The sequence below is a fragment of the Salvelinus alpinus genome, chromosome 33 (genome assembly GCF_045679555.1).
Source record: "Salvelinus alpinus chromosome 33, SLU_Salpinus.1, whole genome shotgun sequence".
NCBI lineage: Eukaryota > Metazoa > Chordata > Actinopteri > Salmoniformes > Salmonidae > Salvelinus > Salvelinus alpinus.
Genome location: NC_092118.1, coordinates 17718752 through 17822776, shown reverse-complemented (window position 1 = coordinate 17822776; position 104025 = coordinate 17718752). Strand labels below are relative to the sequence as shown.

Sequence of the window (104025 nt, the reverse complement as noted above, 5' to 3'; positions counted from 1 at the left end):
ATGCCAAACGTCCTGCACGGTGTTGGGCTGTAAGCACAACCCCCACCTGTGGACGTCGGGCCCTCATACCACCCTCATGGAGTCTGTTTCTGACCGTTTGAGCAGACACATGCACATTTGTGGCCTGCTGGAGGTCATTTTGCAGGGCTCTGGCAGTGCTCCTCCTGCTCAAAGGCGGAGGTAGCGGTCCTGCTGCTGGGTTGCTGCCCTCCTACGGCCTCCTCCACGTCTCCTGATGTACTGGCCTGTCTCCTGGTAGCGCCTCCATGCTCTGGACACTACGCTGACAGACACAGCAAACCTTCTTGCCACAGCTCGCATTGATGTGCCATCCTGGATGAGCTGCACTACCTGAGCCACTTGTGTGGGTTGTAGACTCCGTCTCATGCTACCACTAGAGTGAGAGCACCGCCAGCATTCAAAAGTGACCAAAAACATCAGCCAGGAAGCATAGGAACTGAGAAGTGGTCTGTGGTGACCACCTGCAGAATCACTCCTTTATTGGGGGTGTCTTGCTAATTGCCTATAATTTCCACCTTTTGTCTATTCCATTTGCACAACAGCATGTGAAATGTATTGTCAATCAGTGTTGCTTCCTAAGTGGACAGTTTGATTTCACAGAAGTGTGATTGACTTGGAGTTACATTGTGTTGTTTAAGTGTTCCCTTTATTTTTTTGAGCAGTGTATAATATCTGTGTGGAGAAAAATTATGCTTATAAATTAAAGACCATGACAAGAAAACCTGCGGATGAAAAGCACAGCGTTTCACTGGAACTTTGTCAATATTATAATTGTAAACATGCTCTACAGACTTGATCTACGTACTTAGATTATCAGTGACATCAGAGATGTTTAAGGATGTGACGATGATACCTTCTCTGAAATCTCGCGAAACTGAAGGCTGTCCATTTCCTCCCCATTGATAGCTGTTTGTTTGTGCTTAGGTGGTGTAACAGAAACTATTCAATATCATTTTCATACAAGTTTTTATTAGTTTCAGTTTAGTTGTACAGACCCTCGGGTTGAAAAAACACAAATTATGTTTTTTTCACCGTCGTAAAGTTTTCCCGTTGACATCGAGCTCGGGTAGATGCCTGTATAAATTGTCGCACAAATGGAAATGGTGCCCAGCGAAGAGAATCAGCTCGTACTCAAAGAGGTGAGATTACCATAGCCAGTTCCAGAACGGGTTCTGGCAACAACGGGCCCTTGGCAATCATCCCTGTGACAGTAAATGATACAAACAACTTTTTAGTTAGTACAGAAAAGCAGTTGGTGGCATTGTCTATTGACGCGTAAAACCGCAATGACAGAGTTGGCTAACTAACGTTAGCTTTCATCTAGCTAGTTAGAAAAGACTGCTAGCATGCTAACCTTAGCTAGCTACTGTAGCTTTAAGCCCGACTGTTTCGCTCAAAACGGCGTATTAACGTTTAACTAGGAAGCTATGGTGGACAAGAGGTAGCCAGCTAGCTACATGGAAAATAAAACAATTGTAGAGTAATAATTGCTAGTTTTTTTGGTTTGTTTGCTAGCTTGCTAATAATGTCGTTAGACATGGCTTTGAACTGATGCTAAAGATAAATTGTAGTTGGCTAGCTTGTCAAAGCAAAGGCAAACTAGCCAGCTGGACGGTGTCGTTGTCGATGACAAGCTAGTTTCAGATCGGGTAAACAAGAAAGTCCTTGTTGCAGGTTACGTTAGCTAGCCAGCTGGCTATCTATTTTTCTAAGCATCAGTCTCGCATGACATTTTAGTTTCATAGCTAACGTTAACTATTTGATATATCGTGTACACAAAATGTGCTATTAGTTAGCTGTGATAATGTTAGATGCTCAGTGGAATTTAACTAGCTAGCAAGTAATGGTCCAATACCCTCATTCGCTTAATATAATTAGGGCTAACTGTTAACAATCTAAACGTTTTTATGACACTGTCAGTACCTCTTATTAACATTTCATAGGGTTGTTTTTGTGTACACAATTTCCACACGAAGATTTATTGTAGCTAATCCGGCCACAGTCTTGCCTGAGTTTGCTGAAGTATAGTGCCAAGGGCTGTAGACAGTGAACTGCCTGCTTTCATTGCAATCAGAAATAATTACATTGTCTTTTGACATATTGTGTTAATCGCTTTCCAAGCTTTGGTAAATGGTACTAGAATGACAATTTAAATCATATATTAATTTAGAAATGTGTATCTAGCTAAGAAAGAATATAATGGCAGATCAAGGATAAAGACAAGGAGTGCTGAGCCTCTGTTTAGGCTGGTATTAGGGCTGAGACTGGAATGTTGGCCTCAGTAGGATAATACTTCTCCTTAAAATGGAATTGACTAGTTTTAATCTGCTCTGGACAGCCTCTCTCAATAATCAAGTGTTCCCAGTGCTGAAGGCCCAAGCCGTTGTGCTGCTATGCTCAGCGAAGCCTTGATCAGTCCTCTCTCCATCCCCCTAATCACGCAGCTGAAACCATTATTTCAGCTCTATGCAGGGCTCACTGCTCTCCACGGCCAAACTCTGATGACAATCTCCAACCCTACACACATCGCTGCCTGGGCCCCTGTCACTCTGCATTTGAGCATGGCTAGGCCTCATATTTCAGTGGATGTCTTGTGTAAAATAATGGAGAATCGTCTTTGTTATCCATTAACCAAGCAAGAGAATGATTATTTCATTTTCATCTCAATTTGAAATGGAACAGGTTAGGCGACTTGAAACAGAGCTTTTTTGACAGCAACAACACTCAGTTTAAAGATCTTGTTATTGTCCAACCAATGAAGGCAATAGTCATTATTTGAAGCAGTAGCTTCACAACATATCCACTCCTGCCTACTGTTGAGTCGTCCAGAGGGAACTGGTTGGTTTAAACTTTGTAGAGCCACCTGCTAGCTGCTGTTAAAGCGCTTGACAGAAGTCGTGTGCAGTGGGATGAGTCAGCGGGGTGGAGAGTGTTTTCGGCCTCTGAGGTTAGACTTAGTCCTCAATCTGGCATTGAGCATAGGCACACCTGCTGTTGTATTGTTATAAAATTGTTCCTGTTGTCTCAAGTAAAACAAGGTCTGCAAGTCAAATATGTAGTTCTCTAAGTTGTGTAGGCTAGCTTCAAACACTCGTATAATGTCCTCTGTGCTGGTGGTGGCATTTGCCCTTGCCTGTTGCGTGAGCAGACTTTCCTAGGAGGTAACAGGACTAATACTGTGTAAGGGCTATTGTATTTACGTGTTTGAGATTTTATAAAAATGTTAGTTTCAGACCTTTCATAACTATGCTAGGGACATTTTTATCTTCTTTCCAGGAAATTGTCTACAGTTTGTCAGATGTGCAAATGCATGTTAATGCAATGTAATTCCCATGGCAACTCATGTTAGTCCTAAATGTTCTTTTGAAAACCAAATCCCCAAGCAGGTTAACAAGCCCACTCTTGCTTTCCCTTTATGCAATGTTCACAGTTCCCGAGAAACAACATGCATAGAAAAGTTTCAGTATCTGTTTCAGGAAGAGTCATTAGACCTCAGGTGCTACTGTGAAACCAGGAAGTAAAGAGACACTTTTTCCCCCTCCCAGACTGTCTTCTTGATTGAAGAAAAAATGTGATCTTACAGACTGGAGTGACATGAAAATGAGACTGAAAATTACCAGCTGAAGTTCTGCTGAAATTCAGGGTTTTCTGCCAGCCAGCGACTATAGACCAGGTTGTTCTCACCCTCTGAAGGCTCATCAATAGAGTTAGTGTTGCTGTAGGCCTACTGATGCTGGGTGTTCGCTTGCTGTTATTTGCCCTATTGGAAGGAAAATGTTTTTCGGTGTCACCTGACTGGATCAATAATGACTTAACAGAAATCCAGACTAATAACTCTGGTTTTAGTTAAGTAATAATTCCTCTGTTTGTCATTTAGCCTAGATTCTCGTATCTGTTCTGTGTAGTGCGATTGTCTGTGCTCTATAGCACCTACGGCTGCATGTCAGCACCTTGCGACATTATCTGTGATAAAAATACCCCTAATCTGATGATTCACTCATGTGTTGACATCTGCGGCTTGTTTGTAGCATCGGCCGGGACATAGTTTGCCAAGATCACCAGCTTTACATAGAACAAGTAACTGTCTGTTTGATTTTAATAATACCTACAGTATTACTTGTGGTGTTTAGAAGTGAATTGAAAGCGTGCCATTCCCAGTTAGTTCGTCTGAGCCGGTGTGCTTGTGGATACATAGAGAAACTCTAGCATGTTGCGTAACTGTTTCCCTTCTCGGTAACAGCTGTTTGCACTGTTTTAATCTTTGTGTTTTTCACCCCTCCTTCCCATGTGTCATTAGGGTATGTTTTGGAGTTGCAGGCAGAGTATTTTCGTTGAGATGAAGAAGAGGTTTTCTCAGGTAGTTCCTCCTAGCGGAGTGGATAGTCTGTGGCTGTGTGCAGTTTACTGTGTGGGGTTTGCTGATGACTGCATGGAGCATCAGGTTATTGCTGTCCTGAATGTTTGGCCAACCTACCACCAGCTGGTTACTGTGCCTCAACCTTAACAAAATAGAAACTTTTAGAATAGAGGGCTGATTGATTGTGGGACAGTTTTGTTAACCCAAATGGCGGTAACACCAGCCCAACATGACACACATGTAGGTTAAATACACAGAACATAGGAATTTTTGTTTGGGGGATGACTCATTTGAATTCTTTAGGAAAATACAAAAGGTTCTTCGATTAGGGAAACATTTGACAAATGCTAACACACCACACTCATGGACTATAATTGTGGACAATTAAATAAAGGTCACAATAAGCACTGGCCATGTAATGGTGCTGATAGACCTTTTAAGCTTGTGTTATTGCGTGAGCCTCATTGGAACAGTTGTTTTGGGCACACTTAGTCACGGAAACACCACTATGTCCTGGACAGGTTTCTCTTGTGTCATTCCTGGAAGGCCTGCTTTGGGGAAAATAGTCTTATACACTGTAGTGGACATTGTAATCATAACGAATGTTGGCTTCACTAGATTTGCTGAATAACTAGCCCATCATTTCATAAATAACATGGACAAAGCCAGACTGAATAGAAACAATGAGGTTGTGATGGTGTGAGGCTCTCACTGGTAAACCAGACTAGCCCTATAGATTCAATGTATGCATGAGGCTCAAATCTTGATCTATCATTGCATGTTATGGTTTTTGGTCAATTTAATAATGTACTGTCATCCCGTCCCTTGAGTTACTTAACCAGATTAACCAGATATTTTCAGTTTCCTTACTGATGAGACATTCCTTATGGAGGAATTTTTGGCACTGTATGATAGTTTGGAAGCATGGCTCTGTTCCAGTCTCTGTAATGTGCCTCCCTCTCTAGGTTTGGGCAACTATTTTAATCTGCATCTTCCAAGAACGTAATGCAATGTAAGGTCCACACTGTAGGTCATATAATAGAAATCCTGCATTGCACCATCCGCCTGCTCTAGTTTCTTGTCTGGTGTTCGTTCGCCTGTTATGATGACATTCACGTGCGAGTATGAGAATGCCCTACCCACTGACTGCAGTCAAATCTCTCGGCTCCCTGAATGCATGCAAATAACCTGCTGATAACGTTTTAATATTTTGTCATGAAGTAGAACACTGAATGAAGGTGTGTGCGCTCTGCACTCAAGGTGTTTGTATGTATCCTACAGATAGAGAATGCGGCGGAGGAGCCCAGAGTGCTGTGCATAGTCCAGGACACTACCAATGCTAAGACGGTCAACGAGAGGCTCACCCTCAACTTGCCAGCCTCCACCACCCTCCCCAAACTCTTCGAGGATGTGGCCCACAAGGCGGGCTATGTGAACGGCACCTTTGACCTGGCATGGCGCAAGACAGGGGACATGGTGAGTCTGTGTCCTAAGACAACCTTATGATCCCAGGTCCCTTTATTGGATCCTGGTGGGGGGGTTATATACTTGTGTACACGTTCAAACTCCTCCAAAACGTCCGTTGTTTGCTCCTCCTCCACACATGGCTATACTGTCTACTGTACGTCAGCTGCTCAACTGAGCCGCACTTTGAAATAGTGCCGTTTGGATCCTCCCCATAGTGTGTAAATAGCTTTATGTACGCCAGTCTCTTTCTTTCCTGTCCCTGAAGTAATCTGAGGCTGGAGTTCTCACAAGAGTAGGTCAGTGGATTAAGCTCTTTCCACTCTTTCCCCCCCCCCCCCTTCTACAGCCAACATCACATGTCAAAACACTGCGGTTCATAGCATGCTCCACAAACTGGTCCTAAAAGCTCATCTTTTGAATGATCATGGGGAGGATTCTCCTTATGAATTCAATGGGAACCTCTGATTGACAGGTTGATTAGGTTGTATTGTGGGGAACTACTGAACTTTTTCAATCTCAAATCCTAGTTTTATTTTGTTTGCGTCTGCTATTTTCTCATGTTCAGACCTGCCTGTCCAAACTGAAGGGTGTTTTTTCTCTTTTTCTGTTCTCCCCCAGGGGTCGCTGGACCCCAGCAGTGAGATGTCCCTCACTGAGTCCGGGTTCGAGCCCGGGAAGAGGAACTTCCTCCAACTCACAGACAAGGACGGAGAACAGCCTCTGATTGCATCGGTGAGTGAGTGGGAAGATGAGAGTTAATGATTAATATGAATACCAGCATGCCTAGAGCATTCCCCTGGAGGAGGGATTGACATGCAGTTCATTCTTGGTAGACTAGTGGTAGCTATGAGCTGAAGCTTAATTCTCCTTTGTGTAGGATGAGTCGGGGACAGCGAGCAGCAGTGGTCTGGATGACAGCTCCCAGGAGCGCTTCATCGGCCCGCTGCCCAGAGACGGCACGGTGGGCTGCAGCAGCGACTACAGCAGCCCCAGCTACTCCTACTCCTCCATCCTCAACAAGTCTGACACAGGTACACCCTTTCTGTCAACAGCATAGACTTGACCTCACTTCCTGTTACGTAACCCCCCTGACAGCTCACTTCGTGAAGCAGATGCAAAGCTACAGGACTGTTTTGCTAGCACAGACTGGAATATGTTCTGGTATTCTTCCGCTGGCATTGAGGAGTACACCACGTCTGGCTGGCTTCATCAACTGGCTTCATCAATAAGTGCATTGATGTCATCCACACAGTGACTACGTACATACCCCAACCAGAAGCCCTGGATTACAGGCTGCATCTGCACTGAGCTTAAGGGTAGAGCTGCTGCTTTCAAGGAGTGAGACTATAACCCGGAAGCTCCCGCTATGCCCTTCGATGAACCATCAAACAGGCAAAGCGTCAAAACAGGACTAGGATTGAATCGTACTACACCGGCTCTGACACTCGTCGGCTGTGGCAGGGCTTGCAAACTATTACAGACTACAAAGGAAAGCACAGCCGCAAGCTGCCCAGTGACACAAGCCTACCAGACGAGCTAAATTACTTCTATGCTCGCTTCGAGGCAAGTAACACTGAAACATGCATGAGAGCATCAGCTGTTCCGGACGACTGTAATCATGCTGTCCGTAGCTGATGTAAGACCTTCAAACAGGTCAACATTCACAAGGCCGCAGGGCCAGACGGATTAACAGCACATGTACTCTGAGCATGCGCTGACCAACTGGCAAGTGTCTTCACTGACATTTTCAACCTGTCCCTGACTGAGTCTGTAATACCAACATGTTTCAAGAAAACCACCATAGTCCCTGTGCCCAAGAACACTAAGGTAACCTGCCTAAATGACTACCGACCCATAGCGCTCACATCTGTAGCCATGAAGTTCTTTGGAGGCTGGTCATGGCTCACATCAACACCATTATCCCAGAAACCCTAGGCCCACTTCAATTTGCATACCGCCCCAACAGATCCACAGATGATGCAATCTCTATTGCACTCCACACTGCTCTTTCCCACCTGGACAAAAGGAACACCTATGTGAGAATGCTGTTCATTGACTACAGCTCAGCGTTCAACACCATAGTGCCCTCAAAGCTCATCACTAAGCTAAGGACCCTGGAACTAAACACCTCGCCCTGCAACTGGATCCTGGACTTCCTGACAGGCCGCCCCCAGGTGGTAAGGGTAGGTAACAACATATCCACCACGCTGATCCTCAACACGGGGGCCCCTCCTGTACTCTTGTTCACTCATGACTGCACGGTCAAGCACGACTCCAACACCATCAAGTTTGCCGACGACACAACAGTGATAGGCCTGATCACCGACAACGATGAGACAGCCTATAGGGAGGAGGCCAGACCTGGCCGTGTGGTGCCAGGACAACCTCTCCCTCAACGTGATCAAGACAAAGGACATGATTGAGGACTAAAGGACAAGGAGGACCGAGTACGCCCCCATTCTCATCGATGGGGCTGTAGTGGAGCAGGTTGAGAGCTTCAAGTTCCTTGGCGTCCACATCACCAACAAACTATCATGGTCCAAACACACCAAGATACTTGTGAAGAGGGCACGACAAAGCCTATTCCCCCTCAGGAGACTGAAAAGATTTGGCATGGGTCCTCAGATCCTCAAAAGGTTCTACAGCTGCACCATCGAGAGCATCCTGACTGGTTGCATCACTGCCTGGTATGGCAACTGCTCGGCCTCCAACCGCAAGGCACTAGAGTAGTGCGTACATCCCAGTAAATCAGTGGGGCCAAGCTTCCTCCCATCCACGACCTCTATACCAGGCTGTGTCAGAGGAAGGCCCTAAAAATTCAAAGACTCCAGCCACCCTAGTCATAGACTGTTCTCTCTGCTACCACACGGCAAGCGGTACCGGCGTGCCAAGTCTATTTTCAAAAGACTACTTAACAGCTTCTACCCCCAAGCCATAAGACTCCTGAACAGCTAATCAAATGGCTACCCGGACTATTTGCATTGCCCCCCCCCCCCCCTTACGCTGTTGCTACTCTCGGTTTATTATCTATGCGTAGTTACTTTAACTTTACCTACATGTTCATATTACCTCGACTAACCGTTGCCCCCGCACATTGACTCTGTACCGGTACCCCCTGTATATAGCTTCGCTGTTGTTATTTTACTGCTGCTCTTTAATTATTTGTTACTTAGATTTTTTACTTAACACTCCTTTTTTCTTAACTGCATTGTTTGTTAAAGGTTTGTAAGTAAGCATTTCACTAAGGTCTACACCTGTTGTATTTGGCGCATGTGACAAATTACTTTTGATTTCATGTCTTTCTCCCCCTCTGCAGGATATGTGGGTTTGGTTAACCAGGCCATGACCTGCTATTTGAACAGCCTTCTACAAACACTGTTTATGACCCCAGAGTTCAGAAATGCACTGTACAAGTAAGTACCTGTTCTTGTGAAGCTCTTTGTATTGTTCTAAACAACGGTATTTAATGAAGAGCTTTGTCCTAAAACTATTTTCTACTTGTCCACTGTTCCCTCCAGCTGGGAGTTTGAGGAGTCGGAAGAAGACCCGGTTACCAGCATCCCTTACCAGCTACAGAGGCTGTTTTTGCTGCTGCAGACCAGTAAGAAGAGGGCCATCGAGACCACCGACGTGACCCGCAGCTTTGGCTGGGACAGCAGCGAAGGTGGGCTGTCACACTGCTACATCTAGGCAGCCTCCCCGTAACCAGGAGGAGCCTAGGCTTAACCGCTTCTGATGTTTTGATAAATGAACTGGAAGAGTGTGGGGGAAGGGGTACTTTGTTTGTTTTGTCACACAGTTCACTGTCTTAACTGGTCTGTGTGTTTATCTATGTCTCTTCTGTTGTGTCTGCGTATCTGTGTTTTCAGCCTGGCAGCAGCATGACGTCCAGGAGCTGTGTAGGGTCATGTTTGATGCCTTGGAGCAGAAATGGAAGCAGACAGAGCAGGTATGAAAGAAAAGTGAACCCTGTTACTTGTCTGAAAACACTAATCCAGGGAGCCAATGAGGGGCCTTCCCCAGGCCCAGAACAAAGGGCCTTCTGTGGGAAGGTGAGAAAGAGCCAGTAAGGCTGAGGGTTAGCGTTTTCTGATCTCAGGAGTTTGGTATGAACCGTAAACACTTAATTAACTGTGGATAGAAGCACTAGGCTCCTGCATTTAGCTGTATTTGTAAAGAATGCTCTGCATTATCAGTGGTTAATCAAAGTCCCATTTTGATTTTTGCTATATTTGTGTCCCCAGCAGCAGTTTTCTCCACTTACGGTACTTATTTGAACTTCTATTATTGTTTTCTTCAACTGTTTGTTTTTATTTGTCATTTAAAAAATTACATGTACACATTACATGCATACAAAAAATGTGAACGGGATTGCACAATAAAGTCAGATTTATTTCTGCTGTGGTCCCTATTTCTTTGGGTTGTTGACAAACACGGAGTGTACAAAACATTAAGAATGCCTTCCTAATATTGAGTTGCACCCCCTTTTACCCTCAGAACAGCCTCAACTTGTCGGGGCTTGGTTTCTAAAGTGTCAAAATCGTTCCACAGGGATGCTGGCCCATGTTGACTCCAATGCTTCCCACAGTTGTGAAGTTGGCTGGATGTCCTTTGGGAGGTGGACCATTCTTATTACACATGAGAAACTGTTGAGTGTGAGAAACTGATTTGCAGTTCTTGCCACAAATCGGTGCGCCTGGCACCTACTATCATACCCCATTCAAAGGCACTTACGTTTGTCTTGCCTATTTGCCCTCTGAATGTCACACACAATCCATGTCTCAAGGCATAAAAATCCCTCTTACCTTTCTCCTCCCCTTCATCTACACTGATTCGAATGGATTTAACAAGTGACGTCAATAAGGGATCATCTTTCACCTGGTCAGGGAAAGATGTTCTTAATGTTTTGCACACTCAGGGTAGATTAGTTACATATTCCAGATATATACAGACATGAAAATGTTTGCTACTTTTCAATTGTTAGCTAGCTTTTTACATTCTATTTAAATGAGGTTATTGTTGGTATGGCTTTAAGTTGCTATGGTAGTTTGTTTTACTCAACAGCACTGGAATATAAAAAAGGGTTCTTACCAGATATACTCTAAAATTTTAAATGGTGAAAGTCTCTGGCGCAGGTATTATGCTGGTGGACATCTCTAAATAAACATAGTTGGATAGGTATGTGAGGGCTGAGTCAGTGATAATCCTGTGGACCTTACCAGATCACTTCAATTAATAACATTTACTTTTACACAGCCACCCTAGCTGCTTAAAACGCTGGACCTCCAGATAAGTTCGAGGGCCGGGGGAGTTAAAATACAATTCTTTCAAGCTTGTTTTAGCTGGTCTGTGGCTTATTCTTTAGAATCAAAAGTTTTTAAATCCTAAATTGTTTAGATGTTTGTGGCTGCTGGTGAACCATGATGAGCACACATAATCAGTGACACTGAACTAGCTTACCTGCCAAACTCTTCAGGGTGTCAATATCAAGCCATTTAGAGGTCTGAGCTAGGAATTATATTTTGGGGTTTATTTTTGTTAAACATAATCTCACAGGTCAGGTACCTATCAAATTAACACCCAAGGTGATGTTTTTGGTCTAACCTCTGAGTTGCCCACTTTGACACTGAAACCAGGGGACCTTGCAAGCGTTACTCTGGAACCAAATAAGCCATTTGGAAATATTGGATAACTCCGCTCTAAGGATCTCTTCTACTGAGGCTTTGTTCTTTTGGGACACCAATTGAGCAGAGTCATCCGCATACAAAAACTATTTACAAGAGCAGGCTGATTTTCATATTATTAATGTACAGTAGGAAGAGCAGTGGACCAAGGACACTCCCCTGCGGGACTCCACAGCTAATCTCCTTTTGCATTAGACAGTTTTCCATTAACATCCAACACTTGGACCAATTGGTCTCTACCTGTTAAATAGGGTCTTACCCAGTTAATGAGCCTGCTGTTGCAATCACATATTAAGTGAAATGTGTTGACTCTTTGAGAGGAGCCGAGTCATTGTCTTTGGGGAGTGTTAGAGTTTAGGGAGTTTACATTATTATTAAGCTGGCATAGAGTTGTGTGAGTAGTAGGTTCAGTGTGAGCAGTGAAGAGCGTATTTCAGAATTCTGAGAGATACATGTGTGTGAGTGTTGTGACTGCTTGGGCCTGACTCCCTCGTGTTGTGTTCCCCCTCAGGCTGACCTGATTAACCAGCTGTACCAGGGGAAGCTGAAGGACTATGTGCGCTGTCTGGAGTGTGGCTATGAGAGCTGGAGGATTGACACCTACCTGGACATCCCACTGGTCATCAGACCATTTGGGGCCAGCCAGGCTTATGGCAGCGTGGTGTGTGTCTCTCTGCCTCCATCTCTTGTCTCTGCCCTTCTTCATGACTATAGCAGTATTAATCCAAGTGTGTGAAGAGATCAAAGCTATGATGGTCATTTATGTATTCACCGCGCAGACACTGAAGTCCAGACCCTGCTGTATGCTCCTGCATTTTCCTAAGACTGTTAATAGTAAGACAGTGTAATGTGACGTAGATGTGGTCAGAGTTGTTACTGATACAGTGCCTTTGTGACTCACTGAAACAGGAGGAGGCTCTGCAGGCCTTCGTCCAGCCAGAGACTCTGGACGGGGCCAACCAGTACTTCTGTGAGCGCTGCAAGAAAAAATGTGATGCCCGTAAGGTGAGTATACAGACTAGTGATCTTGTTGATGTTAAGACCACACTTCCCTTTGGGTCATGGGAGAACTGATGGGGGGGGGGGGTATTGAGTGAAGGTGGTCACTGGTCTGCCCAGGCAATTTGTGTTCTGACCCATGCCCTTTGCCCTCCCTCCACAGGGGCTGAGATTTCTTCACTTTCCCTACCTGCTGACTCTGCAGCTGAAGCGTTTTGACTTTGACTACACCACTATGCACCGCATCAAACTCAACGACCGCATGTCCTTCCCTGAGGAGCTGGACATGGGTCCCTTCATTGACGTGGAGGACGAGGTGAGACACACCAGCCCAGTGTGGCCTCCTATGTGTTTTATACTCTAGATAGAATAATGAGGCACGGGGTGGGGTGGAATAGTGCCAGCCTTTCAGGTCCACTCAAATTAGATTTTCGATTATGTTTCATGTATTAGTAATTTCCATGAAGTCATCATTAATTCATGAGTGTTACTGATACCTGAACTCTGTCTGCTTTCTCTCTCTTTCCATCCTGCTCTTTGTTTTTGATCAATGCCTGCTCTCATAGAAATCTCCTCAAACGGAGAGCTGCACTGACAGCGGGGCAGAGAATGAAGGCAGTTGCCACAGCGACCAGATGAGCAACGACTTCTCGGCGGACGACGGTGTGGATGAGGGCATCTGCCTGGACAGTGCCAGCAGTACTGAGAGGGTACTGAAGCCAAAGGTACCCAGCCTCAACACTGTATGTAATACCACACAAACCGTCCTTACACTCTAGCACCCGTACTCCCTGTGTCTTATAGCCCATCCTGGTCTGTTTGCATGTAGTGCAATCTGCTGTCATTAGATTTAATTGTTAGCCAATTGTCTCTCCTGCCCCTGTCTCGTCTACAGAGTTCATTGACCTTTGAGCTGTTCTCGGTCATGGTGCATTCGGGCAGCGCTGCAGGTGGCCACTATTATGCCTGCATTAAGTCCTTCAGCGATGGCCAGTGGTACAGTTTCAACGACCAGCACGTCAGCAAGGTTATCAGTCTTACAATAACTTATGTTTACTATGCATGTAATACTAGACAAAACAACTCAACACAGGTTGCATCAACATAACTCCTGTCATTGTAACTGACAGTTGTCAGAAACACAACGGTGGTGGTCCAGTGTGTTGATGTGTGTGTGTGTGTGTCCTTATATAGATCACCCAGGAAGACATCAGGAAAACATATGGAGGGTCCTCGGGGAGCAGAGGCTATTACTCCAGTGCCTTTGCCAGGTCAGTGGAGCTCCTGTCTCTGTCAATCTCTGGATTGATCTGAAATCAATATGTCCCTGAACACATCTCACTCCCATGCCTGGCTCTCCCATCTCACAATCTCATTGTATGTACCTACTAATGCATGCCTACATGGCCAGAACATTACCAGCATCTGTTCACTTCCCACTCCACACACCGCAACGTTCAATACCAGAGGAAGCTTTAATGGGGATGAACCGGGGCTTTTTTACTTAGTCCTACATTTTATTGAAGTCTCCCTGGGAGAAAAACTAGAGGGTGGTTATTCAGGCTAGGACAAAGCCCTGTTGATAACTGAGCTTTTACGTAATGCACTGTTCTTTCATGTGTTTGGAAAGGAAGATGGAACTCTATTTGGCTACTCATTTTCCTTTTCTCCATTTGCATTTAATAAGATGTTTTTCTGTTCCAACAGCTCTACGAATGCGTATATGCTGATTTATAGGTTGAAAGACCCCTCAAGGAATGCAAGTAAGGGAAACATATTGAACCAAGTCTAGTTCCATAATCAAGTTTGCTTTTAAATGTCTAAAATGACTGTTCATCTGTATAAAGTTGAATATGTGGGTATAACAATCCTAGTAGGTTTTACTCTCCTAGTCTCTCTCAATGACTTGGACCCCCAGTTAGTTATGGTGATCTCTTGACTGATGGGCCGTGTTGTTACCACTGCAGAGTATCTGGATTGTGATGACTTCCCTGAGCACATAAAGCATCTGGTCCAGAGGGAGAAGGAGTCTGAGGAGCAGGAGAAAAGACAGAGGGAGATCGAGCGTAATACCTGCAAGGTACATCCTCCTCCTGTGGACTTTCCCATGGTCAACGGTGTCGGTCATTTGACTGAATGTTGTTCTGTTGTTTTTCACAGGGGTTGTATTGTTGTTAATTGCTCTGTATTTCTCTGTCAGATCAAGCTGTTCTGCATGCATCCGGTGAAGATGATGGCTATGATGGAGAACAAGCTGGAAGTGCACAAGGACAAGACGCTCAGAGAGGCAACAGAGATGGCCTACAAGGTACGTCAGAGTGGAAGCTAAACGGGGAGGAAAGCATTGAAAGCTAATCTCACTCAGCAGCTGCAGTTCATACCAGCCAGCGGTCGGTGTCAGAATAGAGAGTGGTCCTAGGATAGACATAGTTGTAAGAATAAAAGGGGGGGTTACAATGGCCAAGAGAAGCTTCAAAACATTACCTTATGCGTCTATTAGCAATTGGACGTGTTTGTGTGTGTCTTTGGCCAATCATTCTGCCCCATAGCTCATGGAACTGGATGGGGTGGTCCCGCTGGACTGCTGTCGCCTGGTCAAGTACGATGAGTTCCATGAGTACCTGGAGCGCTCGTACGAGGGCGAGGAGGACACCCCCATGGGGCTGCTGCTGGGCGGGGTCAAGTCCTCCTACATGTTTGACCTGCTGCTGGAGACCCGCAGACCAGAGCAAGTCTTCCAGCCATACAAACCCGGAGGTCAGTAAAACACATTCAATAATTTAAATATAATACTAAAACTAGCAACTCTTTTAGCCTTTTTGGAAATGAGTTGTGTGTGACTGGTTGGTGTGTGTCTCTGTAGAGGTGATGGTGAAGGTTCACGTGGTGGATCTGAAGACTGACACTGTTGCCCCTCCCGTCAGCATCAGGGCCTACCTAAACCAGTCAATCACTGAGTTCAAGCAGCTCATTGCACAGGTAAGTTCAGACACTCTTCTTTAATTCTTCCTTTCTATCTAATACAGTCTAATCCAACCTGATACAGTCCACACTTGTAAGACCATGAAATCTGCCAGTATTTGTTTTGGGATCTGTAGTGAAGTATCTCTCCACTGTGTGTGTATTGTTTGTTGAAAGGCCACAGAGCTCTCAGCTGAAACCATGCGTGTCGTCCTGGAGCGCTGCTATAATGACCTTCGGCTTCTCTACGTGCCCAACAAGACACTGAAAGCAGAGGGTTTCTTCAGGAGCAACAAGGTCACACACTACTTTATTATTGTCCTTTCCAGCTTGTGTCTGCTGTGTTAAATTATGTTTACAGATACACAACATTTTCAGCAGTGCTTTGATCGCAGATGTAACACAAACCTAATTTGTCCATTATCTGGTTTCTCTTAGGTTTTTGTGGAAAGCTCTGAATCCCCAGATCACCAGGTCACTTTCACTGATTCCCTCTTGTGGAAACTGCTGGATCGCCATGGGAACACAATCCGCCTGTTTGTCTCGCTCCCTGTGCAATCCCCCGGCACCAACAGAACTATTTGCCAAAAAGTGGGCGGCGACCCTGAGGAGTGCTCTGAGGGGTCAAAGGTCAACAGGAATTCTGTAGAGACCATCCTGGAGGAGAGCACAGAGAAGCTGAAGAACCTGTCCCTCCAGCAGCAGCAGGGCTCCAGCACCAGTGACAGCCAGAAGAGCTCAGACACCAGCGACTTCGAGCACATCGAGTCCCCCTCACCCTCTCAGGAACCAGACTCCTCCTCCGTATCCGCTGTCGTTGCAGTCGACAACCGAGAGCTGGAGAACCGGATCCGGGTGGCCAGCGGCGGGGGGGCCTACTCTGACCCGGAAACCCAGTTCCCTGGGGAGGAGCGCTCGGACTCTGAGGTGAACAACGATCGCAGCACGAGCTCAGTGGACAGTGACATCCTGAGCTCCAGCCACAGCAGTGACACGCTGTGCAACGCTGACAGCGGCCCCATCCAGCTGGCCAATGGCCTGGACTCACACAGCATTACCAGCAGCCGCCGCTCCAAGGCCAACGAGGGCAAGAAGGAGACGTGGGACACAGCCGAGGAGGACAGTGGCACGGACAGCGAGTATGATGAGAATGGGAAGAGCAAGGCGGAATCCTATTACCTCTACTTCAGAGCAGAACCATATGCACAGGAGGACGGCTCTGGGGAAGGAGGCCAGAAATGTACGTCTTCTAAATCTGTTTACAAATGCAGGTCTTTGATTCTAATCTTGTTTAGTCTGTCCTAACTTTTTTTGATTGAATGTTTAGTTTGTGGGAACTGTAGAATTGTTTTTTTTGTACCTTTTTCTGTGGAATAAGTGTGGGTCGTTCATACTATGAATTTAATCACTTTTTCACAGCACCGTTTTGATTTGAACGAAACCTTCCATACATGTTTTCCCATGTTAGAAGTGGTCAGAAAGTGCTCAAAGATTACCAATTTTTCATACCCCACCATGAGACATCCATGCACACCCGCATGTGTCTATGTGTGTACACGTGTGCTTGTGAGAAATGGGTAGAATGCTGTAGCAGGCCTCACTCTCCATTGGATTTGCTTATACTGTATAATAAGATTTGAAGGTGTTTAAGATCTGAGAGAGGGAGAACGCTGTAAATATAGTACGATACAGAAACGGCTGTAGTTCACAAACAACAATAAGTTTAATCATATATTTGGGCTTAGAACAGGTCAGATAACAATACTATATGCTTTTAAACTATTTCATTCTTAAATGTATTTCAAAATGCTGAAGTCATTTTAAAGTATGATAGAGAATAACAATACTAAAATGTCAATATGGCCTGTCTAGACACTTGTGCTAACTGTGTTGATACCAAATGTCATGCATTTACACAAAACAGAATTTGTGGCACATTTTTGATATCGTACTAAATATAGTACATGAATGTGAATGGGTTAATTTAAGATAAGCACTCATGTCAGTTATCTGATAGAGCAACACCTCAAGGGTTAAGAAACACTGGTTTAGATGCTGTTAGAACAAAATCCACATGTAGTATTTAATATACTGTTATATGATTAGTTTGTTCCAACTAATTGAAACATATGTTTTGGTGCTGTTTGCCTGTCAGGTGTACTGGTCCACGTGGATAAGAGGATAACTCTGTCAGCGTTCAAACAGAACCTGGAGCCTTTCGTGGGGGTCACCTCTACCCAGTTCAAGGTGTTCCGCGTCTACGCCAACAACCAGGAGTTTGAGAGTGTACGGCTCAACGAGACCCTCTCCTCCTTCTCTGACGACAACAAGGTCTGTAGCGTCTCACTATCTGCCCCTTTCAAAACATGACTTTCTTCAAAAGATAATGGTGTTTTTTTTTTTTTTACAAACAATCTTATCCATGACGCTCCTCTTGGTCTTCTTACAGATAACCATTCGATTAGGCAGAGCACTGAAGAAGGGCGAATATCGGGTGAAAGTGTACCAGCTACTAGTGAATGATGCAGAGGTAAGGACCGGGATGAGCTGATGTTTCTTCACACACACAAGTGATTGTTATTCGGTGTTGTGCAATTTCCTCACTTAAAAGCAGTCTGTAGGTGTGTCACTGATGGATTTGTCACCAGGGTATATTATGTGACAGTTGTATATGTCATTGTGTTTCATGCTTAAGTGTGTGTGTGTGTGTGTGTGTGTCTCTCTCTCCTCCCCAGCCCTGTAAGTTCCTCGTAGACACAGTGTTTGCTAAGGGCATGACTGTGAAACAGTCCAAAGAGGAGCTAATGCCTCAGCTGAAAGACCAATGCAAGCTGGACCTCAACATCGACAAGTGGGTTCCACCTTACACACTTAAAAACATGTACAGTCAAGTAACTCTAATCTGCATATCTAAAATGATCTATGTACACAATCCAATGCACACGAATGTATGGGCACACATGCAACCATACATCAAATATTATACACTTGAATCCTTTACCTACATATTTTCTTCTGAAAACATTTGTTGACTGTAAAAGGTACCACAGGTGTCTTCGTGGTGATACAATCATAATGTCAGTCTTTAGTCATTTAGAAGACGCTCTTAACCCTAGTTGCTCTAGATAAGTGCTCAAAGGCACATCGACAGATTTTTCACCTCGTCCGCTCGGGGATTCAAACCAGCGGCCTTTCGGATACTGGCCAAACGCTCTTAACCGCTAGGCTACCTGCTGCAGATCCTCTCACTTCAAAGTATTATGGGTGCCTTTGTTCTACTATGGATGGGTACTGTGAGTGACCTTTTAAAGCACTGACTCACAGCTGATGCTTATTGCTAGAAGTGTTGTTGAATCCCAATTGTGTGTGGGGTCAGGTTCCGTCTCAGGAAGAAGACGTGGAAGAACCCAGGGACAGTGTTTCTGGACTACCACGTCTACGAGGAGGACATCAACATCTCCAGTAACTGGGAGGTCTTTCTGGAGGTTCTAGATGGTAATACTGGTTTGCTATTGTTTCGATTACTCTCTTCAGAACAATTGTAAATCGCCTCATGGTCATCATAGCCTGAAAAGAGACAAACTTACTCTAAAATATATTACTGCTTTATATCAAACGCCTATATTAGGTCACGTAAAAATGGCTTTAGAGGAAGCTTTGACAATTACTTCTGTAAAAGGAAAAGCCCTGTAGAACTGAATTGTCTCATCTGAATGAGTATCACTTGTGAAAGAGAGGCAGACCGAGGCAGTGGGTGTGTGTGCTCGCTCAGCCATCCCCAACCCTCTTCTCCTGCCCCTTTCCAGGACCGGAGAAGATGAAGTCCATGTCCCAGCTGGCTGTGCTGACCCGCCGCTGGACCCCCGCCCAGATGAAGCTGGAGCCCTTCCGGGAAGTGGTTCTGGAGAGCAGTAGTGTGGAGGAACTCAAGGAAAAGGTGTGTGTGTATTCACGTCCTGAATGTGGTGCCAGGCCTTGTACACTGGTGCACATGTCTGAGGCCACAGACACGCTAGATTGCAAGGCAGCACTGTGGGATGGTCTTACCCACTAAGTGCACGCTCCCAGCAACATCACTGGGTCTGATGCACCACTTGGGAGTAGTGAGATGCACTGTAACTTTTCACATCACAGTATATATAACATCAGCCTCCTAGACTTTGAGATGCATAATTAGATGTTGCAAGATAAATTATAGGGCATGCTAAATGGATATTAAAAGGTAATTTGTGACATCAATTCTCTCTCTCCAGCTCAGTGAAATAAGTGGTGTTCCTCTTGAAAACCTGGAGTTTGCCAAAGTAGGTGAACTGTTTTTGATGCTGTTAGGATTTATTTTTAATCTTGCGTTGATTCACTCCACTTAATTTCCTGAAATGTTTCCCAATTTACTGACTGGCGTCCTGATTGTCTCCTGCAGGGGCGCGGAACATTTCCTTGTGATATCTCGGTATTGGAGATCCATCAGGATCTGGACTGGAACCCTAAAGTGTCCACTCTGAATGTGTGGCCTCTGTACATCTGTGATGATGGTGCTGTGGTCTTCTACAGGTAAACCCATCATACTCTGCCATACTGGAACAGGGCCCTTTGCCATTTCAAATGAGTAGCTGTTGTGAAATGACAATGGGATGTTCAGGAAAATTGCAGATATTTGGTTTAATATAGGTATATTCTCCAGAAAGGCTCACAGCTTGTGCTCTGGGGTTTCAGGGACAGCACAGAGGAGCCTATGGAACAGTCTGAAGATGAACGCAATGAGCTGATGAAGAGGGAGAGCAGCCGCCTGCTGAAGACTGGCCACCGGGTCAGTTACTCACCTCGTAAGGAGAAGGCCCTTAAGATCTACCTGGATGGGGGCCCGGTCAAGGACCCGGGGCAGGACTGAGGCCCTTCTGAGGCCCGTCCCAGTTAGCTGGTTGGCCTGCCTGCCGCAGTGTAGCTTGGCCCGGCCAGGGGACCCTGTCTGGCGTGGGGCCCCACGTTGACTCGACGACGTCACCAGATCAGTGCGTCTCACACCATCTCTCGTCCTCCCATCTGAGCTCTAGGGGAAAGAGAGTGGCTCAGAAATCATATTGTGCACTATAGTTTATTGTACTGTGAAGTTTAAAGGGAAGTGCAAAAGCTATTCAATAAAAAAAATACTATACAGACAAATCAATTTAACGAAAATGTTCCAGACATGGGTGCACGATCAGAGTAGAGCTGTGTAGCCAGAGGGAAAGACAAGTCTGTCAGTTTCCTCTCCTTCTCCGCAACACTTTATTTCTCCTCATCTCCCTCTTGCACTTGGGTTTCTCGCTCTCCCTCTGTTAGGTAGACTAGCGATAGAGCCTACCTGACCCATCTGTGAACATGTACCTGGTTCAAATTCTCCACATCTGATATTTCACCAGGCTAGAGCGATGCTCGTCCCACACACTTTAGAGACTGAGTATAAAGCCAAGAATATCTACGACAACAACCTCACTTTGTCTTCTTCCAGTTTCTTTGTCTTCTTTAATCCAAACTGCAGTTTTTTTTATCCTTGGCAAATCAATACGTAGTTCACACTCAACATTTAATGACCTCTGTCTTCTCTGATTCTATAAAATTGTCATTTTTGATTTGCTGACGTGGAGGGTTTCTGCTGTTTTCCCAGAATGCCACAGTGTACATCACTGTGGAAACTCCTCTTACTGCTGCTCCACCCCCTACGCTTTATAGGAGCTCAGCCTCACTTCCTCCTGATTCACTGATACGTGTTAGTGCTCCAATTACCAAGGAAATGGCAACTAGACCACCATGTAGATTATGTTAAGGAGCTCATCATTTTGTTCAATGTAAATTATTTTGATGTTATTTTGAGTGACCTCTGGCACACATTAAAAACATTTTGTCTGTATTTAACCTTATGTTAATTTAGAAACCTGTTTATTTCTGCACGATGTGAACGGTGTGCGTGTCTGTCGAGGCCACGTGCATGCTGATTGCTTGACGGGCGGGAGCCCTTAGTGGTTTTGGAGATGGTTGGGGGCAATATATACCTGCTGCTGCTTCTCAGACTGAGCAGAGGGCATAGACCTTACTGGACCAGCTGACTGGGTATCCACACTGCAGGGCCCAGCAGAGCTCCTCTGTGCTTCTAATGCTGCCTGCCACAAGCTGTTCACAGTAGAAATGCCAATAAAATAATTTGTTTCTTTGTTTTGAGGTTTAAATCTTGTGTGAACATAGTTAAGGTGATTTTAGAATTGAAATTATGTTTTTTTCCATAACTGCAGTATTCTGTTATTGTAAATTAAAAACTTTGAATCCCCACTTTACCAAAATCTGCATTTATATGGATTGAACATGGTATACATATAAGAATATTTACATCTCAATAATAGACATCTACATTTTCAAAGCCTTTTATTTTCTTATGAGCAAAAGTTGTGCAAGCTGCATGTGTCTGGGTTATAGTTTCCATTACCAAGTTGTGGGCATGATGAGCTGACCTGTCATATTCTGTCAAAGTGCTCCATATATTCAGAAATGTAATCTGTCCTTGTTTAAACCACTATTTAAAACAAAAACCAGGACTAAGCAAGCTACAGTGCATTGTGTTTGAACAAAGGCCCTCAACGGTGCATCCTTAAGGTAGGCACATAAGTGAGACATCAGAGAGAGCAGGATGGGGTATGTTTTAAGTACATATTTGTTAACACAAACTCTTATTGCAGAATTTGAGTGTAGTCATCATACACAGTACCTTTGAACAGCGTGAACGTCTAGGAATCGGGAAATACCCAAAATGTAAATTCCATCTAATACATACATGGTGTTATGCACTACGTAACATCTAGAGCTTTGGTTAACTTCGAGCAGATAGAGAAAAACTGCAATGGCTTGAATAAACAATGCCTTGTGAGAGTGTGAGCAACTTCAATTTCTAGGCTGAAATCACTGGAGACCCTTCTGATTGTCTACAGGCCTGAAAAGGTTGAGCTGCATGGTTACTCCTAGACAATATAGTCAATTTCTGAATAAAGTGTGTCTGTCAGGTCCTCTTCACTCGAGTTCTGTCTTTTCAGACACAGGGAGCCTCGGCTGTCAAAGAGATGAGGAAATCAATTTGTAGCATCATACTGGGTCAACAGCATTTTGAGTGATCGCTATGGCTTTTGTCTACCAAGTGTTTTTTATTTTATTTTTATGTAATGACTTATGCCTTCATTTCAATTGAATGTAAATGTTGCAGGTTTTCAGCATATAGACTCTTACCCGAGATGTTGGCACTGGAGGTCCCCAGCACAGGGGCAGTGTTCCCTTGGTCCCTGGCCCTCTATGTCCCAGGACAGCAGCTCCATAAGGTGATTGTAGGAGCCATGACAGCGCTCACGCTCTATTGGCTTGGCCGTGCACACAGGGAACAGCAGAGCTGACCACAAGGTAAGGGGAGAGAGATGGGTAGTGACAAAGGTAAGTGACATTACTACAGAAACTTTAATACAGGAGTACAGTACATGGACAGTGCTTGAAAGGGAAAGCAGGTTATGGGCCTTCACATGATCACTTAACTATCTGAAACTTCAATGCGCCCTGCTTCACTTGACTTCATGACTATCATAATTGGCTAGGGACAATTACATTGAGAACAGAGGCTTTGTGGTATCGCAATTTGAAGCCTCCCTTTTTTGGATGTCAAAGCAATCCCTGTAGGTTTTTATCTGGCTGAGTCATAGCCAAATGAAAGGAGCCCATTTCGCTCCCCACAGATGATGTTAATTTCATGTAGAATGACTCATGGTGTATAATTTAGCAGAGTAATTATGTTCTGTGTGTGGCCTTGTGGCCTGCACCTTTATGGAAAGCACAGCAGAGGTCTGGGCTGCAGTCGTTCTGGTATTGGCAGATGCTGCCAGCTTCCCCCTTAGTGGTGTTCTGGCTGCATTGGCCCCACACACACAGCTGTCCTGTACAACACTCCTCATCCTTTTTTGCAGGGCTGGAACACACACACACAGTGACAAACTGTTAGATGACATGCATGGCATCATGTAAGCCCCATGGTCATGGAATGGCATGACCAGTCTCTTGTAACTCTCCTAAGCTCTCTAGGTGCAGCAAATTCCTGCTACTTGTGCAAGCTGAACCAATAGTGGTATCTAATTAATAGTTAATAGTGTGCTGCTTGACATGACTGTTTTTCTGTGCAGGACATTAACACAGGCCTTATCAACTTGGAAGACCCTTAACTATTCTCAGCGTACCTTTGACTTTGAATGCAAGCCAGTATCTACAGTATTATGTGGATGGATTTCTACTCTGCCCTGCCAAAAACACTGGTCTTAAATTCAATTACATTGTGTCTGTAGAGTAGGCTCTCTCATTACCTCTCATCCTGCTCATCTCTTTGTCCTCTGAGAGAGGGGGAGAGAGGTGGAGCTCTTATTCAATCAGACACATGCTTTGATGCGCAGCCAAGAGGAGAGAAGCTCTCCGTCATGAAACACTCCAGTTACACTTGTGGCAACACTGCAATGCAGTAACAATGCAGAAGCAGCTGCATCATATTGTTTAAGCAATCTGCTGCTCTGTGATTGCTGTGTGTGTGCACGTGCGCACTAAAGCACTGTTACAAAAACTGGAGAAGGTCTGAAGTAGTACGTAATAGGAACTAGGAAGGAGTCAAAGTCCCCTGGGAAATATAGGTCTGCATGAATACATTCTAGATGGGTTCAGTGTCAGGGTGTGTAAAATGTGTGTGACACTGTTAGTAACCATGAAATGGACCTACCACATCGAGGGCTTTGCAGGTTAGACACTTGGATCGGTGCGTCTCATACCGGCAATATTTCCCCTTTTCACAGTCCTCATCAATCATACACTCCTGTGAGGAGGGGAAGAGGAGACATTCAAGACACACCCTCCTTCACAGATAAATATGGTACCAAAGCCGCCCACAATCCAGAGTTTTGCACTAGAAAACAGATTGTACTGGAAAAATTGGCTAAATCAAACATGGTAGACTTGAAGAGAAATTCAGAGGTTGTAGCCATGTACTATTGCAAACTTCTTTACAAAAGTTACTTTAAAATAACTTCAAAGTACATTTTTGAGGATGTGATACGTTGTTGACGATCTCTTCCAATATTTACACTACCGTTCAAAAGTTTGGGGTCACTTAGAAATGTACTTGTTTTTGAAAGAAAAGCACATTTTTCATCCAATAAAATAACATAAAATTGATCAGAAATACAGTATAGACATTGTTAATGCTGTAAATGACTATTGTAGCTAGAAACGGCTGATTTTTAATGTAATAATTAGATAGGCATACGGAGGCCCATTATCAGCAACCATCACTCCTGTGTTCCAATGGCACGTTGTATTAGCTAATCCAAGTTTATAATTTTAAAAGGCTAATTGATCATTAGAAAACCCTTTTGCAACTATGTTAGCACAGCTGAAAACTGTTGTTCTGATTAAAGAAGCAATAAAACTGGCCTTCTTTAGACTAGTTGAGTATCTGGAGCATAAGCATTTGTGGGTTCGATTACAGGCTCAGAATGGCCAGAAACAAAGAACTTTCTTCTGAAACTCATCAGTCTATTCTTGTTCTGAGAAATGAAGGCTATTCCATGTGAGAAATTGCCAAGAAACTGAAGATCTCATACAGCGCTGTGTACTACTCCCTTCACAGAACAGCGCAAACTGTCTCTAACCAGAATAGAAAGAGGAGTGGGAGGCCCCGGTGCACAACTGAGCAAGAGGACAAGTATATTAGAGTGTCTAGTTTGAGAAACAGATGCCTCACAAGTCCTCAACTGGTAGCTTCATGAAATAGTACCCGCAAAACACCAGTCTCAACGTCAACAGTGAAGAGGCAACTCCGGGATGCTGGCCTTCTAGGCAGAGTTCCTCTGTCCAGTGTCTGTTCTTCTGCCCATCTTAATCTTTTCATTTTATTGGCCAGTCTGAGATATGGCTTTTTCTTTGCAACTCTGCGAGACTGGAGAGGCGTACAGGGCATGGGGAAAGAGAAATGAGATTCCCAAACATGACAGCAGTTGTGGCCGCATGCAGAACAGCACAGAAAGAGGAAACACAGCCGATGACTTGTTAAATCTTTCATGAATTGTGACTTGCATTAAGGATGGAATTGTATTCATCTTATGCCCACTGTCTTTATTAAACACAAAACACCAGTTAGAGTTATAGTGTTCAAGATATTGTGGATAATATATGTTTAAAAAAAAATCTGTTGTAAATCATGATGGAGGGAAATTCCAAAGATTGTTTTTGACTCACATGATTAATATTATTTTCCTTGCCACTGGACTGGATAACTGTTCTGGTGATGTGGGTCTCTCCTGTTCTGTTGTCTGTCTCCTAAAGAGAGACACATTTCCAGTTAGGATCACTTCTGTAGGATTTCTGCAATTTTGCTTTCAGTCTTCATAACAAATGTGGGATGTCAAAATACTACTACTATACAGTATTACAATTCATAATAGCATTTCAGCATCCTAGTTTTGAATGAAATACAGTACAAAAATACATTTGCATGTGACTACTACAGTACCTTGTGTACTATCTCTATGGTGTGGATGGATTGAGTTTCAACCACACTCTCAGAAGTGCTTTTGTTGTGGTAATTTGAGGGAAGGTTATTGGGATGCAAGCTGGACTTTGCACTCTCATTGTCCATCTAAAGAGGTTTGACGCAAAAGATCAATGTTGCCTTGAGGTCACCACTGGTTTTTTTACACAATGTGCATGTTAAGATTGACTTCGACTCATCTCAACCCACATGGGCAACTGTTTTTATTAGTCTAATAAAGATTTATGTCTCAAGTTAAACTTGTGGTTACTTTAACAGAAAAGTTTCAGATCAACTAAAATGATATAATAAGAGTGTACTGCGCTATTAACTGTTGCATTTTACATAGCAGTAAAAGTCATACAAATGAAAGGGGTGCTATGGGACATAATAGGTTCATTTATTTTTTATCAACGCTCTGCAAATATACATCTGAGTAGACCTAACCATTAACCGACCTGGTGCACCGCATCCTCCAGTTTATTATGCGTGTCCTCCTTCAGTTGCTCTACCTCCTCAAACGTGTCGTTTAATGTCGTGTGTCCTTGTGCCAAATTATCCTCAAGGATCTGGTTGATGTCCAAATCCACGGGCCTGGCAGATTCAGGAAGGAGGATGCCATGGATAGACGTTAGAAGAGAAGAGTTAGAAGAGAGAAATACAATATCCTTGCTGCTGCGCAAAAAGGCATCAGAATGAATTAGGTTCTTTGGACGTCCCATCTGCGCACTGGGTGTGTGCGGTGATGCTGCTGCTGCTGGGTCACTCTGTCCGAAGAGAGGGGGGAGGATAGACTATAATATTGCCTTATGCATGTATTTATATTTTGAGAAAGTTGTAGTTTATTTTGTCCCAAGTTATGCGACCACTGTAGGCTATAGCCTAATTGACAGGTGCAAGCCATGGTGATACGTTTTCGATACTCTTACCTTTCATAGTGACGCCAGTGACGAACCTATTCTGGGCCAACCTCAGCACGCAGCAGGCTGTGGGAGGATGCCGCCAATGAAGGAGGGATGGTGGCACACCGCAATGGGCTGACTGCTCGTCTTTGAGCAATGAGCAGACTTGGCTAGAGCCCGGGTTAACGTTGGAACATCTATGTAATGAGATCTGTGTAATGTTGGCGACGACTCTTTATTGTTACTCTTCAATTAGAAGTTTATAATTCACGTGTTATTATATTTCACAATTAGTAGACCTAGTTATAATGTATTAAAGTTGTGATAGCTAGGCTACACAGTAATATAGTCTGCTGTGACTGTGCGTAAACGTGGACGCATAATATGGCTCTGTCGCATGTTTTCGCCCATTTACCACTAGATGGCCTCATTTGCATGGAATATATTTTCAGTAGCCTAGGCTAAACCACTGTGGAGTAGCCTAGTTTATAGGTTTATGGCTATGAAACCAAAATTGCTAGACATATGGATTAAACACCCACCCACCACCCCGAGCAACCACCCGACTAAGTAACCATCTTATGTAACCATAGCAAACATAACATATTATACTAATGTGAGTAACCATAGCAAACATAACATATTATACTAATGTGAGTGTCCAGGATTTATCTTTACTATGTTACGTCTAGTCTGAGACCAGGTTTTTAAGAGATGTCACTCCTTGGTGTCACGGTGATTAACTGACCATGTCATCGCCATCATCTGAACGTGTCGTAACGTGTCGTTTTATGTAATGGAAGAAACAGTCAATAATTTAAAGAAGTCCATGTTTACTCACTGCGTAAATGCCAAATGTAGCCTATTATGGATCAATTAATTTTGCGTAATTTGACGCAAGTTGTTTGTTTTGTTTGTTTGTTCTTGAAACATTATACTGGACACTGAACAGCTGGATATATGTTTGTGCTAGAGCCTGTGCACGTGCCTCAATCACTTGCTGTATTAGAATTATTACAATGATATACATCATTATTTAGACTATATGCCGATATTCCATTTGGTACATTTTTTTGTTGCTTAATTAGCAAAATACCCATTAAACTTAAATCCAGCTTTATTCTCCATAAAATAGAGTATACAACTATCTATGCTGTAATTTTTTGCACTGTGGCTACATGAAAACTATTTGTGTCTACAGTTGTAATGAAGCCTTTATAATTTAAATTTCGAGCACGGTGTATCAGAAGTTACCATTGGGTCTTGTAATCTCCTGCACCGCCCTCATGCAATAGACGGGAGGTACTGTGGTGGTGAGACAGAGTGAGACAGTAATTTAGCCCAGTAGTAGTTTAGAATGAGTGACTGGAAGAGACACACCGACACATATAGCCAGCGCAAATTCTATTAGATACATTTTCTCTGACCGGTCATTGCGGTTTTGAATATACCTCTTCAATCAACTGCGAAGACTGGGCCAGTTGATTTATTTTTTCTCCTCTGTAAACTAAGGTAAGTCACACTTCCAATTACGCATGTTTCACAAATCAGTGACCGCTAGACAGATGTCTAGGCAATTGAGCAACATGACAGTTGAGTCTGAACACTGTGACATAGTTCATTCAAGGTTGTAAAATCGAATCTTATTTGAGGAATTTATTTCGTTTCTCCACTGTGGGATTTGTACATGTTCTTTGCTTTAGTATTTAAATACATTCATTCTGATAGGATTAGATACAGATTCCCGTACATACAGTAAGAGCCTGTGTGTCTGAACTGGATAATAAAACATCTGATTTGTCTCCATACTCTGATAAAATAGCTCTGTGTGTTCAACCATTATAATAATGATGTGTCTCCACCATAATCCAGGTTTAAAAGCCTTTTATACTTGATGTTTCTGGCTGAGTTTTACAATGTTATGGGCTACTACCATGGCATGGTATTTTCTTTAAAGTTACATTGAGTTACATTATTTTGGATTCATTTATCAATTGAAATCAAGATTTATTTATATGACACATTTCAGACATGAATGCCACACAATGTGCTTCACAGGAAAAAACATAAATAAAAAACAATGAAAATAAGTACAGACATATTTAGTACACAACAAACATAAAAGGATAAAAAAACTAAAGAATAACAATACAAACTGAAAGACTAAAAAAGCACCCCAAGGAAAAGCAAAGCTAAAAAGGTGTGTATTAAGATCTCTTTTAAATATGTTCAGTTTCGACCCCCCTCAGGTTCTCTGGCAGGCTATGCCTTTATTCTTGATGTATCTGGCTGAGTTTTACAATTTTTACATTTAACATTACATTTAAGTCATTTAGCAGACGCTCTTATCCAGAGCGACTTACAAATTGGTGCATTCACCTTATGACATCCAGTGGAACAACCACTTTACAATAGTGCATCTAAATCTTTTAAGGGGGGGGGGGGGGGTCAGAAGGATTACTTTATCCTATCCTAGGTATTCCTTGGTATAGGCTTGGTATGGTATAGGCTTCCACCTAGCATGGTATTTTCTTTACATTGAGTTACATTAAGAGAAAGACAATGATTAAACAGTCATTTTTTGAGGGTTCATCACCCTTTTATCTAAGGAAAACTATATTATTATTTGATTGTTTTCTTAATCATAGTATATTGTAAAGGCTCCATTATGTTGTATTTATATCAACAGATATTACTGTCTGCACAAGCCAGTGCGAATGTGGGCACAAATACACAGGGAGAGGAATTGTGACACTGTCTGTCTGCTTTAGCGCTGCTGTTTCTGTCAGATGAATTAATGTTCCCCTTTCATAAGAATTATGGGAAGTTCTAAGCTTACTCACTACCCTGTGTTTGATTTTGAGTTTGAACTTGTGGCTTTAAATAATACTGTACAGTAGGCTATATTTTTCTTTGTCCCAGGTGAGGCACATTAGTTACAGCACACATGGTCAGATGATCACAGATCCGTTTCAGAGACATCTGTAAGGTATTTAGATACAGTATATAATCTGTTATAAGCACACATTTTAGATGACTGAAATCTGGATGGAATTGTCCATTTTCATTTTGGTACTCTTGAAAGTGTACCTACAGTATGTGGGGGAATCTGTCTGATTATGTTTATCTCAAAGTCACTCTAGAAAACAGGCCACTGTGTCACACCCTGGCCTTAGTTATCTTTGTGTTCATTATTATTTTAGTCAGGTCAGGGTGTGACATCATGAAGTATGTGTTTTTGTATTGTCTAGGGGGTTGTATGGTTTAGAGGGTTAAGGAGTATAGATGGTTTAGTGTTGTGTGTAGTTGTCTAGGAAAGTCTATGGTTGCCTGAATGGGTTCCCAATTAGAGACAGCTGGTTACTGTTGTCTCTGATTGGGAGCCATATTTAAGACAGCCATAGGCTTTAGCTGTTGTGGGTCATTGTATATGTCTAGTCTATGTCGAACGTAAGTAGTTTGTGTGTGCACTTGCGTTTGTAGTTTCACGGTCGTTTGTTGTTTTTTTTAGTTTGAATAAGTGTTTCGTGTTCCGTCTTCTATATAATAAAAAGAAGATGTATTCATATCATGCTGCGCCTTGGTCCTCTCACTCATATCAAGATGATCGTGACAGAATGACCCACCAAACCCGGATCAAGCAGCATGACAAGCGGCAACAGGATCAAGGCATCAAGGATTCATGGACATGGGAGGAGATATTAGATGGAAAGGGACCTTGGGCACAACCGGGAGAATATCGCCTCCCTCGTGAAGAGCTGGAGGCAGCGAAAGCCGAGAGGAGGCGATATGAGGAGGCAGCACGGAGGCAAGGCTGGAAGCCCGCGAGTACTACCCAAAAATTTCTTGGGGGGTGGCTAAGAGGTAGTGGGCCAAGAGGTAGTGGGCCGAGGGCAGGTAGGAGACTGTTGATATCACAAGTTTACTGGAGAACTGAGACGAAGTAGAGACTCTGGACAGGGTGGATAAGGTTTAATTAAAAGCAATTTATTCAGAGGTAAAGATATCTGAAATAGCGTGCACGGACCCTTTTCATCAAGCTCAAATGGAACTCTCCGAAAGAAGCCCAGATAACAGAGTGCATATACATTTTATACAAAGATAGAAAGTAGGTTGAGTCTGGAAGTTCTTGTCCTCTGGTTGGTCCTGATGAGTTGTGCGAGGTCCCCTTCAGGCTAGTATCACTGTCTCATTGGCTCTGAGTAGATTTCTTTGTCTTCAGAAATGTTCAGCTAAAACAGGAGATTAGGTGTGTGCATAGATGTTCCTATTTTGACATTTCTGTGTGTCTCTGTAAAATGTTCAGACTGAAGAGGAGATTTTGTGTGTGCGTAGATGTTCCTGTCTTATCAGTGTTTATGAAAGGTTTGCGTCAGCCCTCTGTCCTTGGGTATGTGTGTGTCTCAGTTTCTGTGATATGCAGTACCAGGCACCCTTTTCTTATCATTCTTTATGAAAAGGCCTGTGTCAGCCATCTGTCTCTGGGTGTGTGTGGGTCTCAGTATCTGCTTATTAGTTTGTGAGAAACCCTGTTTGGAAAGAAGTTAGTTATAACAATGTAATAGCAAATATGCTTGTGTTATAATAAATGATATTTATTACAAGACCTGCGCCCACTTCCCAGGCTAACAGTGGAGAGCGGGAGTACGGGCGGACACCGTGTTACGCAATAGAGCGCACGGTGTCTCCTGTACGTGTTCATAGCCCGGTGCGGGTTATTCCACCTCCCCGCACTGGTAGGGCTAGATTGGGCATTGAGCCGGATGTCATGAAGCCGGCCCTACATATCTGGCCACCAGTACGTCTCCTCGGGCCGGCTTTCATGGCACCAGCCTTACGCATGGTGTCCCCGGTTCGCCTACATAGCCCGGTGCGGGTTATTCCACCTCCCCGCACTGGTCGGGCGACGGGGAGCATTCAACCAGGTAAGGTTGGGCAGGCTCGGTGTTCAAGGGAACCAGTACGCCTGCACGGTCCGGTATTTCCGGCGCCACCTCCCCGCCCCAGTCCAGTACCACCAGTGCCTCCTCCACGCACTAGTCCTATGGTGCGTGTCTCCAGCCCTTTACCACCAGTGCCTAAACTACGCACCAAGCCTCCTGTGTGTCCCCAGAGTCCTGTGCGTCCTGTTGCTGCTCCCCGCACTAGCCCTGAGATGCGTGTCCCCAGTCCGGTACCACCAGTTCCGGCACCACGCACTAGGCCTAATGTGCGCTCCCAGGGTCCAGTATGCCCTGTTCCTTCTCCCCGCACTAGCCTGAAGGTGCGTGTCCTTAGCCCTGTGACTCCAGTTCCGGCACCACGCACCAGGCCTACAGTGCGCCTCATCCGGCCAGAGCCATCCGTCTGCCCAGTGCCATCTGAGCCATCCGTCTCCCCAGCGCCATCTGAGCCATCCGTCTCCCCAGCGCCATCTGAGCCATCCGTCTCCCCAGCGCCATCTGAGCCATCCGTCTCCCCAGCGCCGTCTGAGCCATCCGTCTGTCCCAAGCCATTAGAGCCGCCCGTCTGTCCCGAGCCGTCAGAGCCGTTAGTCAGTCAGGAGCCGCTAGAGCCATTCGTCAGTCAGGATCTGCCAGAGCCGCCAACCAGACAGGATCTGCCAGAGCCGCCAACCAGACAGGATCTGCCAGAGCCGCCAACCAGACAGGATCTGCCAGAGCCGTCAGCCAGCCATGAGCAGCCAGATCCGTCAGCCAGCCATGAGCAGCCAGATCCGTCAGCCAGCCATGAGCAGCCAGATCCGTCAGCCAGCCATGAGCAGCCAGATCCGTCAGCCAGCCATGAGCAGCCAGATCCGTCAGCCAGCCATGAGCAGCCAGATCCGTCAGCCAGTCATGAGCCGTCCAGCCAGGATCCGCCAGAGCCGTCCAGCCAGGATCCGCCAGAGCCGTCCAGCCAGGATCCGCCAGAGCCGTCCAGCCAGGATCCGCCAGAGCCGTCCAGCCAGGATCCGCCAGAGCCAGCCAGCCAGGATCCGCCATTCAGTACGGTGCTGCCCCTTATCCTGGTGCTGCCCCTTATCCTGGTGCTGCCCCTTATCCTGGTGCTGCCCCTTATCCTGGTGCTGCCCCTTATCCTGGTGCTGCCCCTTATCCTGGTGCTGCCCCTTAGTACGGTGCTGCCCCTTAGTCCGGTGCTGCCACTTAGTCCGGTGCTGCCCCTTATTCCAGTGGGGTTAAGTAAGCGGGTAGTGACTATGGTGGGGTGGGGACCACGACCAGTGCCAGAGCCGCCACCGTGGACAGACGCCCACCCAGACCCTCCCCTAGACTTGATGCTGGTGCGCCCGGAGTTCGCACCTTAAGGGGGGGGTTATGTCACACCCTGGCCTTAGTTATCTTTGTGTTCATTATTATTTTAGTCAGGTCAGGGTGTGACATCATGAAGTATGTGTTTTTGTATTGTCTAGGGGGTTGTATGGTTTAGAGGGTTAAGGAGTATAGATGGTTTAGTGTTGTGTGTAGTTGTCTAGGAAAGTCTATGGTTGCCTGAATGGGTTCCCAATTAGAGACAGCTGGTTACTGTTGTCTCTGATTGGGAGCCATATTTAAGACAGCCATAGGCTTTAGCTGTTGTGGGTCATTGTATATGTCTAGTCTATGTCGAACGTAAGTAGTTTGTGTGTGCACTTGCGTTTGTAGTTTCACGGTCGTTTGTTGTTTTTTTTAGTTTGAATAAGTGTTTCGTGTTCCGTCTTCTATATAATAAAAAGAAGATGTATTCATATCATGCTGCGCCTTGGTCCTCTCACTCATATCAAGACGATCGTGACACACTGTGAGTATCTGGCCATGAGAGAGCAGCTGTGACTCAGTAAGGACATTTTGAGAAAGCAGCACCAATCATACAGTCATGTCATTTTCCGCCCCCTCTTGAATGAGCAATAATTTCCTGTGCATCCTGTGCCGGTTGAAAACATGGCACGCTCTTCCTCACACTGCTGTAAGACTTAAAGTCCTGCTTTATTACTCTGTGATTCACTACCTTACTGATAAAGTATGTGTCAACATCTCAATACACTACATGTCTGTCTCTGAATCTGTCTCAGGTATTGGTTGTCCATGTGTGATTCAAGTACTCTGTTCTCCCTGGATTCGATAAATATTGCACACTGAAACAAAAAACGCAATACTTTTCTCCTTTCTTGCTGGAATTTCCTCAGGAATTTTCAATCTTGTTAGTATTTCTTGTGCTATAAAGCAACTGAAGTTAAGGAACAGTAAAACTAATATTGTTCAGTAAGATTTATACACTTGCTGTTAGCCATGGGAGTATACTCTTAGAACAAAAATGTTCTTTGGTCTACTGTATATAACTTTTAGGTGTTCCATATAAGAAGCAAGCGATAGAACCCTTTTTGGTTCTATATGGAACCTTTTCCCAAGACTATACAACATAAACAAATGTGATTACTTCAGTGCCAATGTTTTTGCGCAGTGTATACAACAGACATTAATAAATCAAAGGTTTATCTGTAGCGGTCCACTTCTGTCATTTTTCTTCTCTTGTTTTTATCACCATACCTATGGTATCTGGAATAACAATAAATCATCAGGTTTGACTTGCTCTCCCCAAAAGCAGATTTCTAGAAAGATCACAAGGTTTTATATCAGTAGTGAATGTAGAGATGTAAAGATGCTGAAGGTTTATGGTCTCTCTCTAGACGTCACAGTTAGTCTAATTGAGGGGGTGGGTGTGTAAAGATCAAATCCACGCTGATTTAATACGTTTTAATGTGTTTGCATGAAAATTCCCAAATGTTGTTAAAACTCAAGAGTTAGTGTGTTGCCAAAATATCTGAAATTGCCCCCCTAAGGGAGTTTCCCAATCTCAGCATGAACCTGTTGTTCTTGTAATTTTGTCAAAATTGACTTAGATGGTAATGCTGCCAGCAGCCAGTTTCATCTTCTAAGTTTGTAATTAGTGGTTGTGTCGAGGCTTCAGGGGGGGACTGGGACAAAAATTCAGCCCTGGCATTTTAGCCACACCATTAGCCACACCAGCCCACATCCACATAATGATTCACATTTCCTGTTGCTGCAGGATACTTTCCCTGCTGTAGCAAACTGGCTCAAATTAAGATCGTACAACTGTGTGTCTCTGTTTTCTTCCTACCTCCACTGTACTCACCTCTGAGCTGTCTCTGCTAAGCCTCCTTTCCCACATCACTGGCACCAGAAGACCAGGGGACCCCACTGCCTGCGCTGGGCCCAGCAAGATCCTAGTTGTGAATGAATAAACACATGTATTAGATAAAACAATTGGTGAATCTAATTGTATAACTGGTTTAACTAATATAACTGGTTTTAAATGAACCAAGCCTTTGGATTCAGAGCTATGTCACTCTCTCAGGGCACACTACAGTAAAGAAGACAAATAAGCTGAAGTCAGCAATACTTTTGTCTCTGTCAGTCAGCAGACAGCATTCCAAATGAGCACCGTATTCCAGCCTGACTGGTCTGTCTGTAGGCTTATTCACAATATCCCAGAGCAGAACTGTGTGAACTTTCTTCTTCCTCTTTGCATTATTTCCTTCCTAGAGCCACACTGTGGAAGTGAGCACATGTTTTCAGGCAACAGCTCCAGCACAGAAAAAGGACGTGGGAGGTTGAGGCTCAGAAAGCAAATCACTTGCAGGATTTATGCATGGTTTAAATTGGTTGGTCCTTTCAGTAGGATCCCGGTCTGCCAACTTAAACGACCACGGTCATCAGCAGGATATAAATCGCCACCTAGACTACATTAACAAGTTCCCCCTGGCTTGTACAAGCTCAGAAATCGGTCATTAAGGGAACTTAAAAGGAGTTTGTATGAAAGGCACAAGGCGAGACCCAAATGCAGACACAGGAGGCAGATGGTTGGAGTCTTACAATGTTTATTAATCCAAAAGGGGAGGCAAGAGAATGGTCATGGACAGGCAAAAAGGTCAAAACCAGATCAGAGTCCAGGAGGTAGTGGCAGACAGGCTTGTGGTCAAGGCAGGCAGAATGGTACCAAGTCCAGAAACAGGCAAAGGTCAAAACTGGGAGAACTTGAAAAAGGAGAATGCAAAAAGCAGGAGAACGGGAAAACCGCTGGTTGACTTGGAAACATACAAGACGAACTGGCACAGAGAGACAGGAAACACAGGGATAAATACACTGGGGAAAATAAGCGACACCTGGAGGGGGTGGAGACAATAACAGGAACAGGTGAAACAGATCAGGGTGTGACAGTTTGAGTCAGGCCTTGTGCTTTAACCTCCAGCAAAGGCAGTTTCACAGTGGCAGCTCTCCATCCCTTTGATCTGGACAGGAAAGCAGACCCACTCACATATCAGATGACCCAATAACACATCAGAGCTTTGTCACAAAAGTAAACATACCTTAATAGAAAATGTCAGTAAAAGTCACCCAGTAAAATAGTACACCCAGTCACCCAGTAAAATAGTACTTGACTAAAAGTCAACAAGTATTTAATTTTAAATATACTTAAGTATCAAAAGTAAATGTAATTGCTCAAATATACTTAAGTAGCAAAAGTAAAAGCATAAATTATTTTAAATTCCTTACATAAAGCAAACCAGACTGCACTCTTTTCTTGTTTTTTAGACAGTGGCATACTCCAACACTCAGACACAATTTACAAACAAAACATGTGTGTTTAGTGAGTCTGTCAGATCAGAGGCAGTAGACATGACCAGGGATGTTCTCTTGATAAATGCATGAATTGGACCAATTTCCTGTCTTGGTTAGCATTGAAAATACAATGAGTACCTTTGGGTGTCAGATAAAATGTATGGACTAAAAAGTACATTATTTTCTTTACGAATGTAGTGAAGTAAAAGTAAAAGTTGTCAAATATAAATAGTAAAGTACAGATACCCCAAAAAACTACTTAAGTAGTACTTGAAAATATTTTTACTTAAGTACTTTACACCACTGGCTGGAGGCATGTCATGACTTTCTTTACCCTGAAATTACTGTAAGGATTAAAGTAGAATTGTGTTTACAGAGCAACAACCCATAAGCACTCCATCATTGTGTCTATGATCACAATAAATGGTCACCAAATGTCTTGGACAGAGTCCAGCAGTCCTTTTTCTGAAGAGTGGCACAGATCCTTCAGGTCTGATGGAGCTGTTCTCTTTGTGGTCAGCAACACAGTGTATTTATGTTTGTAGAGTGGTCTTATACAGATGTCAGGCTATCCTCCAGGACATGTGCTGTTTTCCTCTGGAACATGACACCTGTCTATTCTGAGCATGACATCCCTGAAAGCTGCCTTACCGGCTCCTCTATTCCTTCCCTGTGGTCACACACTGTCCTATAAACCCCTCGGTGCCATTCTGAGACATGGAACAGGATCTCTGGATCCATTTGCCTCTGCTGACTGTCTGTCTGACTGTCTGACTGTCTGGGGGAATGTCAGTTACCAAAAAATCTGCCTTCAGTGTGCAGTCACTTCTCACCTTACGGGTCTTGATCTCAATCACATTGTGAGGATCTCATGTTACTGTATGGTATATTGGTGTAATGATTGCATTGAATATGTCATCAGTGTTTCCAAGATTTTTCAATGTTGATTTAAGAACATCAGAGCATTCTTTGTGTGGGATCTTTTTACATGGCGAGAGTTCACTGCGTTTGTCAGCTATTTGCTCATTTATTTGTGTGAAATGAAGAAAGGAATGTGGCGCTGGATAAGGTCAAACTATTGTGTGCCAAGTGGATTACATACTGTCTGTCAAACTTCAAATAGCTGGACAGACATTATTTGTGTGCTTTGTGTGTCTGAAGTTTGCCCCGATAAATCTTTCTCCAAGTCCAAGAGGACATGTGGTTAACACACACTGCGTTGGTCAGACAGGCCTCCAGACGGCAGACGGCTGCTTCACCTCTCTAGTGCCTGCTTCTGTGTACATTTATTATTTTCTCCTCTCTAGATGAATGACATTCACTGGGGCCGGCCAGATAACGCAGTGTTTTTAACCGTGTCCAAGACGCTCTCCTTTGTTTTGGCACCGCTGTCTGAAGAAACAGCCAGATTTCTTAGAGTTGAGATAGTACAAGCGAGTTATGAGGGCTGGAGAGGGGCAAAGTTGTTGGCGGGATGCTGGAACATATGTTTTCTTAGATTGTTGTCCAGCTCTGAGGCGTAATGTCTGCTTATCAGGGGTTGAGGGCTTACTTCCTGGTTTCCTTCAGTTCTCTCGGTAATTAACTGCATTACGTGTTATTCCCAGCCCTCCCATTGTTTTCCTTTGAGTCGTCAGCTTCCCATTGTATTTTGATAGCTAGAGGCTGTGTGGAGCAATAACGATGGACATCAAGTCATTGTTTTGTGTTTTACTGGTCTAGCAGTATGTACTATATTGCTCAGTTTCTATGGCCTTGGCTGATGTAGTAATGGGCACACTTATTAAGTTATTGGTCAGTGTTTACTGCCTTAGACCATGTATTGCCTGGTTGGTTGTTATTAGACCAAGTCTTAATACAACCTGACACTGGTGTTGTTATAAAAGTATGTGAGGTGTTAAGGTGACTTGGGTTTCTTCTCATTAAATGTGCTCCACTACCAGTCTCATTGCATGGAGCTGCATGTGTAACTGAGGGGGAATTTAAGTCACAGCTGATGGCTCATGTGGTATGGAAATTAAACCTATTTTGATTCTTATCAAGAATGTAAGCGCATGAGCAACCATGCTAATGAGAGTGTCGGTTATAACTCAAATTGAATAAATGAAACATTCCAGAACATTGGTTAAACAGCTAGTGGTTAAATAATTGTTTTGGTCTCAGAGAAAATGTGCCGATTATTTACAGTATAATGCGTATACAGGTATGTGTGTGTTTGAGGGAGTGTGTGTCTCTGGCTAGCTCCCTGTAGCTGTTCTGCCTTGGCAGGCCAGCTGTAACAGGTACATACTTCACATCTCTGGAATTTCTCCTCTGGAAACTGATAGCATGTGCACTCATCCCTCTGAAAAATGCACTGGATTACCTGAGCTCAGAATAACCTTCAGGAGATATACTATATACTATAGCTCTGCCTCAGTTTTTGTATACTCTGTCAGAGTCATGAGTAAAGTGTCTTTAAATAACAAAGTTATGAGAACTATTATCTAATACAATAACAGGTAACTGAGACAGCTGTGGTGTACTGTGAAAGCACCAGTGATGGGATGGTTTGTTTGATATAATAGGCATAAAATGAGTAGCTAGTGTTTGCAAATGGATTAGTCATTAGCCAAGTCATAGATGGGCAGATACGATTTAAAAAACAGGTACGATTGTTAAAACCTGTACAGTATGGTGAAATTGAACGTCCAGGCTCTCGTAAAAACAGCTTGGAATGGCCATTGATCCCAGCCGCGGTCTGCTCTTTGTCTCTCTCTCTCTCTCTCTCTCGCTCTTTCTCTCTCGCTCTCTTTTTTATACGTGTGTTTTTTACGGGTGCTCTGTGGGTTGGTGCTGTCTGCCTGCGGATTGCCTTTCCATGCTGTCAGATGGAGATCATGGGTGAGGTCATGGGATTCCATCTGGGACAATGTAGCATCAGCTCTTCTAGCTGACCATACAGTGCCTTCGAAAAGTATTCGGACCACTTGACTTTTTCCACATTTTGTTACGTTACAGCCTTATTCTAAAATGTATTAAATATTTTTTTTCCCTCATCAATCTACACACAATACCCCATAATGACAAAGCAAAAACAGGTTGAAAGGTTTGCTAATTTATTACAAATAAAAAACGTAAATATCACGTTTACATAAGTATTCAGACACTTTACTCAGTACTTTGTTGAAGCACCTTTGGCAGTGATTACAGCATTGAGTCTTCTTGGGTATGACGCTGCAAGCTTGGCACACCTTTATTTGGGGAGTTTCTCCCATTCATCTCTGCAGATCCTCTCAAGCTCTGTCAGGTTGGATGGGGAAGGTTGCTGCACAGCTATTTTCAGGTCTCTGCAGAGATGTTCGATCCGGTTCAAGTCCGGGCTCTGGCTGGGCCACTCAAGGACATTCAGAGACTTGACTTGTCCCGAAGCCACTCCTGCATTGTCTTGGCTGTGTGCTTAGGGTCGTTGTCCTGTTGGAAGGTGAACCTTCAACTCAGTCTGAGGTCCTGAGCGCTCTGGTGCCGGTTTTCATCAAGGATCTCTCTGTACTTTGGATCGTTCATCTTTGCCTCGATCCTGACTAGTCTACCAGTCCCTGCCGCTGAAAAACATCCCCACAGCATGATTCTGCCACCACCATGCTTCACCGTAGGGATGGTGCCAGGTTTCCTCCAGATGTGATGCTTGGCATTCAGGCCAAAGAGTTCAATCTTGGTTTCATCAGAGCAGAGAATCTTGTTTCTCATGGTCTGAGAGTGTTTAGGTGCCTTTTGGCAAACTCCAAGCGGGCTGTCATGTGCCTTTTACTGAGGAGCGGCTTCCGTCTGGCCCCTCTACCATAAAGGCCTGATTGGTGGGGTGCTGCTGAGATGGTTGTCCTGCTGGAAGGTTCTCCCATCTCCACAGAGGAACTCTAGAGCTGTGTCATTGACCATCAGGTTCTTGGTCACCTCACCTGACCAAGGCCCTTCTCCCCCGATTACTCAGTTTGGCCAGGTGGCCAGCTCTAGGAAGAGTCTTGGTAGTTCCAAACATTTTTCATTTAAGAAGGATGGAAGACACTGTGTTCTTGGGGACCTTCAATGCTGCATACATTATTTGGTACTCATCCCCAGATCTGTGCCCTGACACAATCCTGTCTTGGTGCTATACGGACATATCCTTTGACCTCATGGCTTGGTTTTTGCTCTGACATGCACTGTCAACTGTGGGACCTTATATAGACAGGTGTGTGGCTTTCCAAATCATGTCCAATCAATTGAATTTACCACAGGTGGACTCCAATCAAGTTGTAGAAACATCTCAAGAATGATCAATGGAAACAGAATGCACCTTAGCTCAATTTCGAGTCTCATAGCAAAGGGTCTGAATACTGTAAATAACGTATTTCTGTTATCTATTTTTTATACATTTGTAAACATTTGTAAAAAACTGTTTTCAGTTTGTCATTATGGGGTATTGTGTGTAGATTGATGAGGGGAAAGCATTTATTTAGTCAATTTCAGAATAAGACTGTAACGTAACAAAATGTGGAAAAAGTCAAGGGGTCTGAATACTTTCCAAAGGCGCTGTGAGGGCAGTGTGTGCTAGCTTTCATTAACCAACACAGAAAGACCTCTCCAGCAGGTCTTTATACTGTAGCTTTTTTAAAAACAATTTGTGAAGCTTGGAGCACAAACCTCTGGTTGTATTTAAACTTTCCAAGCAGAAGTTGTAGTTACTGTATGTCTTAGTTGGAAATGGTCTGATATTGTGATAGCCGCATATTAAAATTGCTTCCTGAAATGTTGCTTTGGGAGTACAACTACTTGTTAGTGGTAGACCAAGCGGTTGTTTACTGTAGTTCAACAGAAGTCCTTATGTTTTTTTTTATGAAATCTATACAGAAAAAACTGTTGCAAATACCATCATGTTGTCACATCTAACTTGTCCAAGAGAATAAAGCAGGCCTTTCAGGATTTTCTCACCATTTGCTGTTATTTCAACAATGGTGTGAATGGAGATGTTGTGTTGTACCATAACTTGCATGGTAAGGGGAACACGCTTACCCCACAGATGCATAATAATACATCCTTTGCATAAACAAATTACCCTGCCCCAAGCTAATTAAAGCACCTGTATGCTATGCTGAGCCCCTCCCAGCCCTCTCTCAGCACTCATGAACATTACATCACCAAAACACACTGATAACAGCCTACAGAATGGGCACAGAGTCATGAGCACGCCATTGGATATCTGTGGTTGAACCATTGACAGAGCTCGGTAGGCGTTGCCTCTGGTTCCTTGTTGATAGAGCAGTTCAGCGCTATGTGAGGCATGCAGCGTTGGAATGCAGTCTGGGGCTTGGCTGTCTCCAGAGCGAGGCCTGTAGGGTTTTGTGTCTGACACTGGGGCAGGAGCCGGGGGTCACTATGGTGTGTGTGTATCAGCCTGGGGACAGAAGTTGACACCCCTCCCACATTGTCCTCAATACGAGCTGGCATCCCATTATCCAGGATGAATGACTGTAAGGCAAAGAAACAACAACAGCGAACAGGATGCAACATATACAGCTAGTTTGGGCCAAACAGGATTCTGTAAGATAGGAGGATTTTGTTTGTATGAGAACTGGCATGTTTTCAGTGACCACAAATAGTGCTCATGTTCCAGGGAAAATCCTTTCAGACTGTATTTAGTTATTTTTTGAATTAGCCCACTGTAATACAGTCCCAAAATGCATCATCATGAGTGACACTTTGCTTCTTGAAAATCCTATATCTTGAAAACTCGACTGCTCGACATGCAAAACATTTTGAGACTGTATCAACTGTGGACTAATACCTAAAGATTTTTCCTTTAAGTATGCCTATTTAGAGTTTCCAAAATGCATCACTGAAAGCTGTCTGAGAACCAAGACTTGGTTCAAGGACTTGACAACAGAAGACAAGTCTCATGTATCTTTGCTCCAAGCTAACACCTCCCATATGGAGTTGCTTATCATGTGGTATATCGATCTCTCAACAGATGGCATATCGATCTCTCAACACCTGCTGCACAGTGGAAGAGGAGAGGTGGTGTCACTCGGCCCAACTCCAGTAGGCAGCAGAGCAGATACACTACATGACCCTTTGCTGCTATAACAGCCTCCACTCTTCTGGGAAGGCTTTCCACTAGATGTTGGAACATTGCTGTGGGGACTTGCTTCCATTCAGCCACAAGAGCTTAAGTGAGGTTGGGCACTGATGTTGGGCGATTAGGCCTGGCTCGCAGTCGGCGTTCCAAGTCATCCCAAAGGTGTTCGATAGTGTTTAGGTCAGAACTTTGTGCAGGCCAGTCAAGCTCTTCCACACCGATCTCGACATTTCTGTATGGACCTCGCTTTGTGCACGGGGGCATTGTCATGCTGAAACAGGAAAGGCCCTTCCCCAAACTGTTGCCACAAAGTTGGAAGCACAGAATTGTCTAGAATGTTATTGTATGATGTAGCGTTAAGATTTCCCTTCACTGGAACTAAGGTCTAGCCGGAACCATAAAAAACAGCCCCAGACCATTATTCCTCCTCCACCAAACTTTACAGTTGGCACTATGCATTCGGGCAGGGAGAGTTCTCCTGGCATCCCCCAAACCTAGATTCGTCCGTCGGACTGCCAGATGGTGAAGCGTGATTCATCACTCCAGAGAATGCGATTACACTGCTCCAGAGTAGTGAGCTTTTCACCACTCCAGCCAACGCTTGGCATTGTGCATGGTGATCTTAGGCTTGTGTGTGGCTGCTCAACCATGGAAAGCCATTTCATGAAGCTCCTGACGAACAATTCTTGTGCTGACTTTGCTTCCAGAGGCAGTTTGGAACTAGTGAAGCTACGCGCTTTAACACTTGGCAGTCCCATTCTGTGAGCTTGTGTGACCTACCACTTCGCGGCTGAGTTGTTGTTGCTACTAGACGTTTCCACTTCACAATAACAGCACTTACAGTTTACCGGGGCAGCTCCAGCAGGGCAGAAATTTGACGAACTGACTTGTTGGAAAGGTGGCATCCTATGACGGTGCCAGGTTGAATGTCACTCAGCTCTTCGGTACAGGCCATTCTACTGCCAATGTTTGTCTATGGAGATTGCATGGCTGTGTGCTCAATTTTATACACCTGTCAGCAACGGGTGTGGCTGAAATAGCCGAATCCACTCATTTGAAGCGCTGTCCACACACGTTTGTATATATAGTGTACCTCCCCCAGACCCTGTGGTGTTAGTTGGGGTGGAGGTGGAGAGTGGGGGACGACACCGCAGCAGGTCCTGCTGGGCTGGGCTCACCTCTCCCCTGGCCAAGTCCAGCACAGCCCAGCCCTCTCCATGGATGATTTGAATAGCAAAGGACTGCTATTCCCAAACCTCACAGAAGCCATGGTCCCCACCCAAAAACTTCCCATATTTTTAGGAGAGGTTTCCATGTTATGCTTTAATGTTGTGCTCTGGTGTGGATTCCCTGGCATGATTTTCAAATGTTTGATTAGTGGTTTTTGAAAGAGGGGATTGAATTATTTTTCTTGTGTCAGTTAAATCTTTTCAATATATGGTGTGTGAGGGTATTGCTACAAGTAAAAGTAAGCATATGTAAGCCTCATTCATAATTAATGAAGAGTTTTCGGTCTCTCAGTTAAGGTGTGGCCTGAGTACCACCCTGGCCACTCAATGATACAGAGAGGTTATCCTCAAACTAATATTCTGTTTCACTTTTATCCTTCGGACCTGTCGAGACATCAATATTATCATAGGGTATTCAATGGCTTTGAAATCCTATAGGGGAGCGGAAAAAAACCCCACAACTCTCAACATGGTCTCACAGCATTTCGTATTATTCTGTAAGTAAAATTCGAGACATTACATTTAGTATGTGTTACGTTTCATATGGTATGTATTCATTTGTGGATGTTGTATGATATGTTATGAATGACAATTTGTATGATAAGTTACGTATTGCAATTTGTACAATACGTTATGAATTTGCAAAACGTACAATATGTTACGCATTTGCAAAACCTCTAATATGTTACAAATTCACATTTGTTTTGGCTAACATTAGCTAGGTGGCTAATGCTAACATTCGTTTTTTAGGGGTTAGAGTTAAGGTAAGGAATTAGGTTAGGGTTAGCTAAAAGAGTTAAGGTTAGGAAAAGAGTTAGCTAAAATGCTAAGTAATTGCAAAGTACCTAAAAAGTAGTAAGTAGTTGCAAAGTTGCTAATTAGTGCATATCACTCATACTAATTTGAGTGTCCCGGATGTACATTTACTATGTAATGTAGACCTATGAGACTAGTCTACAACTCTAGGTAGTATATCCAGGGGAATGTGTCCCCCTTCTGCGGATGAAAAATGAACCTCTGTCCAGTTTTCAGCCGCAAGACAAGCACTTTTTTCTCCCTGCTTAGCAGTATGTCCGTGTCCACTAGTGCCAAGTCAGTGATGTGCAAACAGGCATGGGCCGAACTGTCTGACCTCACTGAGCTGTCTGGTATTTTTATCCATAGATTTGGTCATTAGAATGAAATGCACTGTACTTTGTAAATGGAAGCCATGATTCATTAATGTGTTGATATTCTCTGTGTTATTGTATTTCATTTAGTTCATAGAAATGTTTTGAAACACGTTTCTATTTTGAGCTTTTGAACTTTGCCATTGACTTTTGGAAATGTGCACTCTTCCACAGTCCATTGTTGACCAGAAATGAAGACAATCATTATCCCAGGATCTATCTAGAAACAATCAGTTAGTATGGCATGCTGTATTAGTTTGTCAGAAAATAAAAATGCTTTCTTTGAGAGCTCAAACACATCTATTCTTACACTGGAAATATAAGTCAGTGATTTGAAGTAAAATAAATGCAATGAAACCTGTTCTGTAGAAAATCAGTGATTGTTGCAGGCTGATTAATTGACTGTCTCCCTAATTGTCTTCCCCATGCCCTAAAGGAACTTGTCTATTCCCTCTGTGATTATTCTGAAGAAGGCCATTGAAGGCCGAAACGTCAACCATTTAAACTTACATAATAAAACTAAGAATGGTTAGCGAGGGTTGTGCCTTTTCCTGTCCAAAATTTGACTGTTTAATTTTTTCCCCAATGTTCCATAAAGTTCCATCTGTTAAGGATTCTACACTTCTAAAGGCCGTGCAATGACATCAGACTCAATATGTTTTCTCTGTACCTCCTCAGATTGGGCATGACCATGGGGGCCAGGCTGTGGGTGTAGCCACTGAGACAGCTGGGGGAGAGCGAGAGAGGAGGAAAGGCAAGCTAGCACCAGCCAAGCACCCTGCACTCCTCCTGGGAAAGATGGGGGAGACAGAGGAGGAGAAGGACCAGGCAGGGAAGCTGTTTGAGAACTTCATCCAGGCCTCCACCTGTAAGGGCACCCTGCAGTCCTTCAACCTCCTGTGCAGGCTGCTGGATCTAGACCCTCAGGACCATGAGACATTCTACTGTAGTCTGAAGACCAGGCTCACCTCCTGGAGGGCCAAAGCCCTCTGGACCAAGCTGGACAAGAGAACCTGCCACAAGGAGTACAAGAAGGGCCAGGCCTGTGTGGGCACCAAGGTAAGCTAATAGCCACTCACCATGACATTCGAAGGACACTTGCTTTGCATCATACAGAGGTGTTGTATATACCTCTGGTGTTATTTTATTTTAAAAGTAGAACATTTGCAGCCATCCACTTCCTTATGTCTGAAACACAGGCTTCTAGCGAGGGCAATTTTGGGGCTTCACCATGTTTCATTGAAATGTACAGCTGTGTGTCATCCGCATAGCAGTGAAAGTTAACATTATGTTTTCGAATGACATCCCCAAGAGGTAAAATATATAGTGAAAACAATTGTGGTCCTAAAACGGAACCTTGAGGAACACCGAAATTTACAGTTGATTTGTCAGAGGACAAACCATTCACAGAGACAAACTGATATCTTTCCGACAGATAAGATCTAAACCAGGCCAGAACTTGTCCATGTAGACCAATTTGGGTTTCCAATCTCTCCAAAAGAATGTGGTGATCGATGGTATCAAAAGCAGCACTAAGGTCTAGGAGCACGAGGACAGATGCAGAGCCTCGGTATGACGCCATTAAAAGGTAATTTACCACCTTCACAAGTGCAGTCTCAGTGCTATGATGGGGTCTAAAACAAGACTGAAGCATTTCGTGTACATTGTTTGTCTTAAGGAAGGCAGTGAGTTGCTCCGCAACAGCCTGTTCTAAAATGTTTGAGAGGAATGGAAGATTCGATATAGGCCGATAGTTTTTTATATTTTCTGGGTCAAGGTTTGGCTTTTTCAAGAGAGGCTTTATTACTGCCACTTTTAGTGAGTTTGGTACACATCCGGTGGATAGAGAGCCGTTTATTATGTTCAACATAGGAGGGCCAAGCACAGGAAGCAGCTCTTTCAGTAGTTTAGTTGGAATAGGGTCCAGTATGCAGCTTGAAGGTTTAGAGGCCATGATTATTTTCATCATTGTGTCAAGAGATATAGTACTAAAACACTTGAGTGTCTCTCTTGATCCTAGGTCCTGGCAGAGTTGTGCAGACTCAGGACAACTGAGCTTTGGAGGAATACGCAGATTTAAAGAGGAGTCCGTAATTTGCTTTCCAATGATCATGATCTTTTCCTCAAAGAAATTTATGAATTTATTACTGCTGAAGTGAAAGCTATCCTCTCTTGGGGAATGCTGCTTTTTAGTTAGCTTTTCGACAGTATCAAAAATAAATTTAGGATTGTTCTTATTTTCCTCAATTAAGTTGGAAAAATAGGATGATCGAGCAGCAGTGAGGGCTCTTCGATACTGCACGGTACTGTCTTTCCAATCTAGTCGGAAGTCTTCCAGTTTGGTGTGGCGCCATTTCCGTTCCAATTTTCTGGAAGCTTGCATCAGAACTCGGGTATTTTCTGTATACCAGGGAGCTAGTTTCTTATGACAAATGTTTTTAGTTTTTAGGGGTGCAACTGCATCTAGGGTATTGCGCAGGGTTAAATTGAGTTCCTCAGTTAGGCGGTTAACTGATTTTTGTCCTCTGACGTCATTGAGTAGGCAGAGGGAGTCTGGAAAGGCATCAAGGAATCTTTGGGTTGTCTGAGAATTTATAGCACGACTTTTGATGCTCCTTGGTTGGGGTCTGAGCAGATTATTTGTTGCGATTACAAACGTAATAAAATGGTGGTCCGATAGTCCAGGATTATGAGGAAAAACATTAAGATCCACAACATTTATTCCATGGGACAAAACTAGGTCCAGAGTATGACTGTGACAGTGAGTAGGTCCAGAGACATGTTGGACAAAACCCACTGAGTCGATGATGGCTCCGAAAGCCTTTTGGAGTGGGTCTGTGGACTTTTCCATGTGAATATTAAAATCACCAAAAATTAGAATATTATCTGCTATGACTACAAGGTCCGATAGGAATTCAGGGAACTCAGTGAGGAACGCTGTATATGGCCCAGGAGACCTGTAAACAGTAGCTATAAAAAGTGATTGAGTAGGCTGCATAGATTTTATGACTAGAAGCTCAAAAGACGAAAACGTCTGTTTTTTTTTTGTAAATCGAAATTTGCTATCGTAAATGTTAGCAACACCTCCGCCTTTGCGGGATGCACGGGGGATATGGTCACTAGTGTAACCAGGAGGTGAGGCCTCATTTAACACAGTAAATTCATCAGGCTTAAGCCATGTTTCAGTCAGGTCAATCACATCAAGATTATGATCAGTGATTAGTTCATTGACTATAACTGCTTTTGAAGTGAGGGATCTAAATTTAAGTAGCCCTATTTTGAGATGTGAGGTATCACGATCTTTTTCAATAATGGCAGGAATGGAGGAGGTCTTTATTCTAGTGAGATTGCTAAGGCGAACACCGCCATGTTTAGTTTTGCCCAACCTAGGTCGAGGCACAGGCACGGTCTCAATGGGGATAGCTGAGCTGACTACACTGACTGTGCTAGTGGCAGACCACTAAGCTGGCAGGCTGGCTAACAGCCTGCTGCCTGGCCTGCACCCTATTTCATTGTGGAGCTAGAGGAGTTAGAGCCCTGTCTATGTTGGTAGATAAGCACCCCTCCAGCTAGGATGGAGTCCACTCCTCAACAGGCCAGACTTGGTCCTGTTTGTGGGTGAGTCCCAGAAAGAGGGCCAATTATCTACAAATTCTATCTTTTGGGAGGGGCAGAAAACAGTTTTCAACCAGCGATTGAGTTGTGAGACTCTGCTGTACAGCTCATCACTCCCCCTAACTTGGACGGTGCCAGAGACAATTACTCGATGCCGACACATCTTTCTAGCTGATTTACAGGCTGAAGCTATGTTGCACTTGGTGACCTCTGACTGTTTCATCCTAACATCGTTGGTGCCGACGTGGATAACAATATCTCTATACTCTCTACACTCGCCAGTTTTAGCTTTAGCCAGCACCATCTTCAGATTAGCCTTAACGTCGGTAGCCCTGCCCCCTGGTAAACAGTGTATGATCGCTGGATGATTCGTTTTAAGTCTAATACTGCGGGTAATGGAGTTGCCAATGACTAGGGTTTTCAATTTGTCAGAGCTAATGGTGGGAAGCTTCAGCGTCTCAGACCCCGTAACGGGAGGAGTAGAGACCAGAGAAGGCTCGGCCTCAGACTCCGACTCGCTGCTTAATGGGGAAAACCGGTTGAAAGTTTCTGTCGGCTGAATGAGCGACACCGGTTGAGCATTCCTACAGCATTTCCCTCCAGAAGCCATGAGAATGTTGTCCGGCTGCGGGGACCGTGTGAGAGGATTTGTACTAACGTTACTATCTGTACTTACTGGTGGCACAGACGCTGTTTCATCCTTTCCTACACTGAAATTACCCTTGCCTAATGATTGCGTCTGAAGCTGGGCTTGCAGCACAGCTATCCTCGCTGTAAGGCGATCGTTCTCCTGTATATTATGAGTACAGCGACTGCAGTTAGAAGGCATCATGTTGATGTTACTACTTAGCTTCGGCTGTTGGAAGTCCTGACAAACCATGTCCAGATAAAGCGTCCGGAGTGAAAAAGTTGAATGAAAAAAAATTGAGTGAGGGAGAAACTAAAAATATAAACATTTAAACATTTAAAAAATACATTTAAACTCAGTTTTTCACAATTCCTGACATTTAATCCTAATAAAAATGCCCTGTCTTAGGTCAGTTAGGATCACAACTTTATTGTAAGGATGTGAAATGTCAGAATAATAGTAGAGAGAATGATTTATTTCAGCTTTTATTTTTTTCATCACATTCCCAGTGTGTCAGAAGTTGGGTGAATTTTGGCCCATTCCTCCTGACAGAGCTAGTGTTTCTGAGTCAGGTTTGTAGGCCTCCTTGCTCGCACACGCTTTTTCAGTTCTGTCCACAAATTTTCTATGGGATTGAGGTCAGGGCTTTGTGATGGCCACTCCAATACCTTGACTTTGTTGTCCTTAACCTCTCTGGGATATAGCGTCCCACCGGCCAACATCCAGTGAAAATGCAGAGCGCCAAATTCAAAATAAATAAATAAATAAATTACTATAAAAATTGAACTTTCATGAAATCACACATGCAATACACATGCAATTATTGTGAATCCAGCCAACATGTCAGATTTCAAAAAGGCTTTACGGCGAAAGCAAACAATGCTATTATCTGAGGACAGCACCCCAGTAAACAAACCCAGACAATCCTATTTCAACCCTCCAGGCGCGACACAAAACGCAGAAATAAAGATATAATTAATGCCTTACCTTTGATGAGCTTCTTCTGTTGGCACTCCAATATGTCCCATAAACATCACAAATGGTCCTTTTGTTCGATTAATTCCGTCGATATATATCCAAAATGTCAATTTATTTGGCACGTTTGATCCAGAAAAACACCGGTTACAACTTGCACAACGTGACTACAAAATATCTCATGAGTTACCTGTAAGCTTTGTCCAAACATTTTTAACTACTTTTGTAATACAACTTTAGGTATTTTTTAATGTAAATAATCGATCAAATTTAAGACAGGATGATCTGTGTTCAATACCGGAGGAAAACAAAGCGTAGCTAGCTTTCAGGTCACGCGCCTCTAACAAAGAGTACAGTTCCCTCGAGCCTCATTCTGAACAGTGCTACTTCTTCATTTCTCAAAGGAAAAACCTCAACCAATTTCTAAAGACTGTTGACATCCAGTGGAAGCGATAGGAACTGCAAGAAGGTCCCTTAGAAATCTGGATTCTGTTTGTCCTCGGGGTTTCGCCTGGCAAATAAGTTATGTTATACTTACAGACATGATTCAAACAGTTTTAGAAATTTCAGAGTGTTTTCTATCCAAATATACTAATAATATGCATATCTTAGCTTCTGGGCCTGAGAGGCAGGCAGTTTACTTTGGACATGCTTTTCATCCGGACGTGAAAATACTGCCACCTATCCCAGAGAAGTTAAGCCATTTTGCCACAACTTTGGAAGTATGCTTGGGCTCATTGTCCATTTGGAAGACCCATTTGCGGCCAAGCTTTAACTTCCTGACTGATGTCTTGAGATGTTGCTTCAATATATCCACATAAGTTTCCTGCCTCATGATGCCATCTATTTTGTGAAGTGCACCAGTCCCTCCTGCTGCAAAGCACCCCCACAACATGATGCTGCCACCCCCGTCCTTCACGGTTGGGATGGTGTTCTTCAGCTTGCAAGCCTCCCCCTTTTTCCTCCAAAAATAGCGATAGTCATTATGGCCAAACAGTTTCTGTTTGATCACATTTCTCCAAAAGGTACGATCATTGTCCCCATGTGCAGTTGTAAACCGTAGTCTGGCTTTTTTATGGCAGTTTTGGAGCAGTGGCTTCTTCCTTGCTGAGCGGCCTTTCGGGTTATGTCGATATAGGACTCGTTTTACTGTGGATATAGATACTTTTGTACCTGTTTCCTCCAGCATCTTCACAAGGTCCTTTGCTGTTGTTCTGAGATTGATTTGCACTTTTCGCATCAAAGTACATTCATCTCTTGGAGACTGAACGTGTCTCCTTCCTGAGCGGTATGATGGCTGCGTGGTCCCATGGTGTTTATACTTGCGTTCTATTGTTTGTACAGATGAACGTAGTACCTTCAGACATTTGGCAATTGCTCCCAAGGATGAACCAGACTTGTGGAGGTCTACAATTTATTTTCTGAGGTCTTGGCTGATTTCTTTTGATTTTCCCATGATGTCAAGCAAAGAGGCACTGAGTTTGAAGGTAGGCCTTGAAATACACCCACAGGTACACCTCCAATTGACTCAAATGATGTCAATTTGCCTATCAGAAGCTTCTTAAGCCATGACATAATTTTCTGGAATTTTCCAAGCTGTTTAAAGGCACAGTCAACTTAGTGTATGTAAACTTCTGACCCACTGGAATTGTGATACAGTGAATTATAATTGAAATTATCTGTCTGTAAACAATTGTTGGAAAAATGACTTGTGTCATGCACAAAGTAGATGTCCTAACCGACTTGCCAAAACTATAATTTGTTAACAAGAAATTTGTGAAGTGGTTGAAAAACGAGTTTTAATGACTCCAATCTAAGTGTATGTAACCTTCCGACTTCAGGTGTACATTTTGAGACCCCATAGCCAGTATATACTCCCTCAAAATAATCAGAATTAATCAAAGATAACTCAACAAATCTGTCATTAATTTTGACATTTTTGCAGAGGAGATCTTATTTGCGCAATTTTACATCCTAACTTAGATGTTTGGGTGCAGATGCAGTATTTCTCTATATGTGCCCTAACAGATGAAAAAACCCTCGCTGAAGTCCAAAACGTACAAACGCCACAAAATGTCATCATAATATATGCACAAACTCTTCCGAACTGTTTCGGCTGGGAAGCATGCCAACGCCTTTACTGTAACTCACTTCAGCACTATCCTCATTGCTCCTCATCCACAGCTCTACAGAGTATTGCCCCTTTCAGCTTGGCAGAATGGTGCATTACAAAGCTACACAGCACCCTCAATCAGTCACCAGAATGCTTTCATAACACACAGCCACAGACAGCATCACTCACCAAGTGTGATTATTTTCCTTGGTTCTACTGAGGGGGCAGTGTTCTTTATTGGGCCCTCCTGAAAGGTTGGAACCCTGCCCAGATATTATTAAAGTGTGTTTTAAGTTATCCAAAATAAGACAGGTTTTACAAGTTCTCTCTGATACCAGCTATAAACCAGGTTGGAACACCATATACCCCCTTGATCTGAGAGTATGCCATGATTAGGTGCTATCCCAGTTCTAATGAACCTTTCATTTAAAGTGTCTGATTGTCTTTAGTCCCGTGCCAAAGAGTTTCAGCTAGGTTTCCTCAGTCTGACAAGCCACAGGACAGCGTAGAATGGCCTTATTGATCAAAGTAATAAAACAGATGTACAGTACAGTCTCTGAGTTCTGGGTAATTAACCATACTGTTGGTACAGTAGGAGAGACTCACATAAGTATTTCATTACTCTGGCTGTGTGGATGAAAGTGTATTTTGTGAAGGAGAAACGACCTTGTAAAAAACGTAGGCCAGAATTCAACTTACCCTCACTTCTTATGTTTGAAGTCTGTTTACAGAATAGGAGATTTAAGGCGTAAAATGATTGACGGACATCTCCCACAGATAGTGGTACAGTATATGGCTCTCCTGTTGTGATTAATTGCGGCCCATCTGCCACAACTTGATAAATTACTTTACTTTCTTCACAAGGAGTGGATGACGTAACCGTTGAGTTAGGGTTTGGTGGTGGTTCACAGGGAATAATAACATGATAGCATTCCTCACCCAGCCTCCAAATGCCTGCTGGAGCTACAATCTGTATAGGATATGAAGTCATCCCCAGTTTGTTACTGCATACAGCTGGCTATAATGCTAATGACACACACGTACTGTTGGTGTCTTCTATATACGTTTTTAATGAGGAATACAATGAAGGCCCATATGAATGTTTTTTAAATACGAAGCAGATACACTGAACAGAATGGTCATAGGACACATGTTACTGGGCTTAGTCTCTTTCACTGATTATGCTGTTAAATGTAAGCGCTTTAGGCCTATTGAAGTGGCTTCTTGAGCCCGAGATCTGACAAGCTTATTTTATTAGTATCAGAGTTGCTTTGTGCTCGTCTCATCTGAGAGGTCTGGAGAAGTGAGCTGGAGTGGGAAGAGGCCCAGTGAGAGAGACGGTTAGTTTTCCAGGGCGGTGCCGCTGTCCAGTGCCAGATTCTATGGAAACTATTTGGACCGGCTATGTCCTGAAGGTGAGCTCCTGACCTGCACTTCAGCGCCAGTATACCTCAGCAAAATACAGACACTGTTTTCTATTAAGGATCTGATTTGTGTGTTCTCTATATTTATGCATCACAATTACAAAATATGCCCTCTAATTATTAGGCAATCTAACTCCACATTATGACATATACTATTATTGCAGTAATAGCCTAATTAAATGAAATGGCAAAGAGCTTGATAGTTTGTAGTCTCCGTTGTGCAAACATAATTCTCATTGAGCTAGGTAATATGTTTGTAATGGTTTGGGCATTCATGAAATACCTTCAATCATAAGTGTTACATTTCATTTCCTTTTTCTTATGTGAACTTTTATGCCTGTATAATGTTGGCACATACCTCATGTATGAATCACATGGAAACGTTTTCATTGTATTATTGTTTATTACACTGTTCAGTTCCCCAGTCTCTTGCCCTTTAGACTAAACTACAGTGAAGACATGAACTCTTTACTTCACAACCCACTGAATGCGGTGAGCATTAAAGACAGAACAACTGTATTTTATTTCCTACTGTATTTCCCCCCTCATTGTAGAGGAGCTCTCCTTTATAACAGGTTGTCTATGCCATGCTCGTAAATCTCACCCTAGATGGCCCATCATTGAACAGTGTGTCATCAACATTTCCATGCTTGGCATCCTCTCTTGACATCCCTTAATTATATGGTTTGATACTGTGGAAAAGTGTGCTTCCACTGAGCAAATAATTCACTGTATGGAACCTTCTACGGTATGATTTGAAAGTTCAGAGACACACTGTGCCCTCCTTGCCTGTTTCTCAGGCCTATTTCATGCCCAGACAGGAGTATTGCACCTTTTCTCCTCTTCTAATTCCCATGAAGTCCCAGATGACTGTCTGCGAGGGTTGCCAGTTCATGTTGTGGCTCTCCCGGTGGTCTCTCTCAGTTGATTGAGTACCTTAAGTCTGACGTTTCGTCCCAAAACAGCGTGAGCCACCACCGTGCGCTGAGCCAAGCTAGTGAGGCATCACATCATGTCTGCAGGTGCACAGGCTCCGCTCGCTCGCTCACTCACACACACAGTCAGTTTGTTTTACTCCTGTGAAGCCAGAATAAGCATGTGTGTTAAGGAGCTCCACTCAGCCCAGTGTTGGGTGGTGTTCCTGTCAATCTAACCTGGCTGGCAGCTTGAACACACTGGAGACCACCAGTCAGCTAATGTCTATGATCTTAGAGGACATACTGTACTCCGTAGAGTGTAACAAGTCATTTGTATTCATTCAAAAACAGTGCAGTTATGGAGGATAATGCTTGGTATCCTTGGTATCCAGTATCCTATAGTTTTGAGCTCCATAGATTGATCAGGATTCTAGGAGAAAATAATTGCCAACTGCCTGACATTGTGTCCACTTTCCATTTTGATAAGCATGTTTGAGTTGGCCTCTAGTCTACATTCTGCATGATCTGAGTTTGATAAACTGTGTTTGTGGCCAATAAACTTTGATTTGATTTTGATTTGATTGACAGCTAATAGGGCTCCAGGTGCAGTAAGTAATGAACGGGAGAGAAGTGAAAGGTGAGGTGGGGTGGGGGGTCTTCCACTCCTGGTGAGGAGGTGAGGTCACAGGTGGGGGACAGACAGGAAGTAGCTGTGGTCTGACTCAGCAGAACTGCAGTGGGCCCTCAGGAAGCCCTCCCATCTGCGATAACACAGCATCGCATAGGAACAGGAAAAACAAACCGCTCATCTCTCATAGCACCATAGAGACAGACTAAAACAAAAGTAGTGCTTTGATAGTGATTATCTAGCTCATATCAGGTTTGATAATTCCCCACATTGTGGGATTGTGTGGTTAGGCACATCTGAATAAACTGAGCTGATGTTGTTCTGTGTTTGTGAATAAGGCATTGTTCCACATGTTTTTTTTTTTTTTTTCCTCTGTGGCGGTGATGCTTAACACACCTGGCACGTCTCAGTGACTGTCTGATTCTCCTGACAATGGTTAAAGAGCCCATTCACTTTAATCACTCCTCGTGATGAAAAGAACTGGGCCAGGCCTGTCCAGACACAGCCACGCGCAGCCACCTGGGTTTGACTAGTATACCTGACGAGTATTGAATACCTCATACTCTTACCCCTAGGCTGCTAATGTTATGTTCTCCTTCGCCTCCTGATGACACCCTGCAGCAGACTCACACACGCAGAATGAGAAAACAGAATGACTAAAGCCCAATCTTATTTTTATTGCCGGGAGCAGCGGTACCATTTATGGTGTGATCTGGGCAGCTGGCACGTTTAGCTCTGTAAACAGCACCCTGGGACAGAGCGGGACAGAGCGGGACAGAGCGGGACAGAGCGGGACAGAGCGGGACAGAGCGGGACAGAGCGGGAGAGAGAGAGAGAGAGAGAGAGAGAGAGAGAGAGAGAGAGAGAGAGAGAGAGAGAGAGAGAGAGAGAGAGAGAGAGAGAGAGAGAGAGAGAGAGAGAGAGAGAGAGAGAGAGAGAGAGAGAGAGAGAGAGAGAGAGAGAGAGAGAGAGAGAGAGAGAGAGAGAGAGAGAGAGAGAGAGAGAGAGAGAGAGAGAGAGAGAGAGAGAGAGAGAGAGAGAGAGAGAGAGAGAGAGAGAGAGAGTTTATTTCACTTTTGTATAATATCTACCTCACTTGCTTTGGCAATGTTAACACATGTTTCCCATGCCAATAAAGCCCCTTGAATTGAATTGAATTGAGAGAGAGAGAGAGAGAGAGAGAGAGAGAGAGAGAGAGAGAGAGAGAGAGAGAGAGAGAGAGAGAGAGAGAGAGAGAGAGAGAGAGAGAGAGAGAGAGAGAAGGGGCGGGGATTTCGCTACACTCGCATTAACATCTGCTAACCATGTGTATGTGACAAATAACATTTTATTTGATTTGGATAGAGGGGGGAGAGAAAGTGAAAGAGAGCGAGTGGGAGAACGAGAGAGAGAGAAGGATAGAGAGCTAGAGAAAAAGAGAGAGAGTATACCCCATTCAGCTCAGAGCTACAGTATACAAACATGATAAGGCGCCCGAGGCTGGGGCTGAAACACGACAGTGTCACAATACTGATCGGAGTGACACCTGGGAGTTCCTGTGGCCCTTCAGGCAGACACACAGGGTGACAGGAAGTGAGTCCCGCTGTTCAAATATACTGCTGGGGATTTAGAGGTCAGGTGTGTGGGTTGACTGGGCTGGGGAGGAAATAAGGGATCTGAAATGAAAAGGTCACAGTGGGCTGGGTTAGCTGAGCCTGGTTGAGAGACGCTCTGGTTGGTTATAAGGTTAAGGATACAGGAAGCAGCCCAACTCGTTGGGCACAGCAGGGGCTACTGTCTGACTCAGGAGTGGTTGGATAGTGAGATGATTCCTCAGAAGAACTAACACACCAAAAAAGTCCCTTCTCATCCTTTCTAGAAGGCTGGATGAAGTCATGTTCTCACCACACATTCTCAGAAGGATCCTTTAACCCAAAATAACTGACTTCATGCATATTTGAGTGAGGCAGATGCATGAATCATGTCTTTGATATGACGAGGCTGTAATAAGGATCTACGGTTGAGGTAATGACACATACTCTCCCAGCGCTGGGTCAGAGTAACACACAACATACTGTCACCATAAACATCCACCCTAGGCACTCTGTCTGTTTACTTGGCAATATACAGTAAACACTCATCAACTCATCCCCTCATATTTAATCTGCTATTGAGTATGTCTACAGGTTTAAACAATGGTTCTATTTTCAGTAAGTATTATTTATTATGGTGATAAGGCACGTACGTATACAGTATATGATCTCTTTGGCAGGCATATGGTTCTGATGTACACATGTATTGTAAGGGAGTGCGTAACTGGCGGCAGGGAAGTCAGGCGCAGGAGAGCAAAACTGGGTAATCAACGGAGCAGTTTTATTCATAAAACCACCGGTAACCAGAACAACAAACAAATGGGTACAAAACCCGTCGCGCACCAGAGAAAACGTGCACATGCACTTACAATAAACAATTCCGCACAAAGACATGGGGGGAACAGAAGGTTAAATACACAACATGTAATGAGAGAATTAAGACCAGGTGTGGGAAGACAAGACAAAACAAAAGGAAAATGAAAAGTGGATCGATGATGGCTAGAAGACCGGCGAGCGCCGCCCGAACAAGGAGAGGAACCGACTTCGGCGGAAGTCGTGACATGTATTGCATTTTGTGTAACAGAAATGTGACTGAAATACAATTTTGAGTCCTATTTATTTGCACTCGTAATGATAATGGTGTCCCTCTGTCATTCTTGTTCCTGCAGTGCCTTATCATCGGGGGAGGCCCATGTGGCTTGCGGACGGCCATCGAGCTGGCTCTGCTGGGGGCCAAGGTGGTGGTGATTGAGAAGAGGGACACCTTCTCCAGGAACAACGTGCTGCACCTGTGGCCCTACACCATCCACGACCTCAAGGGCCTCGGGGCTAAGAAGTTCTATGGCAAATTCTGTGCTGGAGCCATAGACCACATCAGTAAGTACCTTTACATGTGGGGTAAACATCTCATCAGGAAAACTTTCCGCCATAACAGTTGTGATTAATAACAGCCATTTCCCATAGTCCGACATGTACTTACTTTTGCAACGGAATATTTTGCTTATCGATATTGTTGGATTCATGTTATTAGCTTATGATTATGCTATTGTATCCTATTCCCCTCCAAAGCAATTTTTTGTCTGGTAGCCTTGATGCTGCCAATACCTTCCATTGCATAATGTCAAGGTTGTGAGCCATGGAAGGTGAACCTTCCACCTGCTCTTAGCTACAGAGATACAAAGCAGAGCTGCCAACTGCTGCTGTTAAAAGCAAATCTTTCTACAGCTGTCAAGTGTGTGTATAATGTGTAAATGCATGGATGCCTGTGCAGTGTGCATGTACTAGGTACTGTATTAGATAAGCCAGAAAAGCCAGCTTGGTTTCTTGCATGGTTCTAAGACCTCCTGATTCTTGTCTTTGTTTGCCAGGTATTCGTCAACTCCAGCTCATGCTGCTGAAGATCGCCCTGCTTGCAGCTGTGGAATTCCACGTCAATGTGGAGTTTGTCAAGCTGCTGGAACCTCCAGAAAACCAGGAGAATGACGGTGAGTGACAGTCCACTTACAGGCCGTCCCTTGCAGTAGCTATATGCCCATTGAAATCCATCAACATTGGCCTAGTACCCATCAACCCATCATCCCTGCTCCTTTCTGCTCACCCTTCCGGGTCTTTTAGATGTAGTTCAGGGTTCAGGCAAGGGCTAGGTTACAGCATTTGGGATCAGACTTTCAGTATCAGACAGGCTAGTTGGGGTTGAAGGGCTTTATGCAATGCATTAAGAGAACATCAACAGTGCACCTTAACATGAGCTTTGCAACAGTCAGTAAGACTGTTACAGATGTAGGATTTTAATTTGAGCCAGTTTGCTACAGCAGGAAACTAATCCTGCAGCAACAGGAAATGGGAATTATTATGTGGATTATAATTAATGAACATTTTTGTAGAGGTTGATACATTTTTCTTAAGGGAAAATTCAGTCTGAAATTTCGAAGTGGAAATGAAAAACCTCAAATACGCTACAAGTTTAACATTTCATGCATTGCAGAAAAGTTATCCTGCAACAGGTTGATCAAATTAAGATTCTACATCTGTATGTGGCTGCCCAGAGGATCCCAACACAGTATATTCTCTCCCACACCATAGCATTCTGCTGCTTTACATCACTGTACCTTGAGCTACAGGGAGTTACTGCAGTCCATAACTAGTACCTGTTAGAGTAGTTCTGCCTCCCCCATTCAACAGTGAATCTCCTTGGCAACCACCAGTAAACAGCAGTACTGTTACAGCAGTGCACTGATCACCCTTTATTTGACATTTGCATTGCCATGGAAATCAAATGTTTAAAAGTCATAATCATTGCTTCACCATTCCTATTCAGCTGCTAATGGTTAGCAACCTCCCCAGATGCTAATGTTATTTTATGGCTGCTGCTGAGCAGAGCACACAGTAATATCAGTGAGCAGAGCAGACCTAGTGGCTTTGTTTAAGGAGCAGCAGAGCCAAATTACGGCTGTGGAAGTTAATTAAGAGCTGATTAGCCAGTGTAATTACAACCGTGCCCCCTCGACCAAGTTATTATAACAGTACAGTACTAGCTGCTTCAAGATGTGACTGCTGCGTGGTGTGTGGTGATGTGAGGCCGAGCTGAAAGGCTGGCTATCTGAAGTAGCTCTACACTTGACCCCCCTCTCTCCTTCAGAGCTTTGTTGATTGGACTCCTGGACTGGAGGTCATTAGCTATCCCATGTGGCCTCCTCGACAGCGACGTAAACCAACGGATAAAAACAAGAGTCTTTACTAAATTTGGATACAGAATGGTCCCCCTACTTTTGCTGTCACGAGGTGCTCGGTGTCCTTGACATGATGGAATGCATTTTTGACATGGTGATATTACACAGCGGATCGACAGCCAACCCAACGCTGCTGGGGTCTCACACTGCCTCTGTGGCTGACATTATTCACCACATTTGATCCACTACGTGCTAAAACGCTGTAACATATTGAATCATATACTGTAGCTAGCTAGCGCTCTGGTATCAATTACACAGTACAAGTGAGACTGACATTAATCAACATCTTATATAATTACAGCACGGTATAGTCTGCTGAGCTAAATGACACAATGTGTGTGACCTCTGTGTCACCCTCTTCGTTGAGAGCTGTCAGGATTAGCAAACCCTTTTCCCCACTGGTGTTGATAGGCATCATAAATATTGTTCCCCAGAAATAACAGGCCAAAAGAGCAACCAAGTAAATGTTTTGTCTGTTTCTCTAGCCCACGTCCTCTCATTCTCTCTATCTGTGTTGAACTCTACCCACTTGTATACTGATAAGTGTGTTTGTTTGAGGTGTGTCCCCCTGTGAACTGTACTGACCTTCTGTACCCTCCTCTCTTCCCTTCCCGCTCTCCCTCCTCTCCTCTGTCTGTGTTTCAGGGCCTGGCTGGAGAGCTGAGATCAGGCCTGCCGATCACCCCGTGGCTAATATTGACTTTGACGTGGTGGTGGGGGCTGATGGGAGGAGAAATACCCTGGAAGGTGAGAACTCTGGAGGGATGGGAGGGTGACGGGTTGTATCTATGCAGAGTATATCTACATACCGTTAATGATCTGACCCCAGACATAGGATATGGTGATATGGTACTGTATATGATATCATGTGGTTACATTACATTTACATTTAAGTCATTTAGCAGACGCTCTTATCCAGAGCGACTTACAAATTGGTGCATTCACCTTATGATATCCAGTGGAACAACCACTTTACAATAGTGCATCTAACTCTTTTAAGGGGGGGGGGTTTAGAAGGATTACTTTATCCTATCCTAGGTATTCCTTAAAGAGGTGGGGTTTCAGGTGTCTCCGGAAGGTGGTGATTGACTCCGCTGACCTGGCGTCGTGAGGGAGTTTGTTCCACCATTGGGGTGCCAGAGCAGCGAACAGTTTTGACTGGGCTGAGCGGGAACTGTACTTCCTCAGAGGTAGGGAGGCGAGCAGGCCAGAGGTGGATGAACGCAGTGCCCTTGTTTGGGTGTAGGGCCTGATCAGAGCCTGAAGGTACGGGGGTGCCGTTCCCCTCACAGCTCCGTAGGCAAGCACCATGGTCTTGTAGCGGATGCGAGCTTCAACTGGAAGCCAGTGGAGAGAGCGGAGGAGCGGGGTGACGTGAGAGAACTTGGGAAAGTTGAACACCAGACGGGCTGCGGCGTTCTGGATGAGTTGTAGGGGTTTAATGGCACAGGCAGGGAGCCCAGCCAACAGCGAGTTGCAGTAATCCAGACGGGAGATGACAAGTGCCTGGATTAGGACCTGCGCCGCTTCCTGCGTGAGGCAGGGTCGTACTCTGCGAATGTTGTAGAGCATGAACCTACAGGAACGGGTCACCGCCTTGATGTTAGTTGAGAACGACAGGGTGTTGTCCAGGATCACGCCAAGGTTCTTAGCACTCTGGGAGGAGGACACAATGGAGTTGTCAACCGTGATGGCGAGATCATGGAACGGGCAGTCCTTCCCCGGGAGGAAGAGCAGCTCCGTCTTGCCGAGGTTCAGCTTGAGGTGGTGATCCGTCATCCACACTGATATGTCTGCCAGACATGCAGAGATGCGATTCACCACCTGGTTATCAGAGGGGGGAAAGGAGAAGATTAATTGTGTGTCGTCTGCATAGCAATGATAGGAGAGACCATGTGAGGATATGACAGAGCCAAGTGACTTGGTGTATAGCGAGAATAGGAGAGGGCCTAGAACAGAGCCCTGGGGGACACCAGTGGTGAGAGCACGTGGTGCGGAGACAGATTCTCGCCACGCCACCTGGTAGGAGCGACCTGTCAGGTAGGACGCAATCCAAGCGTGGGCCGCGCCGGAGATGCCCAGCTCGGAGAGGGTGGAGAGGAGGATCTGATGGTTCACAGTATCAAAGGCAGCCGATAGGTCTAGAAGGATGAGAGCAGAGGAGAGAGAGTTAGCTTTAGCAGTGCGGAGCGCCTCCGTGACACAGAGAAGAGCAGTCTCAGTTGAATGACTAGTCTTGAAACCTGACTGATTTGGATCAAGAAGGTCATTCTGAGAGAGATAGCAGGAGAGCTGGCCAAGGACGGCACGTTCAAGAGTTTTGGAGAGAAAAGAAAGAAGGGATACTGGTCTGTAGTTGTTGACATCGGAGGGATCGAGTGTAGGTTTTTTCAGAAGGGGTGCAACTCTCGCTCTCTTGAAGACGGAAGGGACGTAGCCAGCGGTCAAGGATGAGTTGATGAGCGAGGTGAGGTAAGGGAGAAGGTCTCCGGAAATGGTCTGGAGAAGAGAGGAGGGGATAGGGTCAAGCGGGCAGGTTGTTGGGCGGCCGGCCGTCACAAGACGCGAGATTTCATCTGGAGAGAGAGGGGAGAAAGAGGTCAAAGCACAGGGTAGGGCAGTGTGAGCAGAACCAGCGGTGTCGTTTGACTTAGCAAACGAGGATCGGATGTCGTCAACCTTCTTTTCAAAATGGTTGACAAAGTCATCAGCAGAGAGGGAGGAGGGGGGGAGGAGGATTCAGGAGGGAGGAGAAGGTGGCAAAGAGCTTCCTAGGGTTAGAGGCAGATGCTTGGAATTTAGAGTGGTAGAAATTGGCTTTAGCAGCAGAGACAGAAGAGGAGAATGTAGAGAGGAGGGAGTGAAAGGATGCCAGGTCCGCAGGGAGGCGAGTTTTCCTCCATTTCCGCTCGGCTGCCCGGAGCCCTGTTCTGTGAGCTCGCAATGAGTCGTCGAGCCACGGAGCAGGAGGGGAGGACCGAGCCGGCCTGGAGGATAGGGGACATAGAGAGTCAAAGGATGCAGAAAGGGAGGAGAGGAGGGTTGAGGAGGCAGAATCAGGAGATAGGTTGGAGAAGGTTTGAGCAGAGGGAAGAGATGATAGGATGGAAGAGGAGAGAGTAGCGGGGGAGAGAGAGCGAAGGTTGGGACGGCGCGATACCATCCGAGTAGGGGCAGTGTGGGAAGTGTTGGATGAGAGCGAGAGGGAAAAGGATACAAGGTAGTGGTCGGAGACTTGGAGGGGAGTTGCAATGAGATTAGTGGAAGAACAGCATCTAGTAAAGATGAGGTCAAGCGTATTGCCTGCCTTGTGAGTAGGGGGGGAAGGTGAGAGGGTGAGGTCAAAAGAGGAGAGGAGTGGAAAGAAGGAGGCAGAGAGGAATGAGTCAAAGGTAGACGTGGGGAGGTTAAAGTCACCCAGAACTGTGAGAGGTGAGCCATCCTCAGGAAAGGAACTTATCAGGGCGTCAAGCTCATTGATGAACTCTCCAAGGGAACCTGGAGGGCGATAAATGATAAGGATGTTAAGCTTGAAAGGGCTGGTAACTGTGACAGCATGGAATTCAAAGGAGGCGATAGACAGATGGGTCAGGGGAGAAAGAGAGAATGTCCACTTGGGAGAGATGAGGATCCCAGTGCCACCACCCCGCTGACCAGAAGCTCTCGGGGTGTGCGAGAACACGTGGGCAGACGAGGAGAGAGCAGTAGGAGTAGCAGTGTTATCAGTGGTAATCCATGTTTCCGTCAGTGCCAAGAAGTCGAGGGACTGGAGGGAAGCATAGGCTGAGATGAACTCTGCCTTGTTGGCCGCAGATCGGCAGTTCCAGAGGCTGCCTGAGACCTGGAACTCCACGTGGGTCGTGCGCGCTGGGACCACCAGGTTAGAGTAGCAGCGGCCACGCGGTGTGAAGCGTTTGTATGGTCTGTGCAGAGAGGAGAGAACAGGGATAGACAGACACATAGTTGACAGGCTACAGAAGAGGCTACGCTAATGCAAAGGAGATTGGAATGACAAGTGGACTACACGTCTCGAATGTTCAGAAAGTTAAGCTTACGTTGCAAAAAATCTTATTGACTAAAATGATATAGTACTGCTGGCTGGTGAAATAGGCTAGCTAGCAGTGGCTGCGTTGTTGACTTTGTTTGAAAGTGTAGCTGGCTAGGTAACCTCTAACTGGCTAGGTAACCTCGACAATTACTCTAGACTACACAATTATCTTGGATACAAAGACGGCTATGTAGCCAGCTAAGATCAAACAAATCAAACTGTTGTACTGTAATGAAATGAAATGTAATACTACCTGTAATACTACCTGTGGAGCAAAGCGGAATGCAACTACTCGCTCCAAACCAAACCGGAAGTGCGTATCGTAGAGGGAGAGGCAATAGAAGTGTTGTTTCTTGTATTATTGTCTTTTGTGTCTTTAGAGGACTGCTTCACCTTAATGTCCCCTTTCCCTTTTCTTCTGTCCTTATTTTGTCCCACTTTGTCCCTTCTTTGTCCCTTCTTCTCTTCTGCCAACTAGACACTCCTTGTTAGCTAGCTAGCTTCTTTCAGGAATGTCCCTAGCAACTGCCTAGCAACAGGTAAACAACTTAGCTAGCTAAGAAAACGGTATAATTTTATGAAAAATTGTTACTTTTTCAAAAGCCTTTCTTCTTTGTTTGCTGCTTGTTTGGTCTCCTATTCAGTTTGCAGTTTTCTTTTGATTTTTTTTCGATGTACTTTACTCTAAAAAAAACATTTAAATTTCAATATTTGTAGGAGCTCATCTTTTCAGCTGCTGCTGCTTAATTTGGAACTCCGGAACACATCCTTAGAATGGCTCTCTGAGATGCTCAATATGTTTACTAAACACTACTTGCTTCAAAGTTAAATTTAGCTCCAAGTTCAAATGCAGTTGGATATTATCTGAAGCGCCTTCAAACACAATTTCTATGTTTATGTTTATGTAGCTTTGTTGACAGTGGCTTGTTTCAAATAATATCCAGGACACCTTTCTCATATCATTGCTCATATCATCACTAACAACTGTAACTAAGAAACATACAATTGTTGTTGGCTGCGGCTTATGTCTACAAAAAGCATCAATTTAAAAAGGCATAGTCTCATCCAAGAAAGTTAGGAAGCCATAAAATTAAACTCACCTCTGTAAAACGATACCCTATGTGATGTCATTAATCTCTCCTTCAAAGGGCAAGGTTACACATGAAATCACCATCTCTCTGTACCTTAATAAAAAAGATCTTGGGCCCTGTGTGTGTCGTCATCTGGATGCTGTTCAACAGTTGATGCATGCATGTTGGACTCTCCCTCACAGATGCCTGTCATCCCCTCACCAATCCACATCAGATGCTTATTCCTAAAAAGGGCATTTTCTGTCTCCAAACAATGAGGCGTTTAGGTCATCGTCGGATGACGAAAAGCCTGGGGAAAACTTTCTTTTTAGAAGTCCTTCTACTTTTGAACTGCCACGCAAGCCCTGTCTGAGAGGAGGGTTAAATATACCGCAATCTGTTCTGTACCCAGCTAATCGTCTGAGAGGAACACAGCTGCATTGGAAAGAGTGATGTGAGGAGGGGAAATGCCCCAGTGAAATAGCAGTGACCGTAATGGAACATTTCTGGCTCATATTAAAATGCTACCTCCTCCTAGAAAAGCATCTCTCAGAAGCTCATACATTATTTTGTAGGACGAGAGGCCGAACACATTAGAACATTCATCCTCCTTTCTTTCCTGAGTCACAGGTAATGAGGATGTATTTTCTTTCGCTAGAGGGCTTTGGTGCAGAACCCTCCTCTTCCCCAGGACAGTTATAAGCATACTAACATGTGGTCTGTGGGACATACAGCCTGCAGTGACATCACCATATTCCACATCACCACATCACCATATTCTCTTTCACAAAGGCAAGGTTTTGCATGTCATTTAAAAAGTGAGACAGCTTTTTATATAACCGCAACTGTGAGAATAGCAGCAACAGGAACCCAAGTGAATAGCAGTCTGGCATTAAAAGTCTGAGCCCATGCTTCAGTCTATGTTAAGGCTTGTCTGCAGTTATGTTTGGACCTGGATAGGACACAGAAAGTTAATGTTAAATGAGCCTCTATATGTCTCCATTAACAAAAAAACTTTTCAGCATCAGTGATAGGATGGCAATAAACTCTTTAATGCAAGAAGCATTTCCCCAATGTTTCTATCTGAAGAGAAACTGATTATGTTCTATTGTGGTTGATATCCTAAATAGCAGAAGTGTAAGCAATTACAGCCAATAATAATATATATTGTAAAATCTCACCGTGAAAAAAACGAGACAGCACCTTCTCTTACAGTAGTCCAGTTCATGTAAGGAGTGGCTGCACTCTACTCCACCTGAAGTTGTGAAAGTTATTCAACCTGGAAAACACATTATTTAGATCTGAACATTTTAGTACTGACCCAACTCTCCCGCCGAGGCTTTTGCTCCCCTGGTGTTATATACAGTATCACATCGGTAACAAGCCTCTCTGATCCTAAAATAACTGGCCTGTGATTACAGCTCAGTGCTAGATTTCCTCTGGATTAGTATGCCTCCGCAGGCCTGGCCAGAGAATAGTAACATCCCATCTCTCTCTCTCTCTCTCTCTCTCTCTCTCTCTCTCTCTCTCTCTCTCTCTCTCTCTCTCTCTCTCTCTCTCTCTCTCTCTCTCTCTCTCTCTCTCTCTCTCTCTCTCTCTCTCTCTCTCTCTCTCTCTCTCTCTCTCTCTCTCTCTCCCCCCCTTTCTCTCGCTCTCAGGGTTCAAAAGGAAGGAGTTCCGTGGTAAGCTGGCTATTGCCATCACGGCCAACTTTGTCAACAGGAACACCACGGCCGAGGCCAAGGTGGAGGAGATCAGCGGTGTGGCCTTCATCTTTAACCAGAAGTTCTTCCTGGACCTCAAAGAGGAGACAGGTTGGCCTGAGATCCACCACAGCCAATGAGTCAGCCAGAGGAGCAGACTTCCCTCAGAATGCACTTAAATCCACACATTGTCAAACAACAGAAATCTTCAACCCTGACATTATCACGGGGTGTTTTAATCTTCCTGTCTGTGTCTGTCATTTGTTGCAGGTATTGACCTGGAGAACATTGTGTACTACAAGGACAACACACACTACTTTGTCATGACAGCAAAGAAGCAGAGCCTACTGGACAAGGGGGTCATCATTCATGTGAGCAAACATTGTTTAGATCAGGGATCATCAACTAGATTCAGACGCGGGCCGATTTTTCTTGCTGTCTGAGGGTGTTGCATTCAGATGTGTGTGAGAGAGAGGAAGAGAAAGACAGAGAGAGAGGCTGAGAGAGAAGGAGAGGTGAGGAGTTAATAGAGGAGGATACCGGGTCGGAGGAATCTCATCCTTGGTGGTCTGCCAGCTGAACAGCCTATGAGCCGGGCGGGCACCACAATGACATTCATGAAAGCTAAGTGTTATAAACATCCCTAAAGGAGCACATATTTCACTGGCTTATGACTCCCTCTCAGCGCTCGCTCTCACTTCAATTGCCAGGGTTCTGCATGAGTCATCCCATGAATTCATTCATAAAGACAATGTGGGACTTGGCGTCCCAGTACAATTTAAAGAGCATCCATCTTTAATGGTCCTCTAATATACAAGGTGAATAACTGTTGTTACACCTGGGGTATCAATGTTGCATCTTATTTAACCTCTTTGACTTCATCCTTTTGGTCATGGTCTCTCATAAACACAGTTCCCCTGACTTTGTCTCGTAGGACTACATAGACACCGAGATGCTGCTGAGCAGTGAGAATGTGAACCAGGAAGCTCTGCTGGGTTATGCCCGCGAAGCTGCTGACTTTGGCACCAACTACCAGCTTCCCACGCTGGACTTTGCCATAAATGCCTGTGGCCAGCCGGACGTGGCCATGTTTGACTTCACCAGCATGTATGCTTCGGAGAACGCAGCGCTAGTCAGAGAATGCTTCGGACGCCAGCTACTGGTGGCACTGGTTGGGGACAGCTTGTTAGAGGTGAGGAGGCTGTGACAGCAGTGTTTAATCATGCTTTAAAATGGTTGGATGATAAAAGTACATGTGCATGTTCAGCAAAATGTACTGTTATGTGTCTGTGTGTGCAGCCGTTCTGGCCCATGGGTACAGGGTGTGCGAGAGGCTTCCTGGCTGCTTTTGACTCAGCCTGGATGGTGAAAAGGTGGGCTGAGGGCATGACCCCTCTGGAGGTGCTAGCTGAGAGGTCAGTGGTCAGCACACATACTGTACACACACACACACACACACACACACACACACACACACACACACACACACACACACACACACACACACACACACACACACACACACACACACACACACACACACACACACACACACACACACACACACACTAAATATATGCATTTCTCCAGGGAGAGTCTTTACAGAATTCTGCCGCAGACAACCACTGAAAACATTGCCAAAAACTTTGAGCAGTACACCATTGACCCTGGGACTCGGTATCCCAACCTCATCTCCACCTGTGTCAGGCAAAACCAGGTACGAAAGACATTCTCAAGGATCACATTGTTTACTGCAGTATTCACTTTTTCCTGTCACCAATAACAGATTCACCCTTAACATTAACACAAGAAGGATGGACTGTGCTTGTCTTCTTATCCCTTCTTCTGCCTAAATCTCAGCTGTGTCTCTTTGTTATTTCTTCCAGGTGCGTCACCTGTACATCAATGGAGAGCTGCCAGTGAAGTCGTGCTCTCTGGAGCGTAATGCTACAATACGTCGCCCTGTGAACCTGGCCAGACGAGGTGAGCCACACACAATACAGGAGTGGCCAGAGAGACTGTGGAGTTGGGAGGCTTTAGTACAGTGTCTAGTATGGACTTACAGTTGAAGTCGGAAGTTTACATACACCTTAGCCAAATACATTTAAACTCAGTTTTTCACAATTCTTGACATTTAATCCTAGTAAAAATTCCATGTCTTAGGTCACTTAGGATCACCACTTTATTTTAAGAATGTGAAATGTCAGAATAATAGTAGAGAGAATGATTTATTTCAGCTTTTATTTCTTTCATCACATACCCAGTGCGTCAGAAGTTTACATACACCCAATTAGTATTTGGTAGCATTGCCTTTAAAGTGTTTAACTTGGGTCAAACGTTTCGGGTAGCCTTCCACAAGCTTCCCACAATAAGTTGGGTGAATTTTGGCCCATTCCTCCTGACAGAGCTGATGTAACTGAGTCAGGTTTGTAGGATCCTTGCTCGCACACGCTTTTTCAGTTCTGCCCACAAATGTTCTATGGGATTGAGGTCAGGGCTTTGTGATGGCCAATCCAATACCTTGTCTTTGTTGTCCTTAAGCCATTTTTCCACAACTTTGGAAGTATGCTTTGGCTCATTGTCCATTTGGAAGACCCATTTGCGACCAAGCTTTACCTTCTTGACTGATGTCTTGAGATGTTGCTTCAATATATCCACATAATTTTCCTGCCTCATGATGCCATCTATTTTGTGAAGTGCGCCAGTCTCTCCTGCAGCAAAGCACCCCCACAACATGATGCTGCCACCCCCATGCTTCACGGTTTGGATGGTGTTCTTTGGCTTGCAAGCCTCCCCCTTTTTCCTCCAAACATAACGATAGTGGCCAAACAGTTGTATTTTTGTTTCATCAGACCAGAAAACATTTCTCCTTAAAGTACGATCTTTGTCCCCATGTGCAGTTGCAAACCGTAGTCTGGCTTTTTTATGGTGGTTTTGGAGCAGTGGCTTCTTCCTTGCTGAGCGGCCTTTCAGGTTATGTCGATATAGTACTCATTTTACTGTGGATATAGATAGTTTTGTACCTGTTTCCTCCAGCATCTTCACAAGGTCCTTTGCTGTTGTTCTGGGATTGATTTGCACTTTTCACACCAAAGTACATTCATCTCTAGGACAGAACCCATCTCCTTCCTGAGCGGTATGATGGCTGCGTGGTCCCATGGTGTTTATACTTGCGTACTATTGTTTGTACAGATGAACGTAGTACCTTCAGACATTTGGCAATTGCTCCCAAGGATGAACCAGACTTGTGGAGGTCTACAATTTATTTTCTGAGGTCTTGGCTGATTTCTTTTGATTTTCCCATGATGTCAAGCAAAGAGGCATGGCTCCAACCTACAGAACATGCTGCGATGTCTATTCAACTGGTTCAAGTAACTAATTTCAAAATGATGACGGATGAGTCCCTTGGGTTTCATGGGCTAAAATATCTGCAGCACTCGTTCATTCAGTGGCTATTTACCCAAAGGTAGGAGAAGATAAGCCATTCCACTGTAGTTCTATTGAGTTCTCTCCCGCTCTGGGAGTGTTCTGAGACAGAGGCCCACAGCAGTCTTAAGGTGAGGCAGACCTTTTCTCTCGCTAACAGGAGTGTCAGACTGAGGACGGGCCCGCATTAATCTCTGCTTAGAAATAAGTCGCCGTCTGAGGTTTGTTTTTCAATGATCCATGGTGAGAGCAGCGTTTTGGTGAAGTTGGAGCCACTTGACTGTGTACAGGGTCATATAGGGTACAGCCCCCACCCCCCTACATTGATCATTTTTTTGGAGGACAAAGCTCTGGTTCTGTGTATTGTGAAAAGGAAAAACATGACTTGATACACTAGTAGTTAAACGCATCAATGATATCTTCAGGATGTTCTCAGATACCAGACCTAACAAAGTCTAGCTGGTTACGTTTCAAGATATTTTTGGCCCCATGGATCATGTTAAACATTAATACTGGAAGGTTTCTAGCAGTTATTCAAGGAGAACTGACCTCATTATAAACTGATGGGATTTTTGTCTCCATCATCAGAAAAGTTTTTTCCATGTATACTGTATCTCTTTAAGCACACCCTGGCCTCTACATAATACGCTAAACACCATGTTACACAACCATGGGTCCTATTACACAATGACAGACAGGTTCAACATGTCCTGACAGAGTCATATGCATACTTCAGCCCCTATTCTAACTTACCTCTTATCAGTCTTACCTCTCATTAACGTCACCTGCTGTCACTGTCCCACATCTATGATCTCACTTCCTGTTAGCTCTGTGGTTGTGTTGCCAAGTGAGTGGGTGGGTGGCTGTTAGCTGGGTTGTGTTTAGTATTTTATTTATTAGGATCCCCATTAGCTTTCGCAGAAGCATCAGCTACTCTTCCTGGTGTCCACAAAAACACAACACATGACAAGTGACAAAACACTGATAGACTGATAGACGAGGACAGCCACACAAATGGAAAATAGGGCAATCGAAAACAAAAATCTATGTTCTTATTGGACCAGCTTAGGTAGTGCCTCCCTTTTTCATGCCATTTTCTCCCTACTGAACACCTTGTTCCTGTCTGTGTGTGTAGAGTCGGAGATCAGGCCGGGGAGGCTGCTGACGTGGTGTCAGAAACAGACCGAGGGCTACAGGAATGTGAGCGTGACAGACCTGACCACCTCGTGGCAGAGCGGCCTGGCTCTCTGTGCCCTCATCCACCGGTTCAGATCCCACCTCATGTACGTACAGCAAAACACTGCAACACACAACTAGCCTGTAAACTACTACAGTAAGACTGGCCTCATGTACCTTACAGTAACTGTTAATGAGCTCAGCACTCACTCTTTTCTCCTCATAAACCATGTTTGAGACTTCTTCTTGGCACACCCTGGCATGTAGCACTTCGTCATTGTAAGTCGATAGACTGGCTCCTCATAAAATGCCTCTATTGTGTAATGGGGAATTTCCTCATTAGGCTAACATTTACATCAAGACACCAGTAATAGCAAAACATCTTACCACCACGCTGTAATATTGTCTCCTTCTGTGAGTGTCTAATGTAAAGTATACCAGGCATGAAAGTAACCCATTCATGCCAATGTATGTCCTGGTGTACTATCTACACACAAGCCCCTGCCCCTCCCTCACAGCCTCTTTGTGTGAGAGTAAATGTAAGTGGTGGGTGCGAATGACATTTGACCTTCATCGAAGAGCCTTTTTCCTGACGGCAGTTCTCTCTCTCTGTTACTGATAGGTGTGACGAAACAGAGCACACAGAAGACACAATCGATTTTAGAGAAACCCTATAGTATGTGAAAGGGAGTTTGGAAAGCATAACTATGTATTACATGTCACACTCAGTATCTAGGGCAGTTTGTTATTTCTGACATCATCTTTGTGGTGAAGTGAGGGCTACACTGCTAGACTAGAACTGTTTCATAACTTCTATGTTGACGCCAGCTTAGTCTTATGAAGCCTTCACCTAGTTACCCACACAACATTACAACAACATCGCGTGATATCATTTCAATCGGTTTCCCTCAGAGAGTTTGATTCGCTGAATGAGGAGGATTCGGCTAACAACTTCCAGCTGGCATGTGACCTGGCTGAGCGGGAGTTTGGGATCCGGCCCTTCACCACTGGGGAGGAGATGGCTGCTGGTCAGGAACCAGACAAGACCAGAATGGTCACCTACCTCTCCAAGTTCTACGAGCTGTTCCGCGGCACCCCCCTCCCCGTCTCAGGTACGCCTCACACCCCTCACCCCATCCCCCCGCAGACACGTCTGTCCTAAAGCCCCAGACTTCAGATTTCACTCCCGCACACACCCACACAGATATGCACTCATACACACAGACACACAGACACACAGACGCACAGATGCACACACACACACACACACACACACACACACACACACACACACACACACACACACACACACACACACACACACACACACACACACACACACACACACACACACACACACACACACACACACACACACACACACACACACACACACACACACACACACACACACACACACACAAAATATCCCATCGTTTTCTATGTAGTCTGATTGAAGTAGCAGCCCTTTATATCATTAGGCCTTTTTTAAAAGGCTCCTTCCCATGTCAGAGTTATTTTTAAATGCAGCAGAAGCGTTTGGCTCTGAACACTTGAGGAACAGACAGGGTGGAGAGGCATATAGTCCTACTGCTCTGCCCTGGCACCCCCGTAGATACATCCACTCACACACATTCATGCTACACCACATCACAACGGCTGCCACCAGACTCTTGTTATTATTGCTAAATACAGCACAATTTAAATACTAGCCCCCCAATCCCCCCTTCCCCATAACGCGTGTAAATATTGAACTATAAATGGTGCCTTCCTGTATTATACTTATTCTATTCTACTGAGCTATTTACTTGATGTTCGTATTCTCATTTTTTATTCTTTCTTATTGTTGTTGCATTGTCCAGAAGGAACCTGCAGTAAGCATTTCGTTGGACAGTGTATAACGTGTGTATCCTGATCATACTACAAATAAAAAACCTGAAACTTGATACTTTAACACCTCGTCACTGTCACTGACCCTACCACTCCACTGTGTCCACTGTATTAAAAGCCCAGCCTCTCACTGTATTGTTTTCACCAGGGCCATTTCTTTACATATCAAGCTGTCTCTGTCTTTAATGTATTTCATCCCTTTTTTCTGGGCTGACCCCTGCTCTCTTTCAGATAAGTTATGTCTTTCTAGAGACACTTTAGCTGGTGTAAAAGAGGGTATGAGATTTAATCTGGCTTCCTTTGAAAGAACGTCTGCGTTGCACAACCTTATCAGTCACGTTGTCTGGCATGAGAGGAATGCACATCTGCCCAGCGCAGTACAGGCTACCTTACAGATAGTGTATTGTTCTAGGATGCCTGGAGAGAAAACACTACACCTTACTCCAGTTTCTGGTCTGACATGCCTAAGGTGAAGAGAGCATATTATTGCCACATGGACATCAGTTGTACTTGCTTTATGGTCTCTAAGAGGTCACATGATATGCCTCTATCCACAGCAAAGCTGGTTGCCCACGGAATGAGGATGTACTATTTAGCAATAATTGTATACATTCTTATGATCTGTAGTGAAGAGTTTCAGTATTGGTTTCCACGAAAAAGCCCTTTATTTTTTAGGTGGCATTTCTCAGGAAAAACAGATGGTCTTGCCCCATCCGGTTCTTTCCAACACAGTAATATTAGGTTTATTTTAGACGTAATGTAACAACACATTGGCCATTGCTTTTATTTGGCATTCATGGCTGAGCTCTGTGGAAAATATCATACCTTTTAATGTACTCGTGTTTCTTTGCAGATTCTAGAGGGGCCGACGAAAACAGTGAAGACTATCCTTCCAAGGCAGTCAGAAGTATGAACAAAGTTCTGGTACCAAGAAAAAGGGTACCGAAGGTAATCACACTCCTCTCTCCAGGTGCCTGTCTTCATTGATAACGACTGCAACTTGAGAGCCTCTCAGCCTCCCTGTGTTATCATTTCAAAAGTCATTTCATTTGAATAAGTGGACGGTATTGGGGCCTTCCACAAGATAAATGTATAAAAATGTATAAATACAGATCATTCTTCTAGAGTTTTTTTTGAGATGGGCTCTATTTTAATAGTTCACTTTCATGTTGAATATTTTTACCTTTGAGTGAAGTCTGAAATATTTAGTCATATACTATGGCTGGGTTGTTTTCTTTCAGGATGAGAAGAAGCTAGAAGATACTGACCCAACGTACAAAAGGAGACGAAAAGTCTGCAGTTATTTGGAAGAGGTAGTTATTACCATCAAACTACAATTTCGTAAGGACATTCTAAGTGCACCAGTCAAATACGGCAAAATACAATTTATTTTGGCCCTGATAACTCAAGTCACTATTTCTCATGACAGGCAACCAACTTCTCCAGTCAGAGTGCGTCCTGTGTGGGTGAGGGGAGGGAGGTGAAGGAGAACAAGGTCCGCTCCATGGCCAGCCAGCTCCTGTCCAAGTTTGAGGAGAGCAACCCCAGCTTCACCCTCCGGAGACAGGTCAGAACCACCAAGATATGTCCCCCATTCCCCCTCCTAAGGACACTGTCAGTGTTGGACAGTGTCCTCCATAGCTTATACAGTACTGTAGTATGGTATAGTAACTGGCATGTTTGTTCTCAGAGGCCTTATACCACAGTGTGCTATAGGACAGAGGTGATCAGTTGTGTTCCAAGGGAAAGAGCCAGGCTTGGTTGTGTACTGTTCGTTTTCTGATTAAGACTTGGTTATAAAGTCTTGGGGGGAGTGGCGCAGAGTTCTAAGGCACTTAGTGCTAGAGGCGTCACTACAGACACCCTGGTTCGATTCCAGGTTGTATCACAACCGGCCGTGAATGGGAGTCCCATTGGGCGGTGCACAATTGGCCCAGCGTCGTCCGGGTTTGGCCGGTGTAGACCATCATTGTAAATAAGAATTTGTTCTTAACTGTTTGGTGAGATACTTAACTTATCTTGCAAGTCACTTTCTCTCTTTTCTTCCTTTTCTGTCTTTCTATTAACCTTTTTCCTTGGCTTTGTTTCTGGCTGACAAACCCCATCAGTCTCCTTGTGATTGGGGTTCTGAGAGGGCCCCTTGGCCACGCTCCATGGACATGACTGAGACCCCACGCTTCACCAACCTCAGGCAGCAGACCCCACCCAACCCTCCCCCCAAGACACAGGTAGAGGACTGGAGCAGGCCTGGTCAACATACTGTAATACACAGACATACCCACGCTAATACACTCTGCAGAACACACACTGTCACTCAGTTTTGGTATACACATCACCTACCTGGAGTGAGAGTGTTAAATGCTCCCTGTGGGTTGGAAATGAAAAATAGATTCACATGATAAAGGAAAGCATGGGGCATAAATCTCCCTTCTATTCTCTCCAGCTGTTAAACTACTGGAGCCTGTTTGCTGCAATTGTTTTTTCATCAAGCTCACCCTGAGTTGACAGAGAGCCATAGAACTGCAGCTCACATGTGCTGTGTGTTTCCAGTTTCATTCTGCAACCTGTGCCAAATATGCAGCTGAGTGCATCGCTCGGCTACCACCCCAGCCTCCTCCTTAACCCAAGCTCTCGCCCCAGCTCCAAGCCCAGCTTCAGTCTCAGCACCAGCCCCAACCCCAGTTCCAGCTCCAACCCAAGCTCTCGCCCCAGCTCCAAGCCCAGCTTCAGTCTCAGCACCAGCCCCAACCCCAGTTCCAGCTCCAACCCAAGCTCCAACCCCCACCCAGCCCAAATCACACCCTCAGGAAGGTCAGACAGGCTGATCAGACACGTACTCAGACGCAACCCCAGACGCATCCTCAAAAGCCAGAGAGCATAGAGTACCCTGGCTACTCTCCCTCCTGCCACTCAGCGGTCCTAGCCATGTCTAGAATGCTCCAACGCCTTCAGGAGGTGGAGGAAAAGATCACCAAGGTGACCTATTCCCCTCTCCTTTCCACTCCTCTCCTTTCCACTCCTCTCCTTTCCTTTCATCTCCTTTCCTTTCATCTCCTTTCCTTTCCTCTCCTCTCCTCTCCTCTCCTCTCCTCTCCTCTCCTCTCCTCTCCTCTCCTCTCCTCTCCTCTCCTCTCCTCTCCTCTCCTCTCCTCTCCTCTCCTCTCCTCTCCTCTCCTTTCCTCTCCTCTCCTTTCCTCTCCTATCCTCTCCTTTCCTCTCCTTTCCTCCTCTCCTCTCCTCTCCTTTCCTTTCCTTTCCTCTCCTCTCCTCTCCTCTCCTCTCCTCTCCTCTCCTCTCCTCTCCTCTCCTCTCCTCTCCTCTCCTCTCCTCTCCTCTCCTCTCCTCTCCTCTCCTCTCCTCTCCTCTCTTATCCTTTCCTCTCTATCTGTCCATTTCTCTTTGTCTGCTCTGTCTTTTTCTATTGTTATTGCCTCCTACTGTGTGATCATATAAGACATCCTTTTTAGGAAAGGCTGAATATGAATGTTGAGATAATCATCCTGATTATACATTTAGCATTGTATAGCACATAGTCAGCTGGTGAAGTCAACACTGAATCATCCACACTGACCACAATAGCAAGAGCAGACCCACAGCCCTGGCAGAGACAAAGAGGTACAGAGGCTGCTGACTGGCAAGTTTAGCCAGTGGGCTGCCCTTGTGGCCTTGTTCTGTGCCAGTCCTGTGTGTCTGTCTGTCTCTGTCTGGGTCTCAGTCTGCATGTATAAGAGTGGAGTCATCTCTGCTGGTGTGTCAAATTAGTGTTATAAAAACTGCCACTCTACTCCACACGGCAAAACTATTGTTCCCCACCACCCAATAAACAATATGCCATCTAGCTCCTTCAGTAGGAAAGTAGGACCAAAGTCCACTTATCTTGCTTGATCATTACCTTTGACATTTTAGTCATTTGGCAGACGCTCTTATCCAGAGCGATTTGCAATAGTGAATGCATACATTTCATACTTTTATTTGTCCGTACATTACTCTGATTTGGGAGTTAATAATTACTATTCAGACCCATTCATCAGACAGGGATTATGTGGTACTGTGTTGCGGGTGCAGCTTTCAAATCAAATCAAATTTTATGCCTGTTCTTTGTCTCTGTGTCTCATGGTATGTGTCCTGCAGAAGAAAGCTCAGGCCCAGAATGCTAGAGAGTTTCACAATAAAAGTATCAAGGAGAAAGCGGTCCACCTGAGAGCACTGTTCTCTGAGGATGTGACCTCTACGTCCCAGGTGACTATCTGACCCCTGAACTCTGACCCCTCACCTCTCCCGTCCCTCAGTGTGTTTGTCGTGTTGCACGTTCGGTCTTGTTTGGCATCACTGCTGCTGCACAGAGTTCATAAATCCTCCCTGTGTTGAAATTCAACATCCATCATCTCCAGAAGCATGACTTTTATGGCAATGTTTTCATTAGCTGCTCAGAGTCTGTAGCAACAGAACACAGCTAGCGCAGGTGATTTCAGGTTATTGTAGGACACAGTGTTCTGTTATACAGATGTCGAATCTTAATTTGATCCAACTCGTTAAAACAGGAAAATAATCCTGCAGCAACAGGAAATTTGAATTATTATGTGACTTATAATTAATGGTCATTTTTTGTAGGTGTTTTTGTCGGTATCACTGTGTGTCATGCTAAAACATTTGTGATCATTCAACATTTATAATTTTCCGTTAGGGCAAAGAAAGTCAGACATTTTAAAGTGGAAATTACAAACCTTAGAAATCTTTTTAAACCTTGAATACGCTGCGCAGGAAAATTGTCAGCGACAAAATAGTGATCAAATTAAGATCCTACATCTGAAATTTAAATCACCTTCACTGTCAGTCAATAAATGACTGTTTACGCCGAGGGTTTCAACAAGGCTTTTTTAAAACAATGTAACGCCCTGTGAAAACACATCAGGCAATTCTTTGTTCAAACAGAAATCCTTCCATTAAATGGTTTCTTCTTGTTCCATTACGTGATTCTATATTCCCACTGAGACAGACCTGCAGAAGAGAGCTCAGGCTGAAAACTAGGTAGCCTCCTCTCTCAGCTCTGTCTGTGATGATATGTATGAACAGCACTGGTAATTCACTTACTCGGTGTGCTCAGCACTGTTGAAAGGTAGCACAGGGTTCTCTGTGCCTCACTGGAAGAGGCTGCAGCTTTATTACTCACAGGATAGTCATCAAGCAAGGTGTTTAGTGCTAGAGTAGTCATCATACTGCAATTTCCATTACAAGAAAAGGTATTTCCTTGGTATTTTATCATCAAAAAAGATACTGCTCACCTTCTTTAAATGAGTTTCCATCTCAGTGGAAACCAGGGTAAGCTGTTGTGTTGAGGCTCAGGAGGTTGGAGTTTAGGTAAAACTATGATTTGATAGTGCCACGGAATACCTTTGCTTAAAGCCTATCCCCCTGTGCACGCCAGTTCTCATTGTAACTTCTATCAAATTACTAACACTCAAAGCTCTCCTTTAACAATCCTCTCCCCTCTTTTCATTTGCAAATCTCCCCTGTCCCATTCCTCACCTAGCCTGATTCGGAAAAACAGGCCATTCCCTCAGTGTCTGATCCCATCCTCCCTAACCCCAGTCCAGAAGTCACCTCATTATACCTTTACCCAGATATCACCCTTTCTGCCTTCTCACCTCCTCATCCCTATTCCTCATCCTCATCCTGTCTACTACAACCTCAGGTAAAAAATAACCACATCCATGTCTGTCTCACTGTCTTGTATGTGTCCCTATCACTGTGTGTCATACTACAACCTTTGTGATCATTTAACATTTATCATGAAGAAATACACATTTTATCTATATCACTCTGAGTTTCCATTTCAATGTAATGCAGTGTCATGGAATACCAGGCACTTTAGGCTTGAGGCCCAAACCACTAAGCATGCAAACTCTAATTTAACTCCCATCTGATGCTCATAATATCTTCCTCTCTTTGACTTTCCCATTCCCACACTAGTCGTGATCTGCTGGACAGAGTCAAACCATTCCCTCACCTCACATCCTCCCTGCTCCCCGTCCTAAAACCTCTTCATCACTACTTTGTCCAGAAATCACCCTTTCTACATCCCCCCCCCCCTCATACCTATTCTCCATCCCCTCTTCCTCCTCTTCCTGTCTACTTCGACATCAGGTATAAATAACCACATCCATGTCTGTGTTTCAGCATGTCAAATCCAATCAAATCAAATTGTATTTGTCACATGCGCCGATTACAACAGGTACAGTGAAATGCTTACTGTGTCCCTATCGTTGTGTGTCATGCTAAAACCTTTGTGGTCATTCAATATTCATCATGCAGAGATATTGCACATCTTTAATTTATAGCACTATAACTGAGTTGACGTCAAAATGGAATGTAGTGTTCTTGAATTGAGACTAATCAGGTTGGGGCTTGGTCAATAGGACGGTAGAGTGCCATGGAATACCAGGTACTGTAGGCCCTCAAACTGAGAATGCCAACTATCATTTAACCTATCTGATTCTCAAAGTCTCTCTTTTAACAATCCTCTCCCTCTTTGACTTTCCATTCCTCTGTTTCCCATTCCCACCCTAGCCTGGATCTGCTGAACAGACCATTCCCTCTCCTCCCATCCTCCCTGCTCCCACTCCTAAAGTCACTTCCCTCCTTTGTCCAGAAATCACCCTTTCTACCTTCACACTCTCTCAAACCGTGTCTTCATCCTCATCCATTCTACTCCAACTCAAGGTGAAAACAAGCACATCCATTTCTCACCATCTGTCTGTCATGACGAAACCCATATCCCCTAATGTCAGAGCAAACATTATACTGTTATTTTGATGCACTCATCTATCCCTTATCTGTCACTGAACTGTTCAACTAAGTTTTCTTCTCTGTTGCCTCTAATTCCTTCATTCTTCATGGAAAACCAAAGACCAGTGATTATGGCCACATCATTTCTATATGCAGAGCCTGCTGCTTCTTAGAGAAACCCCAAATGATGTGCTGTCTGTTTGATTTTAAACATGATGTCATCTGGATAATTATATATATTTTAGAAGTATATATTTGTTTAACTTCTAGTCTAATTTGCATGTAACTTACAGTTGTAGTTATGCAGTGTCACAGCAGTGGCTCCACATATGTATCCCAACAACAACACACTGCAATACTACAACCAAAGCTGTTTTTAATAACGTCAAACAGGTATTTTGCCCCCAGTGCCACATGCCTGCTAAAGTAACTTGTACTACCCTCTAAATTACAAAGGACACATGTCGACACAAAGGTCTTGCATGCAAGAAGCATGTGAGGTGTTTTTTAGCTACTCTGGGGCCTCTCATGCTAAGGTTGAATATATTTTTGTGGTGTTGCACTTTGTGAGTTAGACTGCCCCTCCCTGTTCCCAGATTTCTGATCAGTTTGAGTCAGCGCCGTGCAGTCAGTCTAGAGTACAATCTGAAGCATCCAGACAGGCTCACTAGTTAACCATAATGAGAAAACATTCCTGAAAATCCTCACCTCTTCCCTCCTCTCTTATTTTGATGAAATAACTTGACTATTTTCCACAACAGCGGCCTTAGTCAGAGAACATAGTAGTCAAATCATCTATCTGTCTATCTGTCCTAACTTCCTCCAGTCTTTTCCTCCTTGCTGCATGTCAGCGGACGGTGGGGAAGGAGTCTCTGGCCATAGCAGCCAGAGCTGAGACGCTGGTCACCCTCTATGAGACTGACCACAGGCCTAAAGCCTCCTCCCCCTGTTCACCCCCAGCCTCTTCGCCTCTGTCTCCGGTAAGCATGTCTGACTAAGCATGCAGCCACTGAGGCTGTACCAGCCTTGAACAACAGCCCTTATCTAGGTGAAGAACATAGACTATGTCCCAGGCCCTGGCTCTGAGTCAGATGAAAAGAGATTGTGTAAAATAAGGATTGAGATGATTATTCTTTGCAGGACTCTATGACTCATTATGCTTTGTGAACCAAAGGCCAAACTCGGCCATAAAGCCTTTTATGGTCAGAGTTGTGGAATCTGACACAAGTGCATCCCTCCCTCATTATCGTAATTTGCTGTGCTGACAACGTTTGTAGCACTGTCTGTCTGTCTGTTCTGTTTCCCAGGGTTCCTTGCGGAGGGAGTTCCCCAGGTCTGGTGACAAGTGTCACTCCTGTCAGAAGCGCGTGTATGTGGTGGAGAGGATCAGTGCTGAGGGACTTTATTTCCACAGGGAGTGCTTTCGCTGTGACACCTGTGGCGCCGCCCTACGCCAGGGAGGCCATGCCTTCGACTCTGAGCAGGGTATGTGTTTCCCAACACTAAGGTTTAGATGTTCGCTTACTGTCAATCAATCAATCAGCCAATCAATCAATCAAATCGGCAGTAGTGACAAAGTCCTATTCAGATACCAAACCTAAAACCCCAAAGACCAAGCAATGCAGATGTAGCGGCATGGTGGCTAGGAAAAACTCCCTAGAAAGGCAGGAGCCTAGGAAGATACCTAGAGAGGAACCAGGCTCTGAGGGGTGGCCAGTCCTCTTCTGGCTGTGCCGGGGAGAGATAATTAACTGTTTATGTGCCAATTTTTCTAAATCCTCTTTTGATCATGTTCAATTAGGCAAGTTGTACTGCAAGCTGCACTTCACACAACGTAAATATGGAATGAACCATCGGAGGACTTTAAATTCACATCTGGTAATTGTTCTCGATCATTCAATCATCCACTTGGAATTGTCATTTTGATGTTAATTTGTGGGACATCTTTGTAACTCATTGGGTCTCTCCCTCAGGGTCAGAATGGAGCCGGGGTTCAGGAGGGATCAGAGACACAGACTCCCAACGGTGACCCAACAGAAGGCCTGCAGAGCCAGTCACCAGGTACCTTCAGCTCCCGCCTGAGGAAGAGCCTGAGCTGGCCCCTGAGTGTGACCCGGGCTGTGTGTGACTCCCCCCGCCTACTGTCTCGGTGGGTGCATAGTACGGCCCAGGCTGTGGGCCTCCACTTTAGGGCCAATGTGCAGGACTATGTCTTCATGTATGAGCTGCTGAGCCTGGGAGTGCCCCTGCTGTTCATGCTCCAGGAGGTGCTGCTGCAGATGTACTCTGAAACCGGGCCTGTCTCCCAGTCCATCCAGCCCCTACTGCTGTGGCTGGAGGAACACCTGGGCCACAGGCTCATGTAGAGGCCCACTAGGGAGGGAAGCCTAATCCTAACCCTATCCCTAACCCTCGTGCAATAGGGTCTGAAGCCTGGCCGAACATTAACTGGTGTATCTTGCATTTGTGCCATGTCATATGACGGCAAGCTACCGTTTGACCATGTGTTTGACCAAGCACCTTGTTAATATTTTCTCACAGAATATGTAGCTGTCAGTGCATTAGATCTAGTCCTACACCAACCAAAGAACAAATAACATTTCCCAAGCAGTATCTTGGTTTGTGATACGTGTGGTAGTTTTTCATTAACATTATATTTTCCTTTATGATGAGGGGTAATGTGCTGTACATGGTTTCATGGTGGTCTAAATCATTTACGGTATGTGGTTGATATGACTGCTGAAATCATCCAATCTATATTGCTCTAGAGTTGATTCTTTCAACAACTGGCTGTCGTAATTGAGCCAGTTTTTACATGGATTAACTCAGGTTATGACAGAGTTTTTGTGCGGAAAAAGTAATGTAAATGAAAAGACTGACTTGAAGCACTTTAACTTGGGGAGCTGCCTTTACCTGTGGCTGATGCCTGATGAATGGTGTGGGAGTTAGTGGCTGCCTAATGGCTGTCCAGGCCTTGGATAATGACTAGTGCTGACTCTGCATGTTTACTAAACCCTGCTGAACTCACAGGTCAGGGTCGGGGTCGGGGTCAGGGGCCAACGTGGATCTGTGCTTGACCAGATTTTCTCATCTTTTTTCTATTTCAATATTGTTTGACACAAGTTTACATTTAAAAGTTGTTATTGTAAGATTTCCTATGACACCATGACCGTAGTGTACTTTCGCTACACATTATGATAGCTTTTATTGCTTTATTTTATGGCCCAGTGCCTCCAGTATTTTTGTGCATTGTCCATTGTACTTAAAAGGGGAAGAGGTTTCATGGCCATGGGCTTTGGTTTACTACTCCAGTTCATGGACTGTTTAATGCTGCCACCTGTTGGTGAAACAGATGCAAGGCCAAATTCAATTTACTGTATGATGAGGTGGAATATGGGACAATCTTCTAAAGAGTTGATGTATGCTTGTAATAGAAGTCTTTCTTCATTTTTATTATTTTGTACAAGTCTATTTCACTTAAATATGTTTTTCATAATGTTACGAATATTGCTGAAAGGAGTTGTTCAGGAGGACAGAATCTGACATGATAACTCAGGCTATGTTTGAATGCTGTGGTGTGTATGTGCTTTCCTGAACCAGAAGTTACATAATTCATGCAGTACACTGTACAGTGCTAAATTGTGTGTTGTTGAGTAGCACAATCTCATGTTTTCTCAATGCCTTTTCTTTGACTATCTAACAATTACAAAGTTTCAATACATTTTAACTGGATTTGATCCTTCCTCTGATTTCTCTCTGTATTCTAACCTATATTTCCTTCATTTAATTTCTCATCATGTTCACTTGAAGTCTGTTTTCAACTTTCTGATGATGAGCCTTCTGATTGGTTAGGAGACATGCCATTCTGAAGGTGATCACCTGCATGGTCACATGGTTTTCTGAATAATGTTTTGGAGTGAACTGGTCAGATTAGTCCCAGTTACTGTCAGCACTTCCACACACAAGTAAAAATTGCTTCTAACCCCTGTGTTTGAGCTACAGACAGCAGTATTTAAGCATTGTATTTTTCTGTTTCGTCTGCACACGGCGATACCAACCATTCGCCGATGTCCTTAACGGGGGCTGAACTAGAGCAGTGTTTGTGAGACAATGGCGGTTCCTGAAAACGGTTCTTCTCACAAAAATGTCTAATCTACAAACTATTATGATCCTACTATCGAAAAGCTGAGACTCATAAACACGCAAGTGTACTCGCGTAGACAGCTTTCTGTCATGCAGAGGCATGCCACTCTTTCTTAAATTAATGCATTGAATAATGTATTATGGGACTTCTAATGCAGCCTGCTTTTCTCATGGAGATTCTGTGTTGCTTTATGTATGACCTAAAGCAACAAATGTAAATAAATGAACTGAGTTATTTGTCATCTTGATCCAGTTTACTGTCATTCTTTCATAATATCACAATGTTGTTCTCCCCATGGTTTGATATGGCACATAGAATAGTACAAATAGGGGTAACACGTTTAAATCAAGCCGTTCAGCATCACATAGTATACAGGCTCAGTATTCAAAGTAAACCCTAAACATTAACTCCTCTTAAAGAGCATGTCTCCTATATTTAGTCTACTTACCATGTCTAGCCTCCTAAATTAAAATATATGGGTTAAGTTCCTCTGTCCCAGTCTCAGTGTTGATAAGGCCCCAGGCAAGACGGACATGTTCCTGGATGGGTTCCTGGAGCTCTTTCTGGATCCGTGAGAGCCAGAAAGGATTCTTTGGTGATGAGGTCACAGGGGACATATCAAACCATACAACTCTCTCCCCAGCCAGCCCACTGTGGTCCTGCCAGGCATGGTTCATGGTTCTCACAGGAGGGAGTCAGTTCTCTTTCTCCATATGCACCATCAGTGTCTTGTGTCTTATTCAACAGCCATGAAATAATCTCTCATCATACCTGGTTAAGATGTTTTGTTGTTACATACAGTACACAGGATAGGTGCAGTGAAATGTGTTGTGTTACAGGGTCAGTCATAGCAGTACGGCACCCCTGGAGCAAATTAGGGTTAAGTCCCTTACTCAAGGGCACATTGACAGACTTTTCACCTTGTTGGCTCGGGTATACGAACCAGAGACTTTCACTTACTGGCCCAACGCTCTAACCTCTACGCTACATGCCACCCCACACCACTAGAATACCTTTTTTTTTTTTTTAAAGCATCTACTTTGGAATTACAATTATTTCAAAGGAAACATCATACAATCCATGTATTATACTAGCTGCCAAAGCATGTCTCTCAGGCTGTATTATCACCAGTATCCAATAGCTTTCATTAGCTTTGCTTTTAAGGGGAAAGCTTGGTTTAATGTAATCACAACAGAAGTACAGACTATTGAGGCACTCTTTTTTTATAGTATCCTCCACTTGTCCCTTCAACCCATCACCATGGAAACCACAAAAAACTCAGCCAAACACTTTTGCAAGCCCTGATGATGCTGCTTGTAAAAATGTCTGTTTCTCTGAGTTCTCAGAGCCTCTCATACAAACATTCGAGGGAGGTGTTCCAAACCAAACCTGGCACATCTGCTAGACCCGGGGCTGGATGGGCCTGGACATTTTGTTCAGAAAATTTGCATCACACAGTGTGACGGACCAATGGTGTGTGTGCTGTGATGCAATTAAAGCTACTGGGGTCAGCAGATTGCCCCTCACTTCCTTGTCCAGTACAGCCGAGATCAAGGAGAAGCTGAGGAAATGTGATCACTAAAAACATTTAAAGGTCTACAGAAGGCCAAGTGTTTAAAAGCACATTTCCTGACTAAATAATAATGGAGGTTTGTAAAAGCAATGTATTTCAGTGAGATAAATCATGAGACACAGGTATGTGTCTCTTTGGTGTTGTATTAAAGTAGATATTTTATTTGATTAATCTGCTTCCTTCAGAGCATTCAACCCAAAGCATAGATTTGAGATTGTCAATTGAGAAATGCCAACCATTTTACCTCAGCCATTGGAGCTATCAAGTCAAGGGTAAATGTGCATAAAACTGTTTTATGCAAGAAAATTACAGAACAATTACTTGCAAAGGGAAAATGCACTCAACTGAAGTGGCACACTCTTGACAGTCAACTAGAGTTGACCGCCTTGACATTATATTTTCTATTCAGCAGCCGTGCTTTGTAAATCACTGCCTTATAGTAATATGCAGCTGGTTAAGGGACTGAGAACTGTTTTTCCTATCTGACCTGGATGAGATGAACTTTGAGCCACTGATGCCACCCACTGGCGGAATCATTGTTTTCAATAACGGTGTTTTATGGCTCCACTTTCTACTCTGACTCACACCTTCCCCTCAATCTGATCCCTGATCTATGTCACTGTCCCAGGAGAGGGAGGGCGATGAGACATTAATATATAGTGCCTGTATGTATGTTAGCCTGTGTCTCTCACTTTCCCCCACTCTGTCTCTCCTCTGCCACTATACTGTATGTCTGCCTCTCTGTCTGTGAGGGTCTTCCTCTCTTGTCTCTACCTTTTCCTTTTCCTGTTGTACCTCTTGCCCCTTCCTTCCTGCTCTGTCATCACCCATTGCTGTGCAGCTCCTCTGGACTCAAGTTCTCACAGTAACTGTTGTGATCTCAAATCTGGGAAAATAAACTAAATGAATCAAATTAGGTTATCTAAGTTATTAACTGATCACTTTTATGAGTCATTAACGGGTTGGCAATTACCATCTACCACAACTCATAACAGTGTATGATTCTATCCTGCTGATTCTATTTCATGTCCTCTAACATGTCATTGGAACAGGTAACCACTAGAGAGCACTGTTGTTTAGAAAGAGGCTCATATCAAGGGATCAAGGAAATGACCCCAAAATGCCTCTGTAATTGTCTAATATGTGGGTTCAGGCATTGGCCAGCATAAACATGTTTAAAAGAACCAAGGCATACCAATAGAATCGGAACACTTTCTTTCTCTTTCTCTCTCCAACTTTCTCACTCGTTCAGCTCACTGAACCAGTTAAACCATAAGCTTCAGGCAGGTTTATGTTGGTATCACAATATGCACGGCGGCTGATTTGATATCTCTCCTATCAGACCACACTGGCTGCTCCATGCTTAATGTAATTAACAACAGGATGAAATCTTGCCTGAATAATCGTATTGCTCAAGGGAGGGTCTGTTTGATCCCCAGTGTTTGGCTCCCATTATATGGCTCACCTCTCTATTGTAAGATAAGGCAGCTTGGTGACAAACAGGCCAGGACAGACTGCATATCTTCCTAATGGAAAGGTTAAGGTGCTCTGAATACCACAACCTTCAGTCACATCTCAGTCTGACAAACAATGTGACCAAGTGCCAACATGTCAGATCCAACATGTGACCAATACTGACACAGATTCTAATGAAATCTATCAGTTGAAGGAAATTAAAGATTTCAGTTTCTATTTTGGGAACCTGCTGAATAGCTAGCTATCAGTTGTGATAGCCGCTTCTATTAATTTATTATATAGATTTTGTATAACCTCACCTCTTGACGTCAGTTATTTAACATGGAACAGATGCCTAGGCAAGTGGAGGTACCAGATGCTACATAGTACAGTACCTAAGGGTTATCTGCCTATTAACTGGCTAGTGATATTAAATTAAATTACCAGCTGAGAACAAATCATGCAAAGTCATTTAGACTCAGCACACACTCCTTGCTTACGCAATTGAAGAAAACAGAGATGCCGTTTAAAAGCATTTAGCCCAACCAAACTGCACAGATGATCTCTTTGGCATTGGATTACTTGTGTGTCATGGACACAGCATTTAATGCCTGGAGATGGAATTGGTGAGAGATGGGGTTAACTGAGACCAGTTATGAAGGGCAAGTCAAGTATCACAGTGATAACTCAAGTCTGTTTTGACGTGTGCACATGTGTTTGTGTGTGTCATTGCTGCATCTGAGGATCCCTCTGCATGTGAACTTGACAGTCCTTAACCTGGGCCCTGTTCTGAAATAACAGCAGTGCATCAGTCAAGATGCATGTTGTTAATTCAGTACGTTGTGATCAGCGTATACTGGGAGTCCACCTGCGAGCCGCACTCATGACCTAAGGTCTCAGATGAGACAGTAGTCCGTGGTGTAGGGTGACAGGGTGCATGGCCTTGGATGGTGGATAGAGAGGTGGGACTCCAGTGAGAGGAAAGGGAGCATTTTAGAGTTGTGTTCTTTGTTATTCTTTGTGTCTGTGGAGATGACCACAGTGGGGAGTTTAGGAGGCACAGAGGAGGCCGGATGCTGAGGTCGAGGGGATGTGGAGGTGTAAGGAGGGCTGTGGGCTCAGCGCTCCCACTCCTCTCTAACGTGCTCCTCATGCCTCACCCCACAGCAGGATCCTCCAGCACATGGGAAAATCTAAGTGCTGACACGGCCATGGGGGAACACATGCACTGACAAATAATCACACAAGCCCTATCACAGATCTCTCTCATTAATTGTGTCTAGTCTCAAGTTACATTCGACACCTCTGCATGTGATCAACACAACAGAAGCTGCAGGGACATGTTGAATGAGAATTCAGAAATGTATTTCTAACAGCAGAGCAAAGACCGATATGAGGTTTCAGTCACACAAAACATATGTGAAGGGGCCCTGCTCTTACCCCTCACTGTCTTTCACAGAACTGAGTATGGCAGAGCAAGTGGCATTGGTAGAATGCTGGTGTAAAATGGAATCCACTGCAGAGGTCACTGTTCATTGTTGTATCTGCCTGTCCGCTCTGCTCATCCCCGTGGACTGCAATGTGACTGTGAATTGGGAGCATTTCATATTTTCCTGGGAGCTGGGAGCATTTCATATTTTCATGTAAATGCCCTTATCTTAAATGCCCTTATCGTTCATACAGGTTATATAATAACAATGATTAGCATGAAAAAAGAATAGCAATCTGAGGCTGAAATTGCAGTGAAATTACAGAAGCTGTGAGCGGCAATGAAAATAGAAAGCTGTGGCGAATATAAATTTTAAAAAAATGCACAATTTCATTATCTTAGCACTATCCAAATTATTCCCTTAAATGGAACAAGACAAATGTTCCCATCGGCAAAAAACACATTGTTACAGTAAATGTATCTCAGAAGAGTAATATCTACATGTGTTAATTATAAACCATGTTTGAGGAGAAATACTGTATGTAGGACTCTATTCCTTTTGCTGTATGACTCCCGATGGCAGAAGAAAAATCTATAAGTTGGTAAGCATGCTCTTAGTCATATCAGTTGAGTGCTAATATCAGTCAATTTGATTATGTAATTCTTAAAGCCTGCCTTAAAACAAGCTGCTATGAGCATATCTGTCCATCTCTTGTCAAATAACAGAACGTCAGTCTAGTGAGAAATGCATTTGTAAGCTTGGTCAGACGGGTCAAACTCAATGTTAGAGCTCTTGGGTGAAGTGACCCCAGACGTCCTGACCAGAGGGGCTCCTCACTGTCTGCACCAGGGCCATGCCACAGATAGTCCAACAGTACTGTCTCCTCTAATGACAGCCCAGGGCAAGGCCAGGGCCATGCCACAGATAGTCCAACAGTACTGTCTCCTCTAATGACAGCCCAGGGCAAGGCCAGGGCCATGCCACAGATAGTCCAACAGTACTGTCTCCTCTAATGACAGCCCAGGGCAAGGCCAGGGCCATGCCACAGATAGTCCAACAGTACTGTCTCCTCTAATGACAGCCCAGGGCAAGGCCAGGGCCATGCCACAGATAGTCCAACAGTACTGTCTCCTCTAATGACAGCCCAGGGCAAGGCCAGGGCCATGCCACAGATAGTCCAACAGTACTGTCTCCTCTAATGACAGCCCAGGGCAAGGCCAGGGCCATGCCACAGATAGTCCAACAGTACTGTCTCCTCTAATGACAGCCCAGGGCAAGGCCAGGGCCATGCCACAGATAGTCCAACAGTACTGTCTCCTCTAATGAGAGCCCAGGGCAAGGCCAGGGCCATGCCACAGATAGTCCAACAGTACTGTCTCCTCTAATGACAGCCCAGGGCAAGGCCAGGGCCATTGTGCATTTTGTTTACATGGCTTTGTTCACATAATTGTATCAAAAGAGATGGCAAAAGGGCTGCACTGTGAACAGGCCTTTTGTTAACCCAAAGGTTTTCATAAAACTAGACAGCAAGAGTATGTTACTATTATTGTTAAAACAACACACAAAAATGTATTTGTTATCATCTGCATATTTGATGACATCCCAAAATGTAGGAGGTAGATAATGTGCCAGCAATAGGCCTGTGTTGTCAAGTAGAGGCTTGAATGTCATTGATTTGCTAACAGCTCTCACCACTTGCCTGGTCAGCTGTGCTAGCTAGACCAAGTTCACCAGATCATTAGCAGAATGAGGCAACAAAGCCAGCAAGTCATTTGAGTGATCCTGTCTGTGGTAAATAAGCAATCATGTATTGATCTGGCTCAACACTGACTGAGTCAGCTGCCTTGTCTTACCCATTCTCCCCCACTAAGGATGGGGGTGGGGTCCTTGAACAAGTTTGTTACACTCCATGTTAGGACTGCAGAACAAGTGTGCTGTATATCATTGGTGTTATTTTCTATATTGGCCTTGTTCTAGCCCCATGGAAACTCATGTTTAGCATAAGTAAAAGAAAACTGATGGAGAATTATATTGCTGGAAGTAAATACATCTGGGTAGCAGAAAAACAAAGGAAAAATACGTTTGATAATTTCGCTGGACATAATTTTCCTATAACTAGAATCGAAAACCCTCTGATTATTTTACATTATCGGCTCTTGCTTTACTATACTTATTCCTCATAGCTGGACATTGGCTACCTTATTTTTCCCATATCCATGAAAAGTGGGTGGGAAAGGGACGGGTACGGGAATCAAATAACAGGGAGACGTCAGATGGCTGCGCAAATACTTGGAATTCCGGTTCCGTCGTTGTCTATTCCGTAAACTTTGACAAGCAGAAAGTTGTGTTTCTATGATAGGCTACAACAGTCTCAATAGCCTGAATTCCCAGTAATAAACTGGAAATGGCTTCTTCGCCACAGAAATCACCTTCTTCTCCCAAATCCCCGACTCCAAAATCACCACCTTCAAGAAAAAAAGATGACTCTTTCCTCGGAAAACTTGGGGGAACTTTGGCCAGAAGAAAAAAGGCAAAAGAAGGTTCGTGCATTAGGCTATATTTTGATTATTATTAAGGCATCTATATACAAAGGTTGACATCACGAAAGCTAAAAAGGATTAGAAATAAAATACGATTCCTGTTGAACAGTAGGCTACATTATGCTATAAATAGCCACATTCCACCGTTTTTTCCCTCGGAATTAAACAATTTGTTGAATAGATTCATGACAGTTTTGCTTGAAAACAAGCTAAGAAACTTTGCTATATGCTGCTTTCACGATAAATGGGAACGCGGAGAAAAAATTAATGACGGCTGTGATATTCATGTCGGAAAGTCGGGGCTCTAGAAAGATGCACGAGTTCCCGACTTTGAATTCGAGTTGGATGACCGTTCAAAAAAAACATTCTCAGTCGGAGCTCGTTTTTTCCGGAGTTCCCAGTTGTCTTGAAAGCACTGAAGAGTGAAATCGGAGATGTCCGAGTTCCCAGTTGTTTTGAACGCGGTAATAGTATAGGCCCGCTAGTAATTGCTAGGTGTGTCTATTTCCATGACGTCATTTTGTTATACGGCAACGGGAATGGTGACTGAAAGACCCTCTTCATGTTTGATGTCTGCATCTATCATCAAATAACTGTGATAAAAATTTGGATGATTTTGTTTTTGGTGCGGGGGACAGCATCTGTTTGAGTTGTATTACGTTGTGTCTGTCCAAGCCATAGCGGGAGAAGGCTGTAAAGTACTGTAAAGTCTGTGTTTACAGTACACATGGCTGAGCTACTGCCATGTAAGGATAAGAGGCTGCTGATATTCCATCACAGATGTGTTCACCAAGGAATGAGGAAGAAATCCCATTCTCTCTCCAACACAACCACTGCCTGAGTTCAGACCAGAGGCTGCTAAGGCTTTCATAGTTTCACATTTTATTTAAATCATACCTTCAATTAAGTATTAATTAGACAAGCACTTGAGTTTTCGTTTAATCTTTTTGGTAAATGAGCAAGCATCAAGTATGATTAAATGTCTGAAGCACTATTATTGTTTATATTGTTTCTTGGAAGACACTTTGACCCATTTTCATTAATTACATTTGAAGCGTATCTTTTGATACAGACATGCCCGATATATATACTCCTGAGGGGCATGTAAAAGTGAGTCTGCAGCTGAGCCCCATTCACCAAAATACTGAACTGATATCGTCCAACCTGGTCCTGTCTGTTCCATGGAGGGCCTCTCCACTGCCATGACAGCAGCATACAGTATTTCAATTATAAGAGTGTTATTGTAAACTATGTTGTGTCTCTGCCTGTGAACTGAGGAGCAGTCCTTTCAGATCAGAGAGACAGAGACAGACAGAGAGGTTTACATTATCCAGATGATGCTTTTGTGTTGGTTCAACAATCTGTTGAAGAACTAAATGAATGCAGCTCTTTTAGTGTGAGGAAGGAGGAAGGTGATCTCTGTCTCTGTGGGTTAGGCTGAACAGCAGAGGGAGATCTTGGTGTTGATTACTAACAGGATGTTGACATCTCCAGGGGGCGCGTTCTCTGTTTGGGAGGAAACTGGAAAAAAACTATCGTAGTTTGTTCTGCAGGCCTTTATCACGTTATGTTATGCAGCTCTGCATCAGTGCTATAGTGATCTTACTGACATATCAACTGGTCCGGACAGGAACTAGCAGTGCTGGCACCATGGCCAGACAGAGTGGTCAGGTTGTCACATCACCTGTGTGAATTCCCCACATGTGCCAATTTGCACGATGCCAGGCGAGGTAAGTGAAATGATCAGGGAAGGAGGCGGATGCTCAGGATAGCAGCGTGAGACCGAGCCTAGATCTATGAACGCCTAGCAACTGGATGGAGAGGATGGCCTTGTCCTGTGTGGGGCGATGTGTCTCAGAGAGAAAGGTTTATTTCAAAGAGGGCATGGTCTGAGCTATCAGAGCAACTGACCTTGACTGCTTAGTGAATAGACATACACTCTCTCACATCTCCTCCAATTTACGGTAATAGTGTGATTGGCTCATTCTGGGAGTCTCCCATGTAGTATTATCACTGGCTACAATGAGGCACTTCATCTTATTAATCAAAGCTAGACTGAGCTCTCTCTCTCCTGGCTAACCCATACGTGACCAAAGATAACTAGGTTATAATTAGAGACATGCGTTGTGAGCCAACTCTTTCTGGTAAGACCAATGTGACATAATACTGACAACCTGGTATGAAGAGCACGGCTTAACCTGAAGAAAAGAGCCCTAAATTGGGTGGACAAATTTTTTCGTGACTATTAACTCAAAGGAGGTGTCAGTACAGTTGTATAATAATTAGCCTGTCACACATTGAGTCAGGCCACTAAAGGTCTCTGCTTCTCTGCTTCTGCAGTGTCTGAGCTCCAGGAGGAGGGGATGAATGCCATCAACCTGCCGCTCAGCCCCATCCCCTTTGAACTGGACCCAGAGGACACCATGCTGGGTAAGGCCTCCATCTCCACTCCTGTAGTGTATCGCATGCACACACACTCACACACACACACACACACACACACACACACACACACACACACACACACACACACACACACACACACTCTTGTACTCTCTCTCATTGTCTATATTCTAAACGTGTGTGTGTGGTTCTAGAGGAGAATGAGGTCCGCACCATGGTTGACCCTAATTCCAGGAATGACCCCAAACTGCAAGAACTGATGAAGGTGTGAGATATAAAATGACTGTCGTATGTCACAATCAAAGCATTGGAAAGCAATATTATGTTCCTTGTGAATGTACAGTTTGTATGTGCCTGTTAAATTCCATATAATGTTTTGTATGCAGGTACTCATAGACTGGATAAATGATGTGCTGGTGGGGGAGAGAATCATTGTCAAAGACCTGGCTGAAGATCTCTACGATGGGCAGGTTCTGCAGAAACTATTTGGTACAATTCCCTCCAAAACATCCCTTCTATGCTTGCAATGCAGCACATTATTCTCTGGAATTTGTCTGATTCCAATTGGATTTGATGGTCCTCCCTGTGTTCTCGTTGTATGTGACAATAAAACATATTTATTTATTTTTGTGTTACAGAGAAGCTGGAGGGTGAGAGGCTGAATGTGGCTGAGGTGACCCAGTCTGAGATAGCCCAGAAGCAGAAGCTGCAGACAGTTCTGGAGAAGATCAACGACACTCTGAAGGTCTCAATCAGAAACATCAAATGGACCATTGACTGTAGGTGACATGTTTCACAGAGCGCTGTTTCATTCGAATTCCTGCAATTCTATGAATTTGTTCATGTTTTTTTGGAATGTGTTGATTACAATTATTATTATGCCAATGGTGTGTGTAAAAGACAATGTAAAGGTGATGTAATAAGATAATGTTCTTTTTTTACCATGCTTGTTTGGTCATTTTGTTGGGTGACAGAGAGGCACAGAGAAAATTCACATTGGACTAATCTGCACTGTGCTGTCCCTCTGACATTATGACCATGGAAGTAATCCCTGTCTCAAGTGGTGGGAGGTCACGGTACTCAGTCTTATTTCCTTTTTCAATTCGATTTTTTCCCCAATATTTTTAAGGATATGCTGAAGCCATGTTTTTTTTCACATTGGTTTATTATTCTTTGGTGTATTGTAACCCTCTAATTCTCTTAAATTGCAGTTGAATTTTCTTTTTATCCTTTGTAGATTATCTAAAAGCCCTTGAGGAAATCAATAGGATTGTTTTTGACTGTGATCAAAGGACAGCTAATCCCTTTGTTTTTCACTCATATCCTCCCATACAGGTTCTCTAAATAGTAAATGTAATATTTTTTTGTGGTAAATTATCATATTTCATTTTTATTTTGGAATTCTATCTTTCAAGAAGTTGTAATTTGCAGCTCGTTGTATCAGTCACTTGAATAGCTTTGACACTACAGACAACAAGAATGGAATGGGTTGTTACAGTTTCTAACAAAGGCACATTACTTCTACCCCAAAGACACAAGTTCAGTTTGTACATGACACTGAGTTTATCATTTTGTTTTTGACCTTTGTTTAACCTTCAACTTGGCATTGTGAAAGCTGAGAGTCACCTATCTTGATAATTGTGGAAAAAATAGCATTTCTTCTTATCTTAACCCTGCTCCAGTGCGCCAGCGTGTGCATCATCTGTTTAATGACAATGCCGGTGGATGTACTATAACATTCCTCTCATTCCTTCCCTCTTTCCTTTCCTATGTTCTCCCCTAGCTGTCCATGCTAAAAGCATCGTGGCCATTCTCCATTTATTGGTGGCTCTGTCTCAGCACTGCCGCGCCCCCATCCGCCTACCTGATCATGTGTCCATTCAAGTTGTGGTTGTACAGGTATAGTCCTTTCCTGATACATTTTGTACTATGAAAAGGGAAATCCGGAAAAAACTAACATTTTTGTCAATTGTCATAATTGTCTGTTTTTCCCCACAGAAACGGGAGGGGATCCTGCAGTCTCGCCAGGTTCAGGAAGAGATCACAGGGAACACGGAGTATGTCTTCACTGTCATCCCTTTTAACTAACTATGTACAGATGTCTGGATGAAACTACCCAACTTGTCCTGTCTTCCACAAGGCCTTTATCAGACCCTCAGGGTATGAAGAGAAAATGTCTGAAACTTGTTTATAGAGGCAGCCAAGAAAATGAATGCCAATGTTTAAGGAAAGAAGGCCTTAGAAACTTGGCCGTGAAGATTGTTAATTAATGGAGGTATAAGTATGAGGGACGAAAACCGAACACAATCATGTACTCTGCCTTGGAAAGGTCATTCAAAACAAGGTGATTATAGGGCATCTCACATGTCTGTAAATATCTGTTCACAAATCAGTCAGCAAATGGGTCCACTGGGCATTGAAGCAGTTGGAACAATTGAGGGACTGATTAGGGGAATGGAACGGCCTCTCTTGGTCTCGCGTTAAAACGGAAAGACAATGCGGACACTCCAACTCCTTGGGGGGCCGATAAGGACAGTTGGAGCCCCATGCTGATGGGCACATTTAGTGAGGGGAGGGGGTTCTGCTCCTGCCAGCCACACCACTACTTTATGGAGCTGCAGCTGATTAATAGTGGTCCAACGGGTGCGAATCAGCTCTGGAGATAAGAGGGAGGGGGCCCTGGGCTGTTGTCCTGCGAGGGGCAGCAGCTGCTGAAGCATGTCTCTGCCGGGGAAGATTGGACCGTGAAGACAAGCCACTGCCTCCCGGGCACATGTCCACCAGGCAGGCCCACCACACAGCGTTTGATCGGACCGCTCCTGGGATAGAACCACAACGCAAATCTCTTTGTTTGTCTTACTGCCTGGCCGTCTTGATTAGACCATCTGCATTCAGTTAATATTTTTTCCAGTTTAAACAAAGTCCTAGTTTATTTTGTCTTCTCATTTGAACTTGTCTGTTTCGTCTAATGTCTTTCTACAGCGCTGTGATTACACAGTCCGATACCAGTGCTGAAATACGTTGTTCTCTTCTCTTGCAGGGCTCTATCAGGAAGACATGGTAAGCATTTTCACTTTGTTCTAATAAAATAAAAATGTGTCATATTACCATGCATTCATTTTAGTTAGTTTTCCATGACATTATTACTATTTTATTACTAAAATGAACATTCTGTTATTGTAATCATTTAACTTCTATTCAATTTCAGAGCGAGATGCGTTTGACACCTTGTTTGACCATGCACCAGACAAGCTGAATGTGGTGAAAAAGGCAAGTCTCCATCCTAATTCTAAAAATAGAAGGTATTTGTTGTTTGTGTAACATTTAAATTGACTGAATACCTGCCCTTCTTGCAGACTCTGATCACCTTTGTGAACAAGCACTTGAACAAGTTGAACCTGGAGGTGTCTGAATTGGACACACAGGTGAGATGGCTTTGTTTCCCTTTTAATATACCTGCTTATGATTTTATGATGAACATTGTCATTATTAGTATGTTTTTCTACCTGTCATGTTTGCTTCTACAAGTTTGCTGATGGTGTGTACCTGGTGTTGCTGATGGGACTGCTTGAGGGCTACTTTGTTCCTCTCTTCAACTTCTTCCTAACGCCAGAGCATTTTGACCAAAAGGTAGGCTACATTGTAAATCGGACTCATTTTAATCTCTTACAAATAGTTTACAGTGAGCTGCTTACTGGACCGGCATGGCTCATGCTGGTCTCTTTTCCCATATAGGTGCACAATGTGGCTTTCTCCTTTGAGCTGATGCAAGATGGAGGCCTGGAGAAACCCAAGCCACGGGCAGAGGGTGAGTGCCTTCATTTTGTACACGTACATTGTTTCTGGAAGAAAGATATGGGACAGCAGAATTTCAACATTTTGTCTTTCGGGATAAAAAAAAAAATGTGTCAATGTTTTTCCCTTGGGCAGTATTCACTCAACACTATATATAATCAGAACATGCCTTCTAATCATAACAACAGAGAGAGAGAGCACATATTTCCATTTTAGTCATTCAGCAGACACTCTTATCCAAAGCGAATTACAGGCACTGCTTTGCTCAATTGCAAATCAAAAGATTTTTCACCTAGTCAGCTTAGGGATTCGAACCAGCAACCTTTCAGTTACTGCCCCAACGCTTTTAACTGCTAGGCTACCTGCCGCCCTATTTGATGTGGGATTACTTTTATCCCCTAGGTATAATCATGTGACCATTGTTTTTATAATGCATCTTTCCTCATAGCGTAGATGAAAGAGGCCAGTTTTGCCTCACTGGATGTAATGGGCTAATGTAGATCTTATAGGTGGTGTGTCTTAAGTATACAGTAGCTAGCAACAGGAGCTGGTTCCAATTACAGGAGATGTTTGAAGAAGGTATCATACAGCGTGTACATCGCAGCTCTGAATCTGGGTCATTTAGATGTTTTTCTTGAAAATGTTTCCCAGACTAAAGTCTGCCTTTGGTTTTTCTGATCTTTTGGCAGATATTGTGAACTGTGACCTGAAGTCTACTCTGAGGGTACTCTACAACCTCTTCACCAAATACAGAAATGTGGAATAAAGACTGGTACTTCACCGTTCATTCAGTTATATCGATGTATCAATCAAGCAAATGCCCTGTTTAGATCTATATTTCAGGGCAAACACGATGCATCTAATAGGGAGAGCACACCTGTGTTAGCTGTGTCCTGCTGAAGGCTCACTAAAACACAAGTACAGCACAGTATGTTGTAAAGTGTTTGGATATGAAAAGACAGATATATTTCAGTATTATTGAAAGTTAACTTAATGAATTATTGATTATGCCGTCGTATTGTTGAGTCATTGCCATGTTGAATTGTTCTTACCCATGTCATTCCGGGCCGACACCGTGTGAAGTCTACTTGGATTCACTTGCAACTACATGAAGGATCAGAATATTGATGTATTGAATGTATGTGTATGACAGCTGGGTTTGTGCTTATCAAAGCATTTACTTCCATCTTTTGAAAGAAATCAGAAGATTTGAATTGACTCGGAAGGTTTTTGATTGTTGTACTTAAAGCAGTGGGACCACATACAGTACAGACTATTAATTTATATACTGCCATGCTGCATATCTTTACCTTTGTTTGCTTTGTCTAATTTTATATATTTTAATACTGGTCATTTTACTTTAAACATAGTCTACCTGTAGTGGCATTTTTGCTCATCATTTACCAAAGATAGTATTTTAGATACATTATTTGAAGCTGTTAGATTCTTAAATATTTTGTGCTTATGCAAAGCATGATGTATGGCTAATTTTTACTATTTGTTTATAATCTATTCATAAAAAAATGTTTGCAAAGTAATATTCCAGTGCAGTGTTTACTACAACTACAGAACAGCAAGACCCCAGTACAGTTTATTTTTTTTATGTCAAGAGCGGAGTATGAATTCAAACGATAAAACACTATATTCAACAGAACTAGCTAGTAGTGCTGAGAATGTAGTGTGGGAGTTTGACCAAAATTGATTCCGTTGTGTACTTTAATTTGAAGGTCGTAATAATTTATTTCTATGTTGTGGTCTGAGTGCAGGTTTATGGGCCTTGTGCTGTAGCAAACGTGTGGCATTCCTTCCCATGAAAACTTGTATGCTCTGAATTGTTAATATGCTATATCATCACGTGAAATATAGAAGAGCACAGTAAAATGGGGCACCTGAGTGGCACAGCGGTCTAAGGCACTGCATCTCAGTGCTAGAGGCGTCACTACAGACACCCTGGTTTGAATCCAGGCTGTATCACAACCGGCCGTGATTGGGAGTCCCGTAGGGCGGCGCACAATTGGCACAGCGGTGTCCAGGTTTGGCCGGTGTAAATAAGAATTTGTTCCTAACTGACTTGCCTAGTTAAATAAAGGTTAAATAAAACATGTTTACATTAAAATACCATCAGGATTTGGTGGTTTTAACAGATTGACTTTACTCAACTTTTGTTACACCTGGCATTGTACCATTTCATAGACAAATAATACTGTATTGGACTGTGGATCTTGGTGAAAGTGGCTGCTTTACAACGAGAACTTAGCTTACAGTATTCCCAAGAAGTAGAGGTGCTCTACATGCAATTCATGAATGAATTTGCTAACCACACACTGACTGAATGGCTTTGCTAAGTGCTTAGCTGCGAATAGGAAGGTCACATTTTTCCTTTGAGTAACAACACTACTGTACAGTGAAGCACAGCACAATGCATGACAAGGTTACAATAGAAGTTTCAGTGGAATTTCTTTGTGCCTGATTTGATCTATATAGCATGTTTCTTTTATTTAATTGCTTCTTTTTAGGAGTTGGAATTCATTTCTTTCAATTTACAGACACTTAAGATTTAGTTAAGATGCTTTTACTGTGTCATGTCAACTGTCTTAATTGAGCACAGAAATGAGTGAGAGGAGAAATTAGTGATTTATCTTGTTTGAGTCTTCGAATAAAGTAGAAAATACTCATAGCTCAGTTCTTTGTTTTCTTGATATTTCTTGATATTTCTATTTGTCCTCTTGGTCATTTCTCTTGTGAACTGAGTTGCTATCTTTCTATACATCATACTGTATAACCTCTGACCCTCTGTTGTCTTCATCTTGCTTTTTGTGGTGCGTTTAACAAATACCACTATTTCCATGAATTGAAGCCCAGAACTGAAGGCTTGGACCTTCAGGGGAAGATGTGACAATGTATTTCAGTACTTCATTGTTCTGACACATTTCTGGTCATGCTATTATCAGTCAAGCCCATGGACTAAGAGCTCTGCGTTTTCATCAGAAAGCTGAAATGACCATCCATAATCAACCATCGTGCGCAAAGGTGTTTTGAGCAGGAGCTTTTGCAGCCATTAAAGTAATTACCTTCCCATCGCATCTTCTACATCTCTCCCTCCATTCATTACATCAAATAAGCCTCTACGCATGACTAACAGACATGATACTCTCTTGCCTCCGTAGTGTAAGATGCTGAGAAAACACACACAGACACACACACAAAAGGTGAGGCAAGAAGTGAGTAATACGATTGATAAGTGGTTCATAGTTATTACAGGGTTGGCACTTTATGTTGGCATCTATTGATTGGCACCACGGATTATGATCTGAAAGAGTGAATTGGTCCTTCATTGAAGGTTATTTTTTCTATGTAGTATATGGGTGTAAAGGCTTTACCTTGTACTCCTTTTGTATAGATGGTTTGTTACATTTCTTGCTGAAGATTGCTTAAGCCATTTTCCCTGTGTGCAATCAGTTTTTTCCTTTCCATGATTCTTCAAACACATTTCAACAATAGTAGTTTTGGGGTTTTCTGTAATTAAATCAGGTCAAGGGATTAGCAGATAGGCAGCAATACATATAATTTTTAGAGACACGTCATTCCTGTTTTTTGCTAAAGAGATGTGCAGCACTAAAGTTATATATATATTTTAGATGGCAGGACATGAAACTCTGCTTTAAAAACATACTTTTGTGTGATACCGTAAAACCCTCTGCCTCATACAATCTGCACTCCCATCTGGTTTTAATCACATTTTATAAATCGGTTATGCCATAATCTCTCTCTAATGGCCGTGGTTTACTGGCAGATACCTTTTGCTGAATAGACAGTGAAGTTTGTAGATGGAAAGTCCTGCTTGGTTTAGATAGATTCATCTGTTTTACATGCGATGCTGTGAAAGAAAAACACTATTTCAATGAATAATGTTTTGACCAGGATGTAGGTGTCTTATTTAATGATTACCAGTTACCTCTTCAAGAAGTTACCTCTTCAAGAAGTTCCTATCCTTTGTGGGGGGGTAATCAAATTCCAAGACAAACCTGTAGCTACCTGTAGCTGTTCTTCGTTCTATTCACATTGTGTCAGGTTACTACAAAATTCATGCTTACTGTATAATGGTCTTCCAGTACCTTAGGAGTTGTACTCAAAGAAGAAAATGTTCTCCGCATGGTTGCACACCTTCATGTGATGTGATTCAGAAATAGCACATAGTCCTCTATGATGAGACAACAATGAAAGGATCTGCATGGCCACGTTGGACGCATCATGTGATGGGGTCCTTGTTGTTCTCTGTTGTGCAGGATTGGTACAATGACATGCCTCTGAGTACCAGGATGACCATCAAAGGCAGCAGGCATTGATCTGTATCTTCAAACACTGCATTATGGAATTGAATTAAAGAGACATTTAGTGCACAAACATTTAGACATCAAAACCTCAGCTGTTGCCTGGAGACTAGTGAAACCGGCTGTGTGAGAGAGAGAGAGAGAGAGAGAGAGATGCAGACTGAACTGACATACAGACAGAGGGTAAGAATGCACAAGGACTGAAATTGCCCCTCCTTGTGAGAGGCCCAGGTGTACCCTGTTATCCACTGTCTGTAATTCAGTCTGCCTGCTGAATTCCCTGGTGGAGTATGCAGTAATTCATGTTTGGCCCTTTGTCGCAATTTGGCCTTTTATCAAGGCACTTTTTTGCGGTCAATTACTATTGAATGTTCATTTATATACACAGATAAATATATTTTCCATCTTGAAAAAATGACATCCTCACACTTCATTGTTTTCAATTGTCTTCAATGTATCATTGTTCAATACATCACAATGATTGGTCATGGAAAGTTAATTTGAAGTGGGGGCTGTGTACAGTGTTTTACGTTTTAAGGTCATATGAAGTTAGACCATAGAGAGAAAACATTTTGCAATGATGTGTAAGTCACTGACTGAGCTCCGGCTCTACTATGGCATGTTCATACTGTAGTAGTCGATATACGCAGCTCGCTCAATGTTCCTTAGTATGTTCACAAAGCACTGTTTCTAAGTGACCACAAGATGGCATCTGCTAACACATTTGGTTTGTTTGCGTGATGCACTTGAATGTCTATAGTTCCCAAACAAACTCCAACGCATGTTCAATTTTGGCCAATGTCAACACCAAAATGGCCACACACTATGATATACTGTTTTGTTATAATAATTGAACCTTCAGGTTTTGAGGAATCGTTCTGGTATTTCATTTTCGAAAAACATTTTACTTTATGCAAGATAAATTGATTTCAAATGAAGTGTAAGTGATCATATTAATAGAATCAACCCAGAGCCACCTTAGGTAATACCAATTTCTCTATATAGTTTGATTGAAAAAATGATGTGGGCTTTTTCCACCAGAGAGAGTGGTCCTCAGCTCCTTGCTAACCCCTCTCCTATCTTCTAATAAAGCCAATCGGTGCACCGTCAGAGCAGAAAGCCAGTGACGATCTGCACCTGGCCTTCCAGGGCCGTCTGATTAGGAGAGGTCGGAGGGCAGGGCAGCCCGGTTCACCTCTCTCCCCATCCTCCCCAACCAGCAGCACCCCAGGTCTCCCCTGGAGCAGAGGCTCCAGAAGGATCCAGTTCAAAGCCCTGCCACACCAGACCTTTAGGACCTTATCTGCCCAGGAGTCAGGCAGCAGGCAGCTATCCCTGGATGCTTCTGTAGTGACAAATGGTACTGTAGAGCGCAAATCCATATCTGGGGTAAGACCTATGTAATTAACACTGAATGAGAAACGTGTCATTTAAAAAAGTGTCCTGTTAAAGTTTATATTTTAAACTTGTAAGATGTCATTGTTAAAAACAATGATCTGTGAACAAATACATATTTATTACAAATTAGGGCTAAATAGAATCTAACAGGATATTGATGTCCACTGCTCAAATACCAATAGGTTTTGTTGATACAATTACAATTATAATAGGCATATCTGTTTGGTTCCATCAATTGTCCCTGAATTATGGGATTGCACTCCCCACTAAAATCCTTGCTGTGAGGTTTCTGTCCTCCCTTATTCCACCCCCACTCCTATTGCTCTGTGGCCACACCCAGTCATAAAAGAGTTTGAAGGCTGTGTGTGGATAGGGGGGTGGGGACAGAAACCTGCTATGTCTGTTTTGGGGTAAACAGTTCAGCCGTGTTGAGCACTGTCTTCTCCCCTCACCACATGCAGTGATCCTTTGCAAAGATGCACACAGATTCAATGATTAGTCTTGGTATAATTTGCCAGCGGAGAGGCACGAGAATTTCAGATGTTACATTTTCACACGCACACATGGGTTCCCATGCTGTCAGATAACACTTTTATGGCTTCATTATGACATGTAATATCTATTGAAATGTATACTATTAACTCAGCTTAACTTGTTCACCTACACATAGGAAGTAATAAGGA

The 104025-nt window shown here is 43.9% G+C and overlaps 4 protein-coding genes across 13 annotated transcripts; 3 read left to right on the top strand and 1 right to left on the bottom strand.

The window, feature by feature from the left end:
* Nucleotides 1–887: 887 nt before the first annotated feature.
* On the top strand, nucleotides 888–21678 carry LOC139563300 (ubiquitin carboxyl-terminal hydrolase 47-like). 10 transcript variants are annotated; one of them, XM_071381863.1, is made up of 30 exons: nucleotides 891–1160; nucleotides 4319–4378; nucleotides 5660–5854; nucleotides 6464–6577; nucleotides 6723–6876; nucleotides 9162–9258; nucleotides 9364–9509; nucleotides 9715–9794; nucleotides 10093–10110; nucleotides 12041–12190; nucleotides 12439–12534; nucleotides 12692–12844; nucleotides 13095–13271; nucleotides 13424–13555; nucleotides 13723–13799; nucleotides 14236–14291; nucleotides 14496–14608; nucleotides 14729–14836; nucleotides 15078–15285; nucleotides 15392–15507; nucleotides 15667–15786; nucleotides 15928–16729; nucleotides 17645–17820; nucleotides 17939–18019; nucleotides 18225–18340; nucleotides 18866–18984; nucleotides 19296–19426; nucleotides 19743–19790; nucleotides 19910–20040; nucleotides 20203–21678. In XM_071381863.1, exons 1-30 carry the CDS (start codon nucleotides 1116–1118, stop codon nucleotides 20375–20377), a joined length of 4194 nt encoding a protein of 1397 aa, XP_071237964.1. In that variant the 5' UTR covers nucleotides 891–1115; the 3' UTR covers nucleotides 20378–21678. The 10 variants fall into 10 exon arrangements, with proteins under 10 accessions (XP_071237969.1, XP_071237971.1, XP_071237970.1 ...); XM_071381864.1 differs by having other exon boundaries at nucleotides 10090–10110; nucleotides 13095–13253; XM_071381862.1 differs by having other exon boundaries at nucleotides 10090–10110.
* Nucleotides 21679–21870: 192 nt separating this feature from the next.
* LOC139563301 (dickkopf-related protein 3-like) lies at nucleotides 21871–26910 on the bottom strand. Its single transcript, XM_071381873.1, has 7 exons — nucleotides 26518–26910; nucleotides 26042–26167; nucleotides 25768–25848; nucleotides 24254–24346; nucleotides 23316–23487; nucleotides 22738–22894; nucleotides 21871–22563 (listed from the first exon to the last, which is right to left on the bottom strand). The coding sequence occupies exons 1-7, from the start codon at nucleotides 26779–26781 to the stop codon at nucleotides 22476–22478; spliced, it is 981 nt and encodes a 326-aa protein (XP_071237974.1). The 5' UTR covers nucleotides 26782–26910; the 3' UTR covers nucleotides 21871–22475.
* Nucleotides 26911–28301: 1391 nt separating this feature from the next.
* LOC139562948 (F-actin-monooxygenase mical2b-like) lies at nucleotides 28302–84664 on the top strand. The gene is given in 23 exon segments (XM_071381142.1): nucleotides 28302–28473; nucleotides 45752–46132; nucleotides 58114–58321; nucleotides 58813–58929; nucleotides 60820–60921; nucleotides 66951–67106; nucleotides 67266–67366; nucleotides 67930–68187; nucleotides 68295–68410; nucleotides 68586–68712; nucleotides 68882–68978; nucleotides 71557–71704; nucleotides 72510–72709; nucleotides 74341–74435; nucleotides 74729–74800; nucleotides 74917–75054; nucleotides 75596–75715; nucleotides 76038–76463; nucleotides 77619–77731; nucleotides 81088–81253; nucleotides 81581–81758; nucleotides 82075–82151; nucleotides 82247–84664. Coding segments are annotated over 22 exon segments (3669 nt in total). The 5' UTR covers nucleotides 28302–28473; nucleotides 45752–45871; the 3' UTR covers nucleotides 82640–84664.
* A 6457-nt stretch (nucleotides 84665–91121) lies between these two features.
* On the top strand, nucleotides 91122–100290 carry LOC139562943 (alpha-parvin). The gene is made up of 13 exons (XM_071381136.1): nucleotides 91122–91415; nucleotides 93756–93845; nucleotides 94013–94083; nucleotides 94205–94307; nucleotides 94457–94597; nucleotides 95602–95717; nucleotides 95817–95875; nucleotides 96859–96878; nucleotides 97027–97088; nucleotides 97175–97243; nucleotides 97347–97448; nucleotides 97554–97626; nucleotides 98303–100290. Exons 1-13 carry the CDS (start codon nucleotides 91280–91282, stop codon nucleotides 98377–98379), a joined length of 1119 nt encoding a protein of 372 aa, XP_071237237.1. The 5' UTR covers nucleotides 91122–91279; the 3' UTR covers nucleotides 98380–100290.
* The last annotated feature ends 3735 nt before the right edge of the window (nucleotides 100291–104025 follow it).

What these genes read in the sequence shown, in the direction of transcription:
- LOC139563300 (XM_071381862.1), top strand. Translation starts at nt 1,116, where the DNA reads ATGGAAATGGTGCCCAGCGAAGAGAATCAGCTCGTACTCAAAGAG. An exon ending in AGCAGTTTTCTCCACTTACG is followed by an intron (nt 10,111 to 12,040) that starts GTACTTATTTGA and finishes GTTCCCCCTCAG; the next exon opens with GCTGACCTGATTAACCAGCT. An exon ending in CCTTCTCTGACGACAACAAG is followed by an intron (nt 17,821 to 17,938) that starts GTCTGTAGCGTC and finishes GTCTTCTTACAG; the next exon opens with ATAACCATTCGATTAGGCAG.
- LOC139563301 (XM_071381873.1), bottom strand. Translation starts at nt 26,781, where the DNA reads ATGGGACGTCCAAAGAACCTAATTCATTCTGATGCCTTTTTGCGCAGC. An exon ending in CCATAGAGATAGTACACAAG is followed by an intron (nt 25,849 to 26,041) that starts GTACTGTAGTAG and finishes GTCTCTCTTTAG; the next exon opens with GAGACAGACAACAGAACAGG. An exon ending in CCTGCAAAGCCCTCGATGTG is followed by an intron (nt 23,488 to 24,253) that starts GTAGGTCCATTT and finishes GTCATCTAACAG; the next exon opens with TTTGTCACTGTGTGTGTGTG.
- LOC139562943 (XM_071381136.1), top strand. Translation starts at nt 91,280, where the DNA reads ATGGCTTCTTCGCCACAGAAATCACCTTCTTCTCCCAAATCCCCGACT. An exon ending in TTCAAGTTGTGGTTGTACAG is followed by an intron (nt 95,718 to 95,816) that starts GTATAGTCCTTT and finishes TTTTCCCCACAG; the next exon opens with AAACGGGAGGGGATCCTGCA. An exon ending in TGTCTGAATTGGACACACAG is followed by an intron (nt 97,244 to 97,346) that starts GTGAGATGGCTT and finishes TGCTTCTACAAG; the next exon opens with TTTGCTGATGGTGTGTACCT.